Genomic DNA, 144,179 nt, shown 5'->3' with positions numbered 1-144,179 from the left:
CTCAGGGAAGGGGAGGAGAGATGACACTAACCTTCAAGCCTTACTTAGTGAGACGAGATGAGCTTTCAGTCCAGAATGGATGCTTATTGTGGAGCTATCGTGTAATAATTCCACCACCCCTCAGAGAGAAACTGCTTGCGGAGTTACATGTTGGACACTGCGGTGTGGTTAGGATGAAAGAAATTGCACGCAGTTATTTTTGGTGGCCAGGCTTAGATGCAGCCATTGAGGAGAAAGCAAGATCGTGCATTGACTGACAGAAATTGAGAAACCTCCCACAGCTTGCACCTTTACACCCATGGGACTGGCCTGAGGAACCGTGGCAAAGAGTCCATATTGATTTTGCTGGACCACTCGAGGGCCACATGTTCCTAGTGGTAGTCGATGCTCATAGCAAATGGCCTGAAGTCGCTGTCATGAAAAGCACCTCTTCAGAGAGAACTGTCGAAGAGTTAAGGTCTATGTTCTGCAGGTTTGGTCTTCCTCAACAGCTTGTCAGTGACAATGGCCCACAGCTGGTGTCGGAAGAGTTCCGAATGTTCATGGAAGAGAATGGTATTCAGCACATCAGGTCTGCACCGTATCATCCTGCTACAAATGGGCTTGCTGAAAGATTCATACAAACCATGAAGCAAGCGCTAAAGTCCTCCCCAAGTACCCAATCTCTAAACCGTCGCCTCAACAGATTTCTGTTGTCATACCGAAACACGCCCCACGCCACAACTAAGGTGTCTCCTGCCTCATCATTGTTTAAGAAAACACTCCGCACACGACTTGACCTCTTAAGACCTCCAAAGACAAAAGACATTGTTCATCACCAACAGGAAGCTTAAATGGGACAACGGGCAAAGGCAAAGTTACGGTCCTTAACAGCGGGAGATAAGGTTCTCGCTCAGAACTATGCCCATCATATGTATCATATACAGTGAAAACCCATGATCACCTCGTTTGGAGACGGCATATTGATCAATTGTTCCTGGCTTCCGGCCCTGGGGAAGACTCATCTCGTGCTACGTCCTTCAATCCAGCGCCAGAGGTCCATCAAGAGCAACATCCACCTTCAGAGAAACCCCAGGAGCAACCCTCTGAAATGGACAATGTAAACGGAACAGCCAAGCCTGCTCAGGGGACTATGCCCGGTACCCCTCGCAACCCAGGAATCCTTCAGCCATCTTCAACAGACACTGTAACTGACTTATTGATCGGTCGTACTTATCCTAAAAGACAAAGACGACCCCCTGACAGACTGACGTTGGAGTGTAATGACTAACCCATTTTATGGGGCAGAATAATCCCCAGGGTTTAGTCCAGATTAGTCCACCCTCTCTCCGTAGTTAGCGCCCGGTTGTAGGGCAAGTTAAAATTGTTGTGTATTGAATCACAATCTTTACCTGGCAATACTTTGTAAATAAAAAAAATTAAGGTTGACTTTTGCTAAGGGGACCTTAACAGTAAGGGGGAAGGAATATGTTATGTATTGATTGTAGTCATTTCTCGTTGAGAATGCAGTGGTGCCCCCTGGGTAACTTGTTGATGACGTAAGTTGTTGTTGAGCGCTGAACAAAAAATACAGACGAAGTTGAAATGGCTTCCTGCCTCCCGAGTCTTTATTCTGGATATTAACCCTCCTACCCAAGTTATAACAACAGACATTTAATATTGTCGACAAGTCTTTTCACATGTTAAAACAACACCCCAACAATGCCGTCAGAACTAAGAAAACAGCGATATAAACGGATATAGCACACAAATAAGGATGGCTCTCAAAACAATAACGAAACTTAAAGTAAATAGCACAATATTCACCTCATTGGCCACATTCACTCAAAAGGAATAAAGGTTTACAAATCTTCCCACAAACGTGACTTGTCGTCTTGCCTTCTCTTCAGGGTACATTGCCTCTTCTGGCCATTGTGTGCATCTATGCCCATGTCCCAAAACAACAGTTTATACATGTAGAAGAAAAAACAAGTTCCCCTCTTTATTACGATTTTAAACCAAAACACCTGAAAATTATACCTTACTTAACATTTTAAACACAAAATAATGTCTTTATTCAGTGTACTTTTGAACCACATTAAACTATGAAATAAAGGAATGAAATAAATTAGTTTTGCCTTTGACGGCAGCTACACTGTGTTTGTATTTAGTTCCCTGGTTGCTTTCATTTCTTGTTGGTCCCTTGTCGCTTGTCGCTGTCGCTTTCCGACGTTCTCGGCCCTGTTTTCTGACCTGTCTTGCAGTCGAGCTTAGTTTTGTCAAGTCGTCTTTTGTTCGCGTCTGTTCTTTTGCACTTTTTGATAGTTTAGTTTTTCCAAGTTCCTTGTTTGCCTTTTGTTTTGTTTATTAAATACCCTTTAAGTTTCCCTCTCCTTGCTTCCCTGCTTTTGGGTCCTCCTCAACCTACTTCACAACTTGACACAAACATGTTGGCATAAAGTATCACTTAATCACGTCAACTGTTAATAATAGGGAAATACATTTGGAAGACTGTCCAACCAACGACATGGTGGCAGATGTATAAACAAAACCAGCAACAAAAGTAAAATTCAATACATCTGTCAAGTTCATATTTAAGAACTAAAATGTTTGTTCATGTGCATACGGTTCAAGTCTTACGTTTTTCTCTGTTTCGAAGAAGATAACAATGATTTGCATCGCAAATGGCGACATCTGTCGGTGAGTTGGTGACAGTGCTCCACAAAGCCAGCAGCCAATCATATCACAGCGGGGTGTGTCCTGTTCTTCCGCTTTAGTGCCGAACAGACTGCCATTTTCTCGAAGGAAATCCTTTCCGTGCGACTTTGAAAAACGATGCCATCTTTCTTTCATCTCGTCGAACAAAGAGAAGCACACGAGTTATCGCCAAGCAGAGATCAAGTGCGGATTTGTTGAGATTGGCTGTTAGAATAATATTTAGAGGTTATTATACATTTGCCATGACGCAACTTTATTTCAATCACGATGTTGTTTACTTCATCCTCACTTCTGAAGAAGTGCCACCGCCCCGCCAATTGCAGACACCTCTCTGCAGAGGAGCCCTGATAAAGAAGTTGGCCTCAAAGTCTGAAGCAAGCAACATCGTGCTAGGTCCTGATAAGAGATGCTGACGTCAAAGTCAGCTGCGACCCACGACGGCACGCTCATGATAAACCGGACTAAACCAGTTTTTGAGAAGACGAACTGTACCACCCTTGAGTGTAATCTGATTCCTCTATGTTATAAAAGGGAATGTATGAAAAACATCGAGGAACAGAAGGGAGATGAAGTTGCCAAATAAACTTTGTTAACCTTTCTGTCTCCACTTGGGTTGCGTGTCTCTCCTTTCAGCTATGAACCCTATATGTCAAATTGGCGAACCTGACATTGGCGTATGAAAATGTGTGCAGGAATGACACCCAAGTACAAAGTGGAACTTTGTGGAATAAAAGAAGAGAACGAAGCAGGTTTGTACACGTTTTACTCTCATTTGCTTTGTAAAGAACGACTTTCTATCGTTAAAAATATGCATCACAACATTAAGTTGTTTGGGGAAATGTGTTCAAGGTTATTGCCGTTTTATTTTTTAATATTGCCTTTTACTTGCCGGTTTGCTGAACAATTGTTTATGCCAAATTAAATCAGTGCAGAAAATAAATGCCAAAGAATAACCAATAGTGGGGGGTGAACTCCATGTTTTTATAGTATAAAATTTGAACTGATTATTTTACATTTTCAATTTTCTGGTTTTTATATCTTGTTCAAGCAATGACTTAGGGAAGGAATTCTGCCTGACTCTAAAAAATGTGCACACTGCGGCGAAAACATCAATGGCGGTTGATGAATTTAATGAATAAAACACAAAATATTAAGTTTAAAAAAAAAAAGTACGTATTGGTCTTATTTATTTATTCACTTTGTACTGTCTTGGTCGGGTGAGAGTCAAAGAACCTCGTGTGGCCCTGCACTGTTTTGTGCACGTGTGCATCGTTTCACCCCATCCAAACATTTAAAATACATTGAATGCATCCATCCAGGGTTGCACGGATCTCATCAGTGAACAAGCGCATGCTGCAAGGAATGCATCTGCATCTTTGGCTTACTATGGGCTTAAAAAGGGAGTACGTCACAACCCCCTTTTCTAACTACAAGTCCAGGAACATTTAGTTCCTGTGTTGTGGAGGCTATGTCGATAGCAGGGTGTGTCAGTCTTGACTGTTAATCGGGTGGTTCAGATTTTTTTTATTTTACCGGAGCCGAGGGCGCCGGCCAGAGCGCCACTTCGCGGCCGGGTTGTTAGGAAGGGCAAATGGTGCAGGATGGCTGAATAAGGAGGAGGCAGGTGGCTGCTTTAAGCAATTTATCCAACAGTTTGGCAATTAACATCCAAATTCACAACAGTGTCCATTAAAGTCCATTACAATGTGTCCTTTTGGTTCTGTTTCCTGCCGTGGAGGCCACTAGGTGAAACGTCGAGTGGTTGGATGAGTCTTGTGTGTTTGGGTGTCCGTAGTTATGGATATATGTCAAACGGGGCTGGCAATAAGGATTATATATGGCCTGGAGATGTGTATGTGTGGTCTCTCACATGGACGCACACTCGAGATTGGTACATTTTCAGCTCAGAGGAAAACACACGGATCAAATCACGAACGTCTATCGGCGGCACACTTTAACTTCGCCGTAACTGCTCCGACTGGTCGCACTCTCCCGCTCTCGCCCTGTACCCCTCTCTCTCTCTCTCTCTCGACCGCGGCGCCAGAGCGATGAAGGACCCCGCCTAGCTGCCCGAACACTGCCTGCATAAAAATAAGGAAATATGAGTCTTTTGTACATCCTGGTAATAAAGTTCTTGTGGCCCAGGTGGTTTGCATCTGCCCCACAACTCAAAGTTCTTGATAATTTATGCAAATGACAATGATGATGTATCAGTGGGAGGTTTTGTGTTACTTGGTTACTCATTACTGAGCACCTATGGCAGTTAAGCATCATTGCAGTTCCAAAATAATTCAGTGAACTCTTAAAATATTATGGTGTATCTCAGTCTAATTTTAATACATATTGGATAACTTTAAAATATACAGTCATTATTCAAATATGTCAACATGAAAGCCAGAGTGAAAGTGTTGTTGCTTAATTTATGTGTAGGGATTTTGACTCTTCACATGTCATTTTGTTTTAAAATGTATTTAGAAACAGAGGTTTTATAAAAAAAAATTAAAAAGGGGAATGTTGGAACGTACTAGCAGGCTAAATGTCATTTTGGGAAAAAAACAAACAAAAAACAAACATAAATCATGCAATTAATAGCGACTATGATGCCAGGGCCCCTTTAATTCTTTTAGGCATACAGATTAAAATGGAAGCAAAAAGTACCAACGATGAAACCATCTCTAAATGCAAAATGAAAAACTTGTAAACATATTTCACTTGAAGGATTTGTATTCTATCAATGACATTATGTTGTGATGGGCCCCAGTGGCCCCCATTAATATGTTAGGGTCCCACAACAGGTGTTCCATCAGACGCACACAATAGCCTGTGTGTGCTAACTTCAGCTCGCTTCCAGAAACGTCTGTGACTAATTCAGGAATGAAATCGGGCATCAGCCGCAACGTGCTTCCTTTTTAAATGCTCGTTTATCACTGTTGTGCTGCTAAAAGGAGGTTTACATCGTAGGACGTAACTTTGTGAAATGTCCCCATGGTCCGGTCCAAATCGGGGTCGCACGCATTGCTCCGTATGCGGCAGGCACAAGTCAAGGTAGCACAGTAGAAACAATATAAGACAAAGTCACCGCATGAGCTTTGACTTGACCAAACCAAATGTGTGTTTGTCTTTTTGTGTCCTACAGACATCAGACAAAATGATCTCTGTTCTGTGAAAGAGGAGCCAGACTTGACTCACATCAAAAAGGAGGAGGAGGATAAGGAGGAGATCAACAAGTCACCACTGAACGTTTTCCCTATAAAGACTGAAGATGAAAACAAGGGTGAGGGTGAGGACAAAAGTGGGGCGGAGCCTACAAGCAGCCGCTCAAGTCATCATGTGACAACAGAAGTTGATGAAGACCACTGGGGGCCATCACAAGCACATAATGAGGACACATTATCAGACGCTCATGACGATGATGATACTTATGATGATGATGATGAAGATGATGATGATGATGGGCAAGCTAAAGGTGAAAGGGCATGTCACAGTGACTCGTTAACTTCCAAGCTGTCATTAAAACGGCACACAAGAACCCACGGTAAAGAAAAACCCTTTTCTTGCTCGGTTTGTGGCAAAAGCTTCCTGCATAAGTCAATGTTAACAATCCACACAAGAACACACACTGGAGAAAACCCTTTTTCCTGCTCAGTTTGTGGTAAAAGCTTCTCTCTAAAGTCAAATTTAATAAAACACACAACAACACAGTGGAGAAAAAACTTTTTCCTGCTCAGTTTGTGGCAAGAGTTTCTCTCAAAAGTCAAGTTTAAAAAGGCACACAACAACACACAGTGGTGAAAAACCATTTTCCTGCTCAGTTTGTGGCAAAAGCTTTTCTGTAAAGTCGCATTTAACAATCCACACAAGAACACACACTGGTGAAAAACCTTTTTCCTGCTTGGTTTGTGGCAAGAGTTTCTCTCAAAAGGCAATTAACCAAACACACAAGAACACACACTGGAGAAAAACTTTTTTTCCTGCTCCATTTGTGGAAAAAGCTTTAATGTAAAGTCATTTTTAACAAATCTCACAAGAACACACAGTGGAGACAAGCCATTTAGATGCAGCGTTTGTGCTAAAAAATTCTTCACTAAACATAGTGCTGAGAAACACGATTGTGATGGCGAGAATAGCAGCAATCCTTGAAGCTTAAAAAAAGACCAAAAAACTGAAGGAACTGACTCTTTGTGGTAAGATGCCCACAAATGTTTTGAATAAAATATGATAAATTTAATTTTGCAAAGCTCTTTTATTGACACTATGCCAATGTGATCAGTGCCAGAAGAAGCAACGTGTCTGAGTGATGTAGATTCTTTTTTGTTTTGTTTTTATGTGAAACATTTTAAATTAAATTAATTGCTTTTGTCTGGAACATGTTTTAATATGCTTTTCAGATGTCTTTTTAATCGTACTGTGGTAAATTTCGTTGTTGATGTGCGGGTCTGGCTCAGCTCCCCTCCGGACAGGTCGCCGGGCAAGGTTGGTTTGGTGATGGAAAAAACTTCTGACACACACCGGTGGTTGGAAGAAGATTTTATTGATCTCAGCTGATGTCAGAAGTTCCCAAAAGAAAAAAAGCTCTCTCCCTCTCGCGCCTTCCCTTCTTATAGGGAAGGCAAACAAAGGACATGAATATCTAATTTTCCCTTATTGCATATGCATTTTTATCCTGCTGTCTCTTTAGCTGACTTTTCGAACAGCCTCTCTGTGCGAGGCACAGCTCCCATTTCCAGATGCGACTTCTTGGCGCCAGACCCCTCTTCTGTAAACATCTTCCTTGGGGCCCGAATGACCTCTTTGACCCTTAGCAGATAAAGGGAGACTCACTCGCTTCTAAGGCCGTAACTTATGACTTAGGGAGGTTCAGCACAAGGCTTGGTATCTCTAAAGCAACAATATCGTCATGGCCATAAAATGGGTTGCACATGTTAGACCTTGTGAAAATACACTACATACCCCCCTTCGAGGCAAACCCAGATTGCCTCGACACTTAGTTAAGATAAAACAAAAACGACATCAGCATGAATTCAAAAATCTCATTCCAACATTTTATGCCAATCCCATGTCTACAATTTGAAACCCTATTTGACTAGATCCTAAATGATGCTCAAGGCATGTTACTTAAGGTTAACTTTAGACTAGGAAAAGATAATCTAATAAGGCCAAATCACTCCCTGATGGCACCCTAACACCTCCCACAGGACTACACAGCACCGCAAAAATTCAAAAGATCTCATATCAACCACCCCGGTCGCATCAAATTTACCCCCTGACTGGTAATTCTTTTAGCAAACCGACATTAACATTAGGCAAATTTCGATGCAGTCCTTACGGAAGTGTGAGGGAACCACCGAGCCTCCGTCGGAAAAAACCCCCTCGTGTAGAGAGTGGGGAAAAAGAGGGAGGCCCATACTAAGCAACAAACAATGTTTACAGATTGCCACAAATACAAAAGCCATGAACATGAAAACGGATATGAAGGCTTCGTATGACATGCTGAAGCACCATCGATATAAATGAAAGAATAGTCATGCAGCAAATACAAATGATATCAAAACACAGTAAACATGTTCCACCATTCCGTGTCTCCTGTGTGCGTAGTTGTGTGCTTGTGTATGTGTTGTACAGTCCATTGCACTGATAGAGAAGTGCGCCAACAAACCGGACAATACTGGTAAGGGCCCGCAGCCCATAGTCATTGGCCTCGCACCAACGTTTACAGTCCCCTCAACGGTCTGCAAGACCCTGGCCAGTTCCTTAGTGTCCTGTAGCAGTAAAAGCATCATAAATCTCCTTTGACCCCCCTTGGATCCCATCCAACCTCACAGCCATATTCAGGACATGATTGACTTGATCGGGCAACACTTTAGGAAAAACAGATCTGATGGTCGCATCCCACAACACCCATAGGAGTCCTCCTTGTCGCTTGCTCCAAGCGGGGTTCCAATCTGCATCCACCTCCAGTTACACTCCACCTGAAATACAACAAGCAGAAACACTCCACACAAATTGAGCACCTGAGGTGCCGAATGAAATAATTTTCAACAAGAAAAACAAGATATTCCAGGACGTGGATGGCTCCAAGGCCGCTGCAGTCTTCAACACAGCCACCGTCTCCGGAATGCCCCCCTTCGCCCCCAAACTGTACCAACACTGACTCTGTCAAATAGGGGAGGGTGCAGAGACAGAAAAAAAATTGGGGAAGCCGCGGAGCGGAGCCCAACATCAGTCGAACTCCGGGTCCACAACCCCTCCGGCAGAGATGCAAACAGGACTTTCGCTTCCGAGTGACCCTTTCCCTGTCCCGTATAGTGTCGAGAAATTTGGTAATGTTCCAAAACAAATGAATTTGTAATGGGGCAGAAATACGCTACCCTGATAGTGAAACAGAGTATTCAACATCTGAACTGAAAACCCGTCAGTCGTCTTCACCATGGGGCCTAAGTCTTTAGTATGATAATGCGCGCCGTCAGTTAATGTGATTTGTGGCAGGCGAACGTAGGCCATTCATACTGTCTCCTCTGCTCCGGAGCAAGGCGCACATGCAAGGCAACGCCGGTAGACATAACAAACACATAATCATCATGTAAGATCTATTTCTCACCCTCGATTTTGGGTGAATGCACACTGTCAAACCAAATCATCATAACTCAGTGTTCAATGCAAAGTATCAATTGGTGGTTTGAATGAGTGGAGGCGGCTACGCCACGCAGACCAGAGCAGAAGCAGGACGTACAAACCGCGGGAGGATGAAGACCCTGGTTTCAGAGCTGCCCAGTCTACTGGAACGGAGGAGCGCACAACGTATGCCTTGGATGTGCATAGTCAAATTCAGTCCCATCTGGTAATGCCACTCAAATACCAGTGTTAGTTTCATTTGTGTGGTGTCGGTCCACTGCAGTGACTCGGGCAATCTCCAGAAGTCCGCAAGGGTTGACAGTGTCGTTGCTCACTGCGATGTGCAGAGGGAGCTTGCAAAGCCTGGAATATCTTGTCCCACCATCAAAACTGTTGTCCATCTACCGTCACCAGCATGCCGGGACCTGCCAGTCCTTGAACTCTGAGGCTCCTCGGGCACCCCTATTGCGGAATTGGGGTCCCGATCTGGTTGAGGAGTCAAGTGTGCTTTGAGAGGCCATGGAAGCGTTGTCAGAGGAGTGGGTAGCGGTGGCGCCCCCTCGCTGGTGGAGCTCTTTGTGACAGGCATGGCACTGGACCACAGGATGGCACCTTTCAGGAAGTGTCTCAGTATGGACAGCTCATCACCCAGTGACCCAACACCCCACAGCAATGGCACGTCCCACTCACAACCCATGTCTATAACCACTCCTACTTTTGTTACGTGACCTTGCTGACCGGCTGGTGCGGACAACAAGCCTGCTGTGGCGCTGCATCACCAGAACCTGGCGCAGGAGCAGCAGAAACGGAAGGCGCAAGAGCAGTGGGAGCTGTCTGTATTAGCCGCAGCATTCGCTGCCCCCCCCCCTTATTTATTTTCCTCTTTTTTTTTTCCTTTCCATATTCTTTATCCTTTCCCAATGAATTTGCACTCTTGGCCCTCTGGACCTGCAAATGTAGCAATTCTCTTTCTACATCCAAGACAATATTTCCTTTCATTGATGTCGTGCAAATTGACGCAAAAATGTGTGCACTACTCAAACCGATTAGCAGTTTCTCATTGACGGACTGTTTCGCATGACGTCAGTAACGGGAAGGGGCACGCCCTTAAGGACGGCCACCTGGAACAGCTGTGTGGTGATGACACTATTGGACGGGTCACTGGCGGAAGTTTCAATCCATTCACGTCTCGCCCTGGGAACCTGTCTCCCATAAGAGCTCACTAACCTAATCCCTCATAACAATGACTAGATGTAATCAACTCACAGTTAACAGCACGTGTCATCTATAAATTATTTTAAATTATGTTGAATCCCCCAAAGGTCTGTCTTGTAAAAACAAAAATTCCTGGCTATTAATCATCCAAACCTAAATTATTTCTCCCAATAGGTATCCTCATCATATTTTACCTATTCCGATGCCAATTGGTTTTGTCTTCTATTTATTATTCCCTTTTAATTCCCATGAACACATCAACCATAATTTAGCTATTCTTTTTCAGCTAACTCTTATATGACCCCGTTTTCCTCAACCAATGAGTCACTAGCCTTTAAACTGGATAATCTGCGGCCTAAAAATTTCTACTTTACTGTATGTCAAAAGTCCCCTAATATCATGACAATTTGTCATATTCCCATATAATTTCTATCTCAAAAGGCCGTTCCATTCATTGAATTACCTCAGTACAACCGTCACCAAACTGGAGCATGCAACATTAGACGTATTTTGTTTGGCCTGACCTCCAACCTTGCGTGTTCTGTTTTAGCCCAATTGCATCTCTTATCAGTATCGTTGTTTCATTGGTTGCTGCCAGGGGTAAAAAGGAGGGGTTCAGAGAGGAATTTCACTCTCAGGGGCAATCCCAAACTTATGTTTCCAGTACATTGTGACACTCTAGGCCGGTTTATTATCCTTCTTATTGCAATTTTACTGCATTCAGTCTTCCTCAAGACTGAATACATTATAGTTTTTCTCTCATATTTAATCGTAGTTTGTCACTTTAGCTTTTGCGCTTTTCATATTGCCAAGTCAGCTTCTACGCATCATGCCTTTATCCTTTTAAGATCTTGGATTTCTCTCTTTAAAACACCCCTACTTGAATTGAAGGTTAATTTCACCCCAATGTTTTTGTAGCCAATTATCTTTTTATCATTCTAAATTTGCTTTAGTTATTATCCAAATTTTTAATATATTTTATGCTGCATCTTTCAATGCAAACTACGACGCACACGCGCTAGCTGTTTTGATGACCTGATGACACTGCTTAATAATGCAATCGCCTAAGGACACATGGGTTTTTTAGAAGGGGCACTTCTGACTACAAAGGACCTTGCACTGGTTTATAACTATCACCCCTTATCTCCTGCGTGGGGGCTGCCTGACGTCCTGGTCCCACAGTAGATTGAGGTGAGACCCCAGCACTCTGCTTGCATTCTTCCTGCTGGGCCCAATCTTCAACTCTTTCACCTCAGCATGATCATTATTGATATGTCCTGTTAACACTTAAAAATCTTTACAGGCAAAAACAATTATGTGAACAAAATACTGCATCTATCTCCCCCCTTTGACACATGCCCCACATGTGTCAACACAAATAACAATAAAAACCGACAAACCAGCAATTCCAGACCATCCTACCCGTGACGAACCAGACTTAATTCGTTGACCAGCCGTCTCTCCTTCTGGAATGGACATTCACTTGAATGCTGAAACACAACTGGAAACAACTCACGCAAATAAAATCACTTCCCATCCAGTAGCTGCTCCCGCAACCTGCTTGGCATGGAAACGGCTCTAACAAAACACACCTCAATAAACAAACAACAACAACCCACATCATACAACTCAAACATCACATAATCTCAGAACTGGAATCAGCAGTGTCCATCCTGTAAATCAGCCTGAATTCATCATCAACAAAATCAATCAACCATGAAAAATAAAGGGTTAGGGTTAACAATGAACAAATACAGCACGTCATTCTCCCAGAAGGTGATCCGCAACCTGCAAAATCAACATAAATCATATAACCAACACAGCGTCTGTTCCTTTAGCAACGGCCGAGCATTCAAGCTGAAAAAAAAGGTTAAAAACAAAACATTCAACGAAGTCACAATTGTCTTTTGGTCTCAGTCTCTGGCACGAATGCCATATGTAGGGTCACTGTCCAAGTTTTTTCGTCTCATAGTCGACATCTGTGTCACCTCTCATACAGTCCAAAGTCATTCACAGCTGGTACAGTTGTGTCCAGCACTATTACCGCAATAGGCCTTCTCCATTTGACTAATTTGGTTGTCAAATGGTGCCATCAGCTATACCACTTCCGAATTATTTGTCCACACAGATTTGGTCAAGAACCATCACCGATCAGTCAGTGTATCCCATTTGTTGAACCGCACAGCTTATGCAGTATATAGTTCCAGGTGAGAGGAATTTATCCTCTTATCTTGTTCACATCATCTCCAACTCTCAATGCACTTTTCCTTGAATATCTTCACACATGCCTCTTCAAGCATGCTACCTTTTATCAATTAAACAATTCACCACGTGGTTGATTGACTCCCATTCTCAATATATATAGTCTAAGTGTAATTTTAATGGTGGCCACCCACACACACACACACGCACACACACACACACGCGCACACACTGCACTAGTGACTGACACATTTCCATCCTCTCACAAAACCTTCAATCACACGCAAATGAGTCATTTCACAGAATCAGAGCTAGTTTTCTTCAATCAACAGCTCCAATCCACCAATACCAGTATTATTGCTTTCCCCAACTCCTTTTCAACTAATTGTAGTCCAATAGATTAGATGGATATCAAGTGCAAGACCTAATTTACCTTGAAAACAACTCCGCCTCCTCATTGGCTCTAATCTCCTCAAATAAATCCTAAAATGAACATCGAATTGTATGTTAAAAGTTATTCCCGTGGCCTTTCAAAATACACCTATAATCCTAGAACGTGGTTCAAATCCCCCTCTTTGTTTGCTTGTTTGTTAAAAACCTTCACACCTAAAGTTGTGCTGTATCTTCAAGTTCTTCTGTTTAATACCTCTTGGATTACAACTGCTCTTTTTTCTACCCACATCCATGTGTTTATCTTCTCATTTGTTGTCATCCCGAACCTCTCTTGCAGGTTGTCAAACTCTATTTTGTTTTGTCTTGATTTCCTACTCGTTTATTTAATTATTTGTATTTCCTCAACGTCAATTTACTACGTTCATGCCTCCCCTTTTTCTAGTTCATTTTATTGTTTTCTGTGTGTAATTCCTTGGTGTTGTCACATGATCTTAATTACAGTAGTTAAGTGTATATAATTTCTTCCTGTTTTGTAACTCCCTATAAGATTTCTCCGACTAAAAGTTTGTGGTCATTCAACTTCACTGTTCGAGCTGCAAATTGTTCATTCCTAATCAATCCACGAATGCTTTTTCCTCAAGAATTAATCTGTCTAGCTAACTATGGGAAGCCTACAATACCCCCCTTTAATGATGCCTCAAATGAGCAGTTTGTTTTGTTTTGCTTTTTTATTTTTATTTATTTATTTTCCTTTTCCCATGCCGCTGTCAACCGAGAAAGTATTGATAGAAATGTATCGCCTAATCATCTGATCAAATCTGGTGATTTATAATTTACCACTGGCTAATTCCAACTCTACTGCATTAAATCCCTCTGTTAGTTGTCGCCACATGTATATTTTCCTTCTATTTTAATTTAATTCCATATGACTGCTACTCTTCTAAGATGTAACTCACAAGTATTTTATAAATCAGTTGCCCTATACGAATAGTTAAATTGTTTCCTCTTACTAGAGTTCGTATAGTTAGATTGAGTGATTTAACAGTCCAGCCACCTGCAGACTGAATTGAAGACAGCTCAACTTCCATTACATATTCTAAGTTTCCCAATCAGGCCATTTGTACTCTGCTTCTTCCACCCAGGCTTTATGAACCCAACTCAGTGGGGGAGGCTGAGCTCCCCCCTTTGACACCCCTCGTTGTTCACTACCTCAAAGCAAAGGCAGAAGACATCTTCTGTTGGGGTCAGAAACAGGAGGTGAACGCAGGATCCTGGATCTGCCTGCTAAAATATTTAGACACAATGTTAAATAACATTCTATTTATTAAAAGTCATTAGTTATGGCTAGCCTACTTGTAACTGTATATTCCAATTCATGGAATTCCATGTTGTATACTCTAGTATTTCTGTAGTGCTGTATGGTTCTGGCCATATTTATCAAACATTTTCCTGCCCCTGACCAATTAAATCTCTTGACACCACACGTAACTTACTCAACTTCCCCAAATTCTTTTTTCTAACCATTCTCACTGTCCGCCAAGAAAATATTTCACTGAGTCCCTTCATTAAGCATTAATTTTCTTTCGTTCTTCCTTAAAACAGTTCTCAACCCCTCATTTTGCACTTCCTCATTCCTTCAAACGTCATTCATTTTTCCAATCGTACACTTCCTTAAAACAAGTTCTCAACCCTTCATTCATTAATTATGTAAATTACTCGTCCTCTCCTTGGCCGCCCTCGTGTGCAAGCCTATCCTAGACGCTCACAGCAGAAATAGAAGGGAAGGGGGGGTGCCTCACTGTTCATACGCCGATCACGCTGTCCCCGGGTTACCAGGGGTTACGCCCCCTACCAAAGGCTCCAGTTTACCGGCCACTCCTCCCTGCCAATTTACGAGCAGGCAATCTCAAGCCAACGATAACAGCTCCTACCCCCTGAACTTTCCACTCGTTCCAATTCACTTACGCTTTTCCTTCTCAACCTACCTTGCCTCTCAGTTAGAGAACCAAATTCTGCCCCCGCACCTCAGGTTTGACACCACTTAAAATTTCAAATTTTTGGTTTTTAAAAGCACAATTTTGATAGAACATTCCTTATCGATCTCTTTATGCACCCCTTTAACCATTTTATGACTCTTTCCCCACATTTTGACACACAAACAGACGCAGACAGACACAGACACGGGCCCACTCCATAGAAGACAATGTTCACGAAAAGAACAGACACAAACAATAAACTGACAACAATTCAATCTATTTCATTTTGGCTTATGATAATTCTCGTTTTGATGGCTATTTTTCTCGAAGCTATTTCATGTACACAACCCTCTAAGGTTGGCGGCCAACGGCCACGCGTGCACGCGTTCACGCGCAGCACAAAGACGTGTGCGCGTTTTGGATTTTCCTATATTCAGTCATTTTTGCCATCCTTACTTTCTTCATCCTTATATTAATACAATCACATTATAGTTAATATTATTATCGGTACGTCTCTATTGATTTTCAAAGCGCTTGTCTATCATTATCATTACTTCTGCAGGCTTCCAAACATTTCTCTTGTGTGCACATATCATTCATTTACTGGTATACCATTATAAAACCCCCTAATTAGGCCTAATTTCCACGTACTTTCATCACAACTCTTTATAAACCCCTGCGCACATCCTGGGCCAATACGGGGCGGACCGCAGCCGGGTTTTTGATTTTGCGTGGCTTTTACCAGAGCGCATTTGATCACCGGATATGTCTCAAACAGCGGAATCGAACCGGCTTGACAAGGAACCTCCGTAACATACCGATCACAACAACAGCTCCTGGCTCCGCGCCGTCAACACTGAAGTGCGTCTCGTGCCTCAAATGCGCTCCATGCCTCGCTTGCCCAATACTATACGTGGGAGCGCACTCTCTACTTCTGTGCGGATTTCTGTCATTCCAACACTGTCCGGACTTATCTTTTCGTCTTCTATTTCTCTCTTTTCATCTCATCTCTTTATAAACCCCTGCGTACATCCTGGGCCAATACGGGGCGGACCGCAGCCGGGTTTTTGATTTGGCGTGGCCTTTACCAGAACACATTTGATCACCGGATATGTCTCAAACAGCGGAATCGAACCGGCTTGACAAGGAACATCCGTAACATATCAACAAACAACGACAGCTCCTAGCATCCGCGCCGTCAACACTGAAGTGCGTCTCGTGCCTCAAATGTGTTCCATGCCACGAAGTACCGAATACTATACATGGTTGCGCGCTTCTCTTCATATCTCATGAGTTAATTTTTTCATCCCAGAATTTCCTTCTAAACTTACGCCCTGGCCAGGGCTTATCAACTACTTTATTGTCTATCGCTCGCTTCTTAACTTCTCAATAGCAGTTTCAGAATTTTATACTTCTTGTTTCTCACTTCTGCATATTTCTCCCGCACTAGTCTCTTTACTTAGTTTCTTTCATCATTTTTCCTACTTTTTCTAATGTTCTTGCATAGTGCGGTTACTTTGACCTTTTCTCATGTCTTAATCCTTACAGCGATTTTTCCTACTCTAAAAACCAAGACATAGGGACAGAATTTTCCATGACCAACCAACCAGCAGACCCACACGCACAAGCTCTCTTTAACTGCCCCAAAGCCCCCGACCGCTCAGACACAGGCGCCCAACATCCATTGTGAGTAAAAGCATCTCACCTCAAGTTCAGCCGGCTGGCTGTTGAACGCCTGCCCCCCAGCACCCGGAGGCCCTCGCTGGAGCACGAATCCTGTTCGTGACGCCAAAATGTGGTAAATTTCGTTGTTGATGTGCGGGTCTGGCTCAGCTCCCCTCCGGACAGGTCGCCGGGCAAGGTTGGTTTGGTGATGGAAAAAACTTCTGACACACACCGGTGGTTGGAAGAAGATTTTATTGATCTCAGCTGATGTCAGAAGTTCCCAAAAGAAAAAAAGCTCTCTCCCTCTCGCGCCTTCCCTTCTTATAGGGAAGGCAAACAAAGGACATGAATATCTAATTTTCCCTTATTGCATATGCATTTTTATCCTGCTGTCTCTTTAGCTGACTTTTCGAACAGCCTCTCTGTGCGAGGCACAGCTCCCATTTCCAGATGCGACTTCTTGGCGCCAGACCCCTCTTCTGTAAACATCTTCCTTGGGGCCCGAATGACCTCTTTGACCCTTAGCAGATAAAGGGAGACTCACTCGCTTCTAAGGCCGTAACTTATGACTTAGGGAGGTTCAGCACAAGGCTTGGTATCTCTAAAGCAACAATATCGTCATGGCCATAAAATGGGTTGCACATGTTAGACCTTGTGAAAATACACTACAGTACCTAATGGAAAAAGTGTGAGAAGAAACTGTGCTTATGAAATCGGTGCCTTCCACAATCATCAATAAAGTCACTTGTTCCACTTGCTCAACTGGCCTTCATTTCTCTGTGTGAAAAGGTGAAAAACAGATCTAGAAGTTGAACTATAAAAAGAACAAAAAAGAGAAACGCAAATCGTCTCAGTTTCTCTCAAAGGTTTTGGAATGTCAGGAGTTGGCAACTTGATGGCAATGGAGTCAGCGTTTATTTGTCACCACGAAGGAGATGATCTGCATCACACAGTTCGTTGCTGCTGCTGTTGCTGCGCGTCTGAAATGAAATGAAATATTTAAGTACAGACGCTCCCCTACATACGAACATTCGAGTTACGAACAACGGTACATACGAACATATCTGCGCGTATGTCAAAAAATGTTCGGAAAGAGATGCTGTACGTTAGCTTTTGTATTGCGCGCCTTTTTCCGAGTAGTGCTTCTTTCCGCCGCTAAGACCGACGCTTGACGCTGTGAGAGCATCCACCTTCCTGATGAAAAAAACGAAGAAGAATACTCTGCAATCGTCGTCAGAGCGCTTCTTTCAGCCAGTTTCGAGTAAATCCTCCAAGGAAGATACTTATCAACCCTCATCTTCTTCCTACACTGAAGTTATGAGGAGGAAGTAACTTCTGAAGCCCATTGCGGCGATGACGAAGACCCTTTCATGTTATAAAATGCTCCTCTTCCTCCATCATCTCCTTAAGCATCAGGTATATCTTCCAAAAGTAAGTTAAATTTCATTTTATTTATCTTGTTACGTACATGTACTTCCTGTGTGTGTGTTTCTCTCTCTCTAACATTCGTAGTACAGTACTGTAGGTATTCTCTCCATTTTATTAAATGTTTTTTTCAGTACAAACCAATACAGGTTACTTATACAAGCCTTAAACATACTTATATAAACCTTCAATATACTTATATAGGCCTTAAACATAAATTATAAGACAAAATATAGTGCTGAAGCAACTTACAAATTCAGCTCACGAACGACCGTTCGGAACGTATTCCGTTCGTAAGTTGGGGATCGGCTGTACTTAAATAAACGCTAAAATATTTTTTAACACTCTAACATTTCAGTAATAAAATAGTGAAACATTTCAATTTAAAATTCGCAACTACATACAGAGTAAATTAAATTAATAATAAAATAGAAACATTTACTCAATATTGAACAAATTCAAGAGTCCTAATTTAGAAAGATAAAAAAATTTTAAATAAAATTTTAAGTATTATATTAATTCAATAAATATTTGGGCACATATTTAAATGAACAAATATTTTGACAAATACTCAAGATTGAAATAAAAAGTATTTAAAAAATATTTGTATATTTTTTACATGTTAAAATAATTGAATAAACATTGTTGGAATCTCAATCTAAAGCAACGGGGTCAAACTCATTTTTGAGGATGGGCCAAATCATAGTATTGGTTTCCCTCAGCGGGCCGTTACGACGTTACCGCGTACCGAAACAAACTGATGGTTAGCGAGTTTTGAAATCAGAAGCCAGGAAGTAATTGTTTGTTCAACAATTCATTTTAAAGGAGGAGGATTGCTAACAAATGAACGACAATATCTCAGATCTCAATGTTGTTAGAAGTGAAATAAATGTGTTAGAAACAGGAACTTGACACACATGATTTCCCCTTTGCGGGCCACATAAAATCAGGTCGCGGGCCAGATCTGGCCCCCGGGCCTTGAGTTTTACACCTGTGATCTAAAGGATCTAAATCAAGAAGAGCAAAACGTTCCGTTAAAAATAGTGTCTGGGCATTTTTGTTCGTCATGACATGCAATGCACAACTCCGAGTGGTGTTAAAATGAATAAATAAAACAAACAAACAAAAAAGGTTTATAGAAGCATATAGATCTCAAGGGACAATATTATTGAACCAAACAATGATATTTGAAAACAAAAAAATGTTTGGAATGATTACAAAAGCAATAAGAGCAGCATGTTAGAATGCAGAAGACCCTTCTATCGACTGTGTTTTTGAGTCCTCCCGGACGTCGTACTGTTGTAAAATGCGATTGGACAGTAAACAGCCAATCAGAATCAGCCCTAGTGTCCGACTCCTGATTGGTTAATAATTGAGGCACAGTTTGCATCGTAAGCATAAAACCGTGGCCGTGTCCAAATTAACAGGCTGCGACCTCCGAAAGCTGCTTTTTCGGCCCGACACCACCGCACGTGGTGTCCAAATTTACGCTGGCCGTGTCCAAATTAACAGGCTGCGACCGCGGAAAGCTACTTTTTCGGCCGCGTGACGTCTTTTTCGGCGCGGCACAACCGCACGTGGTGTCCAAATTCACGCTGTCACGTACGGCCTTCAAATCCAGCCTTGAAATCGGTATTCGTTTCCGTGGAGACGGCCCCAGAGCCAAGGCCGCTTAGCGCAACACTTACATTACGCCCACACACATTGCTCCGCTGTTCGACGCCGATGTGACGCATTTACGGTGGATTTATATGAATGGATAATCTGCGACGAGCTCCAGATTGAATGAATCGGCGCAAAAAGAATATTTGTATTAAGATTTCATTTTGAACAATGGAACCTGAACTTTTCTTCATTTTATTTCACTTTTTAGTTAACTTACATTTTGTTCTTGAGAGGAGAATCATGCTTTGCCATCGGAAAGTTGTCTTTTATCGAACAAATGAAGTAAGTTACAAATACGTCTACCAGCATTTTCACACTGGAACCAACATTGACAGGAAAATAAGTATATAACGTGATTGTTACAGAGAAACTAAAAATATAGCGAGTAAGATAACTTCAGTAGTACATGTGTTTGCTTCATAATAGAACGAACATCCATCGATCCATCCATCCATTATCCGCCGCTTATCCGGGATCGGGTTGCGGGGCAGCAGCTTCAGCAGGGAAGCCCAGACTTCCCGCTCCCCAGCCACATCTTCCAGCTCTGCCGGAGGGATGCCCAGGCGCTCCCAGGCCAGCTGGGAGACGTAGTCTCTCCAGCCTGTCCTGGGTCGTCCCCTGGGCCTCCTGCCGGTGGGACATGCCCGGAACACCTCACCAAGGAAGCGTCCAGGAGGCATCCTAAACAGATGCCCGAGCCACCTCATCTGGCTCCTCTCTACGTGGAGGAACAGCGGCTCGACACTGAGTCCGAGCTCCTCACCCTATCTCTAAGGGAGAGCCCAGACACCCTGCGGAGGAAACCCATTTCGGTCGCTTGTATCCAAGATGTTGTTCTTTCGGTCGCGACCCACAGCTCGTGACCATAGGTGAGGGTAGGAACGAAGATCGACCGGTAAATCGAGAGCTTCGCCTTTTGGCACAGCTCCTCCTTCACCACGACAGACCGATACAGCGTCCGCATCACAGCGGAGGCTGCACCGATCCGCATGTCGATCTCTCGCTCCATCCTCCCCTCACTCGTAAACAAGACCCCAAGATACTTAAACTCCTCCACTTGGGGCAGGATCTCCTCCCCAACCTGGAGAGGGCATTCCACCCTTTTCCGACTGAGAACCATGGTCTCAGATTTGGAGGCGCTGATCTTCATCTCAACCGCTTCACACTCAGCTGCGAACCGTTCCAATGAGAGTCGGACATCACGGCTTGACGAAGCCAACAGTACCACATCATCTGCAAAAAGATGAAATACTGAGGTCACCAAACCAGATCCCCTCATCGCCTCGACTGCGCCTAGAAATTCTGTCCATAAAAGTTATGAACAGAATCGGTGACAAAGGGCAGCCTTGGCGGAGTCCAACCCTCACTGGAAACGAATCCGACTTACTGCCGGCAATGCGGACCAAACTCTGACATTGGTAGTACAGGGACCCAACTGCCCGTATCAAGGGGCTTGGTACCCCGTACTCCCGAAGTACGATCCACAGAACTCCCCGTGGGACACGGTCGAACGCCTTCTCCAAGTCCACAAAACACATGTAGACTGGCTGGGCGAACTCCCATGAACCCTCAAGGACCCTGTAGAGAGTGTATAGCTGGTCCACTGTTCGACGGCCAGGACGAAAACCGCACTGCTTCTCTCGGATCTGAGATTCAACCTCCCGACGGACCCTCTTCTCCAGTACCCCTGAGTAGACCTTACCAGGGAGGCTGAGAAGTGTGATTCCTCTATAATTGGAACACACCCTCCAGTCCCCCTTCTTAAAAAGGGGGACCACCACCCCGGTCTGCCAATCCAGAGGCACTGTCCCCGATGTCCACGTAATGTCGTAAAGGCGTGTCAACCATGACAGCCCCACAACATCCAGAGCCCTAAGGAACTCTGGGCGGATCTCATTCACCCCCGGGGCCTCGCCACCGAGGAGCTTGTTAACCACCTCGGTTACTTCAGCCCCCGAGATAGGTGAGTCCACCATGGAGTCTTCAGGCTCTGCTTCCTCAAAGGAAGGTGTGTCGGTAGAGTTGAGGAGGTCTTCGAACTATTCTCCCTCACAACGTCCTGAGTCAAGGTCAGCAGCACCCCATCTCCCCTATAAATAGTGTTGATGGTGCACTGCTTCCCTCTCCTGAGATGACGGATGGTGGACCAGAATTTCTTCGAAGCCGTCTGGAAGTCGTTTTCCATGTCCTCACCGAACTCCTCCCACACCCAAGTTTTTGCTTCGGCAACCACCGAAGCTGTATTCCGCTTGGCCAGTCGGCACCTGTCAGCTGCCTCCGGAGTCCACAGGCCAGAAATGTATTCTTTATTCATCTTTTTTTTTTTTTCCATTATTTTTTCGTTTTATTTTTATTTTATCTTGTAAGTCGACTATTTTTGTGTATTAAGCTGACCAGCAAATTCAGATTTTGTTATCCATGAGTTTAAGTGTTTTACTTTTTCTGGCTTTCTATAAATTTCCAGTCCTTCCATGTCAATTATTGCTTCGGATCCTTTTTGTAAACTTTTTTACTGTTTGATTTCCCCATGTTGGAAGTCAGTGGTTCACCTAGGGTGACTCAACTGTCCTCCAGTCCCAGAACAAGCCGACGATTACTCTGTCTTAGGTAATTCCCGAGCTTCTACCACAAGTGGCGGGAATTCTTGCCTTTGCTTCCCAGACAGTTGTCAGTTAATTTTCCTGTTCCAAAATGAGGTTGCAAGCCTCCATGCACACTTTTTCATTCACACAACGGTACTTTTCTACTTTTTTTTTTTTTTTTTTTTTACACGCGCGTAGGATACGCCCTGTTATCCTCTATCAGTTTTATAGACTATCTCTGTCTCTTCACGTAACATTGACTAGTATTCTTACGGTTTTACACAGTTTCAAAGACCCGTCCCGGGCTAGCTGGCATTTGCGGGCATTCAGGCGCAGCCCCGCCGCGCCAATCCGGGAGAAGACCTCCCCCAGTGCAACGAGGTGTTCCTCGAACAACTTACTGTAAAGGAGAACATCGTCCAAATAGACCATGCAGACATGTCACGGGAGCCCTTTCAGCACCATCTTCATGATTCTCTGGAAAGTCACTGGCACATTGGTAAGGCCCATGGGCATGGATTTGAACTGGTAGAGGCCCTGGCCCGTGGAGAATGCTGTTTTCTCACGGTCCTCTGGTGAGACCTCCACCGGCCAGTAGCCGTCCGAAAAATCAAGAGTGCTAAACCAGGTGGCCCCTGTGAGGGCGTCCGGCGTGTCGTCCACCCGTGGCAGCGAGTGAGAGTCTTTTATGGTCACAGAGTTGAGAGCCCTGTAGTCCACGCAGAACCTCCAGGTGTTATCTTTTTTCCTGACGTGCACCACAGGACCATGGGCTACAGCTCTCCTAAATGATGCCGTCGTCCAACAGGCACTGTACCTGTCTCTCCATCTCCTTCCGTTTCCCTGGAGATGTACGGTAGGCCCGCTTCTTTATCGGAGTATGCTCGCCCGTGTGAATGCGATGTTCGATTAGGTTGCCGGACCAAGTTCCCCTCTCGGCCGGACCGGAACAGCCCCTTGTGTTTCTCAAGTAAATCGCCGCTTTTGCTCAGCAGACAACATACTGTTCGAAAAATCCGGTAGTGTAGAAGCTACCTGTGTGGCCACCGAGCCTTCGGTTGGGGCGGATATATCACCTTCGTCCACATGATGGACTTCTCCCAGATGGTTTCCAGAGTGCAATTTCAGCTCCTTCCCGGTCAGGTTGAGCACCCTAGCCAACGTGCACCCATTCTCCACTGGCACCACCGTTCGTGCAATGGCCAGTCCAAGGGTGTCCCGGAATTCCGACTCAACGCAACCTAGATAGGGTCCCATTGGAGGCATATCCTTGGGAGGTAGGCCCACCTTAACAGGGACCAACATTTCACTGCAGGGTGGAACAGTTGTATCAAAAGACACAGAAATATTACAACATTCAGGTATGAAATCAGTGGCGCGCATAAGAGGAATATCCAAATCACTGATATGGAGCAGACCACGACCAACGTCCATCACAGCACGAGTTTGTAACATGAAATCAAAACCCAACAAAACCTTCTGTGTGGACCCCCGTACTACATCAACAATTGGCTGCCAGGCCCTGCCCCCATCTGCAAAGGAAGAGTCATTGTATCTAATCCAATTGACCCCCCACTGAACGTGCAACAGTGTATTGTTGACTCAAAACCTCATCACAAAGCACTGGTAGAGACATTCTGAACTCCTCTGAGATCAGCGAAATGTTAGAACCAGAGTCAATCAGAACCGTTATATCAATTTCCCCCACCAGTCCTTTCACATAGGCGGTTGGTTTAGACTCACCTCCGTCGCATGAACCTTCCAGGGAGGCAGGAGCCCCTGCCCCCTCACAGTCCTTTTGACCCTGCGTCGGCGTAAATGACATCTGGGTCTCAATGACAGTTACTTGATGTTTCCCGACTCCTGGCTACGTGGGGATGGATACGGTGATCGGCGATGAGGTGATAGAAACCTCACACCGCGACTTGACTGTCAATCCTCTTCAGTGTAATGGCCCCGTGAGCCGCCGTCGTCCCGCTGGCGCGATGAGAAGTCTGTGTTGGCATCCCAGTCCCCTCGCTCTCTCGGCACCATCCTCTGGTGACGCCTCCTACCTGCAGCCCACGATGGGGAGAATGGCCCCTCACACACTCGTCTCTCCTGACGTTGCCGCTGGTCGACCTACAGCCGTACTCCCCGCATTCACAGCGGCATGTGCGTCGCTGACCTCCACGCAGCCCCGGGTCCTGTAGACGCTCTTGCTGTAAAGGGGAGCCACTTCGGCCATTCTCACTTCCCTGCTGGCGTGTTCTTAGCTCCCTCAGCTCCGTCTGTAGGTTGTCCATCTTCCTTGTGAGATTCTCCACCACATGGAGGAGACCCTCCGAGGCGCCAGCCATATCATCACCAGCTGGGACCTGTGACGTTCCGAGCTTAGCCACCAAGGTAGGATGCGGGAGGGAGTAGGCGGGTCCACCCAACGGGTTGGTCTTCAGTGCATACCCAGCACGCTCACAGCGGCTAGCCACAGTCATCGCCTCCTCGATGTCCATTGCCCCCTGCTCGTGACACTTGGCTTGGAGGGCAGGATCGAGGCCCGCCAGGAAACGCCAAAACTTCTCCCCCTCTATTGCAGGCTTGTCATAACTTGGAAACACCTCAGCCACAAGTCTGGATACGTCAGCAGAATACACCTCCAAACTTCCGTCCACCTTACACGGGCGTGCTGAGATGCACGTCTGAAAGTACAACAGGAATTGCTTCTGTCCAAATGCTTAGTGCAGCTTCTCTTTCTTCTGCTCATAATCACATTGTACATCCGCAGGGAAACTGTCCCACAGGGGGAAGGCTGCGCCATCCAGCTTGGTGGGGAGAATATTGAGAAGAGTCCGCTGTCTGCGCGCGCACCGCAGCTTCAAACTGCTTAATCCATGTAGCGAACGGCATCTGACCATCACCACTAAACGGTGGCGGCAGCTCCACTTTAATTTTCAAGTCACTCACAGAACGGTTACATACAGAAGGGTAATGGATAGCCTCGTCTTCCACTTTCAACGTATCCTCCATTTTCCCGCGGGAGAACATCTCCGTCGTAGCGCCCGAACAAGTTCAAATTGTTCCAAGAGATCCAGAATACAAAGCAAAAACACTCCAGTTACCGATGCCACCAATGTAAGATCCGAGTTTAGGACCTTTCTGAGATCTTGTCAACAATAATAGGAACTTAGGATCAACTTGGGAGCGTCACCCGTTTATTCAATCGGCAACAGTTCAACACTCTAACACACTTCTTTTTGTCGCACCGCTCTGATGTCATCACAAACCAGTCATAACAAACAGAGATTAGAGCACATGAACCACTCCTACGCCTATACTAGATTAAGCTTCCCACGGTACTCCCGCCACTAAACTAGCTATACTTTGCAGCTAACTCGCTACCGTTGCTTCACCGTGCTAACATGCACTTCGTTACTGTATTCAGAATCTATTCTCGTGACTCTGGGCCCTTAACCTGATACATTCCACGGTTATGTGACATCGTAGGATTATACCTGTTCTGCCTTTCATTTTGCGAAGTATATTCTGTCTCTTATTTTGGTGTCAGAAAAGTTCTTAATGCTTTTATTTTGACATCCGGTTTGACAAGAAACAGTTTGGCTGCCATTTTAGATTCCAGCTTGCAAGTTCCTTTCCGATCAAAAGTAGCGTAACTACTATCAGTTTGCCACCTGCTATAAGCTTCGTGTTGTTTGTGCCTTCGAAAGCATCGTCTGTAAGTTACGCATTTGCGATAGAAAGTTATTTAGCAGTGTTAGTTTTATACTGTGATACGTTTGGACTAATCGCAATGTTTATAGACTGTGATAAAACCACGTTTGGTGAGCTTTATGTTTCATGTTTGTATAGTATCTTCAAAAGGCTTGTGTCCTAACTAATTACCATATACAGTGTTTATAGAAAACGTGCTATAATTCATTTTCATTTTCATATGCACATACTTTAATTAAGCAGTCATTTATCGATGCATATTTGTCTGTTTTAGTTTCATTATGGTTCTTATTGGATATGACAGTGCTGCCCAATAAAGCACTTCGAGCTTGGACGCTATTTCCTGACTCCCGTCTTCGTTTTGAATGGAGTTTGGCTCGCTCTTGACTTGTGTACACTTATACATGCAAGAGTAACAGTACAAAACCTTAATGTCAAGTCACAGCAGAAGATTAATTCTGATATGCAGACAACTTTTCTCTTTAGGCTGGCGTAGTTTATTTCAGCAACACACACGAATTGCTCTTCACAAGAGCCAAAAGCAGAGAGAGAGAAATAAGGCGTGAACTCCCGCCAAACATCGCATGTTAACATCATCTGTCAGCGACAGCACCCCTTGTGGCAAATAAGCACATTACAGTAACAAGCAGTCATACAATAACACTCAACAGCTTTGCTGTGCTTCACTAAAAGCCACGCAGGAGAAGAAAATTTGGCTTTCTTTCTGGGCTTTCTCACTGAAAGGTTCGAGGGACTGCTCCACGTGAGTGACAAAGACAATCTTGGCTGGTTGATTCATTTGTACAGTCATAAGGCTTGTCTGGTTGTTTTGCAGAAACTTCCATGACAGTTCCTAAATATGAACTTGACAAACGTATTCAACTTTACTCTAGTTGCCGATTTTGTTAAAACATCTGCCACCATGTTGTCGGTTGGACAGTATTTCATACCAATTATCCTGGACAGCAGGGGTGGGCAAACTACGGCCCGGGGGCCACATGTGGCCCGTTAAATGTTTTAATCCGGTCCGCCGAACTATAAATGAATAAACCTTGTTCATGTTTTATTTTCTTAATATTGTGGTTTTTCAAAGACATATATATTGTTTTAATGGTTTTTTTTCATTTTCATTTAAAATTAAATGTATTTTTTTTTCTCAGATGAGGTGAGGTTACCAAAACACTTCATACATCTGCTCCTGGTCCGGCCCGCCTGTCAAATTTTAGAACCCATTGTGGCCCGCCAATCAAAAAGTTTTCCCACCCCTGATGTAAAGGATCACGGGAGCCTATCCCAGCTGCCTATGGGCGAAGGGCACACTTCACTCTGAACTGGTCGCCAGCCAGGCACAAGGTAGATAGAGACACTGTCATCGTGTGAGAACCGAAACCATGCTGTCCGCACGCAAGTCAGGCGAATGTACCACTACACCGGGCATCACCAAATGGCGGACTGCGGTCCGGATCCGGACCGCGCGATGGTTCGGACCGGACCCATGACTGATCTACGATGAATTTTTTTCAGGGCGGATTCGCAAAGGTTGGCGCTGCAACTCTAGTTAATACGGAAAAGGCGTCACTGATTTGAGCCAATCAAATCTTTTGTTTACGATCCACTGCCAATTGCACAGCAGACCGGAAGAAAGTGCTGCTGACAGTATGCCTTGCTAAACAGTTAGCAAGGTCGATGCGTGTTGTTTTCAATGAATGGACGGAGAAATTTAGTTTCGTTCTGGCTGCAGCCGATTCAAAACCAGTGTGCACCATATGCTCCGAAACCGTTGCTATATTGCGAAGCGCCACTACGAAACAAAGCCCTTTTATGCAAAGTTATCCGCTGAAGTTTGAGGTGAGCGCACGCAGAAACATCGAACTTAGAGTGCAATATAACAGATTTTTACATTTTCGTTTACAGCCCAGCGGCATGCAAACGAATGTTCACTAAAAGTATCATGGATTTTGGGGAAACCTAAAAAAAAACATTAATTGATAGGGAAGTTGTGAAGGAGTGCTTAAATGCGGTTGCACAAACATTATTTAAAGGAAAAGACAAAGCCCAGATGTGTGAAATAATCTACCAAATCCCAATGGCCCTGACTCCGTTCCAACTCAGATTTTAAATGACTGGCAGGGCAGTCACAAACTCATTTTTCTCATTAAGAGATGTTAAAAAAATATTCAAAAGAAAAGGTGGTGTCAAAGCTCATTTTGAATTAGTTTTTCATGAGGACAGCCATTTTTATTGATTGTGTACTGAACATGTTGACCTGTTTTACTTGGATAATTAGGCTTTCCGTTTTTTTCTAGGCTGATAACTCTTTGATTTGAGAGGAAAAAAAGGTAAAAGATGTTAACTCAATGCTAAGCACTTGATATATTTCTGCAGGAGATATTTGATATTTTTTTTCTGGAAGTGGCAAACTTAACTTCCTGGAGCCACATTTTCTTGAATGTGAAATAAACGCCTTATATTTGTTTGACTGGAAAAGGTGTTTAATGTGAACATTGCTAAATATTTAGTATATAAGTGCGCTCTGTTGAAACTGACTAAATATTGAAACTAAAAATGTAAACATAGACTAGACATTAAGGGAAGTTGGAATTTGGTTCGGACCTTTTAATTGGAAGAAATTTTAGTCGTGGACCTCTGTAACTTTTAATTGAATACTTCTGCACTACACCATCAGTGACTATCCCAAATCTATTTTCCCATTATTAACAGTTGACGTGATAAAGTGATACTTTGTCAACAAATTTGCACCTTTGCCTTTTTACAGGCTTTTTCGCCAGCGCTATGGTGCCTTGCTTTATTTTTTGCATGAGATATTTTTTTTCGCCTACGGGGATATTTCACATAGATTGAGCTGTTGAAGTCAAGTCAAGTCAATTTTATTTGTATAGCCCTTAATCACAGACAGTCTCAAAGGGCTTTACATAAACATAATTAAGATTGTTTAAGAATATGCAAAAAAGAAATATCCCAGATCAAAATTTCACGTTGTGGTTTGTGTTGATAAATTATCTTTTCCATGAGGTATTTGTTTGTTGTTTATTCATTTAATTGTATACCCACTTCAATATTTAAGTATTTTTTCTTTCAGTTTTTTTTTACCTCTTTCAGTATTTAATTCGATTTTCATGTAATTATTTAAGCTTGCTTATGTATTACTATAATATGTATTCAAAGATTTTAATATATTAATATATTTAATATTTTTAAATACTTTTTATTTCAATCTTGAATATTTGTCTTCATATTTGTTCATTTAAATATGTGGAATTATTTTATTTATTTTTTGAATTATTTAATACATAAAATTTGATTCATTATTTTTCATCTTTCAAAATTTGAAGCCTTTAATTTGTCCATGATTTAGTAAATAATTCTATATTTTTAATTTAATTAACTCTGTATGGTTGCGAATTTTAAATTGAAAATGTTCACTATTTTATTGTTTAAATGTTAGAGTGTTAAAAAATTATTTCAGTGTTTATTTAATGTGTTCATTATTCATTTCAGTATTCATTAAACTATGGTAATTCACTTTTCCAATTCAGACAGCAGCAGCAACGAACTGCGTGATGCGGATCATCTCCTCCGTGGTGACAAATAAACGCTGACTCCAGTCACCATCAAGTTGCCAACTCCTGACATACCAAAACCTTTGAGAGAAACTGAGACTATTTGCGTTTCTCTCTCTTGTTCTTTTTAGAGTTCAACTTCTAGTTCAGTTTTTCACCTTTTCACACAGCATAATGAAGGCCAGTTGAGCAAGTGGAACAAGTGTTTTTATTGATGATTGTGGAAGGCACCGATTTCATAAGCACAGTTTCTTCTCACACCTTTTCCATTAAGTACGATTAAAAAGACAACTGAAAAGCATAACGTTAACAAATGTTGTTCCAGGCAAAGGCAATTAATTTTATTTACATCTTGATGTAAAATCACAAAAAAAAATGATCATCACTCAGACACGTTGCTTCTTCTGACACTGATTACATTGGCTTAATGTATATAAAAGAGTTTTGCAAAATTCAATTTATCATATTTCATTCAAAATCACATTTACACATTTCTCTAATCTCGTTGCACACTTGAGTACAATGACAATAAAGGGATTTCTAATTCTACATCTGACCACAAAGAGTCAGTTCCTTCAGTTTTTTTTAAGCTTCAAGGATCACTGCTATTGTCACCAGCACAATTGTGTATTTCAGCACTCTGTATAGTGGAGAATTTCTTAGCACAAACACTGCAACTGAATGGCTTGTCTCCACTGTGTGTTCTTGTGTGGCTTCGGAAATGTGACTTTTCAGAGAAGCATTTTCCACAAACTGAGCAGGAAAAAGTTTTTTCTCCACTGTGTGTTCTTGTGTGTTTTGTGAAATAAGACTTTTGAGAGAAACTCTTGCCACAAACTGGGCATGAAAAAGGTTTTTCTCCACTGTGTGTTCTTCTATGTTTTGTTAAAGTTGACTTATGAGAGAAGCTTTTGCCACAAACGGAGCAGGAAAAAGGTTTTTCTCCAGTGTGTGTTCTTGTGTGTTTCATGAAACTTGACTTAAGAGAGAAACTCTTGCCACAAACTGAGCAGGCAAAAGGTTTTTCTCCACTGTGTGTTCTTGTGTGACTTGTTAAAGTTGACTTATGAGAGAAGCTTTTGCCACAAACGGAGCAGGAAAAAGGTTTTTCTCCACTGTGTGTTCTTGTGTGAGTTGTTAAATGTGACTTTTGAGAGTAGCTTTTGCTACAAAATGAGCAGGAAAAAGGTTTTTCTCCACTGTGCTTTCTTGTGTGGCTTGCTAAATTAGTCTTTTGAGAAAAACTTTTGCCACAAACCGAGCAGGAAAAAGGTTTTTCTCCACTGTGTGTTCTTGTGTGCCCTGTTAAATGTGACTTTTGAGAGAAACTCTTGCCACAAACTGAGCAGGAAAAGCGGTTTTCTCCACTATGTGTTCTTCTATGTTTTGTTAAAGTTGACTTATCAGAGAAGCTTTTGCCAGAAATTGAGCAAGCAAAAGTTTTTTCTCCACTGTGTGTTCTTGTGTGTCGTTTTAAAGACAACTTTGAAGTTAATGATTTCCCACACTGAGAACATACCCAACTGTCAGTGTGACATTCCCTTTCACCTTTGGCTTGCCCATCATCATCGTCAGGAGGAGAGCGTGATAATGTGTCCTCATTATGTGCTTGTGATGGCCCCCAGTGGTCTTCATCACCTTCTGTTGTCACGTGATGACTTGAACTGCTGCTTGCAGGCTCCGCCCCTCTGTTGTCCTCACTCTCATCCTTGTTTTCATCTTCAGTCTTTATAGGGACAACATTCACTGGTGACTTGTTGATCTCCTCCTCCTTTTTGATGTGAGTCAAGTCTGGCTCCTCTTTCACAGAACGGAGATCGTTTTCACTGACGTCTGGAGGACACAAAAAGACAAGCACACATTTGGTTTGGTCAAGTCAAAGCTCATGCGGCGACTTTGTCTTATATTGTTTCTACCGTGCTACCTTGACTTGTGCCTGCTGCACATGGAGCAATGCGTGCGACCCCGATTTGGACCGGACCATGGGGGGTATTTCACAAAATTACGTCCTACGATGTAAACCTCCCTTTCCTAGCAGCACAACAGTGATAAACGAGCATTTAAAAAGGAAGCATGTTGCGGCTGATGCCCGATTTAATTCCTGACATAGTCACAGACGTTTCTGGAAGCGAGCTGAAGTTAGCACACACAGGCTATTGTGTGCGTCTGATGGAACACCTGTTGTGGGACCCTAACATATTGATGCAGACCACTGGGGGCCATCGCAACATAGAATAGGAATCCTTCAAGTAAAATATGTTTACAAGCATTTCATTTTGCATTAAGAGATAGAACTAAATGTTCCTGGACTTGTTGGTGGAAAAGGGGGTTGTGACGTTCTCCCTTTTTAAGCCCATAGTAAGCCAAAGAGGCAGATGTATTCCTTGCAGCATGCGCTTGTTCACTGATGAGATCCGTGCAACCCTGGGTGGATGCATTAAATGTATTTTAAATGTTTGGATGAGGTGAAACTATGCACATGTGCACAAAACAGTGCAGGGCCAACCCAAGGTTCTTTGACTCTCACCCGACCAAGACAGTACAAAGTTCATCAATAAATAAGACCGATACGTACTTGATTTTTGGAAAAACTTAATAATTTGTGTTTTATCCACTAAAATTGATCAACCGCCATTGATGTTAATGCCGCAGTGTGCACGGTTTTTAGAGTCAGGTTGAATCATTCCATCAGAAATTGCTTAAACAATATATGTCAGATATGTTTTTGTAAAAAACTAGACAAGCCTGCACAAATGAATCACCCAGCCAAGATTGTCTTGGTCACTTGTGAGGAGCGGTCCGCCAAACCTCTCAGTGAGAAGGCCCAGAGAAAAGCTTTCCCACTCCTATGCGGTGTTTATTTGAAGCACAGCAAAGTGTGACTCACTAAATATGTGGACACAGTTTGGTTCATTGGGGGCCTGTAACAGATTTTTGGGGGCTCGTCCGGGATCTGCATCGCTTGATGAACAACTGTATGCTGATCCAGTGATTATTGGACCCGAGGACTTAGACCGTGACAGCGTGTTGTTGGAGTGGAGAGGTTTCCAGTGAACGACTCAAGAGAGAGCAGGACTGTTTGCCCAGGCCGACCACAACACACACACGATGTCTGACGACGCCAGGAAGGGACTAAGCTGGTCCATAAGGAAGAAACTGCACTTTTTAACAGCTGAAGAAGCCTATGGGACCGCCCTCAAGCTCGAGCTGATGGAAGGACTTGACTTAACCAAACTGAGCAGAGACGACGAGGAGGCTTGTGTTGAGTATATTTCTGATTATATGTATAATTTAAAACACGCAGGACTGGAAGATGATGGTATGTCAGGCTTGTTGGGCCTACAAGCTATTGTTGATATGACCTTTGAAAACCGGGGTAGGGGTGTATTGTGGACACAAAATGATCCAGAAACTGGAACCAATATTTCAGTTAAGTCACCACACGTCAGGTGATGCTGCAAAAATTTGTCGAAGACATGAATCATTAGATGCTGCTATTGAGACGGCGGTTCATGATACTTATACCGAAATGCGTCAACTCCTCAGGAGCTTAGAAGAGGTGCAGAACACATTTAGACAGAGCGCTTCTACATCTAGTCTAGGTTACGGCCTATCCAGAGCCAGCCTGATAGGCCCCACCCAACTCTTACCATCACAACTCCACAACCAATTTCCAACTCACCTTTCACGTCTACAGGAGCTCTCTTACCAGAAGGTATGATTTCCCTCAGAGATCTTTCTTTGCTACAGAGAAAAGATTTTAAGATACATGGAGGGCAAATAACTGCTACAACATCAGACATTAGCTATCACAGTTTATGTAAACAGATTGATGGGGGAACCCAAAGAACAGCACACTGACGAAGAGATCATTCGGGGAATACTTCGAGTAACAAAAAGTGGAAACTATAAAGACATGTTAACCAATAAGGAAGATTTTACTCTTATAGAGCTAAAAAGTTTCCTACAATCCCACCTTGGTGAGAAGGGCAGCACTGAGCTCTTCCAAGAATTGATGTGTGCTAGACAGTTGGAAAGTGAAGTTCCACAACAATTCCTATACCGTTTGATAGGGTTCGAACAAACAAAAATGTTTGCGTCAAAACAGCCAAATACACTTATCAAATATGATGCGGCTACACTCCAGGGCGTGTTCTTGAACGCAGTCTATCAGGGCATGGGGGAGAAACACGAAGATGTCAGGCGAGAGCTAAAACCATTGCTCGCTTACCCCACTGTCTCTGATGACGCGCTCTGAAGACAAGGGCTGAAGACCACGATGGAGGAAAGTGAAAGGAAACAGAGACTTGGACCCAATTTCAAACGCAAGGTGACCAAGCCCACAGCACGACTGCTGTCCCAGCTGAGGCACTCCACACTGTGGAAGAGACTAAAGTTAAAAGTAAGGATAATGTTATACAAGAATTAAGTTTTCAAGTTGAGGCTTTGACGCAAGCCATGGAGACGCATAAACGAATGGTTACACCAGCTGAAGCACCAAAAGGGCCCTGTCAAACAACCTACCTATGGATGCCCATAATGCATTGCCAAGGCCCTTCCAGATTGTCATCACTGCTTTGCTTGTGGGCAGGAGGGTCATCGTGCCATAGGTTGTTTGAAAAGACAGAAGCCGGGAAACGGACGCCGCTCAGAGGAACGGGACATCCACTGACCGCCCCGAAAGATACGTCCCACCATGTAGGTGTTGCAGCAGAAAAATGGGACATGAGTGCCACAGCTATTCAGACACACCAAACCCCTCAAAAGTTAGCCCCACTAATCGGGCGAAAATCCCTCTTAAAATGTAGTATGAACGGTCACGCTATAACTGCTCTATTAGATACTGGAGCCACTGTCAGCATTGTCGACCGTGCTTGGAAGGAAAAATATTTACCGGGACAAGATATTTTCCCTCTTTGTGAGCTCTTGGAAGAAGATCTCAGTGTAACAGCAGTCATAGGAGATGAAGTCCAGTCCAGACTTTGAACTACCCTTTGTGCTTCACACTGATGCCTCTGAGAATGGACTTGGTGCCGTGTTCTATCAGCAACAGCATGGAAACCTAAGGGTGATAGCTTATGCATCAAGAACTCTGTCTCCCGCTGAGAAAAATTACAATTTACACTCTGGGAACCTAGAGTGCCTTGCTCTAAAGTGGGCAACGTGAGACATGTTTCGGGATTATTTGTTTTATGCACCACATTTCACGGTATACAGTGAAACCCCGCTACTTCGCGGTTCACCTTTCGCGGGTTCAGTGCTTCGCGGGTCTAAAAAATATTCGGGGGCATTGTAGTTTCGCCGAGCGGCACAAGGGGGCGCTGAAGCGGTTAGACGGCCGGCGTGCGCCGAAGAGGAGAGTGGACGAAGAAGAGAGTAGACGAAGAAGAGCAGGTTCCCCCGGACACAATTGATGGCGACGTTTCGCGCGGTTCGGACCGTATCAGAGCTCCGGCCGGCGTGCGTGGCAGTTAAGCCGTAGATGAGCACCTTCCCCGGGCACGGGCGGTGCCAAGCGGGCCCTAAGTTTAACCGAATGGAAGCTCCCGAGGAGGAGGGCATGCTCGCGTCACAGTAAGCCGAAGAGGAGCACCTTCCGCCCGGGCACCGGCGGAGGGCGAGGCTGTCAGTTATGAATGAATAAATAAATAAATGAAGAATGCCACCTTTCATTTCACAGTCATGATCCGTGCCTGTCATGATCCGTGCCTGTCATGCCGCGTGTGTTTTTGTTTTTTCAGCTGTGTGGGCGTTCCTCCAGCGATCGTCTCGCGCCATGCCGTCAGCTGCCGAGAGACGCGCTGATTACACTGACTATATTGTGATTATAATAAATATCTTTGTATCACCACCTTTTTTCCCGTGTCTGCGTTTGGAGAGTCCTGTTCAATCCTCCAGCTCTGCTGGAGGATCATAACATTCACAGGGCACACCGGACGGCGTACCAGCAGGTAAAAGTCGAAGTAATTAAATAAATACAAAAAGAAGTAATTGAATAAATACAAAAATAATGCCTGGGGAATAAAAAAAATAAGTTTTAATAATAATTTTTTTTTGTTATAACATGAATTTCACTCTCTCTCTCTCTACCAGTGTATATATATATATATATATATATATATATATATATATATATATATATATATATATATATATATATATATATACATATATATATATATACATATATATATATATATATATATATATATATATATATACATATATATATATATTTATATTTTTTTTTTAAGCATTTTTGAAGGTGTGCCGCTACTTCGCACCTATATATATATATATATATATATATATATATATATATAGGTGCGAAGTATATATATACACGGTGTTTTTTTTTGTCTTTTTTTTTTTTTTTTTTTTTTAAGGTGCGACGCTACTTCGCGGATTTTCAGTTTTCGCGGGTGGTCTCGGTCCCCATTAACCGCGATAACCGGGGGTTCACTGTATACTGACAATAATCCCCTCACATATATAAATGGAACAGCTAAATTGAATGGAGTGGGCCATAGGTGGGTGGGTGAGCTGGCAGACTTCCGATTTGAAGTAAAGTACAGGCCGGGAAAAGTGAATATCGATGCAGACACCCTCTCTCGCATCCCGCTTAACATCGACTCCTATGTCAGGGAATGCACTGAGGAGCTCACGAGAGAAACCATCCAAGCTACATGGGAAGGCTCTGAGAGTGCAAGAAAGCAAGATGTTGCCTATGTTGCCGCACTAAATCTGACTTCAGGCTCAGAAGTCTATATGAAGGTGTCACCACTCACCATTAGTCACAGTGAACTAGTTGCATCGCAAAGAGCCGATCCTGCCATAGGTGAGTTGGTCCGATTGAAGGAAACATAGACAGAATTAACCGATCAGGACAGAAAGGGAGCTAGTGGCGCAGTGAGCAGGCAGATGCATGAGTGGGGAAAGCACCACATAAAAGATCAATTTTTGTATCGGATCACTGGTCAGCGACAACAGCTCCTCTTACCATCACAATATCACTCTATAGTACTAAAACATCTCCATGATGACATGGGCCACGTTGGAGCAGAGAGGGTCATCCACCTTGCGCGAGACCGCTTCGATTGGCCATTCATGAAGAAGGAAATAGAGCTGTATGTGACCAGGAAGTGCCATTGAAGTGCCAACAGAAGAAACCTGTAACACACGTCAGAACACCAATGGGGAGCATTACCACCTAAGCACCACTAGAACTTGTTTCAATAGACTACATGCATTTGGAACCCAGCAAGGGTGGCTATGAATAAAAATTAGTTGTGGTAGACCACTTTACCAGGTTTGCCCAAGTTTGTGCAACAAAAAATAAGTCTGGCAAATCAGCGGCTGAGAAAATATTTTATGACTTTATACCACTATTTGGTTACCCAGCCCGGTTGCATCACGACCAAGGCCGTGAATTTGAAAAGGACCTGTTCAGGACCCTGGGACGTCTGGCTGGAGTTACTCACTCAAGGACAACCCCATATCACCCTCAGGACAACCCAGCTGAGAGGTTCAACAGAACTTTCCTGCAGATGTTGAGAACATTGGAGGAAAAAGACACGAGTAACTGGAAACAGCACTTAGCTCTGGTTGTGCATACAGACAACTGCACCAGACATGAGGCAACAGGCTTCTCTCCCCATTACCTTTTGTTTGGCCGGCACTCGCGTCTCCCAGTAGATGTGATTTTTGGCTTATCAACCAAAGACCAGATTGACACACCGCAGACATATGCGAATAAGTGTGCTCTGAGAATGAAGCAGGCCTATCAAATTGTATCAGAGAACAGTCAAAAGTCCAACGGAATCATCACCGCCACGTCAAAGGAGTTGTGCGCCAACCGGGCGACAGAGTCCTTGTTCGCAATATGAATGCGAGAGGTGGACCAGGTAAGTTGAGGTCCGATTGGGAACAACTTATCTATGTCGTGAAAGAACGAGTGGGTGACAGCCCGGTTTACAAAGTGTGTCCCGAGGCAGGGGGTGATAAGATACGGATACTTCATCGAAACCTCCTTCACATCGTTCATGACTTACCTGCAGATTTACCTGATCAGCTGAAGAGTCCATTACAATGAAGAAAGAAACAGCAGAACAATAACAAGAAACATGGAGAGATAGGTCACACATCACAGACGGTGACTCAGAGAACTCTGATGATATGACGCCTAGGTTACAATACTGGTTGAGAACTCCAAAACACACTGGACTGCAGTCACAGGCTATGAAATCTAACCATGAGCATCAGCAAAACCAGGACAATTTTCAAATGTTGCCAGAACCCCTAGATTTTCAACAACATGGTGAATATGAGGCTGAACAACTCATCTCCGACTCTGTGGCATCGCAGGAGGAGCCTGTTAGGAGATCCACTCAGGAAAGGAGACACCCCCCCCCACACACACACACATTTTAACCTATGATTCACTTGGGCAGCCATCCTATCGACCACAGGAACTGATGGGTCCACTTGCACTTTATTCAGTTCAAGCTATGCCAGTGTGGGAACACAGCCCCTTCCCATGCCCTATTTCCCCCCTTACCAGACACTGCCTTTTACTACACTAGCGCCTTATGGGAACTGCTGCGAAAAAGTCTAGAATAAATATTTACACCTACGTCGAGGATACGGTATTTGGGAACATGCTTTTGTGGGAATTAAATGTTTTCCTGGTTAAGTACAAATATAAGTTTTAAATATCGGGAGCCATTTGCTCTTTGTCAGGGAGTGTGTGACCCACTAAATATGTGGTCACCGTTGAGTTCATTTGGGATGTTTGATGTGGTGAAGGGAAATTCATTTTCCAGGTTGATTTGAAACGTGTGCGTGTTTCGACAGCAGAGGGCAGTAAAAGAACAGCACAGTAACAGCGATGTGATTGTATCGTCACAACAGGCTGCCGTAAAGTGGATTTGTGTCGTAGTTTCTGTGAGTTCGCGATTCTGACAAGATCCGTTGAAAAAGCAACAACTGATCTCCGTTCTCATTATTTTTCCTGCATTTGCAGGATTATTATCTGTCAACACGCCTGCCAACCTGGGGCCTGTGCAAACTCATAAAGAATGGAAAAACATGAACACTTTGACTTTATCACACCCGTCCACACGCTTCCTGTTGTTCAAACGGTTTCAGCTTACAACACATGTTTGGGTCACACTTCTGTTCAATGCGAGCTAAACGGTTTCCTGTCAAACACGGTTCAAGACGTGCATCTGTTTTTGTGGCTTCCTGCTTAACTGGCAGCACAGACACTTCTGTTTCCACTGAACGAACGTTTTCCGGTTTAAGAGGTCCATGTTTTTGTGACCTTCTATTAAATGTATGTAAAATGTTAAATAATCAGTTCAAATTTTAAACTGTGAAAAAAAACATGGCGTTTACCCCCCACTATTGGTTATTATTTGGCATACATTTTCTGCACTGAATTCATTTGGCAGAAACAAATGTTCAGCAGACCTGCAAGTAAAACGCAATAATTAAAAATAAAGAAGACAACTCCATAGACAAGGCGTACTTTTCTTGCTTTTATCAAGTTCTCTTGTCCTTACAAACAATTGTGAGGTATTTTATTTAGAAATATAGTAACTGCAACAAAGAAGAAATAAACAGAGTGCATTAATATACTGCACATGAGCAGTACATGAGCAGTTAGCCGAATGAAACAATACACTTCTATGCACCTGCGTTCAAAATAAAAGTACACATTTGACCTAAAATACATTTTTATGAAATTGGAAACACTCACAATAACGAAAGCCTTGCAAGACTCAAATGTTTTGGAGTACGTTTACCACGCCATGAGCTACTCTTTTGCAAATACGACGAAATCGTCTCTTTTTCTTCGGAGGTGAAATTCGTCAAAGATCCACGATTGCAACAGATGCGCTAACATCAATGAATTCGAAAACGATCCACAAAAAAGAGGACTTCTTACTCTCACACTTTTATCAGTTGTTTTAACAGCTTGCACCAAGAGAATGAGAATAATATACTTGTTGATGAGGAAAGGTGAATAAATTCAAAATCTTTGACTTAGACAAACTTGTGAAATATTCAAGACATGAGAGAGGCAATTAACCTTGGGCGGATTTCCCCAAACAAATTAATATTGTGATGCATATTTCTAACGATAGAAAGTCGTTCTTTACAAAGCAAATGAGAGTAAAACGTAGACAAACCTGCTTCGTGTAGCACAACACGAGGCTGCTTGCAACCTTCGCCCAGCAGTTGAAGATGTTGCTCGTTCTCTTCTTTTATTCCACAAAGTTCCTCTTTGTACTTGGGTGTCATTTTTGCACACATTTTCAAACGCCAATCTCAACAAATCCGCACTTGATCTCTGCTTGGCGATAACTCGTGTGCTTCTCTTTGTTCGACGAGACGAATGAAAGTTGGCGTCGTTTTTCAAAGTCTCACTGAAAGGATTTCCTTCGAGAAAACCGCTCTCTGTTCGGCACTAAAGCGGAAGAACAGGACACACCCCGCTGTGATTTGATTGGCTGCTGGCTGTGTAGCACTGTCACCAACTCACCGACAGATGTCACCATTTGCGATGCAAATCATTGTTATCTTCTTCTAAACATAGAGAAAAACCTAAGATGCACAAAAACAAACATTTTAGTTCCCAAATATGAACTTGAGAGATGGATTGAATTTTACTTTTGTTGCTGGTTTTGTTAAAACATCTGCCACCATGTCGTCGGTTGGACAGTATTCCAAATGTATTTCCCTATTATTAACAGTTGACATGATTAAGTGATACTTTATGTCAACATGTTTGCACCTTTGCCTTTTTACAGGGTTACAGCGTCGTTGTTGCGAATTTTAAATTAAAATACGTCACTGTTTTATTATCTAAATGTTAGAGTGTTAAAAATGATTTCAGTGCTGTTATAAGTCCTGAAATATTTCATTATTCGTTTCAGTATTCAATAAACTACGTTGATTCATTAATTATTTCAAGATTCATTGAACTGTTTTCGTAATAATTTAGTATTCAATGTTTAATTGTTACTGCAGTTATTTTTTAAATATTTGTGTCACTATTTTGTTCAATCTTAATGTGATGGAAAATTATTTAGCAAGTAAGGTTTTTGTTATTTATTGTGGCCACCTGCTTTTGAAGAAAGTGCCTTTCGCTTCTTGTACTAGAGAATTCTTTGTGAAGCCAAAACAACACGGCCTTGACTGATAAGTAGGCTCAACGCAGAAAAAGTATCTTTTTGTTATAAGATTACACAGTTCCTGCCAAATAAATCTTCATCTTCCTGTGTGCATCAGTATCTTCCCACGCACCCATTGAGATCACTCAGCAGACTGACCCAAAAGACAATTTATTTTCCAGACTATCTCATTGATCTTCCCTTACTGCTAAAAATTCCACAACAATCTGGGGCCAGACGTGGGATAGCTGAAGATCCGCCAGTGAAATTCAGGGACACTGGCGTGTGGCCACCCGGGTCCAATTCAGACAGCAGCAGAATCATCATCTCCGTGGTGACAAATGCTGACTCCAGTCGCCATCAGATTGCTGAGTCCTGATTTACCAAAACCTTTGAGAGAAACGGAGACTACTTGCGTTTCTCTTTCTGGTTCTTTTTATAGTTCAACTTCTAGTTCAGTTTTTCACCTTTTCACGCAGCGTAATGAAGGCCAGTTGAGCAAGTGGAACAAGTGATTTTATTGATTGTGGAAGGCACCGATTTCATAAGCACCGTTTCTTCTCACACCTTTTCCATTAAGTACGATTAAAAAGACAACTGAAAAGCATAATGTTAAAAAATGTTGTTCTAGGCAAAGGGAATTCATTTTATTGACATGTTTGATGTAAACAAAAAAAATCATCATCACTCAGACACGTTGGTTCTTCTGGCAATGATCACATTGGCTTAGTGTCAATAAAAGAGCTTTGCAAAATTCAATTAATCATATTTTATTCAAAATCACATTTACATCTTACCACAAAGAGTCGGTTCCTTCAGTTTTTTTAAGCTTCAAGCATCGCTGCTTTTATCACCAACACAATTATGTCTCTCAGCAATATGCTTAGTGGAGAATTTGTTAGCACAAACGCTGCAACTGAATGGCTTGTCTCGACTGTGTGTTCTTGTATGGCGTCGTAAATACGACTTTTGAGAGAACCTCTTGCCACAAACTGAGCATGAAAAAGGTTTTTCTCCACTGTGTGTTCTTGTGTGTTCTGTTAAACTTGACTTTTGAGAGAAGCATTTTCCACAAACTGAGCAAGAAAAAGGTTTTTCTCCACTGTGTGTTCTTGTGTGTTCTGTTAAACTTGACTTTTGAGAGAAGCATTTTCCACAAACTGAGCAAGAAAAACGTTTTTCTCCACTGTGTGTTCTTGTGTGTTCTCTTAAATTTCCCTTTTCAGAGAATCCTTTGCCACAAACTGAGCATGAAAAAGGCTTCTCTCCACTATGTGTTCTTCTATGTTTTGTTAAAGTTGATTTTAGAGAGAAGCATTTTCCACAAACTGAGCAGGAAAAAGGTTTTTCTCCACTGTGCATTCTTGTGTGGATTGTTAAATCAAACTTTTGATAGAAGCTTTTGCCACAAACTGAGCAAGAAAAAGATTTTTCTCCACTGTGCGTTCCTGTGTGCCTGACTAAATGAGACTTTCGCGAGAAGCTTTTGCCACAAACTGAGCATGAAAAAGGCTTCTCTCCACTGTGTGTTCTTGCGTGCCTTGTTAATTGTGCCTTTTGACAGAAGCTTTTGCCACAAACAGAGCAAGAAAAAGGTTTATCTCCACTGTGCATTCTTGTGTGGATTGTTAAATGAAACTTTTGACAGAAGCTTTTGCCACAAACTGAGCAAGAAAAAGGTTTTTCTCCACTGTGCGTTCTTGTGTGCCTTACTAAATGAGACTTTCGAGAGAAGCTTTTGCCACAAACCGAGCAGGAAAAAGGTTTTTCACCACTGTGTGTTTTTCTGTGCCCTTTTAAAGACAGCTTTGAAGTGAATGAGTCAGTGTGACATGCCCTTTCACCTTTGGCTTGCCCATCATCATCATCATCATCATCATCATCGTCATGAGCGTCTGATAATGTGTCCTCATTATGTACTTGTGATGGTCCCCAGTGGTCTTCATCACCTTCTGTTGTCACGTGATGACTTGATCTGCTGCTTGTAGGCAGTTCAATGAATCTTGAAATTAATAGTGAATTATTGTAGTTTAATGAATACTAAAACGAATAATGAAATATTCAAGTACTTAAATAAATACCCAAATCATTTTAGAACACAATAACAGTTAAGTAATAAAAGAGTGACATGTTTTAATTTAAAATTTACAACCACATCGCAACTTGTCGAAAAAGCCTGAAAAAAGGCAAAGGTGCAAATATGTTGACATAAAGTATCACTTTATCATGTCAACTGTTAATAATAGGAAAATACATTTGAAATACTATCCAACCGACGACATGGTGTCAGATGTATAAACAAAACCAGCAACAAAAGTAAAATTCAATACATCTCTCAAGTTCATATTTGGGAACTAAAATGTTCGTTCATGTGCATACGGTTCAAATCGTACGTTTTTCCAATGTTTAGAAGAAGATAACGATGATTTGCATCGCAAATGGTGACATCTGTCGGTGAGTTGGTGACAGTGCTTCACACAGCCAGCAGCCAATCATATCACAGCGGGGTGTGGCCTGTTCTTCCTCTTTAGTGCGGAACAGACTGCCATTTTCTCGAAGGAAAAAAACGACGCCATCTTTCATTCGTCTCGTCGAACAAAGAGAAGCTCACGAGTTATCGCCAAGCAGAGATCAAGTGCGGATATTTTGGAATTATCATTTGAAAATGTGTGATAGAACGACACCCAAGTACAAAGAGGAACCTTCTGGAATAAAAGAAGAGAACGAGCAACATCATCAACTGCTGGACGGAGTTTGCAACCAGTCTCGTGTTGTGCCACTCAAAGCAGGTTTGTACACGTCTTACTTTCATTTGCTTTGTAAAGAACGACTTTCTATCGTTAAAAATATGCATCACAACATTAAGTTGTTTGGGGAAATCGGTCAAGGTTATTGCCGTTTTATTTTTTAATATTGGGGGGGGCTAGCAGAGAGAGGGTACACAGAGCTGAAGGAAGCAGGACGGCTGTAAAAATGAACAACAATGCCTGCTTTTTCCCTGGTGTCAGTCACCTTTATCTGGTGCAGTAAGCTATTTCAGTCAGCAGCAAATTAAGCTCTCCCAAAGGCCTCAGGGCATTTCAACCCGACACCTCATGTTTCAAAACTATGCTTACAGGTTAATAAAAGGTCACAAAAACATGGACCTCTTAAACAGGAAAACGTGAGTTCAGTGGTAACAGAGTTGTGTCTATGCTGGCAGTTGAGCAGGAAGCCACAAAAACAGATGCACGTCTTGAACCGTGTTTGACAGGAAACCGTTTAGCTCGCATTTAACAGAAGTGTGGCCCAAACATGTCTTGTAAGCTGAAACCGTTCGAACAACAGGAAGAGTGTGGACGGTGTGATAAAGTCAGTGTTCATGTTTTTCCATTCTTTATGAGTTTGCATATACAAATTACTTTGCTGTGCTTCAATAAAACGCCGCACAAGAGCGGGAACGCTTTTCTCTTTGGCGGACTGCTCCTCGCAAGTGACAAAGACAATCTTGGCTGGGTGATTCATTTGTGCAGGCTTGTCTCGTTTTTGGCAAAAACTCTGACGTATCTTGTTCAAGCAATTCCTTACTGAAGGAATTCTGCCTGACTCTAAAAAATGTGCACACTGCGGTGAAAACATCAATGGTGGTTAATCAATTTTAGTGGATAAAACACAAAATATTACGTTTTTTAAAAAAATCAAGTACGTATTGGTCTTATTTATGAACTTTGTACTGGCTTGGTCGGGTGAGAGTCAATGAACCTCGGGTGGCCCTGCACTGTTTTGTGCATATGTGCGTAGTTTCACCCCATCCAATCATTTAAAATACATTTAATGCATCCATCCAGGGTTGCAAGGATCTCATCGGTGAAAAAGCGCATGCTGCAAGGAATACATCTGCATCTTTGGCTTACGATGGGCTTAAAAAGGGAGAACGTCACAACCCCCTTTTCTACCAACAAGCCCAGGATTATTTAATTCTATCTCTAAATGCCAAAAGAAATACTTGTAAACATATTTCACTTGAAGGATTCCTATTTTATCAATGACATTATGTTGCGATGGCCCCCATCAATATGTTAGGGTCCCACAACAGGTGTTCCATCAGACGCACACAATAGCCTGTGTGTGCTAACTTCAGTTCGCTTCCAGAAACATCTGTGACTATGTCCGGGCATCAGCCGCAACGTGCTTCCTTTTTAGATGCTCGTTTATCACTGTTGTGCGGCTAACGGGAGGCTTACATCGTAGGACGTAATTTTGTGAAATGTCCCCATGGTCCGGTCCAAGTTGGGGTCGCACGCATTGCTCCGTGTGCGGCAGGCACAAGTCAAGGTAGCACGGTAAAAACAATATAAGACAAAGTCGCTGCATGAGGTTTGACTTGACCAAACCAAATTTGTCTTTTTGTGTCCTGCAGACGTCAGTGAAAACGATCTCCGTTCTGTGAAAGAGGAGCCAGACTTGACTCACATCAAAAAGGAGGAGGAGGAGGAGGAGGAGATCAACAAGTCACCAGTGAACGTTCTCCCTATAAAGACTGAAAATGAGAGTGAGGACAACAGAGGGGCGGAGCCTACAAGCAGCAGTTCAAGTCATCACGTGACAACAGAAGTTGATGAAGACCACTGGGGGCCATCACAAGCACATAATGAGAACACATTATCAGACGCTCATGTCGATGATGATGATACTAATGATGATGATGATGGGCAAGCCAAAGGTGAAAGGGCATGTCACACTGACTCATTAACTTCAAAGCGGTCTTTAAAAGGACACAGAAAAACACACAGTGGTGAAAAACCTTTTTCTTGTTCAGTTTGTGGGAAATGCTTCTCTCGAAAGTCTCATTTAGTAAGGCACACAAGAACACACAGTGGTGAAAAACCTTTTTCTTGCTCAGTTTGTGGTAAAAGCTTCTCTCAAAATTCAAGTTTAACATATCACATAAGAACACACAGTGGAGAAAAACCTTTTTCCTGCTCAGTTTGTGGCAAAAGCTTCTCTGGAAAGTTTTATTTAACAATCCACACAAGAACGCACAGTGGAGAAAACCCTTTTTCTTGCTCAGTTTGTGGAAAATGCTTCTCTCAAAAGGCAACTTTAACAGAACACGCAAGAACACACACTGGAGAAAAACCTTTTACTTGCTCAGTTTGTGGTAAAAGCTTCTCTCAAAATTCAAGTTTAACAATCCACACAAGAACGCACAGTGGAGAAAAACCTTTTTCCTGCTCAGTGTGTGGTAGACGCTTCTCTGAAAAGTCAAGTTTAACTTGTCACACAAGAACACACAGTGGAGACCAGCCATTCAGTTGCAGCGTTTGTGCTAAAAAATTATTTTCTAAAGAGGGTGCTGAGAGACACAATTGTGCTGGTGAGAATTGCAGCGATCCTTGACGCTTAAAAAAAAGACAACAAAAAACTCAAGGAACTGACTCTTTGTGGTAAGATGTAAATATGATTTTGGATAAAATATGATGAATTTAATTTTGAAAAGCTTTTTTTATTGACATTAAGCCAATGTGATCCGTGCCAGAAGAACCATTGTGTCTGAGTGATGATGATATTTTTTGTGTGTTAACATCAAACATGTAAATAAAATTAATTGCCTGTGCCTGGAACAAATATTTGTGAACATTTTGCTTTTCAGTTGTCTTTTTAAACGTACTTAATGGAAAAGGTGTGAGAAGAAACGGTGCTTATGGAATCGGTGCCTTCCACAATCATCAATAAAATGACTTGTTCCACTTGCTCAACTGGCCTTCAATAGGCCGTGAAAAGGTGAAAAACTGAACTAGAAGTTGAACTATAAAAAGAACAAGAAAGAGAAATGCAAATAGTCTCAGTTTCTCTCAAAGGTTTTGGAATGTCAGGAGTTGGCAACTTGATGGCGACTGGAGTCAGCGCTGGTTTTCTCGCTGTGTTTGGCTGGCTCGTATATGTATGGTCCATTGAACAAAACTCAAACTCTTCAAATATCCCCTCACATACATTTAATATTACACTTTCTGAATAAATTTCTGACTTGCTAAAAACACTTTCTAGGTTGAGCTCTATCAAGCGTTTGGGGTTTGTTGCGAAGCAGAATCTCACTTTGGAAAATGTATCATTTTGTCAAATATACCAAATATTTTTTTTCATGCTGTATTATATTTTTTATATATTGGATTATTTTTATAATGAAATAGGGAAATATTAAAATTGGCAACCACATACAGACTTAATTCAATTAATACGAAATAAAGAAACATTTTATAAATATTGAACTCATTGAGAAGAGTCCTAATATTGAAATATAAAAAATACTTATGTATTAAATTAATTCAATAACCCGACCCCGGATGAGCGGCAGAAAATGGCTGGATGGATGGAATAATTTAAATTGCATACATATTCAAATGAACAAATAAGTTAAGTGTCAGGGTCGCCTTTTGGCGAGGAGGAAGGTGGACCCAAAAGGCGAGGAGGCAGGGAATGGATGTCGTTCAGGGGGTTTATTGAAGGGGTTCAACAAAGGAAGACAACCGGGACGGGAGAAAGATAACAACGGTACCAACGTGACGAACAGAAAAAGGGGGGCGAGGAACAGAAACCGAGGCAAAAGGCTGAGGAAGGCAAACGGGAACGAGGAGGGGAACAAAAGCATGAACATGAACGTGAGCGAAACGTGGTCGTGGCAGTCCGTAACTTGCGGCAATGACCCGACACAGAGTGGTGGGTCTGGGAGGCTTAAATAGTCCGAGTAATTAGGGGAGCAGATGGGAATCAGGTGCGTGATGAGGGTAACGGGGAACAGGTGCGTGGCTGGTGAGGACGAGTGCTGAGGGGAGGCGCTATGACAGCTGACCAAAACAATAACAGAAAACACATGGCGGGAAGGAGGGGACGAAAACAATAACAAAACCGCATGCACATGAAAACAATAACAAAGCCCCTCTCATGCCCGACGCGGATCATGACATTAAGAAATAATCAAGAGTGAAATAAAAAGGTTTAAATAAATATTGATATAATTTAACATTAAAATAATTGAATAAATATTGTAGTATTACATAAACAAGCTTACATATAAGTTGAAATAAATAAAAAAAAAGTTGTGTATTTTTAAATGGCCTAATTTAGATATGGGAAGTAATTCTCTTTATGAAACTATGAAGGGACTGGAGCTCACAGAAGTGACCAGTCTTGGTGCTGAAGGTCCGATGTAACCAGATACTGCCCTGAGAGAAAATATGCCTGAGCATTGTTAATGGTGGGGGCAATTCTCTCGCCAGGTCAGTGACCTTCCAGGGTATGAGAGTAATTTAAGGTGGTCACGAGTAGACTGGTCGTATCAAAGGGGAGACGCATCTGCTCTCCCTCTGGGGGACTTTTGGAGGGAAATCCCGAAGACTAGCGGGATGGGAATGCATATGCAACAAGGGAAAATTAGATATTCATGTCCTACTTTTTTTTCTAAAATCTTACTTCAAAACGGTAAGTTGGATACAGGTCTGTAATTATTTAAAACACTGGGCTCTGAATTGCTCTTCTTCAGAAGGGGCTTCACCACCGCCGTTTTAAACGCAGTGGGGAAGACACCCGTCTGAAGAGAGCAATTGACTATATTTAAAATCTGTTCCTCAAAAAAATCCATAAAAAGCTTTTAAAAGTGATGTGGGAATTGGATCTAAAAGACAGGTTGTTTGATTTACCTGGGAGAAAACTCGACCAAGTGTCCTTGCATCAACCAGGGCAAACCTTTCCAGTGTTTCCTCTGGTAAAAATGACTGTCCAGCGTTAATAGAAGTTACATTTTGATGAGCTAAAAGACTGGATCTTATGCCATCGATTTTACTTCTGAAGTGTTTTGCAAAATTCCTCACAGAAAGCGTCTGTCGCTGTCTGTGAGGACTTTTTAATATCAGAGCTGGTTAAAAGATCGAAGGTGGAGAAGAGATACCTAGGGTTGTTTTTACTAATTGTAATGAGATTTGAGAAGTAAGACATTCTTGCCAGTTTGACTGTTTTATTGTAGGATTTGAGTTGTTGACATAATATTTGGTCATGACCAGGTCCAGGGTGTGTCCTCTATTGTGAGTTGGCTGTGCGACATGCTGTTTAAATTCAAAATAGTTAAAAAGGTTTAAAAATTCTCTGGACAGTGAGTCCGAGATATTGTCAACGTGCACATTAAAATCGCCAGTTATTAAAATTCTGTTATAAGTGGAATGTAAAATCGATAAGAACTCTGAAAACTCACTCATAAAAGAAGTAGAGTGATGAGGAGGTCTATAAAGTGTGACACAGAGAATAGAAGGACTGCTAAAAACAAAGGCATGGTGTACTAGCCAGTATACTAGTAGGCTAGTGAGGTATTGACTGTCTGTTTGCTTAGATTGGCTTGGCTTGACGCGCTGGCGGCTTTGCTACCTGTGATTGCTTTGCGATTTTATTCACCAAAGAGTCCATGAGTATCTTGTTAAAAGGTTAGGTTTATTTATCAATCGTCAATATTAAAATCAATCTAAAACACCATAAAGTTGCACACGCTCCGCCCAAGCGGTCAAAAACCTGTATGCCCTTCAAGTCCGTACCTGGGCATACCTTCTTCCTCTTCCCTTTTATATAATCAGTCAGAGCGCCACACAGTGCTCAACAAAAGTAATACACACACACACACACACATTTGACCCCTATTTGGCGTCTACACACCGGCCCCTAATTGACATGGTTCACAAACATGGCAATTCCTAAAATATATTCCCCCCCCCGAACATTTTAAATAAATTAGGTCTCACAGACTAAGCATAATTTGGAAATTGGTCTTTCAACTATATTGGATTTTGTTCTCAATTTTACGGATCTCACTAACCCAAGTGCATCTGCATAAACAATTTTCAGCATTTTGTAAGTCTTTTAATGCTAAAATGTGTCTTTGTGGCTTTCTGATGGGCTTATCACATAACACGGTGACATTTCTTGAGGGAAGCAGCTGCTTGTTCCCCTTGCAGTTTTCCTTCAACCATGATTTCAACTTTGAATACCCAGACGCTGCTCTTTTTAGCCTTCTCCAATCTGAGAAGAATAGGATCAGCTGATCTGATGGTCCAGGAGTGCACACACTGACAGCATGAGCTGCTGCCTCCTTCCTGACTTCTTTATCTTCCACGTCCAAAGAGACATCCAGCAGTGTCTGTGGCCACTGATCCTCTTCCCTCCACAGGTATTCTGGTCCTTCCAGCCATCTTCTGCTTTTCAAAAAGTCAGAAACACTCAGACCTCGCGACACATAATCAGCTGGATTCTCCCTTGTACCAACATGTCTCCATTGTGCAGGCTCAGACAAGTCTCGTATTACGGCAACTCGATTTGCGACAACTGTATAAAATCGCCGATCTTCATTGCAAACATACTTCAGCACGGATGTGCTATCGGTCCAAAACACAGACCTATTAAGGTGCATTCCAAGCTCAGCCTTGATCATAGCATCCATCTTCACAACGAGAACAGCTGCAGACAGTTCAAGTCGGGGAACAGTCACAACCTTTAAGGGTGTTATTCTACCCTTGCCAAGGAGAAAGGATACGTGAACTTGGTTTTCGTCGCTCACTAAACGCACATCTGTGACAGTTCCATAGCCTCCTTCGCTGGCGTCAGAAAAATGATGTAATTGTGCCTGCTTTACAGCTACAAACCCAGCTGGTCTAATACACCGGTCAACTTTAAATGTAGCTAGCTGGCCCAAGTCCTCCAACCACCTTCTCCATCGCTTTAAAATGTCTTGTGGCAAAGGATCATCCCAACTGCAGCCCCTTCTACACAGCTCCTGTTGCATTATTTTGGCCTGAAGGGTCACTGGCGCCAGGAAACCCAATGGGTCGTAAACAGAACTGTTGACTGATAGCATCCCACGTCTGGTCAGAGCCCGATGCTTTATTTCCGATCCAAAGACGAAAGCATCCGTCTCCACACACCACTGAAGACCAAGCGCTCTTTCTACTGGAAGCTTGTCATTGTCCAAATCCAACATCTTCAGCTCTTTGACTCTCCATTCTTCAGAGATGGCTTGCAAAACAACACGACTGTTGCTAATCCACTTTTCCAAAGCAAAGCCTCCTTGTTGACAGAGAGCAATGAGGCCCTGTATCAGCTGGATAGCTTTTGTGACAGTGGCAGTGCTCTTCAGACAATCATCAACATAAAAGTTCTGTTGAACAGCTTCTATAACAACCGGTAGGCACTTAGACTGATTGTCTTGAGCCATTCTTCTCAGAGCATAAGCTGCGCAACTTGGTGATGAGATGGCTCCAAATAAATGCACCATCATTCTGTAAGGGACTGGTTGTTGTGTTGTGTCTCCATTAGGCCACCACAAAAAACGTAGAAAGTCCCGATCCTCCTCTGGCACACAGACTTGATGGAACATAGCTTGAGTGTCTCCCATGAAGGCTGTTGGCTGTTGTCTAAACCTCATGAGGACGCCCATCAACGTGCTTGTGAGAAGGGACCCTTGCAGCAGCTCCGTATTCAGGGACAAGCCTTTAAACGTGGCACCGTAGTCAAACACGACACGCAGTGTTCCCTTTCTGGGATGATGGACACCATGATGGGGAATATACCAAACTCTTCCTGAATCAAGGTCTCTTTGATCGTCAGGTACTTGTTCTGCATAATTGCAAGTGATTACATTAGTCATTCACATATTCTTGATGGAGTTGCTGATCAAACTTAAATTTCTTCTTCAGACCTTGTAACCGTTGTTGGGCCACAGCAAAATTGTTTGGTAAGAAGACATCTTTCTTCTTGAAAGGTAAGTTCATCGTATACTTTCCATCCTGTAACTTGGCAGATGTTTCCATTATATTGCGAGACTGCTGGTCTTCTCTTGACATTTCCTGGCTTTCCATGTGCTTCTCGCAGAAATCATGATTATACTGGTTCATTAGCAGCTCCTCCAGCCTGCTGACACCAATTCTATTCACAGATACGACAGAAGCTTCCATCCTACTATTCCCATCCAGTGGGCCATTAACCACCCAGCCGAGCGCAGTTTTGACAGCATACGGACCATTACCTTGACTATTAATAACTTCCCATGGCTCCAATAGCTTGGGTGCATTGATCCCGATCAACAGGTCAACCTTGGCTTGAATGGACGGTACCTGTATACCTGACAAATACGGCCATTTACGGAGGTCTTGAGATGTTACCATATCGTCTGTAGTGACTGGCATTTGCGCCTGTGTAAGCACTTCCGGCAGTGGATGGAACTGAGAGCTTTCCAGGCCGGCCACCTCGAGATTAAAAAGTGAAAAGGCATGTCTCATCTTTGTTTGACTGTCAGGTTTAAAAAGGTCCTGACGCCTTCATTAGACTGAATTAAATGCAGAGAACCAGAGGAATAACCAGGGAAGGTTTTGTCTTTTCTCCATCGCGATGGGAGGAGAAGCCAGGAAGTGAAGCAGACGTCTTGCCAGTTCACTCTCCCGCACTCTCACTGACTTCTTCGCCCATCCCTCTGGACTTTATTCAAGGAAAAACGAAACTTATGGAAAGTGAAACTTATACAAGCGTGTGGGTGTGGCAGTTGTGCGCATGTGTGCTGAAGCACTGATGTGCGTGTCTGTGAGTGTGTGTGTGTAATTATCATTGATACAAATAGTGTATAAAAAACATGATTAAAAATACACAAACTATTTACATACTCTCACATTTCCCCCCTGTTTGTCGGATTTAAATCATGTCCATACGGCTTTAAGATGAGTCATCAGGGAATAAAACATATAAAAATACATTTCAATGTGCCTAGTGAAAAATAACAAAACTGTCTCCACGCAGAGCTTGTCTCTGGGGGACTCGATGCAGGCCCCTTGCCTCGCTGTAGGAGGAGAACAGCCGTCCTTACCTCCCGGATCTTCGTGTGTGGTGTGAGTGTGCGCACGTGTGGGGCTTGGGCGACAAGTCCATATTCATTTTACGTTTCAGTGTCCAGTTCGAGTTTGTCATACTCAACATCAATCAGATTGTAATGTTATTTTTGGGCAACAAACATGCAGTTAATCACCATTTTTGTCATAAAAATAATGCAACATGAACAGACTACACACAACAAAAAATGAAAACCATAATTATCCCGATATATATTGTGTCTTTCAAATTCTTCATAGTGGTCATAACATCAATAATTGTTTCATTTTACTAAAACTTTAAATGCAATTATGTTCTCCAATCTGGGCTAAAATTTCTTTATGTACGTCATTAATTTCCAAACCATATCTAATCTTTTTATTGTGTGGCTTCAACATTCGTATCTGTGGCTGGTGGTGTGGTTCTGATGTGCGTGTGGTCCGAGATTGTGACTCGGGGAGGGATTCGCGTTGCTAGGCCTTTAGCTGGAAACCGGTGAAGTTTGTACTGCAACTGGTGGATCCAGCTGCCACGCCCCGCGACCTTTGCAGCGTCGGGGTCAACGCCATCATCTGGCGAGGGCCATCTCAGCATTCACTTCCCCCCAACGTAGTCGTTCCAACACCTTGAAGAAGAGTTGTTCTCCCACACGGACGTGAATTCTCTGTGAATCAGAAAAACACTTGACCAGTATTTGCGTCTTTTGCATCTTTTTCGGTCAAACATATTTTTCGTTGGTGGTTCTGATGAACCTGAGAGTCTATATGGGATAGTGTCCTTCCTTCGGCTGGCATTGTCCTCATTGCTGTGATTGAAACACAGTCTGGCCATTGTCTCTTTTTTTTTTTTCATTGTCTTGATAAGTCTGGCCATAACAGTTCAAATAGTGCGTTCCACAAGTCCTGTAGACTGTATGCACAATGACGCTTTGAGTCAATTTCGTAGCAACTGTCCCACTTGTTACAACATTATTCACAAAATGCATCATTTTCACTTCAAATCACTTCTTGAAATTCCAAATGTCAGGATAATTTGATGACACAACACTTTTTCCAATCGTTTTTAGCATCAGCTCGTGTTGTTGGAAACAACTTGATCCATTTTTGAAAACATATTAATTATAACCAAACAATATTGCAACCCAAACAAATAACACTTTGTCTAAAAAAGTTTTTTGTTGAAAATTTTTGGTTGAAACGTCTGTATGTTGGAATAATTTCTTATCATACTTCCCCCCTGTTGAGGCACGAGCAGCATCTGCTCGTGTATCACTCTTGTTACTCTTCCAGTCAATGTTTGCACCTTTGTTCTCATTTTCTGTTCATTTTTAGTGGTGCCTTTTTCCCTGGTCTGGGATCAAATTGTCAAGTTGATTTACTGTGTGTGTGTGTGTTTTCATTAACCTATGTCGACCTTGGGGTCATCATGGCTTTGGCTTCAGTCTTGCTGCTATGCCAACGAGACAGCATTCAATTGCAATTGTCATCAGAGAATTTTTTTATTTACAAATACTTACTTAGACGTGCTTTATGCGCAACTTTTCTTTTATCCTTTGTGATTTTTAAAGCACCCGTTCGCCCAAAGTCGACAGAATACACGAACATTTTATCTTGACTGTGAGTTCACATTGTAACCATACAACTCATACAAGATGGGAAACTCCAAATTTTAATTAGCTCACAACCGCCTACGCTCTTCCTGCTTATCCTAACAATTTCTCTTTTACAAGTTATCTGTTTTGTGACCTTGGTTCAAACGCTTTTACTCCTCACCAGTCCAGAATGTGCACCTCATTACTTTCTTATCAGTCTGGAATGTGCACCTGATCTTCATGTCTTACACGCCTGAATCAGTGCAAAACATCATGCTGTTTGTCCTGAACATACAGAATTTAGTATCCCTTGAAACAAAATTTCCATTTGCATTCCCCAAAACAAAAAAATGTTCCTCCAGTCGGGAGAAAAATGTCCTAAAAAAGAATAAAGTGTCCATAAGGTCAAGTCATGGTTTTGGTGTTAATTTTGGAGCGGCATCCACAATTTGTGATGCCTCCTACTGGTGCGGAAAACAGTATGACGCTGGGCTGAAATGCATCGCACCTTATCAGTGTAATGTCCCTGTTACAATTAAGTCGCCGTGCAATGTGGATGTTGTGTGATGGAATGTCATTTTTTGATTCCTTAAAGCAGCAGTGAAAGCTCTTGATCACACTCCAAGTGGCTCTCTGCCACGAAATCCAAACTGTTGTGACCAATATGCAAATGAATTCATTTTGCCTTGGTTCCTGCAGTAACCCAGGCCAATGAAGTCATTTTTTGCAGTCACTGTTTGCCCAAATGGCTTAGAATAATTTGGTAGTGCGTTAAGATGCTTTGTTAATACAATCTTGTAAGTATCTTCCCAAAGTCCAATTGTGTCAGTGTATCACGGCCTAATAAGCAAAACGCATGTTGATGTAGAACTCCTTCTACACACACTTTTATGTTAATTTTTTTTTCTCTTTCCGCCATGTGATCCTCTGTTGTTATCACAATTCGTCCTGAAAAGTTAATGTTTGTCATAAGACTCTCTACTTCCTTCCTTTTTTTTTTCACATTTTCTCTTTTGCGCATATTTTAGAATTTTCTTTCCCATTTTACAAGTTGGCCAATTTAAATTAGGTTGTTTTATTTGAAAAGCCTGTAATTCTCTTTTTCCTTTTTCACCTAATCACAAATTTCTTATCACAAAGTGAACATGTTAATTCTATTTTATTTCCCATTTTTTTTCTCTAATCTTGTAACTCATTTCACTTTGATCAGTTCTACCTTAAAGTGGACAAGTACACATTAATGTTACCTGTAATTTCTAATTTCTTCTCTCATTCAAATGTCACAGTCTTTAATCAATAAACTCTCTCTTCCTCCTCCTCACTTGGGACCTCTTCACAGAGCTGTTTCTCCTACACGTCTCACGATGTCTTTTCTCAAAGGCCTCTCTTCCTAATTTCCAAATTCACTGTAGCTTTTCCACAACCACTCAAACCTACCAATGTCTTGAATCAAAATTTTCAAAATCAAAAAACACCTATGCTTTTGCAAAGATTCCTCATGTTCACTTTCAAAAGCTTCGTCCAATTATTAAAATTTCATAACACCTATTTCTCTCTTTCAAATCATGATTCTAACTAATTCTGCTACTCTAAACAGTTTTCCACTTGCAAATCTGACTATGACACCTTTCTCACTTGCTCTATCATTTAAAATTAATTATTACAAGCAATCCTACATGCACCAGTGTCACATAAAAAGGGTAATTGGTGATCCATTACCAATACGGTTATTTCAGCTCAATCATTTAATCAAAAGCCAATATCTTTTGTAAATTTAGGAGAACCTCTTCATTTAGAAACTCATCTGTTCTTTTGATCAACCTCTCAATCTTATTCAGATGCCTGCTATTCTCATCTTTATTGGAGTCTTTTTCCTTCTCCCCTTATCTTTGCTCATCTTTCTCAACCAGTCTTAGGCATCTGGGTTCAATTTTTTTTCGGAAAAGGCACTTCAGGCTATTTTCTCTCTTTTTCGTTAAGCCTATCTTGTCATAAAAGTTATTTTATTTTATTTTCAAATCGGAATATATGTATTTTCCCCTTTATTGATTTCTTTTTGTAAATTTTTGAATTATTTTCCTCAATAAGATCTCATCACTCCTAAGTAGCCTTTCGCTGGTTACTAATCCTTGATTCCATTTTATCTCTACTTCATCCATTCTTTTAGCATAATTCCAACCACTTTGATCACTCTCTCTGACATTTAGACACACAGACAGCCACTCAGACAGACACACAGACATATACACGGGCCCACAAAACGACACACACAGTTCTCAACACTGAACAACTTCAAACAAGAATAACATGTTAGTAATAACAGCAACACAATCCATCTTTATCTTTTGCCCATAATAAGTCCTTTAATTCAACTAATATCTCTCATAATTATGTGTGTGCAGCCCTATAGGGCCAATCCAGCCTCTGCCACAAATGCACACTGCCACTTATACACGCAACACATTGAGGTGAGCGCTTTTTTGGTTTATCTATCTTTTATTGGGGGTTTTTGTCTTATCGATGCAGTTCTGTCTGATCTAGTTCTCATTCTATGTGGCGTTACCTGATAATGTGGGTGGTGGGGGTAATTCAGGATGCAGGGGGCAGTTGCAACCCCCTCCCTCTTCTTTACCTTCTTCAACAACCTTCTCTGTCATTCTCAAATACTATTCCTGTTTATAACCCTTATTGCATTATACAAGATAAAATACCAAATGGTATTTGTAATCCCCAATCACACCATTCACTCACTTTGCATACAGTTTTTCCGCAAACATCCACAAGCAAAAATGATCATTCCACATCTGATGTTGTGTGTGTGGGTTTTACTTTTTCCTTTTTCTTTTTCTCTTCAGCTTACTTTCTTTCTCTGCAAATTCTTTTCACTTCTGAATTTGCTTTCTTATGCTGGAATTCTAACCCACACGCACACACACCCACGCACGCCCCCACACGCACGCCCCCACACGCACGCTCTTTCTCACTGACTCAAACCCCACCTTTTTTTTCCTTTCTCCACACACACACAGCTGCGCAGCTCCAAGATCACACACACACAGTCAAAATGAGCAGTCTGCTTGCCAAAGAAATTCAAAATAAAAACCACCAAAAATAATGCCTTATTTTTCCCTAAATTTCAATGTGAAATTGTGAGGAGACCTCCTCCAAGTGCGATTATTTTTCTCTTTCTCTCTATTTATCGACACCGAGGAACTTCTAATAGACTCTACCGTGCTGTCGGTTTGAACGAGTTACGACCTAATTTCTTCTTTTTGTAACTCCCTAAACAACACGATCCGGTTTAGACGTACCGCAGGACGTTCTAATAGATACTACCGCGCTATCCGTAATGTTCAGTTGAGATGTTTAACACTGTTTAAACGAGTTACGGCCTAATATTATTTGTAACTCCTTGAATAACGCGATCGGGTTTTTTTTCTTCCTTTCTTCCTTATCAGACGGACCGCAGAACCGCCAATCAATGCTACCATGCTCTCCGTAAGGGAGATCCAGCCTCCCGAGAAGTCCAGCTTCCCTTCAGCGCAATGAGTTATGGCCCAATTATTTTTCTATAACTCCTTAGACGAGCACGATCCAGTTTATTTTCTTTTCGACCGAACTACTGCAAAACGGCCGGCGTGCTTCCTTACTCAGCTTTTTCACTCCCTCACATAAATCACCCCTTACGAATTGTTTTAAAATTTAAAATGGTGGTACAAAATAATTTGAAAAACCATACCTGGCTTCCTCCGGATCCGCCTGGTCCGACAGGGAACCGACATCCGGGCAGACGGCCGCACCGGAGCTCAGAGGCCCGCTTTCAAATGGTGAAGCGCTGACGTCAGATTCGTTGGCCCCCGAAATATCCAGCGACGATCGCCCGTCCGGGTGTGGCTCCCGGGTTTCGGCACCAATAAATGTCAGGTTTAAAAGGGTCCTGACGCCTTCATTAGACTGAATTAAATGCAGAGAACCAGAGGAATAACCAGGGAAGGTTTTGTCTTTTCTCCATCGCGATGGGAGGAGAAGCCAGGAGATGAAGTAGACGTCTTGCCAGTTCACTCTCCCGCACTCTCACTGACTTCTTCGCCCAACCCTTTGGACTTTTATTCAAAGGAAAACGAAACTTATGGAAAGTGAAACTTATACAAGCGTGTGGGTGTGCCAGTTGTGCGCATGTGTGCTGAAGCAATGATGTGCGTGTCTGTGAGTGTGTGTGTAATTATCATTGATACAAATAGTGTATAAAAACATGATTAAAAATACACAAACTATTTACATACTCTCACAGGAATTAGGCGATGGTGATTCACCTGGAAGTGGCTGTTCTGAATTTACACCAACTGACCGGTACAAGATCGAAGGCTCATCCTCGGATATGCTGCCATGGAGATTACGGCCCTGGATGAGGACGCACTCCACTGAAGTCATCTTCCTGCAGCACTTCTTTTGATTGACTCTCACATTATCTCATCTAACATTGTATAGCATCATTTTATGTTTCAAATGTTGCCCAGTTGGCATCCATTGCAGCCTGGAAGGGGGATTCCCCCATCTGTGGTCCCTTCTCTAGGTTTCTCACTTTTCCCCTACTGAGGTTTTTTGAGTTTTTCCTTGCCCTCCTGGGGGTTAAGATCAGTGGATGTCGATTGTGGTTATGTAAAGCCCTTTGAGACTGTCTGTGATTTAGGGCAATACAAATAAAATTGACTTGACTTGTTGCATATGCATTCCCATCACGCTAGTCTTTGGGATTTCCCTCCAAAAGTCCCCCAGAGGGAGAGCAGATGCGTCTCCCCGTTGATACGCCGTCTACTAGTGACCACCTTAAATTACTCTCTTACCCTGGAAGGTCACTGACCTGGCGAGAGAATTGCCACCACCATAAACAATGCTCAGGCCTATTTTCTATCTCTTTTAATCAGAAAGTGAAATGTTAAATGTATGTGAGGGGATATTTGAAGACTTTGAGTTTTGTTCAATGGACCATACATATACGAGCCAGCCAAACACAGCGAGAAAACCAGCGCTGACTCCAGTCGCCATCAAGTTGCCAACTCCTGACATACCAAAACCTTTGAGAGAAACTGAGCCGATTTGCGTTTCTCTTTCTTGTTCTTTTTATAGTTCAACTTCTAGTTCAGATTTTCACCTTTTCACACTGCGGAATGAAGGCCAGTTGAGCAAGTGGAACAAGTGATTTTATTGATGACTGTGGAAGGTACCGATTTCATAAGCAGTTTCTTCTCACACCTTTTCCATTAAGTACGATTAAAAAGACAACTGAAAAGAATAATGTTAACAAATGTTGTTCCAGGCAAAGGCAATTAACTTTATTTACATGTTTGAAGTAAACACACAAAAAAAACTCATCATCACTCAGACACAATGGTTCTTCTGGCAATGATCACATTGGCTTAGTGTCAATAAAAGAGCTTTGCAAAACTAAATTTATCATATTTCATTCAAAATCACATTTACATCTTACCACAAAGAGTCAGTTCCTTCAGTTTTTTGTTGTCTTTTTTTTAAGCTTCAAGGATCGCTGCTTTTCTCACCAGCACAATCGTGTCTCTTAGCACTCCGTTTAGTGGAGAATTTTTTAGCACAAACGCTGCAACTGAATGGCTTGTCTCCACTGTGCGTTCTTGTGTGGCTTCGTAAACTTGACTTTACAGAGAAGCTTTTGCCACAAACTGAGGAGGAAAAAGGTTTTTCTCCAGTGTGTGTTCTTGTGTGCCTTGTTAAAGTTGACTTATACAGGAAGCTTTGGCCACAAACTGAGCAGGTAAAAGGTTTTTCACCACTGTGTGTTCTTGTGTGTTCTGTTAAACTTATCTTATGAGAGAAACTCTTGCCACAAACTGAGCAGGAAAAAGGTTTTTCTCCAGTGTGTGTTCTTGTGTGGATTGTTAAATGTGCCTTTTGAGAGAAGCTTTTGCCACAAACTGAGCAGGAAAAAGGTTTTTCACCACTGTGTGTTCTTCTATGTTTTGTTAAAGTTGACTTATCAAAGAAGCTTCTGCCACAAACTGAGCAGGAAAAAGGTTTTTCTCCAGTGTGTGTTCTTGTGTGCCTTACTAAATAAGACTTTTGAGAAAAGCATTTACTGCAAACTGAGCAAGAAAAAAGTTTTTCTCCACTGTGTGTTCTTGTGTGGTTTGTTAAATGCGACTTTTGAGAGAAACTCTTGCCACAAATTGAGCAGGAAAATGTTTTTTCTCCAGTGTGTGTTTTTGTGTGCCCTTTTAAAGACAACTTTGAAGTTAATGAGTCAGTGTGACATGCCCTTTCACCTTTGGCTTGCCCATCATCATCATCATCTTCATCATCATCATAAGTATCATCATCGTGATGAGCATCTGATAATGTGTCCTCAATATGTACTTGTGATGGTCTCCATTGGTCTTCATCACCTTCTGCTGTCACGTGACTACTTGAGATGCTGCTTGGAGGCTCCGCCCCTCTGTTGTCCTCACTCTCATCTTTGTTTTCATCTTCAGTCTTGATTGGGACACCGTTCACTGGTGACTTGTTGATCTCCTCCTCTTCCTCCTCCTTTTTGATGTGAGTCCAGTCTGGCTCCTCTTTCACAAAACGGAGATCGTTTTGACTGACGTCTGCAGGACACAAAAAGACAAATTTGGTTTGGTCAAGTCAAAGCTCATGCGGTGACTTTGTCTTATATTGTTTCTACTGTGCTACCTTGACTTGTGCCTGCCGCATACGGAGCAATGCGTGCGACCCCAACTTGGACCGGACTATGGGGGCATTTCACAAAATTACGTCCGACGATGTAAACCTCCTTTTAGCAGCACAACAGTGATAAACGAGCATTTAAAAAGGAAGCACGTTGCGGCCGATGCCCGATTTAATTCCTGACATCGTCACAGACGTTTCTGGAAGCTAGCTGAAGTTAGCACACACAGGCTATTGTGTGCGTCTGATGGAACACCTGTTGTGGGACCCTAACATATTAATGGGGGCCACTGGGGCCCATCACAACATAATGTCATTGATAGAATACAAATCCTTCAAGTGAAATATGTTTACAAGTTTTTCATTTTGCATTTCGAGATAGTTTCATCGTGGGTACTTTTTGCTTCCATTATAATCTGAATACCAAAAAGAATTAAAGGGGCCCTGGCATCAGAGTCGCTATTTATTGCATGATTTACGTTTGTTTGTTTTTTTTTTTACCCAAAATGACATTTATCCTGCTAGTACATTCCGACATTCCCCTTTTTCCTTTTTTTAAATAAAATTTCTGTTTCTAAATCAAATTTAAAACAAAATTATGTTTGAAGAGACAAAATCCCTTCACATAAGCATTAAGCAACAACACTTTCACTCTGACTTTCATGTTGACATATTTGAATAATGACTGTTTATATTAAACTTATCCAATACATATTCAAATTAGACTAAGATACACCATAATATTATTAGAGTTCACTGAATTATTTTGTAACTGCAATGACGTATAACAGCCATAGAGTGTAAGTAATGAGTAACAAAGTAACACATCATTGTCATTTGGATAAATTACCAGGAACTTTGAGTTGTGGGGGAGATGCAAACCACCTGGGCCACAGGAACTTTATTACCAGGAACTAAATGTTCCTGGACTTGTTGGTAGAAAAGGGGGTTGTGACGTTCTCCCTTTTTAAGCCCATAGTAAGCCAAAGATGCAGATCCATTCCTTGCAGCATGCGCTTGTTCACTGATGAGATCCGTGCAACCCTGGATGGATGCATTCAATGTATTTTAAATGTTTGGATGGGGTGAAACTACGCACATGTGCACAAAACTGTGCAGATCCACCGGAGGTTCATTGACTCTCACCCGACGAAGCCAGTACAAACTTAATAAATGAATAAGACCATTACGTTCTTGATTTTTTTTTTTTTAAACTTAATATTTTGTGTTTTATCCACTAAAATTGATCAACCGCCATTGATGTTTTCGCCGCAGTGTGCACATTTTTTAGAGTCGGGCAGAATTCCTTCCGTAAGGAATTGCTTGAACAAGATATAAAAAACAGAAAATGTAAAATGTTAAACGAGTTCAAATTTTATACTGGGAAAACATGGAGTTTACCCCCACTATTGGTTATTCTTTGGCATTTATTTTCTGCACTGATTTCATTTGGCATAAACAAATGTTCAGCAAACCGACAAGTAAAAGGCAATATTTAAAAATAAAACGGCAATAACCTTGAACGCATTTCCCCAAACAACTTAATGTTGTGATGCATATTTCTGATGAAAGAAAGTCATTCGAAACAAAGCAAATGAGAGTAAGACGTGTACAAACCTGCTTTGAGTGGCACAACACGAGGCTGGTTGCAACCTTCGCCCAACAGTTGAAGACGTTGCTCGTTCTCTTCTTTTATTCCACAAAGTTCCTCTTTGTACTTGGGTGTCGTTCTTGCACACATTTTCAAATGATAATTCAAAAAAATCCGCACTCGATCTCTGCTTGGCGATGAGTCATGTGCCTCTTTTCGTTAGCGGCTAGCTAGCTAACAAGCTAAGCTAACTACGCCGAAAAGCATCAACGCGCGAAGATGAGGTTATCGGGACACAAAAACTTAATGAATTATGTCGTAGTCCTTTAGAGTAGCACTGGACATGCTTTGAGAAAATTACAGTCAGTTCCACACTAAATCAGAAGAATTTAGCGGTGGGATTTTTTGTTCCGGTGTGGACGGGTCGGTGGATGTGGTCGAGGTCCTTCGGAAGCTGCGCGCTTGCTATGACGTCATGCTTTATTAAGCGCGTATTTTTCAAATATATTTCTTTGCTTCTGTGTTTGTTTTTTTACACCTGGCTGTTCTATTTTAATATATATTTTTTATATAATATTTTATTTCGGTTGATTAAAAAAATGTAACAAAATAACTAAATTCACGCCACATTGGTGAGTCATCTCTTGCGTCACTTCCGCCTATGCCCCGAGAAGCCGCCGCTGCAACAGCAGTGGGACGTTTACGATTCTCTGACCGATGCTGCGGTTCACTCGGGCTGCAAGATTGTATGAATATAATGTCTGCATATACTAGAAGTGCTTCTCAATTATTTCACGCCCTCCCCTACCAAGAAGAAAAAGATTCGCGCCCCCCCACCACCAATTTTTTTTTCTGTCTTTGTATAGTGATGTTAGATTGTCAATAAAATATCCCTTAACTAAGCTAAATTGATAAGAAATATAATTTTGAGAATTATTATAGTGAGGATCTCGAAACTCAGTACTCTGTTGTGCAAATATTGATGAGATGATAAATATTTACTCATACGTTTTTTGTAAAATCTTTATTCACAAAAGCAAACCAAACACATTTATGAATACCAAAATCCATGCGATGGATCTAATTTGAAGTACTTAGCACCTGCCATGTCACTCAGGATTTTTTTCACGCTTGGGAATCTGATAATGTTCTCTTATATGAAACAAATCAGTGCCTACCTTCTGCCAGGGAGTTGTGGGAAGGTCAGCTACCAGTATTGGCTCTTTGACTTGTTTGTGTTGATGTTTTTGGCAAACTTGGCATTTTTGAATCATTTCTTCTATGTCTTTGTTAATGCCCGGCCAGTAGATGGCTTCTCGTGCTCTTCTCTTACATTTCTCCACTCCCAGGTGTCCTTTGTGAAGACGCTGAAGCATGTCCTTGTGCATAGCTTGTGGAACTACAATCCTGTCCGTCCTCAGCAGGAGGCCGTCCGCCATGCACAACTCCGCTCTCATCGGGTAAAACTGAGGGCAGTTCCCTTTTGACCATCCATTGTTCATACATTGTGACACTTGTTAATGTGAGCCTCAGCCTCCTCCGCCGTAACGCAGTCCTTGATGTCACTGTTAGGGTGCGGCGCTCGGGATAACGCATCAGCAAGCACGATGTATTTTCCAGGCGTGTATATTAGCTCAAAATCATAGCGCTGCAATGTCATCATCTTGCGTTGAATTCTGGGCGTCATGTCATTGAGATTTTTATTCCTAGTTTAAATCAGTGGCTTATGATCAGTCTCTGCTATGAACGTGGGCAGTCCATAAACATACGTGTGAAATTTGCCAAATCCAAACACTAAACCCAGTGACTCCTTTTCGATCTGAGCAGAGCGTTTTTCAGTCTCTGACATTGACCTGGATGCATAGGCTACAGGTTGCCATGTGTCTCTCGCCTTTTGCAGCAGTACGGCACCTAGCCCATCTTTCGACGCATCCGTGGAAATTTTGGTTGGTTTTGATGGATCAAAGTAGGAAAGGACTGGCTCAGTTGTTACAGTTCTCTTTAGATCTTGCCATTCTTTGTCATGTTTTGTTGTCCACTCAAAGACTACGTTGTGATGCAGCAGCAAACTTAGGGACTGTCCTTGAAGAGAGGTTTGGAATGAACTTGCCCCGGAAGTTTATCATCCCCATTGCTCGCAGAAGTCCTTTTTTCTCAGTTGGAACTGGCATGTCCAGCATTGCTTGCACTTTGGTTCTGTCTGGCACCACTCCATCTGCTGTGAGCTTGTCTCCCAAGAATGTCAATTCTGTAACTCCAAACAGACATTTCTCTCGTTTTAGTTTAAGTCCATTCATTTGAACTCTTTGTAGCAGTTCCTCAAGTCTTTCATTGTGTTCTTGTTCCGTGTTTCCCCAAACAACCAAATCATCAATGAACACACGGGTTCCTTCCAGACCTTCTATGATTGACTCCATAGCTCTGTGAAAGATCTCAGGCGCAGACTTTATGCCAAATGGCAGTCTCAGAAAACAGAAACGCCCAAATGGTGTGTTGAAGGTGGTGTACCTGCTGCTTTCGGTGTCCAGCTTCAGCTGCCAAAATCCATGCGATGCATCTCATTTGCTAAAGTACTTAGCACCTGCCATGTCACTCAGGATTTCTTCACGCTTGGGAATCTGATAATGTTCTCTTATCATGTTTTCATTCAGATCTTTGGGGTCGAGGCAAACACGTAACTCTGGGGAGTTCCTCTTTTTAACACACGTGATGGAATTTACCCAGTCGGTGGGTTCTTCCACCTTCTCTCTGACTCCAATCTGTGTCATTCTGCTCAGTTCCTTTTTTAATCTTTCTTTGAGAGGGGCTGGAACTCTTCTCGGGGCATGTACTACAGGTTTAGCATCTTCCTTGAGATGTATTTTGTAAGTGTAAGGTAGCGTCCCTTGTCCTTTGAAGACAGAAAAGTATTTGTTCACTATACTCTTACGACCTTCACTCTTCAACACTTTGTTGTTCCTATTGACATCCTTGCTGTTGATTTGGTTGATTCTTTTTATCAATCCAAGATCTTCAGATGTCTTGTCTCCAAAAATTGACTCCAGTCTACTTGGCACAATTGTGAACGTTAATTTGTGTTGTCTTCCCTTTGCTGTCACTTTTAGCCTTCAACATCCCTTTGTTTTTTTTGGCTGATTGTTGTAAGTTTTCAATTTCACGGCCTTGTCTGTGACTCTTTCCGGTTTCTCTTCAAGTGATTTCAAGTCTTTTTCGTTTATTATGTTTGCTTTTGCTCCTGTGTCAATTTTAAAAGTAACGAGTGAACCATTGACAAGCAGTGGTGCAATCCATTTATCTTCTTTTACTGCATTAACAGCTTGCTCTGGGTCTCCTCTAGTTTGTTGTTGCACATCGCTTTCGTCATATGACACGATTTTGATGAAAAAAGTGTCACTTAGGTCATCACTATCATCTGTGTCTTCCTGCACGGTGTGCACTTTCTTCTTGTTGTAGCACATCTTAGCATAGTGATTTTGCTTTTTACACTTAGCACATGTTCTCCCAAATGCAGGACACCGTTTTGGCTCGTGCATTTCTCCACTTTTTACAGCTGAATGGAGCTTGATCATTTTCATTGTTTTTGGTCTTTTTCTTGAATCGCAGTTTACCTTTCCTCGTCACTGCCTTCACGGACTCTGTTTTTTTCATAAGATGGCGCTGCTTGGGAAGTTAGCACGTGCTGCTTTGCTAGCTCGTTAGCTTGGCAAGTCTTTATTGCATTTTCCAATGTTAGGTCCGCCTCCCTCAACAGCCTCTTTCTTAGTTTCTTTTCGTTAGTCCCGAACACAATCTGATCCCTTATCATTGAGTTCTTCAGATCACCAAAGTTAGACTTAGCTTTAATTTTGAGATCAGTGGGGAAATTGTCAAAGGACTCACCGGGCTGTTGGAGTCTTGAACGAAACACGTATCTCTCATAAGTTCCGTTTTTCTTAGCTAGACAGTGTTCATCAAATTTTTGTAGGACCTTTTCAAACTTGTCTTTATCTTCGGGTTCATTGAATACCTCGATGGCCTCGGCTCCGGCATTGGTTCGCAAAAGGGCTATTTTTCTTTCGTCCGTTCTGTTTCCGACTCCCACGGCAGCAAGGGAGAGCTGGAATTGTTGCTTGAAAGCCGTACATAATTTCAACAGGAGGTGCTACTGTCAGACCCAAAGTGTATCCTCAACCTGAGCTTCATTCTGTCTTAACTGGGGCCGGTCTGTCATCACTACCAGCAGGTGTACAACGTGAAACTATTGCAACAATACAGAGTGACCAAGCTTCACCAACAACCTGATCGTTTGCTTACAGCACTGGAGAAGCAAAATGAAATTACATCTTCACTTTTCAAACAACAATCACTTTTGCTGTTACCCAAACGAGATTTGCAAGTTTTTGATGGAGATCCATTACAATACCTAAGTTTCATAAGAGCCTTTGAACACAACATCGAAGAAAGAACTCCTAATCACAAGGACTGTTTGTACTACCTCGAGCAATATACCAGAGGCCAGTCCCTGGATCTGGTCCGAAGCTGTCAACATCTGCCACCTTCTCGTGGATTCATTAAAGCGAAGGCTTTGCTACAAGAACATTTTGGAGATCCGTTTAAAGTAGCTTCTGCATACATGGACAAGGTACTTTCATGGCCTTTGATAAAGGGAGAAAATCTCAAGGCGATGCAGGCCTACAGTTTATTGCTTCGTGAATGCTGTAATTCAACGGGAGATTCTGTAGGTGACCTAAACGTGCCCACCAATATGCAAATTATGGTTAAAAAACTGCCTTACAAGCTTAGAGATAAGTGGAGAAGTGTGGTCTGCCATCTGCAAGAAACGTACCATCGCAGAGCCACATTTCATGACATTGTGGAGTTTGTGGAGAAGCAAGTTAAGATTGCAAGTGATCCTCTCTTTGGAGATATACAAGATTTGCCTGCAACAGGAAAAAGAGTTTAGAGCTGTGACTTTTCGGACTGGTACGAAAGCTAAAGGGAGTAGCTTTGCCACTACAATAGCACCTGTGGAAAAGAAAATGGAGCCTGTAAATAAAATGGAGAAGAACTTACCTGTAAAGGCATGCTTGTTTTGTGGAGCTGGACATTCTTAGGATGTTTGCCTTCTATTGGATAAAAAGACGCAAGTTGAAAAGATGTATTTTTTGAAGGAAAAAGGAATGTGCTTTGGTTGTTTGTGCATTGGGCACAGAAGCAGAGAATGCAAAGGACGTTTGGTGTGTAGAGTATGCAATAAGAAGCACCCTACCTTGTTGCATATTTATTCCCAAACGAAGCAAATAAGTTCAACACTGGCCGATGTTGATTTAGAAAGTGTCAGAGACGGTGCTGTGGTGTCAATTCAATCCACAGTGGCTTGACTGGGATCGGTAAACAGGACTATGTGTTATCAATACTACCCGTCCAGGTGAAATCCAAAAGAGGTAACAAAACTTTGTCTTCTGTTGGGTACAGAGGCGCGCAGAACTGTGTTGAGAGGGCTTTTGTACTAGATCTCCTGTGAGGAATCAATCGGCTCCTTTCTGAAGTTGCCGGCTTCCTGGTCGTCTTACTCTCAAAACGAGCGCGCATAATTGTTGGATGAATGTCGGTCATGTTTGGTTAATCATTAATGGAATCAGATAATTAATTCGAATAATTTGGTAAAAGTTATGCTACAGTCTTAGAGTTAAATTCCAACGGCACCAAGAGAACAAAAATAATATACTTGCTTAGGAGGAAAGGTGAACAAATTCAAAATCTTTGACTTAAACAAACTTGTGAAACATTAATGTCTATTCAAGACATGAGAGAGGCAATTAACCTTGAACGCTTTCCCCAAACAACTTAATGTTGTGATGCATATTTTTAACGATAGAAAGTCGTTCTTTACAAAGCAAATGAGAGTAAAACGTGTACAAACCTGCTTTGTGTAGCACAACACGAGGCTGGTTGCAAACTTCGTCCAGCAGTGGAAGATGTTGCTCGTTCTCTTCTTTTATTCCACAAAGTTCCTCTTTGTACTTGGGTGTCATTTTTTCACACATTTTCAAACGCCAATCCCAACAAATCCGCACTTGATCTCTGCTTGGCGATAACTCGTGAGCTTCTCTTTGTTCGACGAGACGAATTAAAGATGGCATCGATTTTTAAAGTAGCGCTGAATGGATTTCCTGCGTGAAAGCTGCAGTCTGTTCCGCACGAAATCCGAAGAACAGGACACACCCCGCTGTGATATGATTGGCTGCTGGCCATGTGGAGCACTGTCACCGCTCACCGACAGATGTCGCCATTTGCGATGCAAATCATTGTTATCTTTTTCTAAACATTGGAAAAACGTACGATTTGAAAAAAGAAAAAACGAAAGATTTAAACCGTATGCATTTGACCAAACATTTTAGTTCCCAAATATGAACTTTACAGATGTATTGAATTTTACTTTTGTTGCTGGCTTTGTTAAAACATCTGACACCATGTCGTCGGCTGGACAGTATTCCAAATGTATTTCCCTATTATTAAGAGTTGACATGATAAAGTGATACTTTATGTCAACATGTTTGCACCTTTGCCTTTTTACAGGGTTTTTCGCCAGCGACGTTGTTGCGAATTTTAAATTAAAATACGTCACTGTTTCATTATCTAAATATCTAAATATTAGAGTGTTAAAAATGATTTCAGTGTTGATATAAGCACTGAAATATTTCATTATTCGTCTCAGTATTCATTAAACTACGCCTATTCACTATTATTTCAAAATTCATTCAACTGTTTTAGTAATAATTTAGTATTCAACGTTTAATCGTTTCTTTTTAAATATTCATGTCAATATTTTGTTCAATCTTAATGTTATGGAAAACTATTTAGCAAGTAAGGTTTTTGTTATTTATTGTGGCCACCTGCTTTTGAGAAAGTGCCTTTCGCTTCTTGTACAACACGACTTTGACTGATAAGTATGCTCAATGCAGAAAAAATATCTCTGTTTTAAGATTCCACTGTCAAATAAATCTTCATCTTCCTGTGTGCATCAGTATCTTCCCACGCACTTCTCCCACTGAGATCACTCTACAGACTGACCCTAAAGACAATTTATTTTCCAGACTATCTCATTGATCTTCCCTTACTGCTGAAAATTCCACAACAATTTGGGGTCAGACGTGGGATAGCTGAAGATCTGCCGGTGAAATTCAGGACGCAAATTCAGACAGCAGCAGCAACGAACTGCGTGATGCGGATCATCTCCTCCGTGGTGACAAATAAACGTTGACTCCAGTCACCATCAAGTTGCCAACTCCTGACATTCCAAATCCTTTGAGAGAAACTGAGACTACGTGCGTTTCTCTTTCTGGTTCTTTTTATAGTTCAACTTCTTGTTCAGGTTTTCACCTTTTCACACAGCGTAATGAAGGCCAGTTGAGCAAGTGGAACAAGTGATTTTATTGATGATTGTGGAAGGCACCGATTTCATAAGCACCGTTTCATCTCACACCTTTTCCATTAGGATTAAAAAGACAATTGAAAAGCATAACGTTAACAAATGTTGTTCCAGGCAAAGGCAATTAATTTCATTGATAATGTTTGATATAAAAACAAAACAACTCATCATCACTCAGAGACAATGGTTATTCTGGCACTGATCACATTGGCTTAATGTCAATAAAAAAAGCTTTTCAAAATTAAATTTATCATATTTTATTCAAAATCACATTTACATCGTTTTTTTTTTTAAGCTTCAAGGATTGCTGCAATTCTCACCAGCACAATTGTGACTCTCAGCACCCTGTTTAGTGAAGAATTTTTTAGCACAAACACTGCAACTGAATGGCTTTCCGCCACCGTGTGTTCTTCTATGATTTGTTAAAGTTGATTTTTGAGTGAAACCTTTCCTACAAACTGAGCAGGAAAAAGGTTTTTCACCACTGTGTATTCTTTTATGTTTTGTTAAAGTTGACTTTCCAGAGAAGCTTTTGCCACAAACTGAGCAGGAAAAAGGCTTTTCTCCACTGTGTCTTCTTAAGTGGCTTGTTAAATTATACTTTTGAGAGAAGCATTTTCCACAAACTGAGCAGGAAAAAGGTTTTTCTCCACTATGTATTGTTGTGTGTTTTATTAAATGCGACTTACGATAGAAATTATTTCCACAAATTGAGCAGGAAAAAGGTTTTTCACCACTGTGTGTTCTTGTATGTTCCGTTAATCGTGACTTTTGAGAGAAACTTTTCCTACAAACTGAGCAGGAAAAAGGTTTTTCTCCACTGTGTATTGTTGTGTGTTTTCTTAAATATGACTTTAAAGAAAAGCTTTTGCCACAAACTGAGCAGGAAAAAGGCTTCTCTCCACTGTGTGTTCTTGTGTGTTCTGTTAAATGTGACTTTTGAGAGAAACTTTTTCCGCAAACTGAGCAGGAAAAATGTTTTTCTCCACGGTGTATTGTGTGTTTTATTAAATATGACTTTAAAGAAAAGCTTTTGCCACAAACTGAGCAGGAAAAAGGCTTCTCTCCACTGTGTATTCTTGTGTGTTCTGTTAAATATGCCTTTTGAGAGAATCCTTTGCCACAAACCGAGCATGAAAAAGGCTTCTCTCCACTGTGTGTTCTTGTGTGCCTTGTAAATTGTGCCTTTTGTGAGAAGCTTTTGCGACAAAATGAGCATGAAAATGTTTTTTCTCCACTGTGTGTTCTTGTGTGTGGTTTTAAAGACAACTTTGAAGTTAATGAATCAGTGTGACGTGCCCTTTCACCTTTGGCTTGCCCATCATCGTCATCATCATCATCATCATCGTCATGAGCGTCTGATAATGTGTCCTCATTATGTGCTTGTGATGGCCCCCAGTGGTCTTCGTCACCTTCTGTTGTCACGTGATGACTTGAGCTGCTGCTTCTAGGCTCCGCCCCTCTTTTGTCCTCATTCTCATCCTTTTTTTTATCTTCAGTCTTTATAGGGAGAACGTTCACTGGTGACTTGTTGATCTCCTCCTCCTCCTCCTCCTCCTCCTCTTTGATGCGAGTCAAGTCTGGCTCCTCTTTCACAGAACGGAGATCGTTTTCACTGACGTCTGCAGGACACAAAAAGACTAATTTGGTTTGGCCAAGTCAAAGCTCAGGCGGCAACTTTGTCTTATATTGTTTCTACCGTGCTACCTTGACTTGTGCCCGCCGCACACGGAGCAATGCGTGCGACCCCAACTTGGACCGGACCATGGGGGCATTTCACAAAATTCCGTCCTACGATGTAAACCTCCTTTCGCAGCACAACGGTGATAAACGAGCATTTAAAAAGGAAGCATGTTGCGGCTGATGCCCGATTTCATTCCTGACATAGTCACAGACGTTACTGGAAGCGAGCTGAAGTTAGCACACACAGGCTTTTGTGTGCGTCTGATGGAACACCTGTTGTGGGACCCTAACATATTGATGCAGACCACTGGGGGCCATCGCAACATAATGTCATCGATAAAATAGGAATCCTTCAAGTGAAATATCTTTACAAGTTTTTCATTTTGCATTCAGAGACACAGTGGAACCTCGGTTCTCGAACGACTCTGAGGTCGAACAAATCGGAGTTCGAACAAAAAAAAGAGAAATTCTTGCTTCGCAGTTCAAACAAACCTCGGAGTTCGAACGCCGGTACGACGCGTGAGTGCGCACGCGAGGGTGGGATGCTGAGCGGCGTACGGGTGTAGATCGCTCTCTCTCTCTCTCTCTTCGTGACCAACTGTTGTCGCGTGCGGACGTGCTGCGTTTTGCTCTCGCGTTTTATATAGGTGTACGAAGTGTTTTAGCCCCTAATCATGCCTCCAAAGAAAGTCAGTGCAAGCAGCAAAGGAATGGTTTCGGTGTTCGAACAATTCGCTTTTCGAACAGGGTTCTGGAACTGATTATGGTCGAGAACCGAGGTTCCACTGTAGTTTCATCGTGGGTACTTTTTGGTTCCATTATAATTTGGATACCTGAAAGAATTAAAGGGGCCCTGGTAGAACAGGGGGTTGTGACGTTCTCCCTTTTTAAACCCAAAGTAAGCCAAAGATGCAGATGCATTCCTTGCAGCATGCGCTTGTTCACTGATGAGATCCGTGCAACCTTGGATGGATGCATTAAATGTATTTTAAATGTTTGGATGAGGTGAATCTACGCACATGTGCACAAAACTGTGCAGGGCCACCCGAGGTTCATTGACCGAGCCAGTAAAATTTTCATAAATAAGACCAACACGTACTTGATTTTTTAAAAAACGTAATCCTTTGTGTTAGGGCTGGGCGATATGACCTCAAATCAATATCGCGAGAAATTGACCAATTTTACCTCGATAACGATAAATGCACGATAAATTCCCCCGTGGACTAAAAAAAAATCAAAATAAATGCAGGAAATGCATATTGACTGTTTTTATTCTTGACCAACTGGTACACATTACTTTCAATGAAAAATAAAAGTACAAAAATCATTTGTATAAATTCCATAATAGCTTGCTTTACATGACTTGAACAATGTCACAAAGAAAAAAGGCTTTTTCTGCAAGTAGAGTGCGCCAAGATGCTCTCATGATGTAAATAATGGCAAATAAAAAAATGCTAAATAAAAGGAAAGAAAATGTCAATGCAAGCCAAATAAACAAGTGTGCATCATCGGGGAAAATGTGCCGTCTCGAGTACTCTGGTGCGCGGTCGCCACTTCTCGTCCATGTAATGCACAGTCAGGCTCAATCAGGGATCCATGTTGCGACCCGACCACAAGTCGGATGTAGATGCAAAATGCTTGACATGTCTAAGCTCCCGGCCCGATGTAGTCCATATCGGGAAATACGGCTTTCATGAAGCGTTTAAATCCTGCGCGCTCCTCTGGAACCAGAGGAGCTATATCTTTAGCTATGTGCTAGGCTATCGCGTCCACCTCTGAGACATTCTCTCGTATGGTGTCGCCTCCGTTAATGGGCTGTTGTCACTTGTCCAACCTTGCTTCTCACTTTGAACTTTCAGCACAGCATTGTTGTGTTGTGGGTGGTGAAAAAGCTTCTGGATTTGAATCGCCAGCTACGACAGCGACGTCTGTTTTCTTTCTCGAGCAGACTGTTGGAGTCACGTGACTAGAGGCGCTGTTGCGGTCTTAAAGGGGCATGAACATTGCCGCAGACAGAAAAGGCTTTTCTTTTTCTTTTTTTTTTAACACCGAATTTACCGACATGGGCAAAATGATTTCGGTCATTGTAATAAATTTCGGTAACGGTAAATTTTCGGTTTATCGCCCAGCCCTACTTTGTGTTATATCCACGAAAATTCATCAACCGCCATTGATCATTTTGCCCCAGTGTGTACAGTTTTTAGAGTCAGATTGAATCATTCCATAAGGAATTGCTTGAACAAGATTTGTCAAAGAAGTTTTCAAAAACGAGACACGCCTTCATAAATGAATCACCCAGCCAAGATTGTCTTTGTCACTTGCGAGGAGCAGTCCGGCAAAGAGAAAAGCTTTCCCGCTCCTGTGCGGCGTTTTATTAAAGCACAGCAAAGCAAATTTGTATATGACAACCCATAAAGAATGGAAAAACATGAACACTTTGACTTGATCACACCCGTCCACACGCTTCCTGTTGTTCGAACGGTTTCAGCTTACAAGACATGTTTGGGTCACAATTCTGTTAAATGCGAGCTAAACGGTTTCCTGTCAAACACGGTTCAAGATGTTCATCTGTTTTTGTGGCTTCCTGCTAAACTGCCAGCATAGACACAACCCTGTTACCGCTGAACTCACGTTTTCCTGTTTAAGAGGTCCATGTTTTTGTGACCTTCTATTAACCTGTGTGGTATATTTAGTTGTTGATGTGTGGGTCTGGCTCAGCTTCCCTCCGCACAGGTCGCTGGGCATGACAGAATTGGTGATGGTAAGAACCTCTCTGACACAGCCATTTTGGTTCGAAAGAGATTTTATTCTCGTCACATGCTGATGTCAAAAGAAGTCTCCCCAAAAAAGAGAAAAGGGAAAGGGTGTCCCCTCACTTTCCTTCTTATTGGGAATGGCCACACCGGACATGAATGTCGAACTTTACCTTGTTGCATATGCATTGTCATTGTACGATTTTGCCCCCAAAGCCCCCTACGGCGAGAGCAGATGTGGTTGCTCTTTGAAGTGGCCTTCTGGTGCCATCTTGACTGCTTCTATCACCTTGAGTGCTCCACACCTAGAGCTGGTCAAGCCTTTTGTCCTCCTGGACACTATCTCGTTCACATTGGAATTTCAAAACCAAAACTGGTCACTTCTTTAGTCTCCAATCCCCTCATAGTTAAAGAGAATTACTAAAATGTTCATAAGAGTGAATAAAAAAATACACTACATATTTCCCACCTCCAGGCAATCTTGTCCTGATAAAGCAAAAACGACACCAGCATGTCACCAAAAATCCCATTCCAACCTTTTATATGAATCCATTGCCTAAAATTTGGGAAACCTAACTGACTAAAACCTAAATCATGCTCAAGGCATGCTACATAAGGGTAGTTTAACTAGGAAAACTAAGTGTATGGCCAAATTGCTCCTTGGTGTAACTCTAACACCTCCTGCAGGACCACACATAAATCCAGCAATAATTCCAAATCAACCACCTCGGTCACGAAGGAGTTCCCCCCGCAATGTTAGATCTTTAAGCAAACCGGCAGTCAGACTAACAATTTCCAGTGCAGTCCATATGGAGGCATCAAAGCTTCTCCAAACCTCGGGTGAACCCCCCCCCCCAACCCCCTTCGAAAGAGTGGGGGAAAAGAGGGAGATCCTTGCTAACACTTTCTAGTGAACCTGCATCCACAAGGCAAGTAGGATGAAGGAACACCGTTACAGAACAGAATAAATCCACAGCGTAATAAAAGCATGATAGGACAAGACACATTAACATACAAAACACAAACACGAGTCCAATGATATGCAAAAACATAGTTGAGGCCACGCTCCAGCGTGAGAATCCCATGGCATCGTCTCGCTCGAGAGATGCCAAGCCCTCGTCACCGACGAGCTCTTGCAAACAGTATTGTTTCAGATTATCACGTCCACATCCTATGAACCTCATAGGAGTCCTCCTCGTCGCTTGCTCCAAGTGAAATTGCAGTCTGCATCCAACTCCATCTACACTTCACCTGAAATACAACAAGCAGACCCACTCCACACAAAAATTGAGCACCAGAGATGCCAATGAAATCCATTTTCCACAGGAAAGAGTCCATTCCAGGATGTGGAGGGCACCAAGAGCAGTGCAGTCCTCATCCCAGCCATTATGGCCGGAATGCCCCCCTTTGCCCCCAAGGTGTGCCGGCATTAACTCTGTCAAATGGGGAAGGCGCAGATATAGCAAAAACAAATTGGAGACGCTGTGGAGCAGAGCACAACGTCAGTGAGACCCCGGGTCCACGACCCCTCTGGCAGAGACGCAAACAGAGCTTTCGCTTCAGAGTGACCCATTCATTGTCTACCACAGTGCTGAGAAATTCGGAAAATGTTCCATAACAGAGGAATTCGTAATGGGTGCTGAAACACCACCCTGGTCTCAGAGCTGCCTAATCTGCTGGAACGGAGGACAACATATGCTTCCCCCGGCGGAAGTGCACAGTCAAATTCAGTCCCTTCTGGAAATTCAGTCCCACTCGAATTCCAGTGTTTGTTTCACAGGTGCGGGTTCGGACCATGGCAGTGACTCGGCCAATCTCAACAGTCCCACAAGGGTGACAGTGTTGTTGCTCATTGGGATATGCAGAGGGAGCTTGCAAAGCGTGGAATATCTTGTTCCACCATCAAAAACTGTTGCCCATCAGTCGTCAACGGAATGCCAAGACCTGCGAGTCCTTGAATGCTGAGGCTCCGCGGGCACCCCTATCGTGGAATGGGGTCCCAATCGGGTTGAGGCGTCAAGTGTGCATTTGGAAGCCATAGAAGCGTTGTCGGAGGAGGGGGTAGCGATGGCGCCCCCGTGCTAGAGGAGCTCTTTGTGTCAGGCATGGCGCTGGACCACAGGCTGACACATTTCAGGAAGTGGCTCGGTTTGGACCGCTCATCACGCAGTAACCCCACAACCCACAGCAAAAGCACGTCCCACTCACAACCCATGTCTATAACCACCCCTACTTCTGTTACGTGACCTTGTTGACCGGCAGGTGCGGACAACAAGCCTGCTGTGGGCACTGCGTCACCAGAACCTGGCCCAGGAGCAGCGGAAATGGAAAGAGCAGACGCAATGGGAGCTGCATGCGTCGGCTGCTGGATTAACTGCTTCCCCCAGTTGTCGTGACCCGTGCCGGTCACGCCTGTTTTGTTGTTGTTTTCGTCACCTCCCTGTCATGTGCACTTTTGTTTATGTTTCTCAGCTGAGCAGGGGCGTCTCCTCCGACGACCGACTCCGCCCGCGTCATCACGAGCGGGAGACCAGCCCACCGGCGCCGCACCTGACATCCATCCACTGACTAATTACACACACTATTTAAGCCACCTACACTGACTGCCCGGCGTCGGATAATTTTCCTGCACTGCTCACGTTCATGACCCTGGTATCGATTGTTCTCATGTTCATGCATTTTTGCTCTTGCGATCTCTGTGTTCCACGTTTTGCCAGCTATTGCTCGGTCTCTTTTTGTTCCTCGTTTTCTCCAATTGGTTTTCCCTCTTGCCCTTTTGGCAAGCTATTTATGTTGATCGTTTTTCCTTTTCCTTGCCGGTGCAAGCGCTTTTCGTTCCGTCGTTTATCTCCTTCCTGGTGTTAGCTTTTCTCCGCCAGCGCTTTGTGTTTTCTCCTGATTTATCGACGGATGTAATGCTAAGATAGATATATTTGCCTTAATTGATGATTGGACTTCCACTATTGTGAATCAATAAACACTCTTTGTTAAACTGATTTTCCTGTGTCCGCGTTTGGAGAGTCCTGCCACCTTCTTCCCAGCGTTTCGCTGGCAAGACCCTGACAGAATTATCCGACCAGAACACAAGTAATCACAGGGTACGTATCTGAACAGCGTATCTCTTGCTACGTACCAGCGAAACTGTCGGCTCAGCCCCAGGCCCTCCACACAACGGTACGCCTCGATCCTTACTGTGTTCCATGCCACAAAGTGCTCAATACGATACGTGGAAGCGCGCTTCTCTTCATTATTTCTATTATCAGCTCATAATTTTCCTGCTAAAATTTACACCATGGCCAGGGTCTGTGCTCAAACTGAGCTTATTCACAACTATGTTGTCTATAGCTATAGTTTTACACTTCTTATTTCTCATCTCTTTAAGCACTAGACCTTTCTTTTCTTTATCTTCTGCACATTTCTCCCGCGCTAGTCCCCATTTACTTAGTTCCTATCATCATTTTTTTTTCATTTATTTATTTATTTATTTATACTTTTTCTGATGTTCTTTCATAGTGTGGTTACTTTGACATATTTTAATGTCTTAATCATTATGGAGGCCTCTTGTTTAAACAATAATTGAAACTAACACAGGGACATTTTCCATGACCAATCAGCCAGCAGACCCACACGCACAAGCTTTCTTTAACGACCCCAAAAGCCCCGACCGCTTGGACACAGGCGCACAACACCCATTGTGAGTAAAAGCATCTCAACCTAAAGTTCAGCCGGCCGGCTGTTGAACGCCTGCGCCCCAGCACCCTGAGACCCTCAATGGAGCAAAATGCCAAAAATGTGGTATATTTTGTTGTTGATGTGTGGGTCTGGCTCAGCTTCCCTCCGGACAGGTCGCCGAGCATGGCAGAATTGGTGATGGAAAAAAATTCTCTGACACAGCCATTTTGGTTGGAAAGAGATTTTATTCTCGTCACATGCTGATGTCAAAAGAAGTCTCCCCAAAAAGAAAAAAGGGAAAGGTGTCCCCTCTCTCCGGCCTTCCCTTCTTAGAGGGAATGGCCACACCGGACATGAATAATGAAGGATTGTATTACGATTGCTGGCATTATTGTAAACACTTACGGGACAGAAGGTCAATTATTTAATTTAGCAGGTTCATATTTACTGAATATGTTAAACATTGATTAAACAAAAAGCATTTATCAAATGAATGTAGAAGTACAGTGCATCGATAAGATTGACTGGGATTGTAGTCATGGTGTTTACTGATGCATTCATATGCTAAATTTATATGACTTAGTTTCAATGTAAGACCTCAAAATTACACACATAAGTATTTTCATGACCCACACTCTCATTCAGAACAAACAGATTCAGTCTGCTCGGGTCAAACTGATGACAAACCAGATAGCACTTCATGGACAAATACAACAAAACACATTCTCCACATAGGCCATCGAAGATTCAAACATATCAAGTTGGGCCGGGGAGGACGACACAGGGACGCGATCAGGAACACCAAAAATACATAATTTGATCTGGGAAAACATACACCACACAATCTGTACACTGACGAGATTACAGGGGAATGTGAGCAGGAGAGACGCAGAGACTGCCGCTTGCCTGAGAAGGTCAGCCTTGGACGTGGAACGTGGACCGGGGGAAGGAGCAAGGACGACCGATTCAACCTACATGACCCTTGACATAGAAAACCTATAAAATGTGAGGCTGGGCTGAGATCAGCTCGCCATTTTTCGATTGTGCTCGTCTGATTATAGTTTCTCGTGAGATTAAGAAAAAGCCACCCAGATATCTGTATTTGTACTATTTCCTGAACGCCAGAAATTGAAGAAACTAAATTTCGGAACTCTAATCAGTTGTTGTTGAGTCTTTATTTGACCCTATTCTTCTTGAGTACAAAAAACGAACACGCATTGGAGTAAGTTTGGCTTTGAAGATTCATTTCCTAATGTTTCTCATTTTCTCGGTGGCTCAACTCCAACAGTGGATATAAAAATACACTACATCTGTCAGCATAGTTTTGAAACCTGACATGACAAACTTAATTTCTTTCACAACGTATAAAAACCGGAATATATAAAACGTTAAATAATCAGTTCAAATTTTAAACTGGGAAAAAAAACACGGAGTTTACCCCCCACTAATGGTTATTCTTTGGCATATATTTTCGGCACTGATTTCATTTGGCAAAAACAAATGTTCAGCAGACCTGCAAGTCAAAAGCAAAAATTAAAAATAAAACGGCAATAACCTTGAACGATTTCCCCAAACAACTTGATGTTGTGATGCATATTTATAACGATAGAAAGTCGTTCATTACAAAGCAAATGAGAGTAAGACGTGTACAAACCTGCTTTGTGTGGCACAACACGAGACTGGTTGCAAACTTCGCCCAGCAGTTGAAGATGTTGCTCGTTCTCTTCTTTTATTCCACAAAGTTCCTCTTTGTACTTGGGTGTCGTTCTTTCACACATTTTCAAACGCCAATCTCAACAAATCCGCACTTGATCTCTGCTTGGCGATAACTCGTGAGCTTCTCTTTGTTCGACGAGACGAATGAAAGATGGCGTCGTTTTTTTCAGAGTCGCACTGAAAGGATTTCCTCCGAGAAAATGGCAGTCTGTTCCGCACGAAAACGGAAGAACAGGACACACCCCGCTGTGATTTGATTGGCTGCTGGCTTTGTGGAGCACATTCACCAACTCACCGACAGATGTCACCATTTGCGATGCAAATCATCGTTATCTTCTTCTAAACATAGAGAAAAACCCAAGATGCACATGAAGAAACATTTTAGTTCCCAAATATGAACTTGAGAGATGTATTGAATTTTACTTTTGTTGCTGGTTTTGTTTTCACATCTGACACCATGTTGTTGGTTGGATAGTATTCCAAATGTAATCCCTGTTATTAACAGTTGACATGATAAAGTGATACTTTATGTCAACATATTTGCCTTTTTACAGGGTTTTTCACCAGGTTGTGATGTGATTGCGAATTTTAAATTAAAATATGTCACTCTTTTATTACTTAACTGTTATGTTGTTTGAAAATGATTTCGGTATTTATTTAAAGTACTGTAATATTTCATTATTCGTTTCAGTATTTATTAAACTACAATAATTCACTATTAATTTCAAGATTCATTGATCTGTTTTAGGAATAATTTAGTATTCAATGTTTAATAGTTACAGTATTTACTTTTTAAATTTTTGTTTCCACATTCTGTTCAATCTTCATCTTATGGAAAATTATTTTGCAAGCACCAACACAAGGTTTTTAAAGATAACGATAAAGATGTCCTTCAATAGTCCTACAATGGGTAAATTTGCAGTATTACAGCAGCAAACATATAGATCACACAGAGGCGGTGGTGCAATGTGGCCGTTTATGTATAACATTAGCAGCAGATATTCAGAAAAAGCAAACCTATGCGAATATACACAGTATATACGTAAATACACAAATCCCCATGTGTATATACACACTTACATCCCACAACATTTACAAGTGTAAGGAAACACTCCGAATGTCTGTCTATGGTACAGAGGGAAAATTAATAAAATGCTGCAATGATAAAAAAATACTGCTGTCATAACCCGTGTCGGTCATGTCAGTGTTTTTGTTATTATTTTCTTCACCTTCCTGCCATGTGCTCATTCTGTTTATTTAGTCAGCTGAGTGGGGCGTTCCCTCCAGCACTCGTTCCCCACCAGCCACGCACCTGTTCCCCGTTACCCTCACACACCTGATGCCCATCTGCTCCCCTAATTACTGGACTATTTGAACACCTCACTCCGACAACTCATTGGCGGTGCATTGCTCCGTTACGGACTGTCACGACCACTCTCTGATCTCGTGCATTCTCTTGTCCGCGTCCCCACTCTCGTCCCCACTCTCGTCCCCACTCTCGTCCCCACTCTCGTCCCCACTCTCGTCCCCACTCTCGTCCCCACTCTCGTCCCCACTCTCGTCCCCACTCTCGTCCCCACTCTCGTCCCCACTCTCGTCCCCACTCTCGTCCCCACTCTCGTCCCCACTCTCGTCCCCACTCTCGTCCCCACTCTCGTCCCTGTTAGTGATGGGTAGATGAGGCAACCTGTATCGTTTTGACACAGTGACACACTGTATTGACACTGTGTTGACACTGTGTTGCTGAATACTGACACCTGGTGGACTTGCAGGAAAAATTTGACAGGGTCATCAGACTCTGATCTGTCAAACTAATTTTATCCAATTCCAATGATTAGGCATTTGCATTCACATTATTTTTACATATACGTACTTTCATAAAAAAATCTTTGATATTTGAGACGCAGTTGATAAATTAAGTGAACATCTGTCTGAATGCTCAAGTAAAAGTGTTGTGAATGACAATGGACTCATTGTAATTAAAGATTTTTATTAAAAAAAATTTGTTTCTCCAGCGTTTTGTTATTCAGTCTATTTATATCTTTTTTTTTTAGGCAATTTCCCCCGCCTTTGAGAAGATCCTCCCACAAGGCACTGAAGAGGCCGGTGTGCACAACGCCTGTGTGGCTAATTGAAATAGATGAGGGAACGTTGCCTCCATGGACTTCCAGTATAAGAGCGGGTCTTCCGTACGTGCAACGTTTCCTGCTGACATATAGCGCTGCACCTCTGAGTGCGCACAAGGCAGAAAACTTGCGTAAGTTTGGCTTTTAAAGGTTGATTTACTAACTAATTCTCATTTCCACGGTGACTCAACTCCAACAATACTAAAGCTGTTGCTTTGTTATTCATATAGAATTTTTGTTTAAAATCCCCCTGGCTCTTTTTATTGTCTTTTCTATATTATGAAAGTATTAATAACTGTTTGTTAATGTTAAAAAAGTTTTTGACAAAAAACGTATTCGTAAATATTTATCATGTCACTGATGGTGGAGTGGTACACTCGCCTGAGTTGTGTGCAGGCAGCGTGGGTTCAGTTCCCTCTCAGTTACGGTGTCTATGTCTGCCCTGTGACTGGCTGGCGACCAGTTCAGGGTGGAGTGGGCCTTTCGCCCGAAGTCAGCTGGGATAGGCTCCAGCACTCTCCCGCGACCCTGTTCAGGATAAGCCGTGTGGATAATGACATGACATGACAAATATTTCTCATCTCATCAATATTTGCACAACAGAGTACTGAGTTTCGAGATCCTCACTATAATAGTTCTCAAAATTATATTTCTTATCAATTTAGGTTAGTTAAGGGATATTTTATTGACAATCTAATATCAATCTACAAAGATAGAAAAACAATTGGTGGTGGGGTGGCGCGAATCTTTTTCTTCTTGGTAGGGGCGGGCGTGAAATAATTGAGAAGCACTGCGAGTATATGCAGACATTATATTCATACAATCTTGCAGCCCGAGTGAACCACAGCATTGTTGCAAGTTCGGTCGGAGAAACGTAAACGTCCCACTGCTGTTCCAGCAGCGGCTTTTAGGGGCATAGGCGGAAGTGACGCGAGAGATGACTCGCCAATGTGGCGTTAATTTAATTATTTGGTTAATTTTTTTTTATCAACCGAATTAAAATATTATATAAAATAAATATTAAAATAGAACATCCAGGTGTAAATAAAACCCACTGAGGCAAAGAAATATATATGGAAAATACGCGCTTAAAGCATGACGTCATAAGCAAGCGCGCAGCTTCCGAAGGACCTCGACTACATCCACCGACCCGTCCACACCGGAACAAAAGCAGTTCACCGCTAAATTCTTCTGATTTAGTGTGGAACTGACTGTAATTTTCTCAAAGGATGTCCAGTGCTACTCTAAAGGACTACGACATAATTCATTAAGTCTTTGTGTCCCGATAACCTCATCTTCGCGCGTTGATGCTTTTCGGCGTAGTTAGCTTAGCTTGTTAGCTAGCTAGCTGCTAACAAAAAGAGGCACATGACTCATCGCCAAGCAGAGATCAAGTGCGGATTTTTGGGAATTATCATTTGAATATGTGTGAAAAAACGACACCCATGTACAAAGTGGATCTTTGTGGAATAAAAGAAGAGAACGAGCAACATCTTCAACTGCTGGACGAAGTTTGCAACCAGCCTCGTGTTGTGCCACTCAAAGCAGGTTTGTACACGTTTTACTCTCATTTGCTTTGTCAAGAACGACTTTCTATCGTTAAAAATATGCATCACAACATTAAGTTGTTTGGGGAAATGCGTCCAAGGTTATTGCCGTTTTATTTTTAAATATTGCTCGTCGGTTTGCTGAACATTTGTTTTTGCCAAATGAAATCAGTGCAGAAAATATATGCCAAAGAATAACCAATAGGGGGGCGTGAACTCCATGTTTTTTTTTTTTTATAAAATTTGAACTGATTATTTAACATTTTACATTTTCTGGTATTTATATCTTGTTCAAGCAATTCCTTCCGGAAGGAATTCTGCCTGACTTTTTTTAAAAATCAAGCACGTAATGGTCTTATTTATTAACTTTGTACTGGCTTCGTCGGGTGAGAGTCAATGAACCTCCGGTGGATCTGCACTGTTTTGTGCACATGTGCGTAGTTTCACCCCATCCAAACATTTAAAATACATTTAATGCATCCATCCAGGGTTGCACGGATCTCGATCAGTGAACAAGCGCATGCTGCAAGGAATGCATCTGCATCTTTAGCTTTCTATGGGCTTAAAAAGGGAGTACGCCACAACCCCATTTTCTACCAACAAGGCCAGGAACATTTAGTTCCTGGTCATAAAGTTCCTGTGTCCCAGATGGTTTGCATCTCCCCCGCAACTCATAGTTCTTGATCATTTATGCAAATGACAATGATGACGGAACAATGGGAGGTGTTGTGTTACTTTGTTACTCATTACTGACACCCTATGGCTGTTAAGCATCGTTGCAGTTCCAAAATAATTCAGTGAACTCTTAAAATATTTTGGTGTATCTTAGTCGAATTTGAATACATATTGGATAACTTTAAAATATACAGTCATTATTCAAATATGTCAACATGAAAGTCACAGTGAAAGTGTTGTTGCTTAATGCTTATGTGTAAGAACTTTTACTCTTCAAACGTAATTTTGTTTTAAAATTTATTTAAAAACAGAAATTTTATAAAAAATAAAAAGGGGAATGTTGGAATGTACTAGCAGGCTAAATGTAAATCATGCAATAAATAGCGACTCTGATGCCAGGGCCCCTTTAATTCTTTTAGGGATCCAGATTATAATGGAAGCAAAAATACCCACGATGAAACTATCCATAAATGCAAAAAGAAATACTTGTAAACATATTTCACTTGAAGGATTCCTATTCTATCAATGACATTATGTTGCGATGGCCCCCAGTGGCCCCCATTAAAAAGTTAGGGTCCCACAACAGGTGTTCCATCAGACGTGTGTGTGCTAACTTCAGCTCGCTTCCAGAAACGTCTGTGAGTATGTCAGGAATGAAATCGGCATCAGCCGCAACATGCTTCCTTTTTAAATGCTCGTTTATCACTGTTGTGCTGCGAAAGGGAGGTTTACACCGTAGGACGTAATTTTGTGAAATGCCCCCATGGTCCGATCCAAATCGGGGTCGCACGCATTGCTCCGTGTGCGTCAGGCACAAGTCAAGGTAGCACGGTAGGAACAATATAAGACAAAGTCGCCACATGAGCTTTGACTTGACCAAACCAAATTTGTCTTTTTGTGTCCTGCAGACGTCAGACAAAATGATCTCCGTTCTGTGAAAGAGGAGCCAGACTTGACTCACATCAAAAAGGAGGAGGTGGAGATCAACAAGTCACCAGTGAACGTTGTCCATATAAAGACTGAAGATGAAAACAAGGATGAGAGTGAGGACAACAGAGGGGTGCTTCCTTTTTAAATGCTCGTTTATCACAGCTGTGCTGCTAGGAAAGGGAGGTTTACATCGTCAAACGTAATTTTGTGAAATGTCCCCATGGTCCGGTCCAAGTTGGGGTCGCACGCATTGCTCCGTGTGCGGCAGGCATAAGTCAAGGTAGCACGGTAGAAACAATATAAGACAAAGTCGCCGCATGAGGTTTGACTTGACCAAACCAAATTTGTGTTTGTCTTTTTGTGTCCTGCAGACGTCTGTGAAAACGATCTCCGTTCTGTGAAAGAAGAGCCAGACTTGACTCATATCAAAAAGGAGGAGGAGGAGGAGATCAACAAGTCACCACTGAACGTTGTCCCTATAAAGACTGAAGATGAAAAAAAGGATGTGAGTGAGGACAACAGAGGGGCGGAGCCTCCAAGCAGCAGCTCAAGTCATCACGTGACAACAGAAGGTGATGAAGACCACTGGGGGCCATCACAAGCACATCATGAGGACACATTATCAGACACTCATGACGATGATGATGATGAAGATGATGGGCAAGCCAAAGGTGAAAGGGCATGTCACACTGACTCATTAACTTCAAAGCTGTCGTTAAAACCGCACACAAGAACACACAGCGGAGATAAACCTTTTTCCTGCTCAGTTTGTGGAAAATGCTTCTCTCGAAAGTCTTCTTTAGTAAGGCACACAAGAACGCACATTGGAGAAAAACCTTTTTCCTGCTTGTTTTGTGACAAAAGCTTTTCTCTAAAGTCACATTTAACAAGCCACACAAGAACACACAGTGGTGAAAAACCTTTTTCCTGCTCAATTTGTGACAAAAGCTTTTCTCTAAAGTCACATTTAACAAGCCACACAAGAACACACAGTGGTGAAAAACCTTTTTCCTGCTCAGATTGTGGTAAAAGCTTCTCCGAGAATTCTAATTTCACAAGGCATGCAAGAACACACAGTGGAGTAAAACCTTTTTCTTGCTCAATTTGTGGCAAGAGTTTCTCTCAAAAGTCGCATTTAACAAGCCACACAAGAAAGCACAGTGGTGAAAAACCTTTTTCCTGCTCAGTTTGTGGAAAATGCTTCTCTCAAAAGTCGCATTTAACAAGCCACACAAGAACGCACAGTGGAGAAAAACCTTTTTCCTGCTTGTTTTGTGGTAAAAGCTTTTCTCTAAAATCAAATTTAACAAGCCACACAAGAACACACAGTGGTGAAAAACCTTTTTCCTGCTCAATTTGTGGCAAAAGCTTTTCTCTAAAGTCACATTTAACAAGCCACACAAGAACACACAGTGGTGAAAAACCCTTTTCCTGCTCAGATTGTGGTAAAAGCTTCTCAGAGAATTCTAATTTCACAAGGCACGCAAGAACACACAGTGGAGAAAAACCTTTTTCTTGCTCAATTTGTGGCAAGAGTTTCTCTCAAAAGTCGCATTTAACAAGCCACACAAGAAAGCACAGTGGTGAAAAACCTTTTTCCTGCTCAGTTTGTGGCAAAAGCTTTAATGTAAAGTCATTTTTAACAAATCACACAAGAACACACAGTGGTGAAAAAACCTTTAGCTGCTCAGATTGTGGTAAAAGCTTCTCCGATAATTCTAATTTCACAAGGCACGCAATAACACACAGTGGAGAAAAACCTTTTTCTTGCTCAATTTGTGGCAAGAGCTTCTCTCGAAAGTCTCATTTAGTAAGGCACACAAGAACGCACAGTGGTAAAAAACCTTTTTCCTGCTCAGTTTGTGCCAAGAGTTTCTCTCAAAAGTTGCATTTAACAAACCACACAAGAACGCACAGTGGAGAAAAACCTTTTTCCTGCTCAGTTTGTGGCAAAAGCTTCTCTCAAAAGTTGCATTTACGAATCCACACAAGAACGCACAGTGGAGACAAGCCATTCAGTTGCAGCGTTTGTGCTAAAACATTCTTCACTAAACAGCATGCTGAGAGACACAATTGTGCTGGTGAGAATTGCAGCGATACTTGAAGATTAAAAAAAGAAGAAAAAAAATGAAAGAACCGACTCTTTGTGGTAAGATGTAAATGTGATTTTCAATAAAATATGAAATTGAATTTTGCAAAGCTCTTTTATTGACACAAAGCCAATGTGATCAGTGCCAGAATAACCATTGTCTCTGAGTGATGATGAGTTTTTTTGTTTTTATACCGAACATTATCAATGAAATTAATTGCCTTTGCCTGGAATAACATTTGTTAACATTATGCTTTTCAGTTGTCTTTTTAATCGTACTTAATGGAAAAGGTGTGAGAAGAAACGGTGCTTATGAAATCGGTGCCTTCCACAATCATCAATAAAATCACTTGTTCCACTTGCTCAACTGGCCTCCATTACGCTGTGAAAAGGTGAAAAACTGAACTAGAAGTTGAACGATAAAAAGAGCCAGAAGGAGAAACGCAAGCAGTCTCAGTTTCTCTCAAAGGTTTTGGAATGTCAGGAGTTGGCAACTTGATGGCGACTGGAGTCAGCGCTGGTTTTCTCGTTGTGTTTGGCTGGCTCGTATATGTATGGTCCATTGAACATAACTCAAACTCTTCAAATATCCCCTCAGATACATTTAATATTTCGCTTTCTGAATACATTTCTGACGAGCTAAAACCACTTTCTAGGTAGAGCTCTATCAAGCGTTTGGGGTTTGTTTCTAAGCAGAATCTCACTTCGGAAAAACTTAAATCATTTGTCAAATATACCAAACATTTTTTTTCATGCTTTATCATATTTTTTATACATTGGATTATTTATATAGTGAAATGGGAAAATATTAAAATGTAAAATTGGAAATCACATACAGACTTAATTCAATTAATAACAAATATAGAAACATTTTATAAATATTGAACTATTAGAGAAGAGTCCTGATCTTGAAATAAATATTGAATTATAAAAAATACTTAAAAAATTAATTCAATAACCCGACCCCGGATGAGCGGCAGAAAATGGCTGGATGGATGGAATAATTTAAATGGCATCCAAATTCAAAAGAACAAATATGTTAAGAAATATTCAAGTGTGAAATAAAAAGGTTTAAATTAATATTGATATAATTTAACATTAAAATAATTGAATAAATATTGTAGTATTACATAAGCTAGCTTAAATATAAATTTAAATAAATGAAAAAAAAAGTTGTGTATTTTTAAATGGCCTAAAATAGATATGGGAAGTAATTCTCTTTATGAAACTATGAAGGGACTGGAGCTCACAGAAGTGACCAGTCTTGGTTCTGAAGTTCCGATGTAACCAGATACTGCCCTGAGAGAAAATAGGCCTGAGCATTGTTTATGGTGGGGGCAATTCTCTCGCCAGGTCAGTGACCTTCCAGGGTATGGAAGTAATTTAAGGTGCCTTCAGTGAAGTCCTACTTTGTCCTACTTGAATGAATCCCCATCAAAATACCATCATTTATGACACCACGGCTGGACAAATAATATCCAGAAACACACTTAAGCACCACTAAGTGAGTGTTGGACGATATAGCTTCTCTTGAAAGGTCCGACTTGAAAATGTCCTTGCAAGTTTATCTGCAATTAAATTCACACTTTTCCCTCCTTTGGCCATTGTGGTTTAAAAAAAGCAAGAATATATTTCAGATTTTCGAACGGTCGCCAGTTACGACTTTTGGGTGTGTTGATTCGGCATAGCGCCGCCCCCTCACGAGTGAGCATCCAATCACAAATCGCGTTCATCACCCTCAGCATAAGGCCAGCTAGAAGGCTCACTGTAACCAACTCGTGATCTGATTGGCTATCGCAACCGCCTAACAAATATGAACGCTCATTGACTTTGACAGAAGAGATGCTAGCACAATTGCATCTTAAGGCCTTGGAACGAATAATGCGCGCTCCTCGTATTGTGAAACCTGCCCGGCAACACGAGCGAGCGGAATTCTGATTGGATTCAAAACTCTCACCTAAAAATACAACGCTCAGCTATAATATGACATCAATTCACAGTTCAGCGATGGTCCGGAGAAGCCGAGGAGGCCTTGAAGGACTGTTTCAACACAACTGTGTGGGAGGTATTCAGCGAAGCTCACGGTGAGGACATTAATGGTCTAACAGACACAGTTACAGACTATATTAACTTCTGCATGGAGAACACCATTCCCACCAGGACTGTAAGATGTTTCTCCAACAACAAACCCTGGATCACACCGGACATTAAAGCTCTCCTGAAGGAGAAAAAGAGGGCTTTTGTTTCAGGCGACAAGGACGAGCTGAAGAGAGTGCAGCGTCAGCTGAGAAGGAGGATCCGAGAGGGGAAAAAGTCCTACAGGATGCGGATGGAAGAACAACTGCAGCGGAACAATGCCAGGGATGTCTGGAGGGGCCTGAAGACCATCTCAGGCCACGGACAAGCAGGTAAGACCCAGAAGGGGAGGGGGCTTCAGTGGGCAAATGAGTTGAACCTATTTTTCAATAGGTTTGATCAAATGTCTGACCCCGCTCTGGCTTCCCTGATGCAGCCCCCACCCACCCCTCCTGCCACTGCGAACAAGACCCTCTCTCCCCCTCTCTCGCCCCTCTCTCTCTCCACAGGCTCCAGTTCCCAGCCTCATCAGACAACCACCACTTCCTCCTGCTCAGCCTTGTTCCTCACAACATCTCAGGTGAAGAACCAGCTGAGGAAGATGAAGGCGAGGAAGGCGGCAGGCCCAGATGGGATCAGCTCCCAGCTCCTCAAATCCTGCGCAGACCAGCTGTGTGGAATCGTCCAGCACATGTTCAACCTGAGCTTGAAGCTGGGCAGAGTCCCCCAGCTGTGGAAAACATCCTGCCTGGTTCCGGTTCCAAAGACACCCCATCCGAAGGAGCTCAACAACTTCAGACCAGTGGCGCTGACGTCTCATCTGATGAAGACCCTGGAGAGACTGGTCCTCGTCCATCTGCGCCCCCTGGTCAGCTCCTCAATGGACCCACTCCAGTTTGCATACCAGCCTGGCATCAGTGTGGATGATGCCATCATCTACCTGCTCCACACTTCACTCTTCCACCTGGAGAAGGCGGGGGGCACGGTGAGGATCATGTTCTTTGATTTCTCAAGTGCTTTCAACACCATCCAGCCCGCCTTATTGGGAGACAAGCTGGAGCAGGCGGGAGTGGCCCACCACCTTCATCACATGGATTCACAACTACCTCACAAACCGGCCACAGTACGTGAGAACACAGGACTGTGTGTCTGACGTGCTCCTCTGCAGCACGGGAGCGCCGCAGGGAACTGTGCTGGCTCCCTTCCTGTTCACCCTCTACACCTCGGACTACAAATACAATTCCACAACCTGTAACCTGCAGAAGTTCTCTGATGACTCTGCGATTGTCGGCCTCATCACTGACGATGACGATCGAGAGTACAGAGGGGTTACGCAGGGGTTCGTGGACTGGTGTCAGCAGAACCGCCTCCAAATCAACGCTGGGAAATCCAAAGAGCTGGTGGTGGATTTCCGCAAGCGTCGGCACTCTCCACCTGCACCAGTGAATATCCAGGGAACAGACGTTGAGAGGGTCTCAACTTACAAGTACCTGGGTGTTCATCTGAACAATAAACTGGACTGGAGCGACAACACAGACGCTCTCTATAGGAAGGGTCAGAGCAGACTCTTCCTACTCAGGCGGCTGAGGTCCTTTGGCGTTCGGGGAACACTCCTCAGGAACTTCTATGACTCGGTGGTTTCATCAGTCATCTTCTATGGAGTGGTCTCCTGGGCAGGAGGCATCTCGGGCCGAGACAAAAAGAGACTGGACAAACTGGTGAGGAGGGCCAGCTCTGTCCTGGGCTGCTCCCTGGACTCTGTGGACTCAGTGGGGGGCAGAAGGATGACGGCAAAACTGTCATCAATGCTGGACAAACCAGCCCACCCATTCAATGACACTCTGAGAACACTTTACAGCTCCTTCAGTGACAGACTTTTACACCCTCGCTGTACCAAAGAGAGATTTCGCCGCTCCTTCCTGCCAACTGCTGTCAGACTTTTTAACAAGAACATTGGGTCAGGCCTACAAACGGGAGGGCATTAGTGCAATTGTGCAGTCCTAGGATGCAATATTAACTACTACTGTACTTTCAGCCAAGGGTGTACTTAAATATTGACCAATGATGTATTTTGTTTACCATTACAGTATTCTTATTACAATACTTCTATCACTGTAGTATTTCTACCACTGCAGGATGTTCACTATTACAGTACTTTTATCATTGCAGTACTTTCATCATTGCAGTATTTTTCTATCGTTGCAGTACTTTTACTCTTACAGTACTTTTACCATTGCAGTATTTTCTATCATGCAGTACTTTTCTATCATTTCAGTACTCTTACCATTACAGTACTTTTATCATTGCAATATTTTTATGATTGCAGTATTTTCAATCATTCAGTAGTTTTTATCATTACAGCGTTTCCCCCTCCGTATAATGGACAAACATTAGGAGTGTTTCCTTACACTTAGATACGTTTATACTGTGTATATTTGCATGCTTTTTCTGAATGTCTGCTGCTAATGTTATACATTAACGGCTACATTACGCCGCCGACTCTGTGTGATCTATATCTTTGCTGCTGTAACACCTCAAATTTCCCCATTGTGGGACTAATAAAGGACATCTTATCTTATCTTATGTGAAGATTATGATAATTTTTTTTTATTGATTATGTTCAGCCAACAGAGAAGACCTTGAAGGCCCACCACTGAGTTACTTAATAGCCTAAATTAAACTTTACTTTCATCAATAGAGTTAAAGTTATGCTTTATTGTAGGATTTATGTAATTAATAGCCTTTGATGGACTTTAGTGTACTTAATGTAAACGGGTAACGCTGAAAAAACAAAACAGACAGCAATTAAAGTTTAAACCCATATACGTGAAATGCGCTTTAGAAATAAAGTATATTTTTGCACACATTACACCGACATTGAGTTACTTCAGATCGACGCTGACCTCAATGATGAAGAGAGCCAATGAAAAATCGCAACCCAAAACACAAGCAAACAGGAAAAAGTGACAAACGAGAGAGCTGGCGAAGTAAAGAGTGTGAAACAGGTGAGAAACCCAACAACATTTTACGTTTGTATTTCCATACGTTGTAATTTATGGATGGTAATAATTCTTCATTTCTACTTCTAACATAGTGCAACTGTTGTTTTTTGGGGGAACTTCTGGCATCAGCTAATTTGACACCAATACAATCTTTTTCCAACCACCAGAGTGTCTCAGAAGTTTTTTTATATCACCACTCCAGCCTTGCTTGTCAACCTATCCGGAGGGAAGCTGGGCCAGACCCGCACATCTACAACAATAATATACCACAAACTTTAAAAGTCGTTGTTTATTAAACAGTAAATGGCGATAAAACCCGTCTTCACTCATTCAAAACTGTGGAAAACATTGCCACCTATAGGCTAGAAAACGCAATTGCAGTCTTTCAATTTGTCCCTCTCCGACCACTTCCGGGAATCTCAAATAAATAGAAAAGCCGTTTTTCCATTTTTGCTCATGTTATATTCTATTTTCGTCGTCGAAACAAAATTTTAAATTCAAGCTGTTTTGAGATGTTTCCTTCCTTGTTTCAGAAAACAAACAAGCTGTATTTCAATTTGGGAATTTATTTTTTAAAATGAAACTCAAATAACCAGTCGTTTTTCCTTTATTAATATCTGCTTCCAAATGTAATATAACTACTTTTCAACAAACACGTCCTTCACTATCTCATACATAATTTTTATGCCAATATGGGCGTGGTCTGGAATAGTTACTTCAACAGGCACTCGGTGTTACTCCTGTCGAGTTCAATCAAGGCTCAACTTTGTTCTTCGGTTTTAACAGATGTGATGTATTGATTGTAGTCGTTTCTCATTGAGAATGCAGTGGTGCCCCCTGGGTAACTTGTTGATGACGTAAGTTGTTGTTGAGCGCTGAACGAAAAATACTGTAACGTTGTATAATAAGTCAGGCCAATTTGTCCATCCATCCATTATTAAGCCAAAAACGGCTGCTGTTGGCCGCAACCACGCCGATCAGACCACAACCAAACACAACGACAACAACAGCGGGACAAAGACCAGGAACCTTCTCGAGGTGTCCCGCGAAGGGCTTCTTCATGGAGGAGCCCTGCAAATCCTGGCTACTACACTCAGACTCGCGTCGTGGGAGGCGCCCTTTTCCCTTATCGGAGCTGCATTGCCCGTCCTACATCTGCGATCTCTTCTTCTTAGGGCGGGCGACATCGACTGTGCCGCCTGTCGACGGGGGTTCCACAGGAGCTGCTCCGGCCTGTCCCGATATTCAATGGACATACAAGGCTTCGTCTGCATAATCTGTTTGGGCTCTCTCCGCCTACACGGGTGGCACAGGCCAGTCGAAGCACCCCCACTTCATCTATAACTATCACCCCGTCATCTCTTGCCCCCAACTCTACGTCAGCCATTCCCCCCGCTACTCCCACACGCGAGTCTTGCGCTTCTGAGGATTATCCTCAGGCGCCTCGAGTGATTTAACAACAACAACAACAACATAACGTTCACTCCCCTGCTGCCTTCACAGCCTCCACAGAAACGAGGAAAACACAGAACCCTTGAACTATTTACAAAGTCGTTACACTGCCCTCCCCTTTATCAAGAACCTCGTCCCGAGGGCGTCATTCAACAAAGTCACTGAGGTGACCCGGTGGTCTCCTCTGTCGCTGAGGCCGCCCCGAGGCATGTCCGCTCGGAACAGTCAGTGTAGCATCAGGCGATGAGTCCTCAACTGTAGCCGCCTATGGGGGTGAGAGTGGAGGTACAATCCGCCGTCTTGGAGTGTTGGGATTCGAAACCCACTGTGAGTGTGTCCGCGACCCAGACTGCTGCTGTGGAACGGCACCACCTCTATATGGGGCCAGTCTGTCTCTGTGGAGGGCTACCCGTCTGCCACCAGGTGGCAGCTGCACCCTATACACCACCTCTCCTATCCTCTCCAGCACGCCACACGGCCCCGCCCACTGCCTGTCCAATTTAGGACACCTGCCCTTTTTCCTTTTTGGGCTGGACACCCAAACCAGGTCTCTGGCCTTAAAGTCCGTCCCTCTGGCCTTCATGTCATAATTCCTTTTCTGCCTTACACCTGCCTTCTGTAAATGGTCGCGAGCAAAGACACGTGCTGACTCCAACCTGTCTTGGAGTCTCCTGGCATACTCTGGTCCTGGTGGCACGGCTGGTGTATCAGGGGGTCTGCCAAAAGCCATTTCCACCGGTGTCCGTAGCTCACGCCCCAGCATGAGCAGGGCAGGTGTACATGAAGTGGAATCCTGTACAGCGGACCTGTAGGCCCACAAAACCAGAGGGAGATGCCTGTCCCAATCTCGTTGGTGCTCCGCTGTGAGAATTGCGAGTTGTTTTGCCAAGGTCCTGTTAAAGCGCTCAATAAGCCCATCACTTTGAGGATGCAGAGGTGTTGTGCGCGTTTTCCTCGTGCCCAGTCGCTCACACATTGCAGTGAACACAGCCGACTCAAAGTTTCTCCCTTGGTCGCTGTGAATGACCTCAGCTGCCCCAAACCTTGTAGACATGCCTTCAACCAGCGCGTCTGCAACAGTCTCTGCTTCTTGGTCGGGGATGGCATATAATTCTGGCCATTTCGTAAAATAGTCCATAGCAGCTAAGACATAACGGTTGCCTGTGTCAGTGCGTGGAAATGGGCCCATTATGTCCACCGCAATCCTCTCCATCGGCGCGCCCACTGCTAGCTGTTGGAGGTGGGCACGAGACCGGCCTGGTGGACCCTTGTGCGCTGTGCAGAGGTCACAACGGCAACAAAAGTCCTCAACATCTCGCCTTAGTTGACCCCAATAGAAACTTTGCCGGAGTCTGCGAAGTGTTTTTGACACACCAAAGTGTCCTGCCTCTGCAGGCCCATGAGAAGCTTTCAACACAGCCTCTCTCAGAGCCCTGGGGACGACCACCTGCCATCTATCCTCACCAGTAGCAGGCTCCTTCCAAGCTCTCTGGTGCACCCCATCCTTGGCCTGAAGAGTCCCAATCTTTGAATACAGTCCTTTAGTGGCAGGCGAGTGTCCAGCGACCTCCTCCCACTTAGGGTTTCGACCCGACTCGACCCACTGCAATACAGGTCGGAGGTCAAAATCCTGTTGATGCTGCTTCCTCTATTCAGGTGCCCCCACAACCTTGACCTCCCTACATACGGGGTCGACATGATCATGTGCGGGACTTTGCTCATCACCACAAAGTTCCTTCTCTCGGGTCTCTCTCTTCTCGCAGAAGCGGCAATCAGCAAGAGCACAAGGGCGTCGAGACATAACGTCAGCGTTGGCATAGTGATTTCCAGCCCTGTGCTCAACTTGGAAGACACATGGTGTCAGTTCTTCAAGCCAGCGTGCAATCTGTCCTTCAGGCTCCTTAAAAGACAATAGCCACTGGAGTGCCGCATGGTCAGTGTGTACAGTGAAGGGTAAACAGGACAGATAATATCGAAAATGGCTAATGGCTCTCACAATTGCCAGCAGTTCCCTTCGTGTGACACAATAACGCCGTTCAGCCTTATTCAAGGTTTTGCTGAAGTATGCCACTACTCTCTCCCCGTCTGCCCCCACTTCACTCAAAACCGCCCCAATTCTGACATTGCTGGCATCAGTGTCCAGGACAAACGGCAGGTTGGCATCTGGGGGGACGAGAATGGGTGCCTCCGTCAGCACCTTCTTTAGCGAGCTGAAGGCCCGTCTGCACTCGGGAGTCCAGTCAAAATCAGTGTCCTTCCGCTGCAGGTAGAAAATCGGTGCAGCTAGACATGAGAAACCCCGCACGAATCGCCTGTAATAGGATGCCAGCCCAAGGAAGCTCTTCAGTTCACGCGGGTTGCTGGGAGTAGGCCAGTCCCTCACGGCTCGCACTTTCTCCTCCAAAGTGCTAATGCCTTCCCTTCCAACTTTGTGTCCCAGGAACTCAAGCTCTCTTCTCATGAAGCAGCACTTGTTAGGGTGAAGCTTCAGACCCGCAGTGGAAATTCTTTGTAAGACCTGGCGCAGGGCCTCCAAGGCTGCATGGAAAGAGTTCCCATGGACCAGGATGTCATCCAAATTGACCAAACATTCCTGTCGGGGGATGCCAGCCAGCACCTTGTCCATAAGCCGCTCAAAGGTAGCAGGTGTTATGATCCTGTGTCTTCTGTCTCGTCAAGTCTATTGTGTCCACCTGTGTTCGTTTACGCAAGCCCTTGTGTTAACCAATCAGGTCCTTCCAACCCTCCGTGTCTTGTCCAGGTGCTCCTCGTTGTCTTGTTACTTTGTTTGTATTTAGTTCCCTGGTTGCTTTCATTTCTTGTTGGTCCATTGTCGCTTGTCCCTGTCGCTGTCGTAGTTGTCTGATGTTCATGTCCCTGGTTTCATACCTGTCTCGCTGTCAAGATTAGTTTTGTCAAATTGTTGTGTTTTGTTCATGCCTGTTGTTTTGTACTTTTTGATATTTGAGTTTTTCCAAGTTCTTGGCTTGCCTTTTATTTTTGTTTAATGAATACTAGTGATGGGTAGATGAGGCATCCTGTATCGTTTCGACACAGTGACACAATGTATTGACACTGTGTTGACACTGTGTTGCTGAATACTGACACCTGGTGGACTTGCAGGAAATATTTGACAGGGTCATCTGACACTGATCTGTCAAACTAATTTTATCCAATTCCATTGATTAGCGACGTGATGTGTTTTTATATATCCTATTTCGTATTACTTTCCATCGCACTAATTATTCTCTTATCTAATTTATATATTTAACTGAATTATTGTTGTATTGCACTGGAGAGGGGAGCTCTCTAATCTCGTTGCACACTTGAGTACAATGACAAAGGGATTTCTCATTCTGATTAGGCATTTCCTTTCACATTATTTTTACATACACGCAATTTCATAAAAAAAATCTTTGATATTCGAGACGCAGTTGATAAATTAAGTGAACATCTGTCTGAATGCCCAAATAATAGTGTTGTGAATGACAATGGACTCATTATTATTTAAAAAAAATTAGTTTCTCCAGCGTTTTGTTATTCAGTCTATTTCTTTTTTGAGGCAATTTCCCCCGCCTTTGAGAAAATCCTCTCACAAGGCACTGAAGAGGCCGGTGTGCACAAGGCCTGTGTGGCTAATATAAATAGGTGAGGGAACGTTGCCTCCATGGACTTCCAGTATAAGAGCGGGTCTTCCGTACGTGCAACGTGTCCTGCTGACATATAGCGCTGCACCTCTGAGTGCGCATCAACAGTGACGTCTTCCATCTTGTGGATATTTAACGCAAAGTAATGCGCCAATAACTCGATGCTTGTTTCGAGCGTCCATCCTGTTGACAGATGCGCGTCCCTATGAACACGGTTTGGCGCGCGACCGCCGTGTCGACACGATTCCGGTAGTGGTCACGTGACTTTCTTAAAGCGGTACGCGCACCGACACGGGGTTTGCCCTGGAAGCTCGGCGCGCGCATCGACGTCTCAGTGTCGCTGGACCCATCACTACCTGCGTGACTTCTTAAGACAGAAGACGGAACATTACAGTAACCGTGAAAAAAACCGAATCGTAAACATACTAAAGCTGTTCCTTCTGGTTATTTACAAAGAATTTTTGTTTAAAATCCCCCTGGCTATTCTTTTTGTCTTTTCTATATTATGTACGTATTAATAACTGTGTTTGGTTTGCTAATATTAATAAAGTTTTTTTTTTTACAAAAAACGTATGAGTAAATATTTATCATCTCATCAATATTTGCACAATAGAGTACTGAGTTTCGAGATCCTCACTATAATAGTTCTCAAAATTATATTTCTTTTCAATTTAGCTTAGTGAAGGGATATTTTATTGACAATCTAACATCAATATACAAAGACAGAAAAAAATGGTGGTGGGGGGCGCGAATCTTTTTCCTCTTGGTAGGGGCGGGCGTGAAATAATTGAGAAGCACTGCGAGTATATGCAGACATTATATTCATACAATCTCGCAGCCCGAGTGAACCACAGCATTGTTGCAAGTTCGTTAGGAGAAACATAAACGTCCCACTGCTGGAGCAGCAGCGGCTTCTCGGGGCAAAGGCGGAAGTGACGTCAGTGTTAACTCGCCAATGTGGCGTTATTTTAGTTATTTTGTAAAAAAAAAATTATCAACCAAATTAAAATATTATATGAATAATATATGAAAATAGAACAGACATGGGTAAAAACAAACACAGAGGCAAAGAAATATATTTGAAAAATACGTGCTTAAAGCATGACGTCATAAGCAAGCGCGCAGCTTCCGAAGGACCTCGACCACATCCACCGACCCGTCCACACCGAAATAAAAACAACCACCGCTGAATTTTTCTGATTTAGTGTAAAACTGACTGTATTTTTTTCACAGGATGTCCAGTGCTACTATAAAGGACGTCGACATAATTCATTAAGTCTTTGTGTCCCGATAATCTCATTTTCGCGCGTTGATGCTTTTCGGCGTAGTTAGCTTAGCTTGTTAGCTAGCTATCCGCTAACGAAAAGAGGCACATGACTCATCGCCAAGCAGAGATCAAGGGCGGATTTTTTGGAATTATCATTTGAAAATGTGTGAAAGAACGACACCCAAGTACAAAGAGGAACTTTGTGGGATAAAAGAAGAGAACGAGCAACATCTTCGACTGCTGGGCGAAGTTAACAAGCAGCCTCCTGTTGTGCTACACGAAGCAGGTTTGTACACGTCTTACTCATTTGCTTTGTCAAGAACGACTTTCTATCGTTAAAAATATGCATCGCAACATTAAGTTGTTTGGGGAAATGCGTTCGAGGGTATTGCCATTTTATTTTTAAATATTGCCTTTTACTTGCCAGTTTGCTGAACATTTGTTTATGCCAAATAAAATCAGTGCAGACAATAAATGCCAAAGAATAACCAATAGTGGGGGGTGAACTCCATGTTTTTCCCAGTATAAATTTTGAACTGTCAATTTAACATTTTACATATTGTGGTTTTTAAACTAGGCTGACAGATGTAGTGTATTTTTATATCCACTGTTGGAGTTTAGCCACCGAGAAAATGAGAAACATTTAGTAAATGAATCTTCAAAGCCAAACTTACTCCAATGCGTGTTCGTTTTTTGTACTCAAGAAGAAAAGGGCCAAATAAAGACTCAACAACAGCTGATTAGGGTTGCGATATTTTAGTTTCTTCGATTTCTGGAGTTCAGGAAATAGTACAAAGACAGATATCTGGGTGGCTTTTTCTTAATCTCATGAGAAACTGTACTCAGACGAGTACAATCGAAAAAATGTCGCGCTGATCTCCGCCCAGCCTCACATTTTATAGGAGGTTTTTTATGTCAAGGGTCATGTAGGTTGAATCGGTCGTCCTTGCTCCTTCCCACGTTCCAAGGCTGACCTTCTCAGGCAGTCTCTCCGTCTCTCCTGCTCACATTCCCCTGTATTCTCGTCAGTGTACAGATTGTGTGTTGTATGTTTTCACAGATCAAATTATGTATTTTTGGTGTTCCTGATCGCGTCCCTGTGACGTCCTCCCCTGCCCAACTTGATATGTTTCTATCTTCTATGGCCTATGTGGAGAATGTGTTTTGTCGTATTTGTCCATGAAGTGCTATCTGGTTTGTCATCAGTTTGACCTGAGCAGACTGAATCTGTTTGTTCTGAATGAGAGTGTGGGTCATGAAAATACTATGTGTGCAATTTTGAGGTCTTGCATTTAAACTAAGTCATATAAATTTATGCCCTGCAATTGGCTGGCAACCAGTTCAGGGTGTCCCCCGCCTACTGCCCGAAGACAGCTGGGATAGGCTCCAGCACCCCCCGTGACCCTAGTGAGGAGAAGCGGTCTAGATAATGGATGGATGGTTGGATATAAATTTAACATATGGATGCATCAGTAAACACCATGACTACAATCCCAGTCAATCTTATTGATGCACTGTACTTCTACTTTCATTTGATAAATGCTTTTTGTTTAATCAATGTCAAACATATTCAGTAAATATGAACCTGCTAAATTAAATAATTGACCTTCTGTCCCGTAAGTGTTTAAAATAATGCCAGCAATCGTAATACAAACCTTCAATATTCATTAGAAGGGAAGGCTGGAGAAAGGGTACACCTTTCCCTTTTTTCTTTTTGGGGACACTTCTTTTTACATCAGCATGTGACGAGAATAAAATCTCTTTTCAAACCAAAATGGCTGTGTCAGAGAGGTTCTTTCCATCACCAATTCTGTTGCAGGAAGCCACAAAAACAGATGCACGAACCGTGTTTAACTGGAAACCGTTTAGCTCGCATTGAACAGAAGTGTGACCCAAACATGTCTTGTAAGCTGAAACCGTTAGAACAACAGGAAGCGTGTGGACGGGTGTGATGAAGTCAAAGTGTTCATGTTTTTCCATTCTTTATGAGTTTGCATATTCAAATTGCTTTGCTCTGCTTCAATAAAACGCCGCAAAGGAGCGGGAAAGCTTTTCTCTTTGGTGGACTGCTCCTCGCAAGTGACAAAGACAATCTTGGCTGGGTGATTCATTTATGAAGGCTTGTCTCGTTTTTGACAAAAACTGTGCACACTGCGGAAAAAAGATCAATGGCGGTTGATGAATTTTAGTGGATGAAACACAAGGGATTACGTTTTTAAAAAAAAAAAATCAAGTACGTATTGGTCTTATTTATCAACTTTGTACTGGCTCGGTCAATGAATCTCAGGTGGCCCTGCACTGTTTTGTGCATGTGTGCATAGTTTCACTTCATCCAAACATTTAAAATACATTTAATGCATCCATCCAAGGTTGCACGGATCTCATCAGTGACGAAGCGCATGCTGCAAGGAATGCATCTGCATCTTTGGCTTACTATGGGCTTAAAAAGGGAGACCGTCACAATGCCCTTTTCCACCAACAAGCCCCGGAACATTTAGTTCTATCTCTTAATAAAGGTAAAGCTAAAGATGTCCTTTATTAGTCCCACAATGGGGAAATTTGAAGTGTTACAGCAGCAAAGATATAGATCACACAGAGTCGGCGGCGTAATGTAGCCGTTAATGTATAACATTAGCAGCAGACATTCATAAAAAGCATGCAAATATACACAGTATAAACGTATCTAAGTGTAAGGAAACACTCCTAATGCCTGTCCATTATACAGAGGGGGAAACACTGTAATGATAAAAGCTACTGAATGATTGAAAATACTGCAATGATAAAGATATTACAATGATAAAAGTACTGTAATGGTATGAGTACTGACATGATAGAAAAGTACTGCAATGATAGAAAATACTGCAATGATAAAAGTACTGTAATGGTAAAAGTACTGCAATGATAAAATATACTGCAATGATAAAAGTACTATAATGGTAGAAGTACTTCAACGATGGAAAAATACTGCAATGATGAAGTATTGTAATAGTAAAAGTACCGCAATGATGGGAAATACCGTAATTATAAAAGTACTGCAATGGTAAAAGTACTGTAATAGTAAAAGTACTGCAATGATAGGAATACTGCAATTATAAAAGTACTGCAAGGATAAAAGTACTGCAATAGTGAACATCCTGCAATGGTAGAAATACTACAGTGATAGAAGTACAGTAATAAGAATACTGTAATGGTAAACAAAATACATCATTGGTCAATATTTAAGTACACCCTTGGCTGAAAGTAAAGTAGTAGTGTATATTGCATTCTAGGACTGCACAATTGCACTAATGCCCTCCTGTTTGTAGGCCTGACCCAATGTTCTTGTTAAAAAGTCTGACAGCAGTCGGCAGGAAGGAGCGGCGAAATCTCTCTTTGGTACAGCGAGGGTGTAAAAGTCTATCACTGAAGGAGCTGTAAAGTGTTCTCAGAGTGTCATTGAATGGGTGGGCTGGTTTGTCCAGCATTGATGACAGTTTTGCCGTCATCCTTCTGCCCCCCACTGAGTCCACAGAGTCCAGGGAGCAGCCCAGGACAGAGCTGGCCCTCCTCACCAGTTTGTCCAGTCTCTTTTTGTCTCGGCCCGAGATGCCTCCTGCCCAGGAGACCACTCCATAGAAGATGACTGATGAAACCACCGAGTCATAGAAGTTCCTGAGGAGTGTTCCCCGAACGCCAAAGGACCTCAGCCGCCTGAGTAGGAAGAGTCTGCTCTGACCCTTCCTATAGAGAGCGTCTGTGTTGTCGCTCCAGTCCAGTTTATTGTTCAGATGAACACCCAGGTACTTGTAAGTTGAGACCCTCTCAACGTCTGTTCCCAGGATATTCACTGGTGCAGGTGGAGAGTGCCGATACTTGCGGAAGTCCACCACCAGCTCTTTGGATTTCCCAGCGTTGATTTGGAGGCGGTTCTGCTGACACCAGTCCACGAACCCCTGCGTAACCCCTCTGTACTCCCGATCGTCATCGTCAGTAATGAGGCCGAGAATCGCAGAGTCATCAGAGAACTTCTGCAGGTGACAGGTTGTGGAATTGCATTTGTAGTCCGAGGTGTAGAGGGTGAACAGGAAGGGAGCCAGCACAGTTCCCTGCGGCGCTCCCGTGCTGCAGAGGAGCACGTCAGACACACAGTCCTGTGTTCTCACGTACTGTGGCCGGTTTGTGAGGTAGTTGTGAATCCATGTGATGAAGGTGGTGGGCCACTCCCGCCTGCTCCAGCTTGTCTCCCAATAAGGCGGGCTGGATGGTGTTGAAAGCACTTGAGAAATCAAAGAACATGATCCTCACCGTGCCCCCCGCCTTCTCCAGGTGGAAGAGTGAAGTGTGGAGCAGGTAGATGATGGCATCATCCACACTGATGCCAGGCTGGTATACGAACTGGAGTGGGTCCATTGAGGAGCTGACCAGGGGGCGCAGATGGACGAGGACCAGTCTCTCCAGGGTCTTCATCAGATGAGACGTCAGCGCCACTGGTCTGAAGTTGTTGAGCTCCTTCGGATGGGGTGTCTTTGGAACCGGAACCAGGCAGGATGTTTTCCACAGCTGGGGGACTCTGCCCAGCTTCAAGCTCAGGTTGAACATGTGCTGGACGATTCCACACAGCTGGTCTGCGCAGGATTGGAGGAGCTGGGAGCTGATCCCATCTGGGCCTGCCGCCTTCCTCGCCTTCATCTTCCTCAGCTGGTTCTTCACCTGAGATGTTGTGAGGAACAAGGCTGAGCAGGAGGAAGTGGTGGTTGTCTGATGAGGCTGGGAACTGGAGCCTGTGGAGAGAGAGAGGGGCGAGAGAGGGGGAGAGAGGTTCTGTCCTGTTGCGCCCTTGTTCGTCCTCATTGTTTTGTTATTTTGTCCCTAGTACCTTGTTGCCTTTTGGTTTCGTTTTGTTGAATAAATTCCCTTTAAGTTACCCTAATCCCGGCTTCCTCGCATTTTGGGTCCACCCCCTCCTCGCCGACCGGCGAACCTAACAGAAATACTTGTAAACATATTTCACTTGAAGGATTCCCATTTTATCAATGACATTATGTTGCGATGGCCCCCAGTGGCCCCCATTAATAAATTAGGGTTCCACAACAGGTGTTCCATCAGACGCACACAATAGCCTGTGTGTGCGAACTTCAGCTCGCTTCCAGAAACGTCTGTGACTAATTCAGGAATGAAATCGGGCATCAACCGCAACGTGCTTCCTTTTTAAATGCTCGTTTATCACAGTTGTGCTGCTAAAGGGCGGTTTACATCGTAGGACGTAATTTTGTGAAATGCCCCCATGGTCCGGTCCAAATCGGGGTCGCACGCATTGCTCCGTGTGCGGCAGGCACAAGTCAAGGTAGCACGGTAGAAAATAAGACAAAGTCGCCGCCTGAGATTTGACTTGACCAAACCAAATTTGTCTTTTTGTGTCCTGCAGACGTCTGTGAAAACGATCTCTGTTCTGTGAAAGAGGAGCCAGATTTGACTCACATCAAAAAGGAGGAGGAGGAGGAGATCAACAAGTCACCAGTGAATGTTGTCCCTATAAAGACTGAAGATGAAAAAAAGAATGTGAGTGATGACAACAGAGGGGCGGAGCCTCCAAGCAGCAGCTCAAGTCATCACGTGACAACAGAAGGTGATGAAGACCACTGGGGGCCATCACAAGTACATAATGAGGACACATTAGACGCTCATGACGATGATGACGTTGACGGTGGGCAAGCCAAAGGTGAAAGGGCATGTCACACTGACTCATTCACTTCAAAGCTGTCTTTAAAAGGGCACAGAAAAACACACAGTGGTGAAAACCCTTTTTCCTGCTCGGTTTGTGGCAAAAGCTTCTCTCGAAAGTCTCATTTTGTAAGGCACACAAGAACACACAGTGGAGATAAACATTTTTCCTGCTCATTTTGCGGAAAAGGTTTCTCTGAAAAGGCAAGGTTAATAGCACACAAAAGAATACACAGTGGAGAAAAACCTTTTTCCTGCTCAGTTTGTGGTAGACGCTTCTCTGTAAAGTCAAATTTAACTTGTCACACAAGAACACACAATGGAGAAAAACCTTTTTCCTGCTCAGTTTGTGGCAAGAGTTTCTCTCAAAAGTCTCAATTAATAATTCACACAAGAACACACAGTGGAGATAAACCTTTTTCCTGCTCAGTTTGTGGAAAATGCTTCTCTCATAAGGCAAATTTAACAAGCCACACAAGAACACACACTGGAGAAAAAACATTTTCCTGCTTGGTTTGTGGTAAAAGCTTTTCTCTAAAATCAAGTTTAAAATACCACACAAGAACACACACTGGAGAAAACCCTTTTTCCTGCTCAGTTTGTGGCCAAGGATTCTCTCGAAAGTCTCATTTAATAATTCACACAAGAACACACACTGGAGAAAAACCATTTTCCTGCTTGGTTTGTGGTAAAAGCTTTTCTCGAAAATCAAGTTTAAAATGCCACACAGGCACACACACTGGAGAAAACCCTTTTTCCTGCTCAGTTTGTGGCCAAGGATTCTCTCAAAAGTCTCATTTAATATTTCACACAAGAACACACACTGGAGAAAAACCATTTTCCTGCTCAGTTTGTGGCAAGAGTTTCTCTGGAAAGTTTCAATTAACAATCCACACAAGAACACACAGTGGTGAAAAATCTTTTTCCTGCTCAGTTTGTGGAAAATGCTTCTCTCATAAGGCAAATTTAACAAGCCACACAAGAACACACAGTGGTGAAAAACCTTTTTCTTGCCCAGTTTGTGGCAAAAGCTTCTCTCAAAAGTTTGATTTAACAATCCACACAAGAACTCACAGTGGAGAAAAACCTTTTTCATGCTCAGTTTGTGGCAAGAGTTGCTCTCGAAAGTCTCATTTAATAACTCACACAAGAACACACACTGGAGAAAAAACATTTTCCTGCTTGGTTTGTGGAAAAAGCTTTGATCTAAAATCAAGTTTAAAATACCACACAAGAACTCACAGTGGAGAAAACCCTTTTTCCTGCTCAGTTTGTGGCAAGAGTTGCTCTCGAAAGTCTCATTTGATAATTCACACAAGAACACACACTGGAGAAAAACCATTTTCCTGCTTGGTTTGTGGTAAAAACTTTTCTCTAAAATCAAATTTAACAAGTCACACAAGAAAGCACAGTGGCGAAAAACCTTTTTCCTGCTCAGTTTGTGGCAAAAGCTTCTCTCAAAATTCAACTTTAACAAACCATAGAAGAACACATAGTGATGAAAAACCTTTTTCCTGCTCAGTTTGTGGCAAGACTTTCTCTCGAAAGTCTCATTTAATAATTCACACAAGAACACACAGTGGTGAAAAATCTTTTTCCTGCTCAGTTTGTGGAAAATGCTTCTCTCAAAAGGAAGGTTTAACACGCCACACAAGAACACACACTGGAGAAAAAACATTTTCCTGCTTGGTTTGTGGTAAAAACTTTTCTCTAAAATCAAGTTTAACAAGTCACACAAGAATACACAGTGGTGAAAAACCTTTTTCCTGCTCAGTTTGTGGAAAAAGTTTCTCTCAAAAGTCGCATTTACGAAACCACACAAGAACACACAGTGGAGACAAGCCATTCAGTTGCAGCGTTTGTGCTAAAAAATTCTCCACTAAACAGCATGCGGAGAGTCACAATTGTGCTGGTGAGAAAAGCAGCGATCCTTGAAGCTTAAAAAAAAGAAAACAAAAAACTGAAGGAACTGACTCTTTGTGGTAAGATATAAATGTGATTTTAAATAAAATATGATATTGAATTTTGCAAAGCTTTTTTATTGACATTAAGCGTGTGATCCGTGCCAGAAGAACCATTGTGTCTGCGTTTTTGTATTTGTTTTTATTTTCGAAAGTATACAGGGACTGTGCATATTAATCAAACTGTTTCCTGTAAATATGCCAAATTATAGCCAATGGCTAATTTGCATCCGTTGTCCCTGAGTGATGATTTTTTTTTGTTTTCATATCAAACATTATTAATGAAATTAATTGTCTTTGCCTGGAACAACATTTGTTCACATTATGCTTTTTCAGTTGTCTTTTTAATCGTACTTAATGGAAAAGTTGTGAGAAGAAACGGTGCTTCTGAAATCGGTGCCTTCCACAATCATCAATAAAATCACTTGTTCCACTTGCTCAACTGGCTTTCATTACGCTGTGTGAAAAGGTGAAAAAGAGAACAATAAGTTGAACTATAAAAAGAGCCAGAAGGAGAAACGCAAATAGTCTCAGTTTCTCTCAAAGGTTTTGGAATGTCAGGAGTTGGCAACTTGATGGCGACTGGAGTCAGCGCTGGTTTTCTCGCTGTGTTTGGCTGGCTTGTATATGTATGGTCCATTGAACAAAAATCAAACTCTTCAAATATCCCCTCACATACATTTAATATTTCACTTTCTGAATAAATTTCTGACTGGCTAAATACACTTTCTAGGTTGAGCTCCATCAAGCGTTTGGCATTTGTTGCTAAGCAGAATCTCACTTCGGAAAAATATACCAAATATTTTTTTTCATGCTTTATTATATTTTTTATAGATTGGATTATTTATATAGTGAAATAGGGAAATATTAAAATGTAAAATTGGAAATCACAAACAGACTTAATTCAATTAATAACAAATATAGAAACATTTTATAAATATTGAACTCATTGAGAAGAATCCTGATCTTGAAATAAATCTTGAATTATAAAAAATACAAAAAAATTAATTCAATAACCCGACCCTGGATGAGCGGCAGAAAATGGCTGGATGGATGGAATAATTTAAATTGCACACATATTCCAATGAACAAATTTGTTCAGAAATATTCAAGAGTGAAATAAAAAGGTTTAGATTAATATTGATATAATTTCACATTAAAATAATTGAATAAATATTGTAGTATTATATAAGCAATTGAAATATACATTGAAATTTAAAAAAAAAACTGTATTTTTAAATGGCCTAATTTAGATCTGGGAAGTAATTCTCTTTATGAAACTATGAAGGGACTGGAGCTCACAGAAGTGACCAGTCTTGGTTCTGAAGTTCCGATGTAACCAGATACTGCCCTGAGAGAAAATAGGCCTGAGCATTGTTTATGGTGGGGGCAATTCTCTCGCCAGGTCAGTGACCTTCCAGGGTATGGAAGTAATTTAAGGTGGTCACGAGTAGACTGGTCGTATCAACGGGGAGACGCGTCTGCTCTCCCTCTGGGGGACTTTTGGAGGGACATCCCGAAGACTAGCGTGATGGGAATGCATATGCAACAAGGGAAAATTAGATATTCATGTCCTATTTGGGCATTCCCTGTAAGAAGGGAATGTCTGAGAGGGGGCTCGCACGTGCGCGGAGCGCACACACGCACACGTTTTTGGGGAGACTTCTTTTGACATCAGCATGTGACGAGAATAAAATCTTTTTCGAACCAGTTCTTTTCCATCACCAATCCAGCCTTCTTCGGCTGCCTCTCCGGAAGGCAGCAAGGACCCACACTTCAAAGACAAAATATACGACATATTGAAAGAAAAATAATACTCAAATATTGAAATAAGTATAGAATTGAATGAATAAACAACAAAGAAATAAATACCTCCTGGAAAATATCCTTATTTATCAACTTTTGTCAAAGCACAGCATTTCGATCAGATTGAGTTCTTTCTTGCACATTATTAAACAGTCGTAATTTTTTTTTTTTTACTTCTACTTTTTAAGTTACTTCAGTGCATTTCATACCTGTGCCTTCAGTGAAGTCCTACTTTGTCCTACTTGAATAAATACCCATCAAAATACCATCATTTATGACACCACGGCTGGACAAATAATATCCAGAAACACACTTACGCACCACTGAGTGAGTGTTGGACGATATAGCTTCTCTTGAAAGGTCCGACTTGAAAATGTCCTTGCAAGTGTATCTGCAATTAAATCCATGCTTTTCCCTCCTTTGGCAATTGTGGTTTAAAAAAAAGCAAGAATATATTTTAGATTTTCCAACGGCCGCCAATTACGACTTTTGGGTGTGTTGATTCGGCATTGCGCCGCCCCCTCACGAGTGAGTATCCAATCACAAAACGCGTTCATCACCCTCAGCGTAAGGTCAGCGAGAAGGCTCACTGTAACCAACTCGTGATCTGATTGGCTATCGCAACCGTCTAACAAATATGAAAGCTCATTGACTTTGACAGAAGAGATGCTAGCACAATGGCATCTTAAGGCCTTGGAACGAATAATGCGCGCTCCTCGTATTGTGAAACCTGCCCGGCAACACGAGCAAGCGGAATTCTGATTGGATTCAAAACTCTCACCTCAAAATACAACGCTCAGCTATAATATGACACCAATGCGCCGATTATGATTTTTATTTTTCATTATTGATTATGTTTGGCCAGCAGAGAAGGCCTTGAAGGCCCAACACTGAGTTACTTAATAGCCTAAATTAAACTTTACTTTCATCAATAGAGTTAAAGTTATGCTTTATTGTAGGCGTTATGTAATTAATAGTGAAGGATTGTATTACGATTGCTGGCATTATTTTAAACACTTACGGGACAGAAGGTCAATTATTTAATTTAGCAGGTTCATATTTATTGCATATGTTAAACATTGATGAAACAAAAGCATTTTTCAAATGAAAGTAGAAGTACAGTGCATCGATAAGATAGACTGGGATTGTAGTCATGGTGTTTACTGATGCATTCACATGCTCAATTTATATGACTTCGTTTCAATGTAAGACCTCAAACTTGCAAACCCGATAGCACTTCATGGACAAATACGACTAAACACATTCTCCACATAGGCCATAGAAGATACAAACACATCAAGTTGGGCCGGGGAGGACGTCACCGGGACGCGATCAAGAACACCCAAAAACATAATCTGATCTGGGAAAACATACACCACACAATCTGTACACTGACGAGATTAGAGGGGAAGGAGAGACGCAGAGACTGCCGCCTGCCTGAGAAGGTCAGCCTTGGACGTGGAACGTGGACCGGGGGAAGGAGCAAGGACGACCGATTCAACCTACATGATCTTTGACAAAGAAAGCCTCCTTCCGGTTGCTGGAATATAGAATAGATTTTAAGGTTTTCCAATATTGTTGGCAGTTTCTTGCTTTCGGGGTGTTCCAATGTGGTTCACTTGCTCTGTTCTGTGTTTGTGTTGTTGTCTGTGTGTTAATTGTGACGTTGTTGTGTGTCCCGTGGCAATTTGTGGCTCTTGCTGTGCTGCGTTCTACTGGGTTGTTGTGTCTCATGTTTATAATTCCCGCGTCTATGTCCTATGATGCTCAATTGGTTTAATGTTAGGGGGTGTAAGAGAAAGTAGAGTGTTAATGTCTGGTAAGTGATGATAAAAAGGAGAGAGTGGGGTTTGCGTCCCACACTCACAACAAAACATGCTTAAAGTAACGTGTGGTGCATACAATATATTGTGTGAAAGTTCAAGCGATCGTGTGAGTGAATGCAACCCTGAAGCAGAACAGGGGGAAACCTAACGGTGATAAGATAAAACTGCCTGATTGGTTGGAGTGGATAAATAATGAAGTTGTGGATATTTTGGTAGTACAGAGAGGAGAATCCAAAACACGGAAAAATCTGTGATAGGATGGACCTTGCTCCGATGAGAGTTCCACACTGCTTGAGTCGTAGTTGATTAAAAATGGGGAAATGGTGGGAGTGTAAAATTATGATTGGTATAAAAATTTCAGGGGATGATTAGCAATTAAATTACGGGAGAGGATTGGCGATGAAATTACTTGAGATAAAAAGTATATGAAACCGAAACACAAAGGCTTCATTGAGCATGTGTCTTGCGGACGTACAAAATGTGACCATTGGGAACTCTGAGTTGATTAGGAAATTGAAAGAAAAAAGTCAAAGCAAGCAGGGTGAAGAGTGTGGGGAGAGATTGGTGGGGAAAGTGGTGGGAGCAGTTGGATGAGCAGGGGGAGTTGCAGATATGAGGTTGGAAAGATGGGGGTCGCGTGGCCAATGGACGGAAGCTGTTTGTGAGGGTTGGAGATGGGGAGGCGTGGCTGGGGTGCGGACAATATATATAAGATATATAATCATACGCAATACCGACAAAGTGCAACGAAAGACGCGGGTGGAAAAACTGACACCAGGGGAATAACGACGGGAACGAAAAAAGCTTGCAAAAGGCAAGGAACAAAATGAACAAAAATCGCTTACCGCAGAAGGGCAAAGAAAACCAATTGAGCTCAACCGAGAAGATCAATAAATGAAAACGGAAACACAAACAATGAACGGGAACAAGGTACACGGAATGCAATAACAAGGTGTCTAGAATTCACAACTTGGGACATGAGCAAGATGAATATTCAGACGCTGAGTAGTCAGCGTGGAGTGTTTAAATAGTGCAGTAATCAATGACATGTCGAGTGACAGGTGCGTGGCTGGTGGGCGCGTCTTTCCAGCCTTGACGACATGAACAGGAACAAGCACTGGAAGGAAACGCCCCCACTCCAGCTGGGCAAACACAAAACAAAAACATGACAGGACAAAACGGACCATGACACAAAAGGATTAGGTTTTTGGGATAGGTTTTAATTGAAACATTTTATGATCATGTTTAAAGAAAATCTTTAGAACAGGAGCTGTCTAGCAATTGATGAGAGGTTTGCCAAGTATAAAGTTGGATTAAATAGTTCGGCAGCTGATTTATGAACTGATGTGTATTAAATGTGACAAAGGTGGACGACAGATGTTTTATGACTATGCGACACCTGCCCTGACATGACAACTTTTAAGGGACAAGACAGCATTCCAGAAATACCAGACTAACATCCGCATCTATGAGCTGTTTGACGTCACAGGTGCAGGATCGTCAGCTACGTCCAGGAGGAACAGAAGAAACAATTTCACGGAGACTGAATGGGAAAATCCACAAACGCACAGTGGTAAACTTTGGCATACGCTGGCTAAATTGAGGCAAAATTATGGTTCTGCCAGCACAAATCTCAGTGTAATCAAGGCGGACGCGCCGATCGAGGGGTCTCTGTGTGGAATTGGAAAGTATCGTTTGGTGAATGAAAGTGTGACAGAAAAAGTGTTTGTATGTCTAAGTGGTTTGAGTGAATGTTTAAAAGACGGGCCTCAGGAAAGAAACCTGATGAAGGGCACCGGCAAGCCCTAACACCACGTAGGATGCAATGGGCGGACAGGTCTGATCAACCTGAATCCCTATTGCACTCCCAAGTACTGATTTTCAAATTGTTATTGGAGACAGATTGGACTAATCAAATTCAAGCATCAAGTGAATGATGATCAGGTGAGATTGGCCGTGCCGTGCATCAGATATTTCTGGCCCCGTTGGGGCCGATGTTGCTGTATCTTTTAGGTGGGGAGCGGAGGAGACAGGCCTGGTCTATGTGGCCAGGGCGAGACGTGAATGGAGTGAGACTTCCGGAAATGACCCATCCAATAATGTCGTCATTCCGCAGCTGTTCCAGTTGGCCGTCCTTAGGGCGTGTCCTTCTGGTTACGGACATCATGTGAAACAGTCCATCAATGACAAAATGCTAATCAGTCTCAGGAGAACACATTTTTTTTTACATCATTTTGCACGACATCAGAAAAGGAAAATGTGGGATTGGATTAAGGAGCGTTACTAAAAATTGTTGTACTTGCAGGTTCAGGTGGCCAAGAGGGCAAAAAATTATAAAATAAAAAAATGAAAAAAAAGAGGTGGGGCAGCTAATGCATGCAGCTCCCATTGCACCTGCGCCTTCCGCTTCTGCTGCTCCTAGGCAAGGTTCGGGTGACGCGGCACCACAGCAGATTGGCTGTCCGTACCCGGCCGGTCAACGAGGTCGGGATTGCGGTAACAGAGGTAGGGGTGGTTATAGACGGGGGTTGTGAGTGGGGTGTGCTCTTGCTGCGGGGTCACTGGGTGATGAGCAGTCCATACCGAGACACTTTCTGGAATGTGCCATCCTCTGGTCCGGTGCCATTCCTGTCGCCCAGAGCTCAACCAGCGCAGGGGGCGCCACCGTTACCCACTCCCAACGCACTCTTCACACCAACCCGCTGGTACCCCATTCCATGACAGGGGGCCGCGGAGCATATGTGGTGCTCTCCTCCATTCCAGTGGCTGAACTGAAACATCTGAGGGCAGCTCTGAAACCTGGTTCTCCATCCTCCCGCGGTGGGTATGCCCTGTTCCTGATCCAAGCTCCACCCATTCACCAATTGACCCAGTACATTGTACACTGTACATATGATCGCACATATGATTTGGTATATCAAAATGCGTTGCCTCGCATGCGTGCCTTGTCCCTGAGCAGCAGAAATGGTATGAATTGTTTACTTTCGCTGAGCCACAAATCACATTGACTATTGATGCGCGTCTTCATACTAAAGATCTAGGCCCCATGGTAAAGCGGTGTGTAGAGGCGGTTGGCTGGGTTCAGACGTCTATTACGAATGTTGAATACTCCGCGTCACTATCAGGATATCATATTTCAACACCCACTACAAATTCTTCGGTTTTGGGAACGTGACTAAATTTCAAAATTTCACGAAACGGGTCACTCGGGAGAGGTCGCTCTGTGTGCGTCTCTGCCGGAGGGGTTGTGGACACGGGGCCCAACTGATTTTGGGCTCTGCTCCACAGCTCCCCCAGTTGTTTTACTGTCTCTACACCCTCGCCCAGTTGACAGAATCAGAGTTGGCACAGCCTGGAGGTGGAGGGAGGCATTCGGGAGACAATAGGAGGTGAAGACTGCAGCGGTTCTTGGAGCTGTCTACGTCTTGGAGAGCACCTATTCTTCCCGTAAAAAATGGTTTAATTTGGTATCTGCGTAATTCTAGTTTGGGGATTTTTATTTATTTATTAATTTTTTTTTATCATAAATGGTAACTATTTCATTTGGTTTGCTTTAAAGATTTGCCAAAAAACTGTCAAAATTGGAGCGTTAGCTCAGGGTTTAATTTATAATCTCTAGACAGTTAGATATTTGAACTCAGTGAACTAAATTTTCTCTAATTCAGGAATAATTTGCCCATCTTGCAAAGCCAAATTCTAACATTGTGCCATATTAGCTGGATATCATTAGGACATTATTGCGAACAAACACATCTGGATTGTGGTGATTATCGGCAAAACTAAATGTATACGTTGGAAAATTGTTTCTGGGGGCAATGCCTGTGAGGATGCCACTGTCTAGATCAGGGGTGGCCAACCAGTCAGAGACTAAGAGCCACTTTTTTTACTGTGTTACTGCAAAGAGCCACATCATACATGGGCACACATGAACATCATTCCATGCATCATGTGTGTGTGCGCGCACACACAGAGAGAGACACACACAGGCCTCTGCTCAGCCAGATTTATTGAAAATGACCCACAGCAAGATAATGACAGTTATTTTTTTCAACAGTTAACATTGTGTGCACTGTCTCACACACACATAAACTCTCAGTTCAAGCAAGTCCACAAACAAAAATATAACAATTTTCAATGACATTTTTCTCTTACTATGCTGCTTAGTGGGACTTCTGGCATTCCTTGTCCTGAACAATCCTCCTCAAATCTGGCTTGTATTCCGTTGTTGCCACTCGAAGCAACTCTTTCACATGAGTGTCTGTCAAAACAGATCGATGCTTTGATTTCACATGTTTCTGGGTGGAAAACACAGACTCGCAGACGTACGTTGACCCAAACATCGACAGGATCTTTAGCACAGCCCGTTTGATGTTGGGGTATTTTTCCATTGGCACACGTTTCCAGAACTCAATGGTCCCTTCCCTGAAAACAGCTTTCAGTTGATCCTCCTCACAAAGATCGATCATCTCCAACTCCGCCGCAGCCTCATCTGTGACGAGCGGGATTTTCAAACAGTCCATCTCCGCATTAAATGGGTCGACAAGGAACGTAATCTGTGGTCTTTTCAGTTGTAGATCACGGAACCGGGTCACAAAGCTTTCGTGCAAGTTTTCAATCAGCGTTGCATATCTGTCTCTTTTCTTTTTCAGGGCGGCACTGGTGACATGTTCACTGGCTTTTAGCAGAGTGGGAAAATGCGTTAAATCTTTCTTTTGAATTTGCGTCTTGAACAGTTTCAGTTTGTTGATAAACGCAAACACACATTGCACGAGGTCAGGCAGCATTTTTAACTTGCCTTGCAGGGTCAGGTTCAGTCTGTCCAAGTGACACAGCATGTCGACCAAAAATGCCAGATCCATAATCCACTCGAGGTCCGAGAGCTCGGGATAGTCCTTGCCCTTCTCTTCCATGAACAGTTTTGCGGCATCCAAAAGTTCAAAGAAGCGAGAGAGCACTTTGCCTTTTGACAGCCACCTCACAGTGCAGTGCAGCTGCAGGTCACCTGGAAGCCCTTGGTCCAGCTCAGCGATGAGACTCCTGAATTGCCTGTGGTTAAGCGTGTGTGTGCGGATGTAGTTCACGATTTCCATCACAGGCTTGTTGTCTGAATTCAATGATTTAGACACGAGTTGCTCCCTGTGGATGATGCAATGGAAATTCCAAAAGTCGGGAAATGTTTGATCAGTTTTACATAGCCCCACAAGCCCGTTCACGGATCCGATCATGGCCGGCGCTCCATCCGTGGCTATTGCAGTTAGTTTTGCTATGGGCAGGTTCGCTTTTGCAAATGCAGCCATCATCGTTTCTTTCACATCTATGCCACGGGTTCTGTCTTTTAATGGCACAATATCAAGGAATTCTTCTTTGATCATACATTCGTTTGACACAGACCGTGCAAAAATTGCTAACTGAGGCTTGTCTTGTATGTCACAGCTCTCATCCAATGCCACACTAAAATACTCACATGCTTGAAGGTCAGAGTGCAACTGTGATTCAATAGCAGTGTTAATGTCCGATATTCTGCGTTCAACAGTGTGGCGCGAGAGTTGGACATCTGATATGCTTCGTTTTAGTTTGTTGTCTTCAGGAGACAAGATTTCAACAGCGTCATTAAGGCATTTTTTTATGAAGTCCCCTTCACTGTATGGCTTTTTAGCCTGTGCGATGTTCCAAGCCAGTTGATATGAAGCAAGCGTTATGGTTTCTGAGTGTTTTGTTAATTTTTTGAAAAACTGCATCTGCTTTTCAAAGTGACCAACCTCTGCTTGCGAAGTTCAGTCCCTTTTGGAAATTCCTGGTCGATGTAAGGATGGATTGAGTTGAAGTGACGCTGAAGATTTGAAGCTTTGAAATGCGCCAATGATGCCTGACATATAAGGCAGAATGGCTTGCCATTACGTTCAACAAAAAAATATAAATTCTCCCACTCTGTTAAAAATGTCCTGTTCTCTTCTTCATATTTTCGTTTGGCTGTGCATTTTTTCCCTGCCATTTTGAGAGCGAATTTGAAACAAATTATTTACAACTCAAATAATCTCGCGCGTTTGACGTCACATCAGACGTTATTCTTCTTCTTCTTTTCAATTCAAACTGGCTCACCCGGTCAGCGCGCCACCTAGTGTAAATGAATGGCAGCGCCAGCCAAGCATTTTTTAAGCTTGTCATGTGAAAGCTCCTGAAGCCCCGACGAGTGGATCCCCGAGTGCAGGTAACAGGCTAAACTAGCAGCTGTTTGACGGCTCGGACTACGTGCTGGGACCCTGTGTGTACTATTGATGAAGTTTGGTGCAGTTCTGAGCATTATTTGTGGCTAATAGTGGCGTTTGCGGTCGGACAGTGGCTCCGTACAGCGCTGTATGTGGCGATAGTGCGGTATTTGCTGAAGTTGGTGGATCTCGTGAATCTAGCGGTCGGGTAAATTAATCTCTTGAGGGGGGGTTGTTACGGTGTGTTTGACCATGGTTTACACTTACGCCTTACGCCAGAATATCGCTTAAAGAGCCGCATGAAATCAGCCAAAGAGCCGCATGCGGCTCGAGAGCCGCGGGTTGGCCACCCCTGCTGTACAGGATAAGCAGTGTGGATAATGACATGACATGACAAATATTTGTCCTATTGTGGCGGACATTACGACCATGCCTCTGACCCAGTAGGCATCCCGGGTGGGGGCGTATTCATGTGAATGTTGTGGGCGCCAATTTCTGATTGTCCTTCAGTTGTTGTTGGCAGTCTTGGAAAAAAGACGTGTTCGTAGTCAGTCGTGTGTACTCATTTCAACTGCCATACTGTCATCAATATTTGCACAACAGAGTACTGAGTTTCGAGATCCTCACTATAATAGTTCTCAAAATTATATTTCTTATCAATTTATCTTAGTTAAGGGATATTTTATTGACAATCTAATCTCAATCTACAAAGGCAGAAAAAAAATTGGTGGTGGGGGGGAGCAAATCTTTTTCTTCTTGGTAGGGACGGGTGTGAAATAATAGAGAAGCACTGCTAGTATATGCAGACATTATATTCATACAATCTAGCAGCCCGAGTGAACCACAGCATTGTTGCAAGTTCGGTCGGAGAAACGGAAACGTCCCACTGCTGTTGCAGCGGCGGCTTCTCGGGACAGAGGCGGAAGTGACGTAGGAGCTGAGTCGCCAATGTGGCGTTAATTTAATTATTTTGTTATTTTTTGTATCAACCGAATTTAAATATTATATAAAATATATATTAAAATAGAACATCCATGGGTAAAACCAAACACAGAGGCAAAGAAAGATATTTGAAAAATACGCACTTGAAGCATGACGTCATTAGCAAGCGCGCAGCTTCCGAAGGGCCTCGACCACAAAATTAATTAACAACAAGAAAAGCAACAAGATATTGACATTTTTGAATGCCTTTTTCCTTTAAAAGCCTTAATTACATATATCCAGAGACATTGTTCCTGTTTTACTGTGTATTTTTATTTTATTTTATTTTATATTATACATTTTTTTCTACATTCATTACCCTTCGTTGTGAATTCTATTTAAGGATGACAATGTACATGTTAGTTTAATACCTGAAGTGAACTTGTGATACTGTTGTACTGTCTATTCAAAATGTTCAATAAAGTTTGTTAAAAAAAAAAAAAAAAAAAGGGCCTCGACCACATCCACCGACCCGTCCACACCGAAACAAAAACACCCACCGCTAAATTCTTCTGATTTAGTGTAGAACTGACTGTAAATTTCTCACAGAATGTCCAGTGCTACTCTAAAGGACTACGATATAATTCATCAAGTCTTTGTGTCCCGATAACCTCATCTTCGCGCGTTGATGCTTTTCGGCGTAGTTAGCTTAGCTTCTTAGCTTATCTTGTTAGCTAGCTAGCCGCTAACGAAAAGAGGCACATGACTCATCGCCAAGCAGAGATCAAGTGCGGATTTTTTGGAATTATTATTTGAAAATGTGCGAAAGAACGACACCCAAGGACAAAGAGGAACTTTGTGGAATAAAAGAAGAAAACGAAGCAGGTTTGTACACGTTTTACTCTCATTTGCTTTGTAAAGAACGACTTTCTATCGTTAAAAATATGCATCACAACATTAAGTTGTTTGGGGAAATCGTTCAAGGTTATTGCCGTTTTTTTTTTAAATATTGCCTTTTACTTGCCGGGTTGCTGAACATTTGTTGATGCCAAATGAAATCAGTGCGGAAAACGTTTGCCAAAGAATAACCAATAGTGGGGGGTGAACTCCATGTTTTTCCCAGTATAAAATTTGAACTGATTATTTAACATTTTACATTTTCTGGTTTTTATATTTTGTTCAAGCAATTTCTTACTAAAAATGTGCACACTGCCGCGAAAAGGTAAATGGCGGTTGATCAATTTTAGTGAATAAAACACAAAATATTAAGTTTTTTAAAAAAAAATCAAGTACGTATTGGTATTATTTATTTATTAACTTTTTACTGGCTCGGTCAATGAACCTCGGGTGGCCATGCACTGTTCTGTGCACGTGTGCATAGTTTCACCTCATCCAAACAATTAAAATACATTGAATGCATCCATCCAAGGTTGCACGGATCTTATCAGTGAACAAGCGCATGCTGCAAGGAATCCATCTGCATCTTTGTCTTACTATGGGCTTAAAAAGGGAGTATGCCACAACCCCCTTTTCTACCAACAAGGCCAGGAACATTTATTTCCTGGTAATACAGTTCCTGTGGCCCAGGTGGTTTGCATCTCCCCCACAAGTCAGAGTTCTTGATAATTTATGCAAATGTCAATGATGATGTATCAGTGGGAGGTCTTGTGTTCCTTTGTTACTCATTACTGACACCCTTTGGCAGTTAAGCATCATTGCAGTTCCAAAATAATTTAGTGAACTCTTAAAATATTATGGTGTATCTTAGTCTAATTTGAATATGTATTGGATAACTTTAATATAAACAGTCATTATTCAAATATGTCAACACGAAAGTCAGAGTGAAAGTGTTGTTGCTTAATGCTTATGTGAAGGGATTTTGTCTCTTCAAACATAATTTTGTTTTAAATTTGATTTAGAAACAGAAATTTTATTTTAAAAAAGGAAAAAGGGGAATGTCGGAATGTACTAGCAGGATAAATGTCATTTTGGGTAAAAAAAACAAAAAACAAACGTAAATCATGCAATAAATAGCCACTCTGATTCCAGGGCCCCTTTAATTCTTTTAGGGATCCAGATTATAATGGAAGCAAAAAGTACCCACGATGAAACTATCTCTAAATGCAAAAAGAAATACTTGTAAACATATTTCACTTGTAGGATTCCTATTTTATCAATGACATTATGTTGCGATGGCCCCCAGTGGTCTGCATCAAGATGTTAGGGTCCCACAACAGGTGTTCCATCAGACGCACACAATAGCCTGTGTGTGCTAACTTCAGCTCGCTTCCAGAAACGTCTTTGACTATGTCCGGAATGAAATCGGGCATCAGCCGCAACGTGCTTCCTTTTTAGATGCTCGTTTATCACAGTTGTGCTGCTAAAGGGACGTTTACATCGTAGGACGTAATTTTGTGAAATGCCCCCATGGTCCGGTCCAAGTTGGGGTCGCACGCATTGCTCCATGTGCGGCAGGCGCAAATCAAGGTAGCGCGGTAGAAAATAAGACAAAGTCGCCGCCTGAGGTTTGACTTGACCAAACCAAATGTGTGTTTGTCTTTCTGTGTCCTACAGACGTCAGACAAAACGATCTCCGTTCTGTGAAAGAGGAGCCAGACTGGACTCACATCAAAAAGGAGGAGGAGGAGGAGGAGATCAACAAGTCACCAGTGAACGTTGTCCCTATAAAGACTGAAGATGAAAACAAGGATGAGAGTGAGGACAACAGAGGGGCGGAGCCTCCAAGCAGCAGCTCAAGTCATCACGTGATAACAGAAGGTGATGAAGACCACTGCGGGCCATCACAAGTACATAATAAGGACACATTATCAGACGCTCATGACGATGATGATGATGATGATGATGGGCAAGCCAAAGGTGAAAGGGCATGTCACACTGACTCATTCACTTCAAAGCTGTCTTTAAAAGGGCACGGAAAAACTCACAGTGGTGAAAAACCTTTTCCTTGCTCGGTTTGTGGCAAAAGCTTCTCTCGAAAGTTTCATTTAACAATCCACACAAGAACACACAGTGGAGAAACATCTTTTACCTGCTCAGTATGTGGCAAAAGCTTCTCTCAAAAGTCTCATTTAGTAAGGCACACAAGAACGCACAGTGGAGAAAAACCTTTTTCTTGCTCAGTTTGTGGCAAAAGCTTCTATCAAAAGTTTGATTTAACAATCCACACAAGAATGCACAGTGGAGAAAAACCTTTTTCTTGCTCAGTTTGCGGCAAAAGCTTCTCTCGGAAGTCTCATTTAGTAAGGCACACAGGAACGCACAGTGGAGAAAAACCTTTTTCTTGCTCAGTTTGTGGCAAAAGCTTCTCTCAGAAGTCTCATTTAGTAAGGCACACAAGAACGCACAGTGGAGAAAAACCTTTTTCTTGCTCAGTTTGTGGCAAAGGATTCTCTGAAAAGGGACATTTAACATATCACACAAGAAAGCACAGTGGAGAAAAACCTTTTTCTTGCTCAGTTTGTGGAAAATGCTTCTCTCAAAAGTCAAGTTTAACAGAACACACAAGAACACACAGTGGAGAAAAACCTTTTTCTTGCTCAGTTTGTGGAAAATGCTTCTCTCAAAAGTCAAGTTTAACAGAACACACAAGAACACACAGTGGAGAAAACCCTTTTTCCTGCTCAGTTTGTGGTAGACGCTTCTCTGTAAAGTCAAATTTAACTTGTCACACAAGAACACACACTGGAGAAAAACCTTTTTCTTGCTCAGTATGTGGCAAAAGCTTCTCTCATAAGGCAAGTTTCACAAAACACACAAGAACACACACTGGTGAAAAAGCTTTTTTCTGCTCAATTTGTGGCAAGAGTTTCTCTCAAAAGTCGCATTTACGACGCCACACAAGAGCACACAGTGGAGACAAGCCATTCAGTTGCAGCGTTTGTGCAAAAAAATTCTTCACTCAACGTAGTGCTGAGAGACACGATTGTGCTGGTGAGAATTGCAGCAATCCTTGAAGCTTCAAAAAAGACAACAAAAAACTGAAGGAACTGACTCTTTGTGGTATGATGTAAATTTTGATTTTGAATAAAATCTGAAAAATTTAATTTTGCAAAGCTCTTTTATTGGCACTAAGCCAATGGGGTCAGAGCCAGAATTATCAATGTGTTTGTGTGATGATTTTTTTGTGTTTACATCAAACATGTAAATAAAATTAATTGCCTTTGCCTGGAACAACATTTGTTAACGTTATGCTTTTCAGTTTTCTTTTTAAACGTACTTAATGGAAAAGGTGTGAGAAGAAACGGTGCTTATGAAATCGGTGCCTTCCACAATCATCAATAAAATCACTTGTTCCACTTGCTCAACTGGCCTTCATTACGCTGTGTGAAAAGGTGAAAAACTGAACTCGAAGTTGAACTATAAAAAGAACCAGAAAGAAAAACGCAAATAGTCTCAGTTTCTCTCAATGGTTTTGGTATGTCAGGAGTTGGCAACTTGATGGCGACTGGAGTCAGTGCTGGTTTTCTCGCTGTGTTTGGCTGGCTCGTATATGTATGGTCCATTGAACAAAACTCAAACTCTTCAAATATCCCCTCTCATACATTTAATATTTCACTTTCTGAATAAATTTCTGACTTGCTAAAACCACTTTCTAGATTGAGCTCTATCAAGCGTTTGGGGTTTGTTGCTAAGCAGGATCTCACTTTGGAAAAACTGTCATTTTGTCAAATATACCAAATATTTTTGTTCATGCTATATTATGCTTTTTATACATTGGATTAGTTATATAATTAAATAGGGAAATATTAAAATTGGAAACCACATACAGACTTAATTCAATTAATAAGAAATATCGAAACATTTTATAAATATTGAACTCATTGAGAAGAGTCCCAGTATTGAAATAAATATTGAAATATAAAAAATACTTATGTATTAAATTAATTCAATAACCCGACCCCGGATGAGCGGCAGAAAATGGCTGGATGGATGGAATAATTTAAATTGCATACATATTCAAATGAACAAATATGTTAAGAAATATTCAAGAGTGAAATGAAAAAGTTTAAATTAATATTGATATAATGTTGCATATTATAATAATTGAATAAATATTGTAGTATTACATCAGCAAGCTTAAATATACATTGAAATACATTTTTAAAAAGTCGTGTATTATTAAATGGCCTAATATAGATATGGGAAGTAATTCTCTGTATGAAACTATGAAGGGACTGGAGCTCACAGGAGTGACCAGTCTTGGTTCTGAAGTTCCGATGTAACCAGATACTGCCCTGAGAGAAAATAGGCCTGAGCATTGTTTATGGTGGGGGCAATTCTCTCGCCAGGTCAGTGACCTTCCAGGGTATGAGAGTAATTTAAGGTGGTCACGAGTAGACTGGTCGTATCAACGGGGAGACGCATCTGCTCTCCCTCTGGGGGACCTTTGGAGGGAAATCCCGAAGACTAGCGGGATGGGAATGCATATGCAACAAGGGAAAATTAGATATTCATGTCCTATTTGGGCATTCCGTAGAAGAAGGGAATGTCTGAGAGGGGGCTCAAGTTTTTGGGGAGACTTCTTTTGACATCAGCATGTGACGAGAATAAAATCTTTTTCGAACCATCGCCAATCCAGCCTTGCTCGGCTGCCTCTCCGGAAGGCAGCAAGGACCCACACTTCAAAGACAAAATATACGACATATTGAAAGAAAAATAATACTCAAATATTGAAATAAGTATAGAATTGAATGAATAAACAACAAAGAAATAAATACCTCCTGGAAAATATCATTATTTTCAACATTTGTCAAAGCACAACATTTCGATCAGATTGAGTTCTTTCTTGCACATTCTTAAGCAATCATAATTTTTTTACTTTTACTTTTGAAGTTACTTCAGTGCATTTCACACCTGTGCCTTCAGTGAAGTCCTTCTTTGTCCTACTTGAATAAATCCCCATCAAAATACCATCATTTATGACACCACGGCTGGACAAATAATATCCAGAAACACACTTACGCACCACTGAGTGAGTGTTGGACGATATAGCTTCTCTTGAAAGGTCCGACTTGAAAATGTCTTTGCAAGTGTATCTGCAATTAAATCCACACTTTTCCCTCCTTCGGCCATTGTGGTTCAAAAAAAGCAAGAATATATTTTAGATTTTCGAACGGCCGCCAATTACGACTTTTGGGTGTGTCGATTCGGCATCGTGCTGCCCCCTCACGAGTGAGTATCCAATCACAAAACGCGTTCCTCACCCTCAGCATAAGGCCAGCGAAAAGGCTCACTGTAACCAACTCGTGATCTGATTGGCTGTCGCAACCGTCAAACAAGGCCGTGAAATTGAAAACCGACAACAATCAGCCAATAAAAACAAAGGGATGTTGTAGGCTAAAAGTGACAGCAAAGGGAAGACAACACAAATTAACGTTCACAATTGTGCCAAGTCGACTGGAGTCAATTTTTGGAGACAAGACATCTGAAGATCTTGGATTGATAAAAAGAATTTACCAAATCACCAGCAAGGATGTCAATAAGAACAACAAAGTGTTGCAGAGTGAAGGTAGTAAGAGTATAGTGAACAAATACTTTTCTGTCTTCAAAGGACAAGGTACGCTACCTTACACTTACAAAATACAGCTCAAGGAAGATGCTAAACCTGTAGTACATGCCCCGAGAAGAGTTCCAGCCCCTCTCAAAGAGAGATTAAAAAAGGAACTGAACAGAATGACACCAATAGGAGTCATAGAGAAAGTGGAAGAACCCACCGACTGGGTAAATTCCATCACGTGTGTTAAAAAGAGGAACTCCCCAGAGTTACGTGTTTGCCTCGACCCCAAAGATCTGAATGAGAACATTAAAAACGAACATTATCAGATTCCCAAGCGTGAAGAAATCCTGAGTGACATGGCAGGTGCTAAGTACGTTAGCAAATTAGATGCATCGCATGGATTTTGGCAGCTGAAGCTGGACACCGAAAGCAGCAGGTACACCACCTTCAACACACCATTTGGGCGTTTCTGTTTTCTGAGACTGCCATTTGGCATAAAATCTGCGCCTGAGATCTTTCACAGAGCTATGAAGTCAATCATGGAAGGTCTGGAAGGAACCCGTGTGTTCATTGATGATGTGGTTGTTTGGGGAAACACGGAACAAGAACACAATGAGAGATTTGAGGAACTGCTACAAAGAGTTCAAATGAATGGACTTAAACTAAAACGAGAGAAATCTCTAATCTCGTTGCACACTTGAGTACAATGTCAATAAAGGGATTTCTGTTTTCTGAAATGTCTGTTTGGAGTTACAGAATTGACACAGCAGATGGAGTAGTGCCAGACAGAACCAAAGTGCAAGCAATGCTGGACATGCCAGCTCCAACTGAGAAAAAAGGACTTCTGCGAGCAATGGGGATGATAAACTTCCGGGGCAAGTCCATTCCAAACCTCTCTTCAAGAACAAAGTCCCTAAGTTTGCTGCTGCATCACGACGTAGTCTTTGAGTGGACAACAAAACATGACGAAGAATGGCAAGATCTAAAGAGAACTGTGACAGCTGAGCCAGTCCTTGCCTACTTTGATCCATCAAAACCAACCAAAATTTCCACGGAAGCGTCGAAAGATGGGCTAGGTGCCGTACTGCTGCAAAAGGCGAGAGACACATGGCAACCTGTAGCCGATGCATCCAGGTCAATGTTAGAGACTGAAAAATGCTATGCACAGATCGAAAAGGAGTCACTGGGTTTAGTGTTTAGATGTGGCAAATTTCACACGTATGTTTATGGACTGCCCACGTTCATAGCAGAGACTGATCATAAGCCACTGATTTCAATTAGGAAGAAAAATCGCAATGACATGACGCCCAGAATTCAACGCATGATGATGACATTGCAGCGCTATGATTTTGAGCTAATATACACGCCTGAAAAATACATTGTGCTTGCTGATGCGTTATCCCGAGCGCCGCACCCTAACAGTGACATCAAGGACTGTGTTATGGCGGAGGAGGCTGAGGCTCACATCAACATGGTCACAGCCGCACTTCCTGCTACTGACGCTATGCTGTCAGTCTTGAACAAAGTGTCACAATGTATGAACAATGGATGGTCAAAAGGGAACTGCCCTCAGTTTTACCCTATGTGAGCGGAGTTGTGCATGGCGGACGGCCTCCTGCTGAGGACAGACAGGATTGTAGTTCCACAAGCTATGCACAAGGACATGCTTCAGCGTCTTCACAAAGGACACCTGGGAGTGGAGAAATGTAAGAGAAGAGCACGAGAAGCCATCTACTGGCCGGGCATTAACAAAGACATAGAAGAAATGATTTAAAAATGCCAAGTTTGCCAAAAACATCAACACAAACAAGTCAAAGAGCCAATGCTGGTAGCTGACCTTCCCACAACTCCCTGGCAGAAGGTAGGCACTGATTTGTTTCATATAAGAGAACATTATCAGATTCCCAAGCGTGAAAAAATCCTGAGTGACATGACAGGTGCTAAGTACTTCAAATTAGATGCATCGCATGGATTTTGGTATTCATAAATGTGTTTGGTTTGCTTTTGTGAATAAAGATTTTACAAAAAACGTATGAGTAAATATTTATCATCTCATCAATATTTGCACAACAGAGTACTGAGTTTCGAGATCCTCACAATAATAATTCTCAAAATTATATTTCTTATCAATTTAGCTTAGTTAAGGGATATTTTATTGACAATCTAACATCACGATACAAAGACGGAAAAAAAATTGGTGGTGGGGGGGAGCGAATCTTTTTCTTCTTGGTAGGGGCCGGCGTGAAATAATTGAGAAGCACTGCTAGTATATGCAGACATTATATTCAAACAATCTTGCAGCCCGAGTGAACCGCAGCATCGGTCAGAGAATCGTAAACGTCCCACTGCTGGAGCAGCAAAGGCTTCTCGGGGCATAGGCGGAAGTGACGCGAGAGATGACTCACCAATGTGGCGTGAATTTAGTTATTTTGTTAATTTTTTTAATCAACCGAAATAAAATATTATATAAAAATATATATATTAAAATAGAACAGCCAGGTGTAAAAACAAACACAGAAGCAAAGAAATATATTTGAAAAATACGCGCTTAAAGCATGACGTCATTAGCAAGCGCGCAGCTTCCGCAAGACATCGACCACATCCACCGATCCGTCCACACCGGAACAAAAACAGTCCACCGCTAAATTCTTCTGGTTTAGTGTGGAACTGACTGTAATATTCTCACAGGATGTCCGTTGATATTCTAAAGGACTACGACATAATTCATTAAGTCTTTGTGTCCCGATAACCTCATCTTCGCTCGTTGATCCTTTTCGGCGTAGTTAGCTTAGCTTGTTAGCTAGCTAGCCGCTAACGAAAAGAGGCACATGACTCATCGCCAAGCAGAGATCAAGTGCGGATTTTTTGGAATTATCATTTGAAAATGTGTGAAAAATCTACACCCCAGTACAAAGAGGAACTTAGTGGAATAAAAGAAGAGAACGAGCAACATTTTCAACTGCTGGGCGAAGTTTGCAACCAGCCTCGTGTTGTGCTACACGAAGCAGGTTTGTCCACGTCTTACTCTCATTTGCTTTGTCAAGAACGACTTTCTATCGTTAGAAATGTGCATCACAACATTAAGTTGTTTGGGGACATGCGTTCACGGTTATTGCCATTTTATTTTTAAATGTTGCCTTTTACTTGTCGGTTTGCTGAACATTTGTTTATGCCAAATGAAATCAGTGCAGAAAATAAATGCCAAAGAATAACCAATATTGGGGGGTGAACTCCATGTTTTTCCCAGTATAAAATTTGAACTCATTTATCATTTTACATTTTCTGGTTTTTATATCTTGTTCAAGCAATTCCTTACGGAATGAATTCTGCCCGACTCTAAAAAATGTGCACACTGCGGCGAAAACATAAATGGCGGTTGATCAATTTTAGTGGATAAAACACAAAATATTAAGTTTTTAAAAAAAATCAAGTCCGTATTGGTCTTATTTATTTATTAACTTTGTACTGGCTTGGTCGGGTATGAGTCAATGAACCTCCGGTGGCTCTGCACTGTTTTGTGCACATGTGCGTCATTTCACCCCATCCAAACATTTAAAATACATTGAATGCATCCATCCAGGGTTGCACGGATCTCATCAGTGAACAAGCGCATGCTGCAAGAAATGCATCTGCATCTTTGGCTTACTATGGGCTTAAAAAGGGAGAACGTCACAACCCCCTTTTCTACCAACAAGTCCAGGAACATTTAGTTCCTGGTAATAAAGTTCCTGTGGCCCAGGTGGTTTGCATCTCCCCCGCAACTCATAGTTCCTGGTAATTTATGCAAATGACAATGTTGTGTTACTTTGTTACTCATTACTGACACCCTATGGCTGTTAAGCATCATTGCGGTTACGAAATAATTCAGTGAACTCATAATATTTTGGTGTATCTTAGTCGAATTTTAATACATATTGGATAACTTTAAAATATACCGTCATTATTCAAATATGTCAACATGAAAGTCAGAGTGAAAGTGTTGTTGCTTAATGCTTATGTGTAGGGATTTTGTCTCTTCAAACATAATCTTTTTTTAAATTTGATTTAGAAACAGAAATTGTATTTAAAAAAAGTAAAAAGGGGAATGTCGGAATATACTAGCAGGATAAATGTCATTTTGGGTAAAAAAACAAACACGTAAATCATGCAATAAATAGCCACTCTGATTCCAGGGCCCCTTTAATTCTTTTCGGGATCCAGATTATAATGGAAGCAATAAGTACCCACGATGAAACTATCTCTAAATGCAAAATGAAAAACTTGTAAACATATTTCACTTGAAGGATTCCTATTCTATCAATGACATTATGTTGCGATGGCCCCCAGTGGCCCCCATTGATATGTTCGGATCCCACAACAGGTGTTCCATCAGACGCACACGATAGCCTGTGTGTGCTAACTTCAGCTCGCTTCCAGAAACGTCTGTGACTGTCAGAAATGAAATCGGGCATCAGCCGCAACGTGCTTCCTTTTTAAATGCTCGTTTATCACTGTTGTGCGGCTAACGGGAGGCTTACATCGTAGGACGTAATTTTGGGAAATGTCCCCATGGTCCGGTCCAAATCGGGGTCGCACGCATTGCTCCGTGTGCGGCGGGCACAAGTCAAGGTAGCATGGTAGAAACAATATAAGACAAAGTCGCCGCATGAGCTTTGACTTGACCAAACCAAATGTGTGTTTGTCTTTTTGTGTCCTGCAGACGCCAGTGAAAACGATCTCCGTTCTGTGAAAGAGGGGCCAGACTTGACTCAGATCAAAAAGGAGGAGGAGGAGGAGGAGATCAACAAGTCACCAGTGAACGTTGTCCCTATAAAGACTGAAGATGAAAACAAGGATGAGAGTGAGGACAACAGAGGGGCGGAGCCTACAAGCAGCAGTTCAAGTCATCACGTGACAAAAGAAGGTGATGAAGACCACTGGGGGCCATCACAAGCACAAAATGAGGACACATTATCAGACACTCATGACGATGATGATGATGATGATGGGCAAGCTAAAAGTGAAAGGGCATGTCACACTGACTCATTCACTTCAAAGCTGTCTTTAAAAGGGCACAGAAAAACACACAGTGGTGAAAAACCTTTTTCTTGTTCAGTTTGTGGGAAATGCTTCTCTCGAAGGTTTGATTTAACAATCCACACAAGAATGCACAGTGGAGAAAAACCTTTTTCCTGCTCGGTTTGTGGCAAAAGGTTCTCTGTAAAGTCACATTTAACAAGGCACACAAGAACGCACAGTAGAGAAAAACATTTTTCCTGCTCGGTTTGTGGCAAAAGCTTCCTGCATAAGTCAAAGTTTACAATCCACACAAGAACACACACTGGAGAAAAACCTTTTTCCTGCTCAGTTTGTGGAAAATGCTTCTCTCAAAAGGGAAATTTAACAGAACACACAAGAACACACAGTGGTGAAAAACCTTTTTCCTGCTCAGTTTGTGGCAAAAGCTTTTCTCTAAAGTTCCGATTAACAGAGCATGCAAGAACACACACTGAAGAACCTCTTTCTTGCTCATTTTGTGGTAAAATCTTCTCCCATAAGTCACATTTAACAGAACACACAAGAACACACAGTGGTGAAAATCCTTTTTCCTGCTCAGTTTGCGGAAAAAGTTTCTCTCAAAAGGCAAGTTTAACAAGACACACAAGAACTCACAGTGGAGAAAAACCTTTTTCCTGCTCAGTTTGTGGAAAATGCTTCTCTGAAAAGTCAACGTTAACAAGACACACAAGAACACACAGTGGAGAAAAACCTTTTTCCTGCTCAGTATGTGGAAAATGCTTCTCTGAAAAGTCACATTTACGATACCACACAAGAACACACAGTGGAGATAAGCCATTCAGTTGCAGCGTTTGTGCTAAAAAATTCACCACTAAACAGCAGGCTGAGAGACACGATTGTGATGGAGAGAATATAGGGCTGGGCAATATGACCTAAAATCAATATCGCAATAAAATGAGCAATTTTACCTCAATAACGATGAATCACAATAAATTTCAGTCCGCGGACCAAAATCAAAATAAATGCAGGAAATACATAATAACTGTTTTCTTTATTGACCAAGTGGTACACATTACTTTCAATGGAAAATAAAAGTACAAAAATCATGTGTAGAAGCCTTCCAAATATCTTACTTTGCATGACTTGAACAATGTCACAAAGAACAGGAGAAAAAGGGTACTTCTCGCAAAATCTTCTCTGCAAATAGATTGTGCCAAGATGCTGTAATGCCATGTGCAAAGGCGCTAGTCGCCTGTCAACAAAATGCTAAATAAAATGAAAAAAAATGTCAATGGAATGCCAATGCCAAATAAACAAGTGAACTTCATCAGGAAAATGCGCCGTCTCGAGTACTCCGTGCGCGGTCGCCACTTGTCGTCAATGTCATGCACAGTCGGGGTCAAACAGGGGTCCATGTCGCGTCTCGACCACAAGTCGGATGTGGATGCAAAACGCTTGACATGTCTCCGCTCCCGTCCCGATGTTGTCCATATCGGGAAGTACGGTTTGCAACAAATATTTTCGTACCTCTTGTCGACTACTTTTATGAGGCGTTTAAATCTTGTGCGCACTGTCGCTCGAGGAGCTACATCTTTAGCAATGTGCTAGGCCAGTGTTTTTCAACCTTTTTTGAGCCAAGGCACATTTTTTTCATTGAAAAAATCCCGCGGCACACTACCAGCTGAAAATGTGAAAAAAAGTGTTTTTTTAACATTGAAAAATGACCTATTAAAAGTCTTGAATATTAATCAAATAAACAAAGAATAAAGTATCGTAAAATCTTTCACATTTATACTCAGTGTGAAACCTGTGCCTGTTTGGATGAACACAGAGCTGATATATTGGCAGGAATCAAAGTATTAATTCCTCTGCCACGAGTGAGACTTTTTTTGATTTAGCCACAAGTTCAGCGACGTGGTAGCTAGCTTTAAGGGCTCTCTCGCTTACCTTTGCGGTTTTTCTCATGAAAGTTGCTTGTTTCTCCGTGTGTTCACTCAGGCCAACAAAATACGCCACATTTTTGTTTTGAAGTAAAGGGCGTTTCGTTTGGAGATGGCGTTTAAGCGTGCTTGGGACCAGAGCGCCGTTGGAGAGCTTTTCACCACATACCAAGCACAACGGAGTCCGTGTCGTTGCATCTCCGGTAAAAGTAAATCCAGATGAAAGATAGCTTTCGCTGTATTGCCTCACGGCAGAAACTTTGCAGGACATCTTTGCTTTTTTTTTTTTTTACCTCCACTCATACTAGGGCTTTCATCTAGGTCTGGGTTTTGTCCAGGGTACCAGTTCAGAGTCAGCATTTTTTTCTCTTCAAAAACATATCCATTACTTTCACCGTCGTTCTGTTATCCACTTTTTTCATTCTGCTATCCACTTCTCGCTTGTCTCCAAGCACAAGGCAATTCACTACCTGCTGCTGCTGCCGCCGCCTACTGGTTTGGAAGAGTACTACATTTTACTACTCTGCAGACGCTAGACCGCACAGGTACACAAAATGAATAATTTCCCACGGCACACCTGACAATATCTCACGGCACACTGGTGTGCCGCGGCACAGTGGTTGAAAAACACTGTGCTAGGCTATCGCGTCCACCTCTTAGACGTTCTCTCGTATGGTGTTTTTTTTTTTAAACACCGAATTAACCGACATGGGCAAAATGATTTTATTAAATTTCGATCACTGTAAATTTTCGGTTTATTGCCCAGCCCTACGAGAATAGCAGCGATCCTTGAAGCTTAAAAAAAGACAAAAAAAAAAACTCAAGGAACCGACTCCTCGTGGTAAGATGTAAATGTGATTTAGAAAATATGATATATTGAATTTTCAAAGCTCTTTTATTGACACAAGGCCAATGTGATCAGTGCATTGTGTCTGAGTGATGATGATTTTTTTTGTGTTTACATCAAACATTTAAATGAAATTAATTGCCTTTGCCTGGAACAACATTTGTTAACGTTATGCTTTTCAGTTGTCTTTTAAATCGTACCTAATGGAAAAGGTGTGAGAAGAAACTGTGCTTATGAAATCGGTTCCTTCCACAATCATCAATAAAATCACTTGTTCCACTTGCTCAACTGGCCTCCATTACGCTGTGTGAAGAGGTGAAAAACTGAACTAGAAGTTGAACTCTAAAAAGAACCAGACAGAGAAACGCAAATAGTCTCAGTTTCTCTCAATGGCTTTAGTATGTCAGGAGTTGGCAATCTGATGGCGACTGGAGTCAGCGTTTATTTGTCACCACGGACGAGATGATCCGCATCACGCTGTTCGTTGCTGCTGCTGTCTGAATTGGACCCTGGAGGTCACCTGCCAGCATCCCTGAATTTCACCGGCGGATATTCAGCTATCCCACGTCTGACCCCAGATTGCTATGGAATTTTCAGCAGTAAGGGAAGATCAATGAGATAGTCTGGAAAATAAATGTTCTTTTGAGTCAGTCTGCAGAGTGATCTCAGTGGGAGAAGTGCGTGGGAAGATACTGACGCACACAGGAAGATGAAGATTTATTTGACAGGAACTGTGTAATCTTAAAACAAAAAGATACTTTTTCTGCATTGAGCCTACTTATCAGTCAAGGTCGTGTTGTTTTGGCTTCACAAAGAATCCTCGAGTACAAGAAGCGAAAGACACTTCCTTCAAAAGCAGGTGGCCACAATAAATAACAAAAACCTTACTTGCAAAATAATTGTCCATAATATTAAGATTGAACAAAATAGTGACACAAATATTGAAAAAGTAAATACAGTCACGATTAAACATTGAATACTAAATTATTACTAAAACAGTTAAATGAATCTTGAAATAAATAATGAATCACTGTAGTTTAATGAATACTGAAACGAATAATGAAATATTTAAGTTAGTTAAGTTATAAGCACTGAAACCATTTTTTAAAACTCTAACATTTAGAGAATAAAACAGTGATGTATTTTAATTTAAAATTCGCAACCACGTCGCTGGCGAAAAACCCTGTAAAAAGGCAAATATGTTGACATAAAGTTTCACTTTATCATGTCAACTGTTAATAATAGAGAAATACATTTGGAATACTGTCCAACCAACAACATGGTGTCAGATGTGAAAACAAAACCAGCAACAAAAGTCAAATTCAATACATCTCTCAAGTTCATATTTGGGAACTAAAATTTTTGTTCATGTGCATACGTTTAAATCTTACGTTTTTTCTATGTTTAGAAGATAACAATGATTTGCATCGCAAATGGCGACATCTGTCGGTGAGTTGGTGACAGTGCTCCACACAACCAGCAGCCAATCATATCACAGCGGGGTGTGTCCTGTTCTTCCGCTTTCGTGACGAACAGGAAATCCTTTCAGTGGGACTTTGAAAAACGACGCCATCTTTCATTCATCTCGTCGAACAAAGAGAAGCACACGAGTTATCGCCAAGCAAAGACCAAGTGCGGATTTTTGGGAATTATCATTTGAAAATGTGTGCAAGAACGACACCCAAGTACAAAGAGGAACTTGGTGAAATAAAAGAAGAGAACGAGCAACATCTTCAACTGCTGGGCGAAGTTTGCAACCAGCCTCGTGTTGTGCTACACAAAGCAGGTTTGTACACGTTTTACTCTCATTTGCTTTGTATAGAACGACTTTCTATCGTTAGAAATATGCATCACAACATTAAGTTGTTTGGGGAAATCGTTCAAGGTTATTGCCGTTTTATTTTTAAATGTTGCCTTTTACTTGCCAGTTTGCTGAACATTTGTTTATGCCAAATGAAATCAGTGCAGAAAATAAATGCCAAAGAAAAAACAATAGTGGGGGGTAAAATCCGTGTTTTTTTTCCAGTTTAAAATTTGAACTGATTATTTAACATTTTACATATTCCAGTTTTTATATGTTGCTAAAGAAATTAAGTTTGTCATGTCAGGTTTCAAAACTATGCTGACAGATGTAGTGTATGTTTATATCCACTGTTGGAGTTGAGCCACCGAGAAAATGAGAAACATTTAGTAAATGAATCTTCAAAGCCAAACTTACTCCAATGCGTGTTCGTTTTTTGTACTCAAGAAGAAAAGGGCCAAATAAAGACTCAACAACAGCTGATTAGGGTTGCGATATTTTAGTTTCTTCGATTTCTGGAGTTCAAGAAATAGTATCTGGGCGGCTTTTTCTTATTCTGACGAGAAACTATAATCAGACGAGCACAATCAAAAAATGTCGCGCTGATCTCAGCCCAGCCTCACATTTTATAGGAGGTTTTCTATGTCAAGGGTCATGTAGGTTGAATCGGTCGTCCTTGCTCCCTCCCACTTCCGCGTTCCACGTCCAAGACTGACCTTCTCAGGCAGGCGGCAGTCTCTCCGTCTCTCCTGCTCACATTCCCCTGTAATCTCGTCAGTGTACAGATTGTGTGGTGTATGTTTTCCCAGATCAGATTATGTTTTTGGGTGTTCTTGATCACGTCCCTGTGACGTCCTCCCCGGCCCAACTTGATATGTTTGTATCTTCTATGGCCTATGTGGAGAATGTGTTTAGTCGTATTTGTCCATGAAGTGCTATCTGGTTTGTCATCAGTTTGACCTGAGCAGACGGAATCTGTTTGTTCTGAATGAGAGTGTGGGTCGTGAAAATACCATGTGTGCAAGTTTGAGGTCTTACATTTAAACTTAGTCATATAAATTTAGCATATGAATGCATCAGTAAACACCATGACTACAATCCCAGTCAATCTTATCGATGCACTGTACTTCTACTTTCATTTGATAAATGCTTTTTGTTCAATCAATGTTTAACATGTTCAGTAAATATGAACCTGCTAAATTAAATAATTGACCTTCTGTCCCGTAAGTGTTTAAAATAATGCCAGCAATCGTAATACAAACCTTCAATATTCATGTCCGATGTGGCCATTCCCTATAAGAAGGGAAGGCCGGAGAGAGGGGACACCTTTCCCTTTTTTCTTTTTGGGGAGACTTCTTTTGACATCAGCATGTGACGAGAATAAAATCTCTTTCTAACCAAAATGGCTGTGTCGGAGAATTTTTTTCCATCACCAATTCTGCCATGCTCGGCGACCTGTCCGGAGGGAAGCTGAGCCAGACCCACACATCAACAACAAAATATACCACATTTTTGGCATTTTGCTCCATTGAGGGTCTCAGGGTGCTGGGGCGCAGGCGTTCAACAGCCGGCCGGCTGAACTTTTGGTGAGATGCTTTTACTCACAATGGGTGTTGTGCGCCTGTGTCCAAGCGGTCGGGGCTTTTGGGGTCGTGAAAGAAAGCTTGTGCGTGTGGGTCTGCTGGCTGGTTGGTCATGGAAAATGTCCCTGTGTTAGTTTCAATTATCGTTTAAACAAGAGGCCTCTATAATAATTAAGACATAAAAGATGTCAAAGTAACCGCACTATGAAAGAACATTAGAAAAAGTATAAAAAAAATAAATAAATAAATGAAAAAAAAATGATGATAGGAACTAAGTAAATTGGGACTAGTGTGGGAGAAATGTGCAGAAGATAAAGAAAAGAAAGGTCTAGTGGTTAAAGAGATGAGAAATAAGAAGTGTAAAACTATTGCTATAGACAACATAGTCGTGAATAAGCTCAGTTTGAGCACAGACCCTGGCCAGGGTGTAAATTTTAGCAGGAAAACTATGAGCTGAAAATAGAAATAATGAAGAGAAGCGCGCTTCCACGAATCGTATTGGGCACTTTGTGGCATGGAACACAGTAAGGATCGAGGCGTACCGTTGTGTGGAGGGCCTGGGGCTGAGCCGACGGTTTCGCTGGTACGTAGCAAGAGTAATGCATTAAGTCTGGGCCGGTTCGACTCCGCTGTTCAGATATGTACCCTGTGATTACTCGTGTTCTGGTCAAGGCCTCACAAAATCAAAAACCTGGCTACCATCTACTGTGGGACCAAGAAGTCAGGCAGCCCCCACGCAGGAGAAAAGGGGTGATAGTTATAAACCAGTGCCAGTCCCTCCTTTGTAGAAAGAATTGCCCCTTCTAAAACCCAAATGTTATTGCATTAATATTCCGTTTTATCAGTTCAACTAACGCGTGTGCGTCCTAGTATACATTGAAATTTGCAGCATAAAAAATGTTTAAAAATTTGGATAATAACTAAAGCAAAATTAAAACGAGAAAGATAATTGGCTACATAATAATTGGGATGAAATTAATCTTCATTGCAAGAAGCGGTGAATTAAATACAGAAATATAAGATCATAAAAGAATGAATGCATGTTCCGTGGAATGTGATTTTTCAACACGGAAAAGCCCTGAGTGATGAAATCGTTCACACTGATAAGAGATACAATTTTGTTGAAACAGGACATGCAAGGTTAAAGGTTATGTAAAACGAAAAAAAAAAACATCTAATGTTCCATACTTCAGTTTGGCGACGGATGTACGACGGTAATTCTATTCATGGATTGACATTTTGAAATGGAAATGACAGGAATATGAATTATCATGTTATGGGGGACTTTTGATATACAGTAAATTGATTTAAATTAAATTACAATTTTTTAGTCTGCACATAATCCACTTCAAAGAATACTGACTCATTGGTTGAGGAAAACGGGGTTATATTAGTTCAGTGGTTCTCAATTATTTCCTGTCACGCCCCCCCTACCAAGAAGAAAATAAATTTGCGCCCCCCCACTACCTGGAGGCACAATCAGGTCCTACGGCAACTGGCGATCATACTGGAGAAAAGGAGAACGACCAACAATGCCCTCCCTCCCCACGCGCCTGGACTCCCAAGCACAATCGCCTTTGTGAAAGCAGGACAACTTGCAGGGAGACCATCTGTAAGAGTGGAAACAACCCTCCTGGACACAGCCCGAGACTGGAAAATGAAAGTTGACCTGGATCAGAAAATCATCTTTCCACCGGAGATCATTACAACTAATCTCAGGCCAGACCTGATCTTGTGGTCAACCTCACAGAAACTCCTGTACATCGTGGAACTAACAGTCCCATGGGAGTCTGCAGTGGATGAAGCCTATAATCGCAAAAGCCTGAAATACATGGACATCGCAGCAGAGGCAGAGCAGCGTGGCTGGCGTACACAGGTGCTCCCTGTGGAGGTCGGGTGTAGAGGATTTGTAGCCACATCAACAACAAGGCTCCTGAGAAGCATGGGGATCCGAGGCCAGGCCCAACGACAAGCTGTGAAATTGCTGTCGGAGGCTGCGGAGAGAGGCAGCAATTGGCTCTGGATGAAGAGGAAGGACCCCACTTGGGCTGTTCGATGCCAAATGTGAGGAAAAGTGGAGGAGGAACACCCTCATAAGACTTCAAAGACCTAGTAAAGTACTCTTCTCCCTTCCCAATTTTGACAATAGGCAGGAGGAGCAGAGGCAGAGGGGGGCACACCTGAGGCGCACAGATGTCGCTGTTGAACCCATCCTGAGGTGTTGTGGGTTTATCAACGAAACACCGATGAAGGAGGGGACCCACCTGATGACCCCAGTGAAGCCTCTGGTCCTCATGCAGGTCAAATTGAGTTGCTTCTTTTTCCCCCACTCTAAAACACCAGAAGTGCTGATTTTTTTGGGGGGATTATAACAACAAGTCCTATAGCTAAACGAATAGTTGACGTGTTCATGGGGATTGAATATGAATCATAAACAGAAGACAAAACCAATTGGCATTGGCATTTGTAAAATATGATGAGGGATTAAGTTTGTGAGCTCTTATGGGAGACGGCGCAAGACGCGAATGGATTGAAGCTTCCGCCAGTGACCCGTCCAATAGTGTCACCACCACACAGCTGTGCCGAGTGGCCGTCCTCGAGGGCGTGCGCCTCCCAGTTACTGACATCATGCGAAACAGTCCGTCAATGAGAAACTGCTCATCAGTATGAGTAGAACCCCCGTTTTTGCATCGATGAAAGAAAATATTGGATTGGATGGAGAAAAAGAATTGTTACACCTGCGGGTTCAGAGGGCCAAGAGTGCTAATTCACTGGGAAAGGAAAAAAGAATATGGGAAAAATAAATAAAATAAAACAGGGGGAAGCAGTTAATGCAGCAGCCGACGCATGCAGCTCCCATTGCGTCTGCTCTTTCCGTTTCCCCTGCCACCGCAGGCTTGTTGTCCGCACCGGCCGGTCAACAAGGTCACGTAACAGAAGTAGGGGTGGTTATAGACATGGGTTGTGAGTGGGACGTTCTTTTGCTGTGGGGTCACTGGGTGATGAGCGGTCCAAACCGAGCCACTTCCTGAAATGTGCCATCCTGTGGTCCAGCGCCACGCCAGTCACAAAGAGCTCCACTAGCACTGGGGCGCCATCGCTACCCCCTCCTCCGACAACGCTTCTATGGCTTCCAAACGCACACTTGACGCCTCAACCCGATTGGGACCACATTCCACGATAGGGGTGCCCGCGGAGCCTCAGCATTCAAGGACCGGCAAGTCTTGGCATTCCGGTGACGATTGATGGACAACAGTTTTTGATGGTGGAACAAGATATTCCACGCTTTGCAAGCTTCTTCAGCATATCCCAATGAGCAACAATACTGTCATGCTTGTGGGACTCTTGAGATTGGCCAAGTCACTGCCGTGGACTGAATTTGACTGTGCACATCCGGCGGGAAAGCATATGTTGTCCTCCGTTCCAGTAGACTGGGCTGCTCTGAGACCAGGGTCTCCATCCTCCCGCGGGTGGTACGTCCTGTTCCTGCTCTGGTCTCTGAATTGTCTCTGTTCGCTGAGCCACAAATCACATTCACTATTGGTGCGCATCATCATACTAAAGATTTAGGCCCATTGGTGAAGACGGTTGGCAGAGTTAATTTCAGATGTAGAATACTCCATGTGACTTGCAGGGTGTGGTGTTTCAGCACCCATTGCGAATTCCTCTGTTATGGAACATTTTCAGAATTTCGACACTATGGTGGACCCGGGGTCTGACTGATGTTGTGCTCTGCTCCACAGCTTCTCCAATTTGTTTTTGCTTTATCTGCGAAAGTTTTTATTTTATTGTGAAAGAAATTAAGTTTGTCATGTCATCATGTTTCAAAACTATGCTTACGGGTTAATAGAAGGTCACAAAAACATGGACCTCTTGCACAGGAAAACGTGAGTTCAGTGGTAACAGAGTTGTGTCTATGCTGGCAGTTTAGCAGGAAGCCACAAAAACAGATGCACGTCTTGAACCGTGTTTGACAGAAAACCGTTTAGCTCGCATTGAACAGAAGTGTGATAAAGTCAAAGTGTTCATGTTTTTCCATTCTTTATGAGTTGACATCTACAAATTGCTTTGCTGCGCTTCAATAAAACGCCGCACAGGAGCGGGAACGCTTTTCTCTTTGGCGGACTGCTCCTCGCGAGTGACAAAGACAATCTTGGCTGGGTGATTCATTTGTGCACACTTGTCTCGTTTTTGACAAAAACTGTGCACACTGCGGCAAAAAGATCAATGGCGGTTGATGAATTTTAGTGGATAAAGCACAAAGGATTATTTTTTTTTTTGAATAAATCAAGTACGTATTGGTCTTATTTATGAAATTTTTACTGGCTCGGTCAATGAACCTCCGGTGGCTCTGCACTGTTTTGTGCTCGTGTGCATAGTTTCACCTCATCCAAACATTTAAAATACATTTAATGCATCCACCCAGGGTTGCACGGATCTCGATCAGTGGACAAGCGCATGCTGCAAGGAATGCATCTGCATCTTTGGCTTACTATGGGCTTAAAAAGGGAGTACGCCACAACCCCCTTTTCTACCAACAAGCCCAGGAACATTTAGTTCTATCTCTAAATGCAAAAATAAATTGTCATGATCCGTGTCGGTCATGGCAGGGCTTTGTTGTCATTTTTCACGTCCCATGCCTTGTCCTTGTTTTTGTTTACCCCGGTAGGCTGAGTAGGGGCGTTTCCCCTCAGCTCTCCGTTCCCACCAGCCACGCACCTGTTCCCCGTTAGCCCCGCACACCTGACTCCCATCTGCTCCCCTAATCAAAGGACTACTTAACCACCCCGTGCCGACAGCTCAGCGTCGGCGCATTGCCCCATTTGCGGACAGCACTGCCATTGCTTTGCCCTTTCCTCATGCCACCGTTACTCTTTGCTGTCATTCCTGATCATAGCTCGTAGTCACTTGTTATTGTCCCCGTTTCACAGTCTAGTTCAGTTCTGTCCTGTTGCGCCCTTGTTCGTCCTCATTGTTTTGTTATTTTGTCCCTAGTACCTTGTTGCCTTTTGGTTTCGTTTTGTTGAATAAATTCCCTTTAGGTTACCCTAATCCCGGCTTCCTCGCATTTTGGGTCCACCCCCTCCTCGCCGACCGGCGAACCTAACAGAAATACTTGTAAACATATTTCACTTGAAGGATTCCTATTTTATCAATGACATTATGTTGCGATGGCCCCCAGTGGCCCCCAATTATATGTTAGGGTCCCACAACAGGCGTTCCATCAGACGCACACAATAGCCTGTGTGTGCTAACTTCAGCTCGCTTCCAGAAACGTCTGTGACTCTGTCAGGAATTAAATCTGGCATCAGCCGCAACGTGCTTCCTTTTTAAATGCTCGTTTATCACAGTTGTGCTGCGAAAGGGAGGTTTACATCGTAGGACGTAATTTTGTGAAATGCCCCCATGGTCCGGTCCAAATCGGGGTCGCACGCATTGCTCCGTGTGCGGCGAGCACAAGTCAAGGTAGCATGGTAGAAACAATATAAGTCGAAGTCGCCGCCTGAGGTTTGACTTGACCAAACCAAATTTGTCTTTTTGTGTCCTGCAGACGTCAGACAAAATGATCTCTGTTCTGTGAAAGGGGAGCCAGATTTGACTCACATCAAAAAGGAGGAGGAGGAGGAGGCGGAGATCAACAAGTCACCAGTGAACGTTGTCCCTATAAAGACTGAAGATGAAAACAAGGATGTGAGTGAGGACAACAGAGGGGCGGAGCCTACAAGCAGCAGCTCAAGACATCACGTGACAACAGAAGGTGATGAAGACCACCGGGTGCCATCACAAGCACATAATGAGGACACATTATCAGACGCTCATGACAATGATGATGATGATGATGGGCAAGCCAAAGGTGAAAGGGCATGTCACTCTGACTCATTCACTTCAAAACTGTCTTTAAAAGGGCACAGAAAAACACACAGTGGTGAAAAACCTTTTTCCTGCTCGGTTTGTGGCAAAAGCTTCTCTCGAAAGTCTCATTTTGTAAGGCACACAAGAACGCACAGTGGAGAAAAACATTTTTCCTGCTCAGTTTGCGGAAAAGGTTTCTCTCAAAAGGCAAGGTTAATAGCACACAAAAGAATGCACAGTGTAGAAAAACCTTTTTCCTGCTCAGTTTGTGGGAGACGCTTCTCTGTAAAGTCAAATTTAAATTGTCACACAAGAACACACACTGGAGAAAAACCTTTTTCCTGCTCAGTTTGTGGCAAGAGTTTCTCTCAAAAGTCGCATTTAATAATTCACACAAGAAAACACAGTGGAGATAAACCTTTTTCCTGCTCAGTTTGTGGCAAAAGCTTTGCTTATAAGCCAAATTTAACTTGTCACACAAGAACACACACTGGAGAAAAACCATTTTCCTGCTCAGTTTGTGGCAAAAGCTTTTCTCAAAAATCAAATTTAACAAGTCACACAAGAACACACAGTGGTGAAAAATCTTTTTCCTGCTCAGTTTGTGGAAAATGCTTCTTTCATAAGGCAAATTTAACAAGCCACACAAGAACACACAGTGGAGAAAACCCTTTTTCCTGCTCAGTTTGTGGAAAATGTTTCTTTCATAAGGCAAATTTAACAAGCCACACAAGAACTCACAGTGGAGAAAAACCCTTTTCCTGCTCAGTTTGTGGCAAAAGCTTTTCTTATAAGTCAAATTTAAAAAGGCACACAAGAACACACACTGGAGAAAACCCTTTTTCCTGCTCAGTTTGTGGGAAAAGCTTCTCTCAAAAGTCTCATTTGATATATCACACAAGAACACACACTGGAGAAAAACAATTTTCCTGCTTGGTTTGTGGTAAAAGCTTTTCTCTAAAATCAAATTTAACAAGTCACACAAGAAAGCACAGTGGCGAAAAACCTTTTTCCTGCTCAGTTTGTGGCAAAAGCTTCTCTCAAAAGTCAAGTTTAACAGAACACACAAGAACACACAGTGGAGGAAAACCATTTTCTTGCTCGGTTTGTGGCAAAAGCTTCCTGCATAAGTCAACGTTTACAATCCACACAAGAACACACACTGGAGAAAAACCTTTTTCCTGCTCAGTTTGTGGAAAATGCTTCTCTCAAAAGGCACATTTAACACAACATACAAGAACACACAGTGGTGAAAAACCATTTTCCTGCTCAGTTTGTGGCAAAAGCTTCTCTGTAAAGTCAAGTTTAACAGATCACACAAGAACACACACTGGAGAAAAACATTTTTCCTGCTCAGTTTGTGCCAAGAGTTTCTCTCAAAAGCAAGATTTAACTAAACATAGAAGAATACACAGTGGAGAAAAACCCTTTTCCTGCTCCGTTTGTGGAAAATGCTTCTCTCAAAAGGCACATTTAACACAACATACAAGAACACACAGTGGTGAAAAACCATTTTCCTGCTCAGTTTGTGGCAAAAGCTTCTCTGTAAAGTCAAGTTTAACAGATCACACAAGAACACACACTGGAGAAAAACATTTTTCCTGCTCAGTTTGTGCCAAGAGTTTCTCTCAAAAGTCGTATTTACGACGCCACACAAGAACACACAGTGAAGACAAGACATTCAGTTGCAGCGTTTGTGCTAAAAAATTCTCCACTAAACAGCATGCGGAGAGTCACAATTGTGCTGGTGAGAAAAGCAGCGATCCTTGAAGCTTAAAAAAAAGAAAACAAAAAACTGAAGTAACTGACTCTTTGTGGTAAGATGTAAATGTGATTTTGAATAAAATACGATATATTGAATTTTGCAAAGCTTTTTTATTGACATTAAGCGTGTGATCCGTGCCAGAAGAACCATTGTGTCTGAGTATTTGTATTTGTTTTTATTTTTGAAAGTATACAGGGACAGTGCATATTAATCAAACAGTTTCCTGTAAATATGCCAAATTATAGCCAATGGCTAATTTGCATCCGTTGTCCCTGAGTGATGATGATCTTTTTTTTGTTTTCAATATCAAACATTATTAATGAAATTAATTGCCTTTGCCTGGAACATTTGTTAACATTATGCTTTTCAGTTGTCTTTTTAAACGTACTTAATGGAAAAGGTGTGAGAAGAAACTGTGCTTATGAAATCGTTGCCTTCCACAGTCATCAATAAAATCACGTGTTCCACTTGCTCAACTGGCCTTCATTACGCTTTGTGAAAAGGTGAAAAACGTAACTAGAAGTTGAACTATAAAAAGAACAAGAAAGAGAAACGCAAATAGTCTCAGTTTCTCTCAAAGGTTTTGGAATGTCAGGAGTTGGCAACTTGATGGCGACTGGAGTCAGCGCTGGTTTTCTCGCTGTGTTAGGCTGGCTCGTATATGTATGGTCCATTGAACATAACTCAAACTCTTCAAATATCCCCTCACATACATTTAATATTTCGCTTTCTGAATAAATTTCTGACTGGCTAAATACACTTTCTAGGTTGAGCTCCATCAAGCGTTTGGCATTTGTTGCTAAGCAGAATCTCACTTCGGAAAAATATACCAAATATTTTTTTTCATGCTTTATTATATTTTTTATAGATTGGATTATTTATATAGTGAAATAGGGAAATATTAAAATGTAAAATTGGAAATCACATACAGACTTAATTCAATTAATAACAAATATAGAAACATTTTATAAATATTGAACTAATTGAGAAGAGTCCTGATCTTGAAATAAATATTGAATTATAAAAAAATACTAAAAAATTAATTCAATAACCCGACCCCGGATGAGCGGCAGAAAATGGCTGGATGGATGGAATAATTTAAATTGCATATATATTCAAATGAACAAATATGTTAAGAAATATTCAAGTGTGAAATAAAAAGGTTTAAATTAATATTTATATAATTTCACATATTAAAATAATTGAATAAATATTGTAGTATTACATAAGCAAGCTTAAATATACATTGAAATAAATGAAAAAATAAGTTGTGTATTTTTAAATGGCCAAATATAGATATAGGAAGTAATTCTCTTTATGAAACTATGAAGGGACTGGAGCTCACAGAAGTGACCAGTCTTGGTTCTGAAGTTCCGATGTAACCAGATACTGCCCTGAGAGAAAATAGGCCTGAGCATTGTTTATGGTGGGGGCAATTCTCTCGCCAGGTCAGTGACCTTCCAGGGTATGGAAGTAATTTAAGGTGGTCACGAGAAGACTGGTCGTATCAACGGGGAGACGCATCTGCTCTCCCTCTGGGGGACTTTTGGAGGGAAATCCCGAAGACTAGCGGGATGGGAATGCATATGTAACAAAGGAAAATTAGATATTCATGTCCTATTTGGGCATTCCGTATAAGAAGGGAATGTCTGAGAGGGGGCTCGCACGTTTTTGGGGAGACTTCTTTTGACATCAGCATGTGACGAGAATTAAATCTTTCTTCTTTCTTTTGTTCTTTTTCATCACCAATCCAGCCTTG

General features: G+C 42.3%; 5 protein-coding genes across 5 annotated transcripts; 4 read left to right on the top strand and 1 right to left on the bottom strand.

The window, feature by feature from the left end:
* The first annotated feature begins 43,638 nt into the window (after positions 1-43,638).
* Positions 43,639-142,709, top strand: LOC148342129 (uncharacterized). Its single transcript, XM_088287563.1, has 2 exons — positions 43,639-43,687; positions 140,354-142,709. The coding sequence occupies exon 2, from the start codon at positions 140,887-140,889 to the stop codon at positions 142,423-142,425; it is 1,539 nt and encodes a 512-aa protein (XP_088143689.1). The 5' UTR covers positions 43,639-43,687; positions 140,354-140,886; the 3' UTR covers positions 142,426-142,709.
* On the top strand, positions 49,993-87,322 carry LOC148342133 (uncharacterized). Its single transcript, XM_088284751.1, has 3 exons — positions 49,993-50,085; positions 68,058-68,073; positions 85,535-87,322. Exons 1-3 carry the CDS (start codon positions 49,993-49,995, stop codon positions 87,265-87,267), a joined length of 1,842 nt encoding a protein of 613 aa, XP_088140877.1. The 3' UTR covers positions 87,268-87,322.
* LOC148342132 (uncharacterized) lies at positions 98,763-106,544 on the top strand. Its single transcript, XM_088287548.1, has 2 exons — positions 98,763-98,982; positions 104,101-106,544. The coding sequence occupies exons 1-2, from the start codon at positions 98,859-98,861 to the stop codon at positions 106,329-106,331; spliced, it is 2,355 nt and encodes a 784-aa protein (XP_088143674.1). The 5' UTR covers positions 98,763-98,858; the 3' UTR covers positions 106,332-106,544.
* On the bottom strand, positions 114,150-115,079 carry LOC148342131 (general transcription factor II-I repeat domain-containing protein 2A-like). Its single transcript, XM_088288074.1, has one exon. The coding sequence runs from the start codon at positions 115,077-115,079 to the stop codon at positions 114,150-114,152; it is 930 nt and encodes a 309-aa protein (XP_088144200.1).
* LOC148342130 (uncharacterized) lies at positions 120,056-121,090 on the top strand (the record flags this gene model as incomplete). Its single annotated transcript, XM_088284741.1, has 1 exon — positions 120,056-121,090. A coding segment is annotated over one exon (1,035 nt), but the record flags the coding sequence as incomplete, so codon positions are not given.
* Positions 142,710-144,179: the final 1,470 nt, after the last annotated feature.

Source organism: Idiotropiscis lumnitzeri, chromosome 2 (assembly GCF_059441095.1).
Source record: "Idiotropiscis lumnitzeri isolate Australia: NSW breed Sydney's pygmy pipehorse chromosome 2, RoL_Ilum_1.0, whole genome shotgun sequence".
NCBI lineage: Eukaryota > Metazoa > Chordata > Actinopteri > Syngnathiformes > Syngnathidae > Idiotropiscis > Idiotropiscis lumnitzeri.
Note: the sequence above shows the minus strand (reverse complement) of the source record. Positions and strands in the feature narration are given on the sequence as shown.

What these genes read in the sequence shown, in the direction of transcription:
- LOC148342129 (XM_088287563.1), top strand. Translation starts at nt 140,887, where the DNA reads ATGCACAGTGTAGAAAAACCTTTTTCCTGCTCAGTTTGTGGGAGACGC.
- LOC148342132 (XM_088287548.1), top strand. Translation starts at nt 98,859, where the DNA reads ATGTGTGAAAGAACGACACCCAAGTACAAAGAGGAACTTTGTGGGATA. An exon ending in TGTTGTGCTACACGAAGCAG is followed by an intron (nt 98,983 to 104,100) that starts GTTTGTACACGT and finishes TGTGTCCTGCAG; the next exon opens with ACGTCTGTGAAAACGATCTC.
- LOC148342131 (XM_088288074.1), bottom strand. Translation starts at nt 115,079, where the DNA reads ATGGAAATCGTGAACTACATCCGCACACACACGCTTAACCACAGGCAA.
- LOC148342133 (XM_088284751.1), top strand. Translation starts at nt 49,993, where the DNA reads ATGAGCTGCTGCCTCCTTCCTGACTTCTTTATCTTCCACGTCCAAAGA.